This window comes from Equus quagga, chromosome 12 (genome assembly GCF_021613505.1).
Source record: "Equus quagga isolate Etosha38 chromosome 12, UCLA_HA_Equagga_1.0, whole genome shotgun sequence".
NCBI lineage: Eukaryota > Metazoa > Chordata > Mammalia > Perissodactyla > Equidae > Equus > Equus quagga.
In genome coordinates, this window is record NC_060278.1 from 53,655,958 (window position 1) to 53,785,728 (window position 129,771).

Below are 129,771 nucleotides of genomic sequence, written 5' to 3' on the forward strand. Positions count from 1 at the left end.
AGGGAGGAAAGCAAATTGGAAGTGGAGCCCAGGAATATCCATTTGTTAACAAACTCTTCCCAGTAATTCTAGTGCACACTAAAATCTGAGAACTATTCGTTAAGACATTTGGCAAATATATCACTGTAATAAATTACTATATCTAACTTGATGGAAAAGATCATTAAAAGGGAACAAGCTCATTTTTGCTTTAGGCCAAATATTAAAAACTTCAGAGGTTTGCCTCCTATATACACATGTAATGTGCATTTTAGGTAGGACTGAGGTTTTGATATAAGTACTTTCAGTTGCTTATATAACAAACATTTATTGAATGCCTGATCCTGAAAGGACTGTGTTATGAGATTGACAACGATAAGTTAGATATTTTCTCTGTTATTAAATATGTCACAATCTATTAAGGGAGAAAGACATGTCTGCAGTGGTTGGCTCACAAGGTGACAGTGGTTTATGCAAGATACAGAGTGGGACAACGGAACTATCAATCAGCTCTGCCGGGTTCATGGTGGGGAAAGACACACGAACATGGACACAAGGACACATATTTCCTTGGAAGACACAGCTGAGCTATGCCTTGAATGATGAGAAGGTATTTACCAAGCAAATAAAAGCAGAAATCTCTAACTTCAAAACCAACAGAGGGGAAAAAAAATAGACTCATTTAAAAAAGAACAAAACCAACTTCAATCAAAACAAGGCAAGAAAACAAAAAGAAGTATCAAACAGATGGGACAAGCAGAAAATGCAAAGTAAAACAGTAGATTTAAGATCAAACATATCAGCAATTACATTAAACGTAAATGTACTAAATGCTCCAAGTAGGAGTAAAATATTGAGAGCCTCGATTTAACTTTTGCTATGTGTTATTAATAATATCAGCAGATAGGACATCAGCATATAGAAGGATTGAAAATTAAAAAGTGGGAAAAATATCTCATTCAAATACTAACTAAAATAATACTGGAATAATTATATTAAAAGCAAGATAAACACATTACTGAAGATAAAGCGGGTTCCCTCATTATGATAAAAAGAATCGATCCACTGAAGGTTAACAATTCAAAATCCATATGTGCTTCATAACATGCTTCAAAAGAATGATTACAATATTATTCTATTCACATAGAGTTTTAACACAGGCAAAATTGCAAGATATTCTTTAGAGATGCACACATAGTTTGTAAAACTACATTTGAAAAAGCAAGAAAGGCATTACCACAAACATCATAATAATAGTTACTTCTAGGAGAGAGGAAGAATGGTATAGTTAGCAAGGACCATCCAGGAGTCTTCATGGTGCTGAGAACACTCTATCTTTTGACTGGTTATATTTCCTTGGGTGTTTGCTTTTTAATTGTTCATTACACCCCACATGCATGCCTTGTGTGCTTTTCTGGCATCTTATATTGATTTCAAAAATTTTAAACCTTAACAAAATTTTTTTTAAGACAGGGAATTATCCAGTGGGTATTTGCATATGTGGATAAGAGCTTCAGAGGGAAGCTTGGGACGATGGAGAAGGAGATAGGGGAGTTGTCCTCTGAAGGTAACAGCAGAAGCCATGAGAGTGACATTGCACCAGGAGAACATATTGAGGAAGTGAGCTCTCCAGGTAGAAGTGAGGGAACACAAATATTTAAAGAACAGGGGGCAGAAGAGGAGTAATTGCTAAGAAGGAGCAATCTCAGAGCTGTGGAAGAGCACAGAGAAATGTAATGTTTCAGGAACAAAGGGAGTAGGATGTTTCCAGATGAGGAAATAGTTAACATTGACAAATTCACCAGCAAGGTGAAGGAAGATAAGAAATGACAAGAAATTATGGACACGTCAATTAAATACTCAGTTAACTTAGTAACAACAGTTTTAGTTTCTATCAAAACTATAACACAGAAATCAATTTATTTTCAGGTATTCTTGACAAAATTTCCATGTTTTAAAGACTCACAGGTTTTACTTTATCACCAGTCATTTTACCTTGAATATAAATAGCTGACAATACTGATTCAAAATTGGAAAAATTCAGCCCTTAATTCCTTGAGATACTGGTAAAGAGAATGATTAATAATCCAGCAGTTTAATCACAGAATGTGATAGAGACCATCAATTTCCTCTCCATATTCTTCTCCTTTTCTTTCTTAATAAAAATACTCCAGTCCTTTAGATACTTTGCCACCCAACCAAAAGACTACATTTCCCAGCCTCCACTGCAGCTAGGAGGGGCTGAATGGTAAGTTCTGGCCACTGACCTGTGGAGATTGCTAACTGTACCCCAAGGTCCATTCTCCTCTTTGTCCTTTGGTTAATATAAACCTCTCACCAAGCTAAAGCCATAGTGATGGATACCCAGCCACAGACGGCATTTCTCTCTGTGACCATCAGACCAAGACTGGACTGATATGTTAGCCTCCTAAAGATGACTGCCCTGGTCTCACTCCTCCCTTTCCTTCTTGTTGGCTGAAAATGGCGGCTGACAACAACTGGAGCATCCTTGGAATCCTCATGTTGAGGGTGGCAGAGCCACCCTGTTAGCCTGGGTCCCTTGGATTACTCCATGAAGCGGAGTCCTCCCTACCTTCCACCATATTTTGAGCTCTCTTCAGTAAGCAGATTAATTGAAGTAAACAAGTTGCGTGGTATCTCCTGGGAAGAGCCTTGGAAGGGAGAGAGCACCTTCTTCTAATCTTCACTCCCTCTCCTCCTTCCTAGAATGAGTGGTTACAAGTGGAGCTCCAGCAGCCCAGGTGGAATTCCCAAGGAGGTGCCCTTGGGAATTAGAGCCACATGTGGCAGAACAAGAAGATAGAAAAACCTCGGCCCCTGCTTCCATGGAACCACCATAACTGCCTGGTCTACCTACCCTTGCGGTAGTTTTCCTTCGTGAGCCACTACTCATGTTTTGTCACCCTCCCCCAGCCTAACCGAATCATTGCTGATACCTATAGTGATAGCACAGTTCTCCATATGGAAATGGATGGAAAGATGGACAAAATGGTAATGTGAGCATTGCTTCCCACGGCCAAGACATACAACCCAACAAATGTTACTAGATCCATTCAGAAGGGAAATGGGCCATGAGAACAAACATTTGTTAAAAGCTTACATTTGTCATTTAAACAGAGACTATAATCTTCGCAATAATCCTACAAGGTAGGCAACATCACTAGTTTAAAGAAACTAAGACCTAGAGAGATAAGTGGCTTGGCATCACCCAGTGTATAAATGATAGAATTTGAATTTGAACACAGTTTTCATGAACAAAGTCCACCCTCCATCCTATACCTTATTTTATTTATGAAAAAAAAAAATCCAGACAGAAGATAAATTAAATTAACTCGAACAAAAATTGCTTTTGCACAAATACAAATAACTGATTTGAGTCAAAATAAAAGATTTTCTGACTCACCCTAGATACATGGGGCCTTTTTTTTTTTTAACCACACTTTTAAGAAATAAATTATTTTGCAAATTTGTAAGACAGAACAGAATTGAGCACTTCCCAGAAGAGCTTCTTAGAGCAGTTTGTTTCCCTGAACCGAGATGCAAAAAGATCCTATTATACATAACATACTGCTTCTCGTTTTCATCCTGGAACAAACGTGCCTTTTCCAACGTTGAGGGTGGGAGCGTGGAACAACAACGTGTGCCACTAAAATAGTCCCTAGTGTCATTGTTTCTGTTATTTCAGATTCCTTGGAATTTCCCATTTTTGAGTATTCTTGGAAGGCTCTAAATGTTACTTGCTTTTGTTACTCAAAAAAGGAAAAAACTTGGATGTGTTCTCTGTAAGCTCCATACCTTGTTTGAATATTAAAACAGGGCAATAAATTTACTAACGGTAATAAAATGCATCGTAATCTTAGCAGTGAAGGCATGTAAATTAGCACATGATTACTTACTTTTGTAACAAAATTAACCTGCAAAAGGGGTATAAATGTATATAAACGATACCAATTAGGTATATATACATGATATATGATACCAATCAGGTAGATAGATAGATATCCCTTTGGCAGCTTGAGTTCTTCACTCAACTTTATGATTTATTCAATATTTAACCCATGTTGATATATGTAGATCAAATTTATTTCTAATGCTACATGGCATTAGATTATAATCATATGGTAATACATAATGTGTAGTATTTAATGCAGCACAATTTATTTACCTGCTTCCTTATAGATACATTTCTAAATTTTCCTTGTTAACAATACTGTAGCAAATTGTTGTTGTTGTTTTTTTCATTTATATTAGTCAGAATTTTTAGTTTGTTTCTTTTTTAGTCAGGTTTACTGAGATATTTACACACAGTAAAATTCACCCTCTTTATGTCTACAGTGCAATGAGCTTTGAAAAACACGTAGTCATGTAACTATCCTCAAAATCAAAATACAGCATATTTCCTTCACTCGGAAAGTTTTCCCGTGCCTGGGGGCAGGGAATCCCCTGACCCGTCCCCAACCCCTGCCAACCACTGCTCTGATCACTCCCCTGCAGGTTTTTTTCCCCAGAATGTTCTATCAATGGAATCACATAGTACGTAGGTTTTGTGTCTACTTCTTTCATACTGTTGCAGGTCTCAGTAATTCATTTCTTTTCATCACTGAGTAATATTCCATTGAATGTATGTAGCACAATTTGTTTATCAATTCACCAGTTAATGGACACTTAGGATACTTCTAGTTTGGGGCCATTATGAATAAAGCTGCTGTAAACATTCAAGGACAGGTTTTTGTGTGGGCGTATGCTTTCATTTCTCCTGGGTAAACACTTATTCACTTTACACCAAGCAAGTTTCCAAGCTGACTATCCGATTTTGACTTTTCACCAGCAGTGGTTGAGAGTTTCAGCTGCTCCCCAACTTTGCTGGCACATGACATGGTCAGCCTTTTTAATTTTTGCCAATCTAGTAGGTGCGTCGTGTGTCGCTATTATTATTTCCCTGCTGAATAATGACATTGTGCATCTTTTTATGTACTTATTTGCCATCCCTGCATCTTCTTTGTTTAAAAGTCCAGTCCTTTGCCTGATTTTTTAAATGGGTTGTTCATCTTCCTATAACTGAGTTATAAGAGTTCAGGTACATATTTTAAACATACAAAACATACTGTATACTACTTTTAATACAGACATATGTAGTAAAAGTCTGAATCATGCATGCATGGACTGAGTCGGATGTAGACCAACTTCAGGATAGTAGTTACTCTTGGAGACGGATAAGGAATGAGAGATGGGAGAAAGCTTTCATAATATCTGTAGTAAACTGGTTAAAAAGAAAGGATTTGAAATTAATACTGCAAAATACTAATGCTCATTAAATGTGGGAGTAGGTCCATATATATTTGTCACATCATTCTCTATACTTTTCTGTATATGTAAAGTGTTTCTTTTTTAAATAAGGAATTACTCCTTTTCCAAATTACTATGTGCTGGGCCTTGTACTCAGCCTCAGGAATACAGAGATAAACAGGAAGCGTCCTCGTTCTCATGCAGGGGACAGCAATTCTCAGAGTGTCTTCCTCAGAACATCGGTTTCAGGAATGCTAGCAGGTGTGGTGGGAAGAAAGTGGTTTTGTGGTCAAGTAAGATTGGGAAACTCTAGGACCCAGAGTCCAGGGAAAACAAAATTAAATAGCTGTCATTATTTCAAGACTTCTTGGAAATCTTAGCAACTTATCTTGCTTGGGGAACTTCAAGAGGAAGATTAATGTGCAGTATTTCCCAGACTTATTTCATCATAGAAGATATTTTTTTTTTCTTTTTGTAGAGGAGCCATCACGCTCCACAGAAATCTTTGGGATTAAACTAGTCTAGCATCCCAAGTTCTGACGTGGCAGCCACCAGGCCCAGAAGGAACCTCTCAAGCCACTATTAAAATGGATTCAGAATACCAAATGGGCATTATCTCTGACTGAATGTGCAACGTCTGTCACACATACTTACTACTATTTTCAAATGTATATATTATGTTGAACTAAGAAGTACAAATTTCTCTCAAAGCATTAATAAACTCAGAGCAACTCTGTCATCAGGCACTTCCCTAATCACTGGATATTAAAAGTATAATCACCATTATATGTGAGTCTGAACTTTTTTTTACTTTCCTAATCCTGGAAAGATAGAGAACCACTGCCTAGAACAGAAATGGTCTGCTTCAGAATCACACGAGGAGCTAGTTCTCGGCCTCCACCCCTGACCTACGGAATCAGACTCTAATACCGAAGCCACTGGAATAACCGCTACCTTCTACTGAGCACTTGCCGTCTCCAGGCCCTGTGCCAGCTGCTTTCCATGCTATACGCCCTTTCATCCCCACAACCACCCAGCGAGTCAGGTGTTAGGAATCCTCCTATGTTTCTGATAAGGAAATTGACTCCTCTTGACTCAAGGTGAAGTCACCCGCCAAGGTTGCACAGATGTAATGGATTCTTATTTTTATTCATCCATCTCTGCTTTTCTATGATAATTAGTAGTAAAGTCCTTACAAGGATACAAGTCTGTGGGAAGATCTGGGAAAGCTATGAAATGGAACGGAAAACAGAAGTATCTCCTTCCAACCTTTGTTTCCAAAATAAACTCAAAGGGCAGACCAGGAAGATGCAGCTGACATTGGGTCCTTGGGCAAAAAGAAGGTACACAACTGTGTCCGGTGGGAGAGGCCACCAGTAGACGGGGAATATGCTCCAACCTGACCACCCTGCAGCTGCCATTTCTACCCTCGCTGTAGTCACCTTGGGACAACTGTGTTCTAATTGATGGAGATTCCAAGAAAACAGAACTGAAGAATACTGTAGTATTATATATCTGAAAGTTGCTAAGATAGTAAATCTTAAAAGTTCTCATTACAAGAAAAAAAAATTAACTATGTATAGTAACAGATGTTTACCAGACTTATACAGATATCGAATTATGTTGTACACCTGAAACTAATGTAATGTTATATGTCAATTATATCTCGATAAAAAAAATTTTTTTAAGAGAATTGAGAAAGAGGGAAGAGGGAGAAGTGGATTAGGGAAAGAAAAACGAGAGAGATGAGCTCTCAGGCACCATCTGCTCAGAGTCTGCTTTATCATCCCGTCCAGAAGACTCTGGGGCATGGGTGGAAACACCACCGCAGCATCCAAGACTAAGAAAACCGTGTGCCCGTGGTACCAAGGCATCCACTTTGCATTCCTTCATAAGCTGACTTCCACCCCCAAACCTAACCTTGCTTAGGCCAAACCTGTTTATTCTGATCACTGAAGAAAGGGAGCCCTTTTCGTTGCATAAGCAGAGAAGAACCACATTGGACTTTGCTTAATGTGGTTCCATTTTTATAAGTCATGCCCCTAATTGAGGCTTACCTAAGAATGTTAAAAATATGAGCTCACGTAGGGCAAAGCCATTCCGAGCGTTCTTCACAGGGCTAGTTAACAATTCGCATGTGTAGTCTGCAGATGAAATAAATGACCTGAATTGCTGAGATGGGAGTAACTGAAGCAAAAGGACCTCACTTTGGTAGAAATGAGTACCTGTTTTTAGTCATTAGTATCCCCAGGTAAGGCATGGGAGCTTTCTCAAGCCTCAGTTTTCTAATCTTAGAAGTTAGCCCAGTTAATCTCAAAAAAACTCTTTAATTTTTAAATGTACAGAATAACCAAAATATTAATGCAGTCTTTAGGAGCTGAGACAATGGAAAAACACTTTGCATATTTTCTACATTTTTAAGCTTTTTTCTAATGGGTAAATATTACTTTTATAATTGCAGGAAATCTACCTTCATTTAAATCCACAGTAGTGGTTCTGTAGTCTGAAAAATTTCCGCCATTCCAAGGACGCACCTTAACATCATTGATTATCTTCCTAAACTATCAAAGATTTGAAATTTATTTATGCTTTGTTTTGTTTTGGTGAGGAAGACTGGCCTTGAGCTAACATCTGCTGCCAATCTTCCTCTTTTTGCTTGAGGAAGATTGGCCCTGAGCTAACATCTGTGTCAGCCTTCCTCTATTTTGTTTGTGGGATGCTGCCTCAGCATGGCTTGACGAGCGGTGTGTAGGTCCACGCCAGGGATCTGAACCTGCGAACCCCAGGCCTCCAAAGCAGAGTGTGTGAACTTAACCACTAGGGCACCGAGCTGGCCCGTTCTTTATGCTTTTTAAAAAACTGTCAGAAAGCCAAACACTTGGTGCTGGCCTGGATACTTTATTTTTCAGTTTATATCATTGAGGTTTATTTGACCACCAGGATCCCCTATCAAATTTGGAAGCCTCTGTTGGGACAAAAGCTTCAGTGGATACAGCTAGCACCTTACTGGTCACACACACTGCCCTAATAATGCCTTTGGGTGTGGGGTTTCAGAAACTCACATCATACATACAGACAATTCACTGATCTCACGCAAGTACTAAAAATGGTAGAAGTTTTGGCGTTAGATTGGCCTGGGTAAAATTGTAATTTTGCCACTTTCTAGCTGTAGGATTTAGGATCATCCACTTACCCAAATTTAGCTTCAACATCCTTGTGTGTAAAATGAGAATTATAATATCGACCTCATATACTGCTATAAGAAACAAAAAGAGATAAATATGTAAAATGTCTACACAGTGCATGGGACAGAAGCAGTCGATAAATGTTAAGTTCCCTCTACACAATTTTTATTATGAAAACCTTTATTCCCATCAGAAACAACTAGAAGAGCTGGCTTGGGCCGCACTTATATGCTGTCAAACACAGATGAAAACGAATACACTCATTCAGTCATTCCAGTGTTTCTGGACGGCAAGTTTCGTTACATTCACCGAGCACTTTCTATACACCGTTACCTCTAATCCTCACAATGCCTGTACTGGGAGGTTATTTTTATCCGTTCTACCCTTGAGGAAACTGTGGCTCAGAGAGAGCAAGTGACTTACTCAAGGACACACAACAATTAAAAAGTCATGATTCTAACCCAGTTTTCTCTCTCTACAAAGCCTATGATTTTACTACCATTCAGTTTTTATTTTCACACTGTGATTAGTGCAGGGTAATTCAGAGATGGAAAACTGGTTACCCCCTAAAGACTTGCCCAGTCTAGTAGCAGTGGTTGCTGGAACAGTGTCAGAAAAGATGCTGAAGCTGAACAGGGAATTCGCAGCCAAGATCACTCCATCTTCCTGGAGCGTGGAGAAGACCAGGTGTGCACGCTACACGCCACAGATTTGCCCTCCTGGGGCACTGCTTGGTGCCAGGGACATAGTTTGTGTTCACTACATACTTGTTGACTGACTGACCAACGTACTATCTTCTAGGTTCCCTCAGCTGTTCTCAGGCTCAGCCAATTGAGGTACTAACATTTGCAATATGGGAGTAGCTAGACTTTTAGTTTTGCTGTGATGTTATAATTTGTTTATGCAATTTGACTTTCAAAAATTACAACGGTGTTCCACAAAAAGTATTAAAGGTCTCTTCGATTCTGATGAGTTGAGAGCAGAAAGGTTTAGTGTTTTATTTTCTGCAGTAACAATGGAAGTTATTGACTCCACTCAGACCATCTAAAATCCAAAAATATTTAAGAAACATCTAGAATGGACTATGCTTCATACTTATCTGCATAACCTTGGGAAATTGATGTAAATTTACCCTTCTCTCTTTTCTCCATTCATAAAGTGTGTTGAAAAAATTATTATTCTCCCACCTCGCAAGTCAAACAGAGACTTTGAAAATATTTAAAATGATAAAAATGAGACAATTTTGGAAAACCTACTGAATTCCTCAGAGATAGGCACAATACGCCTATTGCGCCCACAAATCGTGTCAATAATTATTAGGGGACTCTGGCTACCCCTGAGCAGCTGGTCTGCAACAGAAACACTCCCCTTCTCCAAAAACATCCACTTTCTTCTCTCCAGCAAGAGGACTCGCATTCCCCCTACAAGAGGCGGGCTCCAGACGTTGCTCCACCCCAGACACGCCCCAGCCGCACAAATTCTCACCCAGCCCCGAGGGGGCGTGCTGGGCTTGGGAGTCTGGCAGGCTCTGAAGCCGTTGGCAAAGAGATCCGAGTGTTCACGAGACAGTGAGACAGGAAGTGAGAGAAAAAGAGGAGAAAAACGTGTTAGAGGACAGACAAAGAAATAATCTCCTCTTAACTACGTTTGGTTAAAAGAGAAAGAAGGGAAAAGGGGAACTCAAAGATAGGTTCTGGACCTGCTTAGGAAAACGCAAACTACCCTCACTCACACCCCATGATCTGCTGGGTCTGGTGAGCCTCTCCTGAAGGTGCAACTCACTATTTTTATAAACGTGAATAAAGCAGGAGCCCATTAATCTGAAATTTGACCGCACGTGGGATGAGAAGAGTCCGGTTAGCAGAATTCAAAACAGATGGAGGAAATTGAAAGCCCACGTCAGAGATGCATGGTCAAGCTCAGAGAAAGTCGGCACCCAGCTTCATCCACATTCCAATAAATACCTGGGACACCTTTTGCTTTGAAGCTTGATAAACTTATAAATTTCCCGTGTCCTTTCTAACCCCATCAAATTCACCAGTTGTTGCTAGCAGGGCATAGGATGTCGGTTTTTTTTTTGAGGAAGACTGGCCCTGAGCTAACATACATGCTCATCTTCCTCCGCTTTACACATGGGACGCCTACCACAGCATGGCTTTTGCCAAGTGGTGCCATGTCCACACCTGGGATCTGAACCCGCGAACCCCGGGCCACCGAGAAGGGGAACGTGGGAACTTAACCGCTGTGCCACGGGGCCGGCCCCAGGCATAGGATTTTTTTGAGTTCCTTTTGTTTGTTAGATCCAAGGACCACAGTTCTCACCCACTTCAGTTTTTAAGTAGTATGAGGTGCCTGAACCCTCAGAGCCTTGGATGGGAGAGCAGACACTGGATCCACATTTGTGGTTCGTGTTATCCACAGCACCCGTCTGCAGAGACCAGCCCGACTCTGCAGCCCTGGAGTTATCAGCCTGTAAACTGGGTGCTCACTCTGCTAATAACTGCAGTAAAAAATAAAGGGGAGGTGGGGCTGGCCTGGTAGTGTAGTGGCTAAGTTCGTGCACTCCGCTTTGGTGGGCCAGGGTTTGCAGGTTTGGATTGTGGTGAGGACCTACACACTGCTCATCAAGCCCTGCTGTGGCAGCATCCCACATACAAAATAGAGGAAGCTTGGCACAGATGTTAGCTCACGGCCAATCTTCCTCACTAAAAAAGTAAAATAAAAAATAAAGGGTAGGGCTGGCCCCGTGGCTGAGTGGTTAAGTTTGCATGCTCTGCTTCAGCAGCCCAGGGTTTCGCTGGTTCGGATCCTGGACGTGGACATGGCACTGCTCATTAGGCCATGCTGAGGCAGCATCCCACATGCCACAACTAGAAGGACCCATGACTAAAATATACAACTATGAACTGGGGGTATTTGAGGAGAAAAAGCAGGAAAAAAAAAGAAGATTGGCAACAGTTGTTAGCTCAGGTGCCAATCTTCAAAAAAAAAAAAAAAAAAGGGGTAGAAAAAAGATATGCCCTGATTATAATTTTAAAAGACAGAGAGAGAGGCAGACGTCTAATCAAATATATATTACAAACAGGTGTACAAAGGCAAGGCCAGCTTTGGGGAAATGGGAAACACGAACCTCTCTGACCGGACTGAAGGATGAGAAAGCAGGTGTTGACTCTGATGTGCTGGTGTAGGCAGGGGCTCACAGGATCACTGGCTTAACAGGGACCTGCTCTTCAGATCCTGGAGCAAGGAAAAGTTTACAGTGCCTTCCCCACCCGCAGCGATACCATACCATAAACTACATGTAAAGAAATCCCACGATGTTCTGGTTTCCCACGTAACACTATTCTTAATGTTTTTGTCATTTTATGATGCTTTTTGGGCAGAATTTACCTTGCCTAATGGATGCTCTGGTATTGGTCAGACTTGGTCATTCGCCCACAGTCAGGCAGGGCTGTTAGGCCTTCTGAACCAGAGGAAACAGAATACCAGGTACTCCCAGCAACAGTGGGCAGTCTGATCAGACATCTGGGCTACAACGTCTGTGCCAGGAGCTCCCAAGGTTACTGAACTGGTTCACTTTTGAACCTGGGGGGGGGGGGGCTGGTGGAGGGGACTAGATGATCATCAGGATCTCTTCCAGTTAGTTATAAATAATCTTGAATCTAAAGGGGTCATGGAATGGGGTCACAGGATGAGAGAGAACAAGACTCAGAGGGGAAGGAAAAGGAGCGGGCCCTTCACAGGGCTTCACCTCCCCCTGCCCTTCAGTATAGCATCCTTCCTATAACCTCAGAGGTCTTCCCATCCCAGGGCCTCGCCGCCCCTTCAGTCCTCCAGATTTTCGGCCCAGGGCATAGGCATCAACACTAGTTTATTGGAACTGGGATGTCGCCACTCCTCCTGTATCAAGGCCCAGGGAGGAGAAAAGTCCCATATTGGAAATCTGAATTCATTTCCCAAGAGAATCATTATTATGCACCTGAGTTTAGGTTTGTATTCCTTTATCATTTTAAGGATCAAATAGGTTTTCGAGAACATAACTTCTCCTTGGAAGACTGCTTCAAAGGGAAGCTGCATTCTCAGTTCCCAACGAGTGACCTAGAAATAAACTTCAGGAAGACTGTCTTTATAGAAAAGGTCAGGGACTGTCTTTATATAAATAGCATTGTATCTAAGAAAATATTATGTGTATCTATTAGTACAGCAAAGTGAAATGAGTTGAGAATCTGGCCTATGCTTTTTTTAAAAAGTCATATATAAACTCTGATGCAAGGGCCGGCCCTGTGGCTCAGTGGTTAAGTTCGCTCGCTCTGCTTCTGCCGCCCAGGGTTTCGCCGGTTCGGATCCTGGGCACGGACATGGCACTGTTCATGGGGCCATGCTGAGGCGGTGTCCCACATAGCACAGAGGCACTCACATCTAGAATATGCAACTATGTACTGGGGGGCTTTGGGAGAAGAATAAAAAAAAAAGAAGATGGGTAACAGTTGTTAGCTCAGGTGCCAAGCTTTAAAAAAAACAAAAAAAAACTGATACAATGTAAAATGTATCAACCGCCAAAAGAGAGACCTAAAGTATTATGTGGGATCTGAGGAGAGCACCAACTCCTTCAACACTATCTATTTGCTTGTGTCTGAGCTGAAGGGAGGGACTGATGAAGAAGAAAATATTTGAAATGGACTCTGAAAAATAACTCGCATTTCTATAAGAAAACTTGGGGAAAAGTGGAGAAGGGGTCTAGTAAGAGGGAACTCACATAAACAAAGCGTAAAGGAAGAATAAGGAGTGCATTTGGGACCTACAAGTCCAACTTAACTGACGCACAAGAAGTAGAGGGAGGGGGCCACCCAGTGTCGTAGCAGCTAAATTCGCACATTCCGCTTTGACGGCCCGGGGTTCGCTGGTTCAGATCCCGGGTGTGGACCTACACACTGCTTGTCAAGCCATGCTGTGGTAGGCGTCACACATATAAAGTAGAGGAAGATGGGCACAGATGTTAGCTCAGGGCCAGTCTTCCTCAGCAAAAAGAGGAGGATTGGTGGCAGATGTTGGCTCAGGGCTAATCTTCCTCAAAAAAAAAAAAGAAATAGAGGGAGAAATGGTTCAAAAGGTGGGCTCTGGGCAAACCGCTGAGATGCCATACACCACATCAGCAGTAGGTATAGTTTATTTGGTAGATGAGAGAGAGCATCTCAATATTCCTGGGAAGAAAAGAATTATGACTGGGGAAGCTTAATTTAAAGAGAATAAAGCAAATTAAAGGGAAGATACACAGCAATAGAATTAAATTTTTAATTAGTCTGGGTAAGGCTGGAGCAGCTGATCTCTAAAAATGTACTGGGAGCAACAATAAGGCTGAGGTATCAAGAAAACAAAAGAGTTCACTTTCAGTGAATATATAAAGCATTTTGCATTCATAAACTCTAGTAAAATCCTTTTTTAAATTTCAATATGCAGGGCCGCCCGGTGGCACAGCGGTTAAGTGCACATGTTCTGCTTAGGTGGCCCAGGGTTCACTGGTTTGGATCCCGGGTGTGGACATGGCACCGCTTGTCAAGCCATGCTGTGGTAGGCATCCCACATATAAAGTAGAGAAAGATGGGCACGGATGCTGGCTCAGGGCCAGTCTTCCTCAGCAAAAAGAGCAGGATTGGTGGCAGATGTTAGCTCAGAGCTAATCTTCCTCAAAATAAATAAATAAATTTCAATATGCAAGTTCTGCTCCATGAGCTAAGGTTCGGTATAGTTTTTTGGGTTTTTTTAGGTTCTTATTGAGGAAGATTAGCCCTGAGCTAACTGCTGCCAATCCTCCTCTTTTTGCTGAGGAAGACTGGCCCTGAGCTAACATCCGTGCCCATCTCCCTCTACTTTACATGTGGGACGCCTGCCACAGCATGGCTTGACAAGCGGTGCCATGTTTGCACCCGGGATCCAAACCGGCGAACCCCGGGCCGCTGAAGTGGAACGTGCGAATTTAACTGCTGCGCCACCGGGCCGGCACTGGGATAGTTTTAAATTTGAATAAAGTACAGGGAGAAGGGAACCTTAAAGCTTTAAGGACGGCCCTGCCAGCATTAGGGTGGTGGCGCAGAAGTGCAAAGCAGTGACCATGAGTCATTACGAAGGTGAACTAACTCCTCAAGACAGCCCCAGAGTGTAGGAGCGGAAGGTAAAGGGAACTGAGAGACGACTATGACATTTAACCTTCGGTGTCTAGTTACAGTAAGGGAACAGGTAAGTCAGGAGGGAAGATGTGAGTGTACTTGGGGCCACGATGGCTTTGAGGTTACAGAGGACCATCCAGATGGAGAAGTTCCGCAGGTGGTTGGACAGGAACTTGGGAGAGATGCCAGACCTTGGGAGTCACATATACAGACGTCTATGTTGAACCTGTGAGAATGGAGGAGTCTAACAAACAAAACAGAACGTCATGAGAGGAGAAGCAATGCTATTTTCCTCAAAAGTCACAGAATCTTTTTTTCCCATCTCATCCCAGCAGATGTAAAGCCGTGCTACCTGCTTATTATGTGCGTGGGAGAGAACTGACGGGAGCCGGTAATTCAGTGAGGCTGTGGGAACGCAAGCTCGGGAAGGCAGAGGGCAAGGGCAGCAGAACATTCCATTTATCATTGGCCCAAAGGCTTGTGCAGGAACCTAGATTCTTCCTGGATACAATTTTGGGCAGCCTGTTGCTGACAGGAAGTTTGCTTCCAGACTCCAAGGGAAATAGGTTAACCTGTTTCAGAAGATGGCTCACCCTCGTGTGGGCGCAGAATGGGAGAGGATAACACAGGGAGGTCCCAGGGACACTGTGGGAAGAACAGGTACGCCGAGAGCCATGAGTCAGAAGACAACTAAGTCATAACTCGACTGTGGTAGAGAGACGTCACCAAAAAGTCACAAATGGAGACATAACCGGGGCAGAGTCACCTCCAGCTGGGGAAGAATCCAGAGGGGAGGGAGAAAATGCGGAAAACCATATGGGAGTATGCAACACTCATGCTACCTGTTTCACAATTCTGTTGCGTGACTTTGTGAAAATACTTTATAAGGAAGTTAGCAGAGGCTCCCTGAGGGGCTATTAGCCTGAGGAACAAAATGCAGCCAAACCCAGTTTCTCTGTGAATAACTAGAGGATGCTTAAAAAGTGAAAGACGTTCTATGAGAATAAGAGCAAGCTCCTGTCAGAATCCTGGAGGGTCTGACAGCAATCATCAGTCTGATGAAGCCACGCCCAGTGAAAGCTACTGCAGTCTTAGCTCCTGGCACTTCCTCAAACACCCTGCTCGCTTCCTCCAACAGAGGTAACCTGAGAAAAGGAGCAACAGTGATATTCTTCTGCTCTTTGCGCACGACTCTGTCCCCCAGGTTCGGCACCAACACAAAAGGCTGAAGCCCTCCCCATTCTGGAGGGACTCTGGATTCCATGAGGCCAACCACTAATTTGCCTACTCACCTCCCTCTGTTTCCCACCCCCCAACCCTCACCATGTTTCTTCAGCTAGCCATCTTTCCCACAATCAGGCAATCCACAAATTAACTTGGCAGAAACTAGTAGGAATTCGGGGGCGACTTTGAAAGGTGAAGCCCCACGAAACGGATGTCATGGTGAAGGGAAAAGAAGTACCAGTGGCAGCACATGTTGGAAATCATACTCTTCCCATCGCATTATACCTCAGAACACCAGGGAAGCAGACATACAGGCAGAAGAATAACGGAGCAATAGTTGGAGAAAATAGCAGAACTCCTGCTAGAACCTGGTTCTTAGCTGGTACGGCTTTTCAGCCCATCACTCTGGATGGGAGAGGATCCAACCACCACGGCAGTGGACAGAAAGCAGGAATATGGGCAACCCACTCCCCTTTCTCAAGAATAAGGAAAAGAAATAAAACAGAATGGCCGTTTCAGTCGAGGATTTCTTGGTTGTAAATTACTTCTTAATTCTTTTTTGTTTTTAAAGATTGGCACCTGAGCTAACAACTGTTGCCAATCTTTTTTTGTTTTGTTTTTTGCTTTTTCTCCCCAAATCCCCCCAGTACATAGTTGTATATTTTAGATGTGGGTCCTTCTAGTTGTGGCATGTGGAATGTCACCTCAGCATGGCCTGACAAGTGATGCCATGTCCGCGCCCAGGATCCGAACCAGCGAAACCCTGGGCCATCGAAGCGGAGTGCGTGAACTTAACCACTCGGCCACGGGGCCAGCCCCAACTTCTTAATTCTATTCAAATTATTTTAATCATGAAAGGGTTATTAGTTATCTGCATAATGAAATAGTTCATGGAACATAGCTATAGATGGCATTCAGCTACTAGAAATAAAAACAAACAAAAAATCTTCAAAAAATACGAAATTCTATTTTTTTTCTCATGCAACAAGCAGTCTAGAAGCAGACCATTTAGGGCTGATATCAGCAACCAGCTCCTTCTATCTTTTTGCTCAGGCATTCTTAGCATGTGACTGTCACCTTGTCACCACAAGATCAACCTCCAACATCACACCAACGTTCTGGGTGGATCACAAAGAAAGTCTCAAAAACTTCAAAAAATTAAATACAGATCCCATTCCCTGATGAAAATTTAAATCACAAATTAATAGAAATTTACAGCTATCGAACACCTAACCAATTAGAATTTAAAAGACAAATGTCTAAATAACTTTTTGGTCAGAAAGAGAATCAAAACTTATACTTTGCAGTGAAAAGCAATAAGTACATGACATGTAAAAACTAGTAAGATAAAGCCAAAGCTACACTTAGTCAAAAATCCAAAACCTTAGACATACAGATTAGTCAATAAAAATAAAATTGAAAAACTTAAGCACTCCAATGAGGATTTCACGGAAAAAAACTATAAAAGAAACTGGACAATCTGGCTACTGTCAGCTCTCCAGACTCAACACACACATTGGATTTGCGCACCCCAGACACCCTGACCTTTTCCACATTGCTAAAACATTCCACACGCTTTCCCGTCTCACAGCCTTTATACTTCCTTCTGACTAGAAGACCCCCCCCCCCCACATAACCCCCAGCTTTTATCTAGTTAACTCCCACCTGTCCTTCAGATTTCAGATCAAACTGGCCCCCAGACAGGCCAGATCCCCCTGTTTTATGATCTCACAGAACTCTTTTCTTTCATAGCCCTTATAATGGTGCATCACTGTTTTTTTGTGATTACCTGATTCACATTTCTCAACCTTACCTGATGGTAAACTCCATGAAAAGAAAGATCATGTCTGTTGTTTTTGCCATTATATGCCCAGAACCTCATCAAGTACATGACACATTAATTATATGTTCAGTAAATACTTAGTTAAATTTCTTGATCTAGAGGGCATTGTCTCTAGCACTACAACCAGACAAATATCGTTAGCCTCAAGCCATCCATATCAATGTTCCTCCTTCTCATTGATGGAGTAAGCTGATGGTGGAAAAGCATCAGAAACAAGATTTCAGCTTTCCCTAGAAACCAACATTTCTTAATATTTAAAAAGGTATTTCAAATGAATAACAAAAATATGAACACATCCATAGAAAAAGAGGCTAAATACATGACAGGCACTTCACTAGCAAAAGGAGTACAAATAGCCACAAACATACAAAAGATTAACTCCACTGGTAATCACAAGGAACATAGAAACAAAGAACGCCACTACTGCAGAGATAAGAACTACGCATATTTTTATATTTTTATGGAAGTTACTGTCAATTTTTAAAAATAATTGAGAACTACGAGTAAACCTTGACAGGTTTTACATGTAGAAATGACCAGAGAGGGAACTCCGTTGTCTAGTAATGCTGTCCTGGTGGTGGACTATATCTCCTGCTTACAGTAACCTAAAAAAAACCAATAGATGCAATGAATAAAGTATCAACTAGACAGGAAGGAATCACCAGCCCAAAAGACAAGAGAAAAGAACAACTCAAGACAGAAAAGAGCACATGAAAGATGCTTTTGACCTGTGGACATCTGCCAACTCTGAAAATTTTAACTTTCACTTTTACGGCCTCCGAGGTCAACAGGAATAGAAATGAAAGCCCTCCCTACAAAAAACACTGGGACTCTTAAGGACTATACACCAGGGGAAGGGACAACCACACTTAGACCAGCCGTTGCGTAGTCTGGTGGTCCAGGCTTCCATCACATGGGTAGCTCGGGAAACCTTGGGTCTTCAACATAGATTAGGATTATCCCGAATTTGCTGAGCTTTTAGGTACCTGGCGTAAGCAATGTAAACCTTCTCCGGAGGAAAGCTTCATCCTAGGCTTCAAAATATCCCTACGAAGAACTTTTCAAGAACAATGCGATAAGAACATCCATGCGTGCGCGCGCGCACACACACACAAAGACAACTTGCACAAGAACTAACGGAAACCACAAAAATCAAAACCAGATCCACTTTAGGTATTGGAATTATCAGACTCACTTTGTGGCAGCAGAACCTCATTATCAAAATCCAGGCAAAGTAGTATGAGAAAGGTAAAATGAAGGCCAATATTACTCACGGACACAGAGGCAAAAATCCCAAACAAAATATTAGCAAACACAATCCAGTAATACATAAAAATACGTACTACAGCAGGACCAAATTAGGTGTATCCAAGGAACGGAAAGTGGGTTTAACATCGGAAATAACTAAGTCAGAAACACCAAGCATTGAACAGATAAGACCGTTCCTTTGGATGTTCTTTAATAGATACTACGACTGCTATATCTGCACTTAATATAGCTGGCCATTCATTTTGGGACTAACTCCTTGTTTTAGATACGTTCATAAAATATTGACATATTGAATTATGCTATAGCAGAGGCTGGAAAGTGGAGACTTTGAGTCAAATTCAGCCCACAGATGGTTTTGTTTGGCCTCTGGTATTTTAAAGAAACTGAAGCCAACATTTATAAATTGAGAAACTTCAATAAACCCAGATTTATGGCTTCTCTCAAAAAAATAGGAATATCTGGAAAATACTGGCCCCTCTTTTTACCTGGAAACAGGTACAGCTAAGGAATGGCTCCCTTTAGATGGGGTGTGTGTTCTGTTTGCTAGAGTCTCTGCCACTCTGGCCAAGTGTCACTTGCCATTAATCTGGATGTGTTCTTTTTTTCCCCCCTTTTAGAGTAAACTTCAGAGAAAAATAAAATATTCATTGTTCTCTCTCTCAGATGAGGGAAACAGAAAAGTGAACAAAGAGGGGCCTATACGCCAGAAAAAGTGGAGGAAAGCACATCTGTTTGTGGACGTGAAGAATGTCACTTCGCGTTCGGTATGCTAACACCTAGTCAGCTTCACTCCTATGTATCACCCACCTGGCTCTCTAGGCATCAAGTTTGTGACCTGGGAAATGGCCTGGAAGCAGTCTGCCTCATTCTTGGGTCTCTCCACATTTACAGTCTACCTCTTTAAGTGTTGACCTTAACTTTCAGAATGCAACCTTATTTCCCTAATTCCCACGTTCCTGGGGAGCACCGCGCTAGCCCCCAAATGCCAACGGAACTTCACAGTTGCAATCGCTACTTATTATCTATCTTGAACCTCAACTGAAAATCAGCTAACACCTCTGTTCTCTTTTCTCCCTTTGTTTCCTCCTCCCCAAATAAGCTGTTGCTGAATCTGAAAAAAGAAAAAAGTAGACAGGAAGGTTTACTCTGTGACCACAAAATATAATAGTCAGTTGGTATCTCAAGTGGCAGTCGATTCTCATAAACGTTTGTTCAAACTACATAAACGTTATTGCTGCATGTGGGACAAACTAGACTTCTTTTAGACTGTTTTGTCTAAGGCACTGGTAACAGCTACTTATCATGTTGTCCCTGTTCTTTGGGGAAGTCATCACCAGTGAATATTAGAATCCTGCAAGGGGAAAGAGCAGCCCAAGCCTGCAGAGCAAGACAATGTCTTTCCATCCACATATCCCCAACACAGCATGGAGTCTGACTCTGAGTAGATGCTGAGCAAACCCCTTTTGACTGAATGAATGAATGAATGAATGAATGAACAAGCACATGCTCAAGCCCATCTTCAATGTGCCTTTTCTATTATAATACTATCATGTGGTAGTAGGGCTTCTGTCCTGACATATACAGATGCTCAAACATGTAATTCAAAATTCTTTAAATGGTAATTTTATCACAAGACCCCAGAACTGTCTACATTTATTTAAAGATGTATCCAGAAAGGAGTTGATTTTCCTTTTTGTGAAGACATTTGGAAAAAGCTATAAAGATTGTGTATACAAATGACTAAACGTGAAGCTGGAGATGCTGTGTTAGAATACATAGTTTATACTAACTTATACTCTTTATACCATCTTAGAGGTTAAAATTAGCATGGGTAAAAAGCTCAGGAAATGTAACTAAACTTTTTCTAAACGTGATATGTGTTTAAAAAAAAGTCTTATAAGCCTGCTTTCTTATGTTTAGACTCAACCATGAGAGAACAAGAGAGGGCCAGAAGTGTGCGCGTCTAATACAACGAAGCTTTAATAGAGCAATATTTGTTTTAAGGGTTAGTCATATAAACAGATGTGAAAGCCATCTGTTTGCTCCATAAGTGCTACTTAAAATTTATAACAAAGGACAAAGTACATTTCAGCAGATAACAGAATATAGGCCAAGATCACACAATAATTAATAGCACAGCAAGACTAGAATCCCAGGTCCCCCAAGTCCAGGTTGGGTGGTCTGCCCTCCAACATACCGCACTATGGGCTTACAGTTTGAGAATAAAATTGTACGCAGAAAGTGTACTGTCTTAACTATGAAGTTCTGTTTACCAACTCAAGAATGTGCGGGTCTTAGAACGGTAGTAGAGTGATCAAGTTACTCACAGAGGATATAATGAGGCCACCTAAGTTGACACACCATTGTCTTTGGTCACAAATGTTAATTCAAGGCAATTTTAGCCTAAAATCTGAGAGAGTAAGTGCATCATCCAAGGTGTTCACGGTATTAGCAACCCAACTACTCCAATAAGAATCCCGTGTGCTCTAAGAGAAAAGCTCTCCAAATCAAAGGTGTGCAGGGCATTCCAGATGGGTAAATTACAAATAGACTATCTCAGGCATGTGATACTAAGAAAGGTCCTACTGGCAATATAAGAATAGAAACACTGATTCTTCATACAAAGGTGTTACACAGGTTGCAGGCAACAGTCCCTTCATTTGAAGACAGTTCAAAAAATTAAATTAGCCTCTCTAGGTGTCATTAAACAGCCAGATTAGAAAAAGATTGAAATCCAATAAATATGAACTTAAACTACAATATATTTGAAAAGACTTGTTGATACAAAAGGGAATTAGGAAAATAGCAATCAGAAAAGTGATAATTATGGGATTTAAAATTTTGCCATTGTGTCTCTAGCAATCTGTCTAAGAATGCAGTACATTTTGACCAAGGAGGTGTGTAGTGTAGATTTGGTTGGTGTCTGGTATGGCAAAACACATCACAGGCTATCACAGCCTGCATCTCTAAAAAACAATTTCCTCTGGACCACTTGTATAGTCAACCGACCTTCTGGTCTTAATTTGGTTTCCTTGGTAAGTTGATTTACCAGGGAGAGAATGTACTGATAAGGCCAACAGGAATGTCTGGTCTGCCTGACAGTGATAATTGTGAAGTAGATTAAAATATTGCCTTTCATGCGTACATTAGTCTCCCACAAGTTTTATTAAGTTGTCTCAACTATACAATGTCCTTATCACCTTCAATGAGTGTACTCTCGATGCCTCAGGTCGTAAACTGAAAGGGCACATCTTGGACCTTGGTAACCTCACCAGGAGACACAGCCTGGGAGGCCCAACCTGGACAGCTGGTCAGTCTCTAATCAAAATCAGTATAATTACCAGCCCACAGAAAGCCACTGGACCCCAGAGTTCACGGTTACCACTTACTTCATGCATTTCTTAATAACTCAGTAAGTTTCCTAATAAAAGCTTCTAATAAATCCAGGGATCGTTTTCTCACATGAGTGCCTCCACCGTGTAATTCTGTTCATAAGGCAATTTTCACCTTTAAGAATGGGGGGGCGGGGGGGTGGAGGCAGGAAGAGAGGGACGGAGGTAGGAGGGGAGGGGAGCGTTGGGGGGAAAGGTGAAGGAAGAGAAAAAGAAACAAGTATTAATTCAGGAGCCCATTAGCTTGAGTTTCAATATGAGGTCTACTACTTACCAGCTGTGTGAACTCGAGCAAGTTACTTACTATCTTGGTGCTTTAGCATCCTCATCTGAAATATGGGGATAACAGGATCTACTTCATCTCCTGTGAGGATGAGTTAATATGCAAAAGTACCTAGGACACTGCCTGGCACATTGTGAATGGTTTTGCATTGTATTCCTAATAAATTTTCTAATCAAGTGCACTTTTGCATTTTGCTACTGAGACCGTAAAACTCCTAACACCAATTTTCTCAAGTGCAGAAAATAAAGTACAATGCCCACTCATCATGAAAGCAGTATTTACTCCCATGAATATGAAAATAACAAATGAAGCTGTGCTTGTTAAATTTTAACATGCACAGGAATCAACCTGGCATCTTGTTAAAATGCAGATTTTGGTTCTGTTGGCCTGGGGCAAGGAGATTCTGCATTTCTAACAAGTTCGCAGGGGATGCTGATGCCGCTGGTCTGTGCATCACACAGGCTATAGATGGTTTGATTCAAAAGAAAAAAATAACTAGGAGGAAGAAAGTAAAATAAAATATTTAAAATGACCACCAATAAAGAGTATCATAAACAGCTGTATTAGTATTCCTACGAAGACATTATAGGTATGCCTTAGATTGCACAATAAATATATTACTCAAACATATGTTACACATATGTGTATATATACATGTGTATATATGTAATATATTTATAAATATATTACTCAAACATATGTGATACACATATATACCTATAAACTGCATTTGTTTGTTTTATTCATATTTTCCTGTATTTAGGGAGCATCTTATTGAAAGAGATTCTGCCAATATTTTTGTTATAAGAATAACTGGCTAATTTATTGATAAGGTTTATTTATTTATTGTTTAGAACACAAAAGTAATATATTCTGGTAGGAAAAAATTCGATCATCTCAGAAACCTATAAATTTAAAATGGAAAATTTCTCCTTTAATCTTCCATTTCGAAGCCCCTTGGCTAATGACTATTAAGAATTTGGTGTGAGAGGCCGGCCTGGTGGTGCAGCGGTTAAGTGCACATGTTCCACTTGGGTGGCCCAGGGTTCACCGGTTTGGATCCTGGGTAAGGACATGGCACCGCTTGTCAAGCCATGCTGTGGTAGGCATCCCACATACAAAGTGAGGGAGATAGGCACAGATGTTAGCTCAGGGCCAGTCTTCCTCAGCAAAAAGAGGAGGATTGGTAGCAGATGTTACCTCAGGGCTAATCTTCCTCAAAAAAAAAGAAAAAAAGAATTTGGTGTGATACTTTCAAATATTTGTCTATTCTTATATATGCAAATATAAGGCTTTTCATCAGAAAATGGATTCATACTACAACACAATAACGCAACTTTCATTTTAAAAAATGTCCTAGACATCCTTCCATGTCAATACATAGACATTCATCTCATTTTCTTCAGTGACTGCATAGCATTCCAACATATTATTACTTATTTACCCTTCCCCATTGCCGTGCTTTTAGTTCTTCTCTGATTATTTAATATTACTAATAATGCTACGATGGATTTTCTTATACACGTCTTTGTATAGTTGCATGAATACATCTGTAATATGGTTCTTGGAAGTGAAATTGTTGTGAAGGACATGTACCACCTAAATTTTGAGAACTGCCAAAATGCTTTTCAAAAAGACTTCTACCATTGGTCCATAAACCCGCCAATTGATGCCCACATTGCAAGATGGATATTTGCAATCATTTTAACGTCTTGATAATCTGACAGGAAAGAGCCATCCCTTTCTTATTTTAATTTGCATTTTCTTGCTTACTAGTGGGATTTACCATCTTTTATAATGTCACTAGCCATTTTAATTTCTTCTGTGAATTATCTATTCATATCACTTGCCAATTTTTCTCCCAGGTTATTATTTTTTTTGGAGTTCTATGCATATTAGATATTAATTATATTTCTAATATACACATTAAATTTTGTTATGTATGATCAAATTTTATTTGTTGCCTTGCTGTCTTTTAAAGTTTTATGGTGGGGCCAGCCTGGTGGCACAGCGGTTAAGTTCGCATATTCTGCTTCTTGGCAGCATGGGGTTTGCTGGTTCGGATTCCAGGTGCGGACGTGGCACTGCTTAGCAAAAGCCATACTGTGGTAGGCGTCCCATGTATAAAGTAGAGGAAGATGGGCATGGATGTTAGCTCAGGGCCAGTCTTCCTCAGCAAAAAGAGGAGGATTGGCAGTAGTTAGCTCAGGGCTAATCTTCCTCAAAAAAAAAAAAATAGAAAGTCTTATGGTGTTCATTGTACAGAAATTTTTGTGTGTCAAGTATTTCTCTCCTGGATTGCTTTTTGTGTTTTCTATTTCTTATTTAGGAAGCTTTTCCCTATCCCCAATAAACAAAATATCCTCCCATATTTTTTCTAGTAATTTCATTGTTTTAGTTTTAATGTTTACATCTTTTTTAAATTTTTTTTTGAGGAAGATTAGCCCTGAGCTAACATCTGCTGCCAATCCTCCTCTTTTTGCTGAGGAAGACTGGCCCTGAGCTAACATCTGTACCCATCTTCCTCTACTTTATATGTGGGATGCCTACCACAGCATGGTGTGGCAAGCAGTGCCATGTCCGCACCTGGGATCTGAACCGGTAAACCCCGGGCTGCTGAAGTGGAATGTGTGCACTTAACTGCTGCGCCACCGGGCTGGCCCCTGTTTACACATCTTTAATCACAGTGTATATCAAATTGTTTAAAAATATACTTGCATGAGACTTTTCCCACTGGTTTTATGGTTTAGTCAACACCATACTATTACTGCTACAAGGCTTAGAGAAGTTTATTATGTAAAATATCTGGACAGCCTAAAAAGAACATAGGTCAGTGGTCCTAGCCTTTTCTCCATGTAACTTTTATTCAACCTATTTTCATATTGACACCCCAAGTCAACTTTTATAAACCATCGAATGATTAAACACTACTGCAAATTAATATTCTGAATTATTGCATGTTGGTTCTGCCTGTATGCAATCTACTTTCATGGTGCTGAGTCAGCACCAGAGAAGAACGTTCTCCTCATTTAGGTCTCTGCTCAGATGTCACCTCCTTAGAGGGACTTTCCATGGCCACCCTATCAAACTTCAGCTCCTTCCATACTTTTGCGCTGCTTTATTTCTTACAACTACTTGGAAAAATGACACTACATGGGCTTGTCTACTGCCTGGGTCACCATGAGGGCAGGGGCCAGATCTTATTCACCACCATATCTCCAGCATTTAGAACAACTGATATATGTTGAATAAATTACCAAAGAAAGTTCTCAAGATGTTAATATAATCAAGTCAAAACCAGAAAGTACTAGGTATGCTGCAAGTGGTGAATCTGTATCTCGTCAGTCACTGCATTTAGGCCAGTTAACCACGAGTTAAAGAAAACAACAAATTAAAGGAGGTGCATGTTTGACTGATTCAGGAATTCACGTTACTTTAAAAAAATGAAATTCCTCCCTAAAAGTCAAACTATCCAGTCTGCCCATTTTATTTCTATGCTTTATTCCTTATTATTAGAAGCTTATTAAATACATTAGACCATATTTATATAATGGAATACTAAGCAACCATTAAAAAAAAAGATGTGATACAACCACATTTATTAATATGCAAAGAAGTTGGTGTGGGCAAAAGCATGCAACAAAATATATAATTGTATGACCCATTTGCATAAAAAAGAAGTATCAATGACGTGTGAGCATAGCACACGTTCTCTGGAGAACATACATCAGAACACTAACAGTGATTATCTCTGGGCAACAGGACTAGATTTGATTCTCATTTCTCGAAAATAAACACGTCTCACTTATGTAAAAAGGAAAAACTGCTTGTTCAAGGGCAGAAGAATGCAAGAAGGTGACTCGGTGGATCTGCACTCAGCACCAGGCCAACCTCCTCCTTCTAGAACACCTTCCGACTCTGCACAGGCTGGAGAGCTAAAAACTAACTTCCCAGACTCCCTTGCAGAAAACCTTGTGGAAGATCTGAAAGTCAACAGTCAGGCAGAGCCATCTGCCTGTGGCTTTAGCTATTCTGAATGGCACGCTTAGCCAGGGAGAGGCTGACTTTTTCTGCACCCCTATGTAGTTGCTAGGCACCAAAAGATAGTTGTGGCAGGTCCCTCACATCTAGAACACAACCACTGCGGCGTGTTCTAACATCAGTAATTCCGACGGTGAAGCCCCTGAGTGGGGCAGAAGTTGCCGTTTCCCCATGGGCCAGTAATATATGTTCTGCTGGGAGTCGTGCCTGGAGAGCCCAACTTGAGCCCACTCCTCCTTACCTTTCAACGACTATGTAGGGAACTATGCAGTTTCAAAAACCCCAATATTAATCCCCATTCATCCTAAACTAGCTAGAGTGGTTTGTTTCCTGCAAGCAAGTTGTCAATGATACAAAAATGACAAATTGTGTATCATCAACTGTAAAAATAATTCATACTACATAAATCTGTTTCGGAAAGTGGGGAGAGCATGCAAGGCTAACACACAAAAACGTATATACACACAAGGGAAAAAAGGATCCCTAACTACATGAAAATGTTAATGTAGTCATCCCTCATGGTAGAACTATGGGTAATTTAAATTTTATTTTTGTTTATTTCTCTTTAAATTTTCTTTTTTTTTTTTAAGGAGAAAACCTTAAAAGCCGTTTTTTTTTTTCAAAGAGAAGAAACAACACCCTCGTACAGGAGGAAAAAAAAGAGTAATTTCTGAATGTCTCTTGAAATGTTTCAGGCAACTAAGAGATGAACTAAAGGCATCAATCTGCATGGAATACCATAATACGCACAGAAGTATGTCACATGGTCTAAACAGGGAGCGAGTCCCCATGGTTCATGAGCTCAGAACAAATATTTGTCTGTTCTAGGGGCACAGTCAAGCTGACTGCTCTCTGCTAGGAAAAGGGCAGCTATCTTGGGAACTAAACATACGAAGTGAGACTAGCCGGTGCCGCAGCTGTTGGCAAGCTTTCTTTGTTTATAACAGCAGAAGCATATCCCTTAGAATTGGCTAGCCCAGGCATAAAAGAGAATAGGAGTGCCTTCACCTACCCAATCATTAAATGAGATTTTAGAAAACAAAAGGGCAAAAGTGAAATGAGCAAAGAAGACTTTCTTTTAAATGCTTTTTTTTTTTAAGCTTTCCACTGAACATTTATATACTGCTTGAATTGCTCTTTATTCCTCCATTTTCTCTACCCATTAGCTTCATGACTTAGGGCTCAGACAAGGACAAGTCACACTTCTTTATTCACTGGCAGAAATTATCATGAAGGGTCACGATGCATTTGCAATCATCAAACAAGAAACAGACAAAACAAACCATTCTTAAGCTATGGAAATTCCTGTCAAGGAATTTTATTAGAATTAGATTAATAAGCAAATATCCTTATAACTATTAACACAGTAGTCTTATAAAATTATTTTTTAAATGTCATTTGATACTATTTACTCTTGTAAAACCATCTTTCAAAGACAAGTTTTTAATTTTGATAAACAGTAATTTTGGATTTTTTATGGTTATTGATTTCTGTGACCCAAGAAACCTTTGGCTAGCCTCAAGTCACAGAGATATTCACCAACGTTTTTCTCTAGAAAGCACTATACTTTAGCTTTACATTTAGGCCTATGACCCGTCTCAAATTCCCTTCTGTGAGGTAGGGGGTCATGGTTCATCTTTTCCACATGGATATTTAGTTGTTCTGGCTCTATTTGTTGAAAAGACTTTCCTTCTCTGTTGGACTGCTTTGCTACCTTTGTCAAAAATCAAACAACTATATAAATGTGGATTTGTTTTTAGGCTCTCTCTTTTATTCCATTAATTTACTTGTTGATCCTTAAGTCAGTATCACACTGTCTTGATTATTGTCTACTACTTACTATCATACTCCTTGTATTGCTTTACAAAATTTAAGCCTCTATAAAAGAGGGTGTATAAATTAAGTTGAAATAAACGAATGGGATCAAGATGAGCCTAAAACAACCCTTCTGAAAATTATTTTTAAAAATTGTATCATGGCTTTGAAAACATTCCATCATTACTATCATATCTAGAGCAAAATATATTTGCCCACAAACAAATGAAAAAGTATAAATTCTTCTTTATTACCTTCAACTGAAATTATGTATGAAAAGTGTTTCATTAATTTTTCTACTCAATTTCCCACCAGGTTCCCTCAACTTAGTTATTTAATACCACAATGTAGTAAGCTTAAAGACAATCCCTAAAAAATTCACGTGTCTGAAGCTAGAAGATGGGTACACAGTCTCCCTTCAAACATTTAAACTTTTCCATAATAAAATGTTAAAAAGTCATGCATCAACTTCAGAAATGTGCCTAGTTAAAAAAAAAAAAAAAAGTACATGATTTCCCTTATAAAAAGAAGTTTCATAAAATTTCTTTTAAAGTTTAACTTGGAAAAGAATATTAGGAGCAAGAATACAGTATTATTTTATAAAATAAAAAACAAAGCAACTCCCAAAACCAATTAAAAAAACCCATTGCAGGCAAACCACACATGGCTCTTGGAAGCTATTGGGCTGCACTAATTTTGCTCAAATTAGCACAGAAGAATCCTCCCCCACAACCATTATCCTTTTTTTAAAAAGCAGATAGCCTGAACTGTCAAACCTCTGATTTTTTCCTAAAGATACAGCTTAACAGCTTGAAACAATGCTGCCAAACTGAGAGTAACACCAAAAATCTGTAAGATTTACAATTTGTTCTTAACCTGAAACTTTGCTTGGAAGCATAACACACACACCTTCCTGAGACAACTCTATAATACATTAACAACCCCAAACACTTAAAGAAACTTGCTAAGATAAAAGTGGGATGTTTATTATTTTTCTACCGGCAGCAATGAAAATCACTAGAAACTGTACTTTCGTCTTTTTCAAATGATCTGCATTTAAATCATACTTTTTCAAATAATTGGTATAGGAGATAAAATCCTCAAAATATTTAGACATCAAAGACAGAAATACTGATTTTTTTTACCCACTAATGATGAGAGGAAACAAGAGATTCAGTTTAATCAAGATCTGACATTTATAAACTTTAAGCATTTAACTGAGCTAAAAGATCAAAAGATTAATTATAACAATTACAGGTAGAGAATATCATGTGTGCATTTTCTAGGTTCATTGGGTAGTTACACATCCAGAGAACCAACAAGAGTACCAATGTCAAATAACGGAATTTGAGCAAGCACTCTTAACATCACTTGTATCTAATATGCACTACATGCACATGATGCAGGTAGGGAAAGTTTATGAATCCATGCATTAACGACAAGACAGACTGGGACTACTGCCAAACGTGCACTGAGTCAATTAGGATGTTGCTCAAAGTTCTTTATACTTAATGGTTTCCATGAAAACAACTGCAGAAGCAGGAATGGGTACACATCCCAAAGCATCTTCTTCATTTGGTTTCCTGTGCTTTCTTTGCATTCTGTTTTTCTTTTGCCTAGAAATTAAAGATAGCATGCTATAAAATCTCAAAAGTTTACTTTAGATCATATTAAAATAAAATGTGTTTAAGAGGGCAATCTTAAGCTAAAGAGCTTGAAATGTATCATTTATAAGGTTTCTACAGCATTATCTTTTATAACTTGAGACTTGGAACAAACTACTCCTGGACAATTATGTAGTTATACTTTGTCCTCAATAAAAAAGGATCATGTTTGGTTTCCAGTTCTTTCTTATCTGAAACTGAAATGTACTATTATAATTGTAATAACTTAAAAATATGTACTCATTCCATAAAGTCATACTCATTGGTATTTCAAACAATATATTTAAAGATGTGCCCATTTCTCAATCAAATTGAGTATAAGAAAAATCCTTTATTAGTTTCTGCATGTTTGAATAAATGAGTTTAACATAAGAGTTTAAATGACTTTACGTAACATCACTAAAGGATTAGATATCTGTAGTGTTGATAAACCCTATGTATATGACCTAAAAAATGTTTTCACATTACTTCATTTGATCCTCACAACAATTATATAGCTTGCAGTAATTCCACTTTTTTAGCAGATGAAGAAGACAGAGAGCTTAGAGATGTCATCAAGTTTGACCAAAGTCACACAGCTAGTATATAACAAAACCTCAACAGAGGTCAAAGGACATGTGTTCTGTAGCAGTGCTTCTCAATGTACATACCGACGACCTGGGGACCCTGTAAAACGCAGACTGATTCAGTAAAATGCCTGATGTTCTAAATTTCTAACACACTCTCAGGCGATGCCAACTCTGCTGGTCTCAGATGACACCTTGAGAAGATTTTAGAGTACTACAATATAACGTTCTTTCTACTATGCCATGTGAATCAGAAAGGAACAATTAAATTAGGCTTTTGCTATTAAGACAAAACTTCCTCAGATTAAAAAATTATGTAATTACAATCCTTTTTTATAATGTATTAGATAATACAATTATTATTCAACTGTTCGATAAAATTGAGTGCTATGCCTTAGAATATATTAAGAGTAAATATGTTATATGTACCATACAAAAAATAATAAAATTGCCTGCACGAACATTTTTAGTTAACCAACATAATTTGTAGTATGAAATGTGTAAGATTTCTCATACAAAGAAGTTTCCTATTTCCAAATAATGAAAATACAATTCAATTTTAGACAATTTTAAATAAAAATAAGTACTTCTTTCCTTATTGATCTCTGAATAGACTCTGAATATAAAGAACATTTAGTAGGGGTAACAATAATGAATTTACTAGTCTATGATATAAACTTTGTAATGTAATTAACTGAGCAAAGACATATAATGTAGAGAGTGTCCATATATTTATTAAACTATATAATTCAGATAAAACTAAGAATAACTTAAGTTAAAAATAATTGCCACCATTTCTGAGCACTATGTATTTTACAGATACAATCTGATTTAATTCTCACGAGTGTGAAGCAGGTGTGATTCCCAATTTACAGATGAGGAAATAGATAGCATAACAAAGTAAATAGCCTAAAAGCACCAGCTTAATAATAAGTAACATATCTGAGATTTAAACTGAAAGCTTCTAATATTCTGTTCTGCCTTCGTTAAAAAATACCACCATATTTCTAAATAGCATGGAAAAAATGTACATGGTTAAAAATACTTTCCTTCTACATAGTATGCTAATGAGATATTAAAAACTGCTGACTCATCAGATAATTCTGTAATCGTAGATATTAATGTAGATATTATCGTGAATAACAACTATTCTTCTACCGTATTTCTATTAAGGGACAGAAAAAGTAAGTTCTGAAGATTATTTATCACCAACAGAATTATAATGTCCTAGTAAAACATGGACAAAATTCAACACTGTGAAGTTGCTGTGAATTCCCCATTAGCAACTGAATCTATGATTTTACACTACGGTAGATTATTGGTGGTTGTTAAAAACTTGGGACAGACAATGATTCAGAATTACACATAAAGGCTGAGATAAAAATTTAAGCCACAACTAGAAAGACCCACAACTAAAATATACAACTATGTACTGGGGGGATTTGGGGAGAAAAAAGCAGAAAGAAAAAAAAAATTTTAAAGAATTCTAAGTATACTTGAATAAGTGACAGTTTCACAAATGAAATCTTAATCTAGCTGATTTTAGTTTATATTTTAAGGAACAGATGTGGTATGTGACAAAAGAAGTTTTATTAACTGTATACTTTCAGTTACCTCCTGAGAGGTTTTTATGTAACGCACACTCAGTGAACTCATCAGATAAGGGGAGAAGCCTCATATAACAAAAGCACTCACAAGGCAAGATGCTAACCTAATTCATTAGGGCCATAAGCCCTTGGGAGAACCACAGCCTTCACCCTTTATTACTCTGTAAAATGCAAAGGCTTCCTCAGCTCAACCACGTTCATGCCATCGCAGCTGTGAGCAGCTGCCTCCATTACTAGAAACCTGCACCTGGACGGGTCTGGCCTTTAGCAACACTGCCTAGCACAGCCGCATCTTTCCTGTTTGGTTCCTTCTACGCCTTCCACGCTTCGACCCCTTAGTCTACTGGGACTGGGGGAAGGGAGGGTGTCTCAACTTAATACTCCATTTCTGAATTCGACATATAATTTTTCTTAGAAGTATTGCCATTAAGTAATAACTATCACTATTAAAGCCTTTATATTGTATTTAATTATAAAATCTAATCTTAACCTAGTCTGTTTTTTAATTTTTAACATTTGCATTTATCAGCAGAAAGTGATAGTGAATATGATATAATGATTTCTTTTTTCAAAATAAGATGAACAAAAATACATTGGCGGTAAGGAAATGAAACTGATTTATTGGTAGAGAGTAAGCATTTAATTCTAACCATGGATTTGAAATTTTGTGGATGTGACATTTTAAGTGGCACAAAGCTATTCAGGAGATACCCTGTACGCCCCCAGGATCTTTAGCGTGACTTTATTCCAGCACCTATCAGAATAATATTCAGCACAGTACTATAATTGTTTATTCATTCCTTTCTCCAACTATGCCACGAGTTGCCTGAGAGAAGACTGCGTCTTAATTATGTGTACATCCAGACTTTAACAGAATGCCCAGAATATAGCTGCAGCTATATAAATGTTTGATGAGTAATTAAAACGTTTCAAAAATTTTAATCAAATAATGAATCTGAATTCTTTTCAGAATCTAGAGGGATAACAGATATTGGATATACACAAGAAATAAATGTATCTCAATATTGCTTGTGCAACATTACTAATCAAAGAACAGTTTGGAGAAATAGGCAAAAGCAAGCAGGTCAATAAAACAAACGCAAGCACAAGAACTGCCTGCGCTAGTGTCCCACTAACACTAGGCATTCATATACTGCCACCCTGTGTCCAAAATAATGTGAACTGAAGAAGTACAGCTCTAATGCAAAAGCTGTGGTCTCCAACTATGCTTTCAAAAACACCTGGGGATATATCGTCAGTAAAATCAAACAAATATAGTCCTTTTCCTAATTTGCACACAAAAAAACTTATTCACAGACCAACTTTAAGCAAAATACAGGGGCTAGCCCTGTGGCCCAGTGGTTGGGTTCGCCAGTTCAGATCCTAGGCCGGGATCTATGCCCCACTCATCAAGCCATGCTGTGGCAGCGTCCCACGTGGAAGAACTAAACTGACCCACAGCTAGGCTATACAACCATGTACTGGGACTTTGGGGAGAGGAGGAAAAACAGAGGAAGACTGGCAACGGATAGTCAGCTCAGGGCCAATCTTTCTCGCCAAAAAAGCATATTTCAAAAAAAAAGCAAAATATGTACCTTTCAAATTTCTCTAACAACATTCGTCTGGTCCTGAATACTGTTTATCTATACTTAAAATCTGACATATATAATTTAGCACAGCATTCTATATTATTATTTTGTTTAATATTTTTAATAGAGAAATATTTCATAATGTTTCATACAAAGAACACAGTATCTAGGTACTCTGCTTGTTAATCAACTAATTTTGAGAGTCAGAGGACCCTAACTGTTAATCTAAAACTTTAAAAATCAGTTTCCCATGTTGGACTTTAATAACTTTAATACCCTGAGACATATGAAGAGAAAAACATATGGAAAAGAGAAGATGTAGCAGTCTTCTGCAATAATTTTGGCATTTAATGCTAAAAGTTGAAGAATATGTTTCAGGATCTGGGTACTAAGGTATACAAAAAAACCTTAACTCGCAACTCAGATCATTTAGAATTTATGATGATATAAATTAGCTGGCATGAAATGTATCTCGCTTCATAAACTGTAAAATTAATATGAAAAATATACCTACTGTGTATTATGTATTCTGGTCTTTAAGTTAATGGTCCAAAATTTTATTTGTCTTCTCAAAGTGTTTCTCAAAATGTGGTACACAGACCAGCTGCATTAGAATCACTTGGGGAAACTTATTAAAGATTCTTTCCCCTATATCAGATTATCTGGGGAGGGGCCAGGTAACACATATTTTAAGAGTGCCCAGTGATGGTCACCTTCAAAAACACTGATTTACAGTATAAATTAAAAATGATTTAACTGAATTTCACTTTTATTCAACAACTATTTTATTTAAGTGCCTTACATTGAAGAAAAAAGTCTGAGAAATCAGAATTTTTCACTAACCTATGCTAGTTTTCCGTCAGTGGAAAGAATACTGGCTTAGGAATAAGAAAATCTATTTCTTAGTCTAGGCTACATTTTCTTCCCCCTTCAATGTCCATTCTAGTTCTAAATTCTATGAGAATTCAAATTTTTGCTAAACTAAATAAGAAAAAAATCTATTATTTCAATTATTAACATTAAAAATTTGTCTTCAGCTTAAAGAAAGGAAGATGCTTTAAATTCTATTCTAATATAGTACAACCTTAGCTCCTGACACTAAGGATCCTGGAAGGCTGAAGCAGTAGGGAAAGCTCTTATTTTGATTTTATACTATCAGGATGAACTAATGTCCATCTAGCATATACAATAGGCAAAAGCAGAAAAAGAAAAAGAAAAAACTTCAACAAATTTACCTCTACTCAAACCAAAAGAAATCTTTGTTTTTAGGGAATCTTAATCTAATTTAAATATTCACTAGTAAAATACTCACCTTTTCCACTAGTGGTATTAACTGCTGGTGTTCTGCTAAAGTCTTTAACAGTTCCATAATGAAAGGCAGATAATTATGCTTCCTTCTGATATTTTCAATCTGAAAATACAAGAAATATCAAACCAAACTAATTTTACATTTCCATTAAGTTTCTGAAATTTTAATTTTTGCATCCAACTCAAATTAGAAACGGGAGAAAATCCTCCATTCTCGTAGGAAAAATATTAGAAATAATGAGATTCTGTTCCCACTGAGAATAAAGAGTAATATAATAAAACATGTGGAGAGAGTTTCTTGAGTGTGGTTTCATACTCTTGGCTTAGCAAATAACAGAGGCTTTTAAAAATCTAATCTAAGGTTACTTACGAAAACCTACCTTATGAAAGCAAACTCAAGAAGGCCCACATGATAAATCAACACTATTATTACGACGCCTACACATATAACCAGGCCAAGCCTACCGAGACCAGCTTTACTTTTGTGATCAAGAATAAACTTTCTTGGAATTATTATTCATCAAAAGGGAGTAGACAGTAGGGAAAAATCTGCGCTTCAATGGAAAATTATGCAACATCTAGAGCACACCCCCGCCCCGTTACTGATCTAGCCTTCCACTGCCACTGAGCTGTTAAACACTCCACCTGATACGGGCTGAATTTACTTCCCTTCTCCCAGAGGAAGAAACAGTCTCCATCTTTTGTAAATTCATTTCAACATTCCTTTACTTCATATAAATTTGAGCTTGATTTCTCATTTGAACTACTTGTGACATCTTACAGGTTCCCTCAATTTCTTAATGAATTAAATAAAATCTTAACACATGTTCATTTTATATCAATATGAGAATCATTTTATCTTTTTTTGAACAAAGCATTCTCAAACAATGTAGCAGGGAAAGATTTTGAAAATTAGTTTGTGTTTTATTTTAGGCAAATATTAAAAATTAGTTAATTATGTAATAACCCTGCATAAGAAGATATAAATGATAGGTAGTTATTTTTAATATCACATCAGATGGAAGATAAACACTGAAGCTTTCATCCCTTACTTACCTGTCTCCATGACCTTGGCCTCCTCTTTCCTGCCTGGAACACGCGGGAGCCAGCCCCTACCACTTCTACCTCAAGAAATCCTACTTGTCTAAAGTCCATTTATTTCATTTAATATTCATTTGTTAGTTATATACGATGTAAAGCACTATGATGACACTGGTGAGCAATAAAAAGAAAAAGGACAATCCCTGCCTTCAACTGAGCTTCAAATGAATAACGATGCTTTTTCTACTGTGACCTACATTATAACGGACATAAGTACCATTTCCAAAGTCATACAAAATTCTAAGTTCTCTTCACTCTTTTCACTCTCTTAAAAAAGCTTCTCAGAGAGATTTCGAGTTAAGAATGACATTATCAAAAACAGTCTTGCTTTTTATTTTACTCTGAATTATATAAACGCTTAAGATAACTAAAGTTAAATCAACATTTTTTTAAAAACTAAAAAATTGGAAAGCAAAATAAAACAAATGAACCCAGTTGTGTATCAAATTGTTGAGAGAACCATACCAAGACAAAAGTTTTTCAAATGAATTTAAAAATACAGTAGTTTGTACATTCAAAATGGGATATATCCTAAGGAAAAAGTAAACTTAAGAAAAAAATTTTTCAGTTGTTTTTAACACTACTGGTATTGTTATTCTAAACTGTTATAATAGATATACACGCATACATTATACACACATATATAGCGTAAAGCAAACAAGTAATCAGAAACACGTATGCTATACATATATAGAGCACAAAGCAAATAAGTAATCATGTTAATGTCGTTAGGAACCAAGACTTTCAGCTTAGGAGAAAAGATTCAAATGCCTAACCTCAAATATAAAGCCCTTTAATCCTAAATTTGAGTATTAATATGAATTCACATTGTAGTTTCTCTTCAAAAATCAAACAAGAAACAAACAAAAAAGCATTTCTTAGCTCTGAAAAGACCTAGAAATACAACCCCATCAGGATCACTAAGCACCCTGAGCACCCAGATGGTGGTTTCTAAATTCCATTTCCCACCAAAAGGACCTCGTTGAAAAAATGGCTGATTCCAAGTCTGAAGCAGGAATTGTACCAGATGAGTCTGAGACGTCCTGTCATACTAGAAAGCAAGGAAGCTATCAAAGACGGAGAGAGCCATGTCACAAGGACTTAGGGAACAGCTTGAAGTGGCTCCAAATGGCCAAAAATGGGAGAATTAGAGCCTCAATAATAACTGCATTGAACTGAAGCATTAAAGAGGTTAAAAATCTGTTCGTAATAATACTTAAAAAAAATTAAAAAGAAAGAAACCTCGCTAGTTACCTCTGTAGGGTGCCAGGGAATCAACTCATTATTCTGAAAACTAGCAAATGATGGGGGAAAAACTAGCACTTAGCATAGCGTCATGTCAAAATGCCCCACGCTACACTAAGCATGGAAGGAACAAATGAAACCTACCTTATATCTTTTTAACTTCTGCACTTCTTCTTCAATAAGCAGCTGGTTTTTGGCAACTTCTGACTGAATAGCACTTAACATATTATTACCCTGATCTGTGTCCATGGGTTCCTCCTTAGGGGAAAGAAAAAGAAACACACACCCTAACGATTGAGGCTTAAGTCCAGAATATTTTACAACGATAAACATATGCAGTTATTTTCAAATTCTAACTCTTAATATTGGTGACAGAATACCAGCCTACTAACTGCAATTTTAAAGGATAAAAGCCCTAACTAGTACCTTCCCTATTTCCGTCTTCTACAATAATACATATGAATTTTTACCTAAAAACAAGCTGTACTGTAGCATACAGTATTGCTATAATCTTCTGTTAAGCTATAAAATAAGTTTGCTTAAATATACTCTTAAGAAAATGAGAACAAAGGAATGTAAAAAAACATCTTTGTCTATTACCGAATCTCCTCTCCAATCATATTTACCACATAAAGTCAATCATGGAGACTAATAAAGATTACATATGAATCTAAACGTACCTGATTAACTCTGTAGGAAATACATTCTAACTTGCTTAATGTACAATGAAATTACAGTAAACAGGTCATTGCTAACACTTATTCAGCACATACCATTTCTCAGTCACTGTTTTAACTGGTTCACATGTATTATCTCAGTTAATCCTCATAACAACTTTATAAGGTAAATACTATTACCCTCATTTTACATGAAGAAACTGAGGCACAAAGAAATATACTCAAATTCACATGTCCACTAAGTGGTAAAGACAAGAGCTGAATGGAGGCAGCCTGATTCCAGAGCATATTCTCTTCACCACCACTCAGGACACTTGGTTAAATCTATGTTTTTTTTAAAAAAGAAAGAAAGAAGGAAAGGAAAGGAAATACTTTCCCTGACAGAATAACTAAGCTAGAACTTTGTACTTAAAAACATGGCCACAGGGCCAGCCGCAGCGGCCCAGTGGCTAAGTTCAGCACGCTCCACTTTGGTGGCCCAGGTTCAGCTCCTGGGCACGGACACACACCATTCTGTTAGCAGCCGTGCTGTGCTGGCAGCCCACATACTAAAAAATAGAGGAAGATTGGCACAGATGTTAGCTCAGGGCGAATCTTCCTCAGCAAACAAACAAACAAAAAAAACAACATGGCCACAAACCTCAGCAAGCTGTCTTTGCAACTCCGCTATCTTCTGTTCATATATCATTTTTCTGTCAGACACAATGGCCATTAAGTTAAATCGAATTTCACCTTCACTGTACCTAAAAAAAAGTTAAAATTTATAATGTAATAAAGAATCGTAGCACTATTACAATCAAGATCATCTATTGTGATTATCCCAATGATTCTCTGGGATAAACACAAATCTATCAATAGGCTAATGAAATAACTGACATTTTAAAAAAGCTTTTATATATGAAAGAGTATAACTGCAGGAAAAAACAGCTAAATTTCATAAATCACAAATATTTTTTAAATGTTCTAAAATAAGGTTAGTACTTCCTAAATATTTAATATTTTTAATAGTTCTCATACTTTTATAAGAAATATGGTAACTCATTTACATAAGATCTCAGAAAAACTAAGACCTCAAATTTGTTAAATTAATTAAACTGGCATCTTTTTAATTTTTTATATTTTTTTAATTGCAGTAACATTGGAATATAATATATAGCTTTCAGATGTATATTGTAATGTATTTTGAATTCTGTGTAGATTACATCATGTTCACCACCCAAAACCTAATTATAGTCCACCACATGTGAGCCTCATCACCCCTTTTAACCCCCCTCCCCTTCCCCTCTGAACCACTAATCCAATCTCCATTGCTATGTGTGTGTTTGTTGTTGTTTTTATCTTCTACTTATGAGTGAGATCATACAATATTTGACTTTCTTCCTCTGACTTATTTCACTCAGAATAAGACCCTCAAGGACCATCCATGTTGTCACAAAAAAATGGTTGGATTTCATCATTTCTTATGGCTGAGTAGCAGTCCATTGTGCATATATACCACATCTTCTTTATCCATTCATCTCTTGATGGGCACCTAGGTTGCTTCCAAGTCTTGGCTACTGTGAATAAGGCTGTGATGAACATAGGGGTGCACATATCTTTATGGCTTTGCGTTTTGAAGTTCTTTGGATAAATACCCAGCAGTGGGATAGCTGGATCATATGATAGATCTATTCTTAATTTTCTGAGATACTCCATACTGCTTTCCATAGTGGCTGCACCAGTTTGCACTCCCACTAGCAGTGTACGAGAGTTCCCTTCTCTCCACACCCTCTCCAACACTTGCTGTTTCCTATCTTGTTAATTACAGCCATTCTGACCAGAGTGAGGAGATACCTCACTGTAGTTTTGATTTGCATTTCCCTGATAGCTAATGATGTTGAGTATCTTTTCATATGCCTATTGGCCATCCATATATCTTCTTTGGAGAAATATATGTTTAGATCTTTTGCCCATTTTTTTTTTTCAAAGATTGGCACCTGAGCTAACAACTGTTGCCAATCTTTTTTTTTTCTTCTTGTTGCTTTTTCTCCCCAAATCCCCCGGGTATATATTTGCATATTTTAGTTGTGGGTCCTTCTAGTTACGGCATCTGGGATGCCACTTCAACGTGGCCTGATGAGTGGTGCCATGTCCTCGCCCGGGATCCAAACCGGTGAAACCCTGGGCCACCGAAGCAGAGCACTCGAGCTTAACCCTCGGCCACAGGGCCGGCCCCCTTTTGCTCATTTTTTAATTGGGTTATTGGTTTTCTTGTTGTTGAGATATATGAGTTCTTTGTATATTTTGGATGTTAACCCCTTGTCTGATATATGGTTTGCAAGTATCTTCTCCCAATTGTTAGGTTGTCTTTAAACTGGCATCTTGATGGTAATTAACTATACTGCTTACTATACACTTTTTTCCAAGTCATGATGTAGTTTTTCTTTTTAATTAATGTATTTTTAATATTTCACCTATACATTGTTTTATCATATATGTATATACTTTTTTCCAAGTCATGATGTAGGTCCTATTTTTAATATTTCACCTATATTTTGTTTTTATTATATATAAATATGTAAAATAATGTGTAAAATGTTTGTATAATATTTTATTAATATAACGTGATTATATCCTATTGTAAAATTTCTGAATGCTGTTTCACTACTCTGATGCCAATGAAACATCTCATAGTACAAGCCTGTTTACAGTAGGGATTTAAGTTAGAAAAATTATCCACAACTTTATATAAATGGTGCTGAATCAAGATGAAAATATAAAGAAAATGTAAACCTGTTTTTGCATTCGTTCACCTGCAAGAGCTTCTCATACACAGTTCTATTCACCAGAAAGAACAGGGCCCAGTATAACTCCAATGCTTTGAACTATGTAAAAATGTTGTTCTTAAAAATCTACTTGTGGGACTTCCATTTCCCTATTCCTCCCACTAAGAAAATATCAAACTAAAAACCCTTGGATATAATATATATTAAAAAAAGAAAAAGAAAATTGTGAAAGGTGGAGAGAAGGCAGACCAGCTAGGACATGAGGACTCAAAGATGCCACGGTGGTGAATTTCCTGGGTTCTCTTCCTGCCTCATATACCCTGGACATGAAGCTAAGGAAGCTAGCAACCAAGAAATGCCAACCGACAGACAAAAAAGCGCCAACAAGTCTGCTCTTTCTCTCCAACAGGAAAGGAGCAACCTCATGAGACAGAAAACTTTTAGACAATAAGAACTCTACCCATAGCCAAACACAACTGAAAAAACTGTGGCCCCAACCCTACCCACCAGCAAAGGCTGAACAGGGAGCCCAGACTTCCGTCCTCACTAGGCTGTAACACTGAGGCAGCAGGGCTGGTGTCAGAACAGGGTAAGCAGGAAGCTGGGACTTTCACCTCTGCAGGCGGTAATGGCACCTACTTGTGGTATGAGAGGAGACGAAGTGGGAAGTCACTGACACCCAGTGGTAAAGAAGCCTCCCCAGCTTCAGCATCAGTGGAGTCATGCAGAGAGCAATGACAGGGCACGCCTTCCCCTCCCAGCCAGGGTGGTATCAGTGGAAGCCCTACTGGAGACTGGAACTCCCACCCCTGCCCAGGGGCAACAAGGAACCCCTCCCCACCTCAGGTGTCAATGGAGGTGGAGCGGGTAACCTGGACTTCTACTCCTATCTGGCAATAACAAGGCAGCATCCCTGATTTACCTTGCCAGAGCAGTGCCCATAAAACCCAGCTAAAACAGAAGTTCTAAATACCCAGAATCTTATTATCAAACACCCAAAATGGCCAAGTTTCAATCAATAATCACTCCTCATATTAAAAATCATGAAAATCTCAATTTGAATGGCAAAGAAACTCAATAGATAGCGAGATGGCAGATGTTAGGATTCTCTGACAAAGATTTTAAAACAGCCATCACAGAATGATTCAACAAGCAATTATGAACACATTGGAAAGAAATGAAAAAACAGAAAGTCTCAGCAAAGAAACAGAAGATATAAAGAAGAGCTACATGAAAACTTTACAAATGAAATATACAATAATAAAAAGGCCCAAAGGAGGAGCTTTGGGCAGAATGGAGAAGATAAAGGTAAGAATCAGTGAACTGGAAGAGAGGACAACAGAAATTACCCAACTGAACCAGAGAGAACAGAGAAAACAGAGTCCCCCATAAGAAAGGAGAGAGCCTCAGGGACCTGTGGGACTAAAGTGAAAGATCCAACAGTTGTGTCAGAGTCCTGGAAGGGGTGGAGAAAGAAGGGGAGGTTGAAGAAGTACTCCAAGATGGAATGGCTAAAAATTTCCCAAATCTGACAAGAGACATAAACCCACAGACTCAAGAAGATTAGAAAACCCCAAATAAGATAAACACACAGAAATGCACACCAAGACACATCATATTCAAATTTATGAAAACTAAAGACAAAGAAAAATTTTTGAGAGTAGCACGAGAGAAACAACACTGTATCTACGGGGCAAAACAGTTTCAACAGTGGATTTATCATCAGAAAACATGGGGGCCAGAAAGGAGTGACATAACATTCTTCAAGTGCTAAAAGAAAACACTGTCAAAACAGAATTCTATACACAGTGAAAACATCCTTCAGGAATGAAATAGACATCAAGACTTCCTTAGATGAAGAAAAATTAGGAATCTGCTGACAGCCGACCCATCCTAAAAGAATGGCTAAGGGAAATTTTCTAAACAGACAGGAAATGATAAAAGAAGGAATTCTGGAACATCAGGAAGGAAGAACAATGGAAAAAGTAAAATTATGGGTAAATACAATACATTTTTCTTCTCTTAACATGGGTGAGTTCAGCAAGGTTGAAGGATGCAGAATAAAGAAAAAAATCATTTCTACACACTAATAATGATCACTCGGAAATCGAAAATGAAAATATATACCATTTGTAATTACTCAAAAGAATATAAAGTGCTTGGGTACAAATCTGCCAAAACACGTATTAGGACTCATATGCTGAAAACTACAAAATGCTGATGAAAGAAATTACAAAAGATCTACGTAAATGGAGAGACATACCATGTTCATGGACTGGAAGACTCAACATAGTAAAGATGCCAACTTTCAAACTGATATAAATGTTTGAGAGAATTCCCATCAAAATCCCAGCAAGAATTTTTTTAGATATAGGAGATTATACTAAAATTTATATGGGAAGGCAGAGGATCTATAATAGCTAAAACAACTTTGAAGAAAAAGAATAAAGTTGGAAGTATCAGTCTACCTGATTTCAAGACTTATAATATAGCTCAGTAATCAAGACTGTGTAGCACTGGAAGAGAGCAGACAAACGGATCACTGGAACAGAACAGCGAACCCAGAAGCAGCCCCACACAAACATGCCCAACTGGTTTTTCACAAGGGAGCAGGAGTAATTCAGTAGAGGAAGGATAGCCATTTCAATAAACAGTGCATAGGCAAAAAAATATGAACCTTGACTTAACTTCACACCCTACACAAAAATTAACCCAAAATAGATGACAGACTTAAATGTAAAATGTTAAACTTTACATAAATCTTTTAGAAAGAAGACAGTAGAAAATCTTTGGGCTCTAGAGCTAGGCAAAGAATTCTTAGATTTGACAACAAAAATACAATTCATGGGAAAGACTGATAAATTGGACTTCTTTGGGATTAAGAGTTTTTGCTCTGTGTAGGATCGTGTTGGGGGGATCAGGGGACGGTTTACAGACTGGAAAAGAATATCTGCAGGCAACGTGTCTGATGAAGGACTAGTAACAGCCAGAACTTCAAGGCTCAACGGTCAAAAAACAAACACTCCAATTACAAAACAGGAAAAAAGGCATGAAAAGATTTTCAACATCATTAGTCATTAGGGAAATACAGATTAAACCGTAATGAAATATCACTATCCACCTATCAGAATGGCTAAAATAAAAAAATTTGACAAAACCAAATGCCCACAAAGATGTGGAGAAACTGAATCACTCGTACATTGCTGCAATGCAAAATGGTACACACACTCTAGAAAAGACTTTGGCAGTTTCTTAAAAAAATTAAACATGCATTTACAATGCAACTCAGCAATGGTGCTCCTGGGCATTTATCCCAGAGAAATGAAAACTTAAGTTCACGCAAAAATCTGTACACAAATGTTTACTGCAGTTTTATTCATAAGAGCCAAAAAAACAATGCAGATGGGCTTCAGTGGCCGAGTGGGCAAAAAAATGGTATAGCCATACCACAGTATACTACTCATTGATAGAAAAGAATGAACTATTGGTACTCTTAACAGCCTAAATGAATCTCCGGAGAATTATGCTGAGTGAAAAGAAGCCAATCCAAAAAGGTTACATATTCTATGACTGCATTTATATAACATTCTTTAAATGACAAAAATTATAGAACTAGGGATTAAGGACGGAGGCTATGGGCAGGGGAGGGAAGCGGCTGTGGTTATACAAGGGCAACAAGAAGAATCCTTGTGGCAATGGAAACATTCTGTATCTCGACTGAGACACTGTTCTACAGTCTTGCAAGATGTTACCACTGCAGGGTAAAGGGTACACAGGATCTCTCTGAATTATTTTTATAACTGAATGTGAATATATAATTACCTCAAAATAAAAAGTTTAATTTAATAAAAAAAATAGATGCTCAAAAACAAAACTCTACAAAATAACTGTACACAATATCTAACTTAATGGAGATCTGCATGTTTAACTTCTGTAAAGACAAGACGACATATTACTATGTAGAATTTAGACATTTCCTGAAATAGATTTCCTGAACACATTAATCCAATTAAAAGTAGATGTTCAAAAAGCATTGCTAAAATAACAATAAAATAAAAGTTAAAAACAAAAGTTTCAAAATCAGAACGTTATGCCAATGAGATTTGCTGAGCATTTACTTTTGTATCCTTTTTTCTATGACCGGCCTCACTGCACTGATCCAGTCATCTTGATTGCACGCCCCTAGAAAGAGATTTAAACGCATGTAAGTCAAACAAAATCAACATTAATCTTATTTCAAAAGTTTGGTCCAAAATATCTTTTCTTATAAATATTTTAGCAAATTCAGAATGGTAAAAATCCTTTTGGCATAATTTTTAAGTTTCAATTCTTATTTTCTTAGTAATGGTAAGGGGAAAGAGCATCCATTGCCACATTATTGTGTCACTTAGTAGGTGCTGGACAAATGTTTGAGAAAGTAATGAATGAGGGAGTTATCTCATTAAAACTCACAACTCTGTGAAACAAAGATAACTCCCTTCATTTTACAGATGATGAAACTGAGGGTTAAGAAAAACCAGGCCACGTGTTAGTGGCAAAACAAGGATTCGATCCTTATCTATCTGACTCTCCACCACCATAAGTATAAAATAAAAAACTGAAATCCACATATAATGCAAAACCAATTCTACCCAGTTGTTTTAATCCTCTTTTTCACCATAAATTTTAGCACAGCCACCAGTTGTAGAGCAAAACTGGCTGTTCTGCTTTATCTTTTTCTTCCTTTATATTTGATGGTTCCAATGAATAGAGAATGGCTGATCAGATAGAAGCCAACAGAGGAAATGCAGAGATCAGATCAACCACGAAACTAGAGAAAACCAACTTCTACAGAATTAAAAGAATATTCTATTAATTTTCTGTAACGGACATAAAAAAAGCACTACTTTCCAACAGAGAGGTAACACAAATCCGCATGAGATAAACTATTGGTTCTACACGGGGGCATGGTCAAAATGTACAAACAGAACGAAACTATGTTAAATTTATTTTAAAACTAGAAGTTTTATAAACAGCAAGTAACATTAGATTCAACTAAAACAGGTTTCGTTGGACTCAAAAATAGACCTAAAAAAAAAAGGAAAGCTTAATAAGGTAAAAATTAAAGAGTTAAAATCCTTTTGCAGACCTATTATTTTAGTACTATATCAGAAGCACCAATTGTACCCTCAGCCTTGATACCCATTTACCATTTTGCTCAAGGTTAGAGACTAGACGGAATCAGGACAAATCTAATCTCTGGCACAAAGGCCAACAGCACATTAATACACTATTTAAGTAGAAACTTCGAAGAAAAGTATTTTTATAAATTGTTAAACACTGAATTAAAGTGATTCTGAATGATCCAATTCCAAATGAAAATACCTTAATACAAGATGATGATAAGAAACGCTTACTATCCCTTATCAGCAGGTTAAAAATGACAAAAATAGCTTAAGTTCACTAAAAGAAGTAGTATTTAAAAGTTAACTGGAAAATAAAAAATAAACTATGTAATATATGGGTTAAAAAAATTTCTCTTAGAAAAAAATTCAAGATCCAATTGAACTACAGGAGTCAACGTGTGCCTCCTGTCTGTTATTTAACTTCATAAAGTATGAAGAGCTGAAGGCCTTCGTGACGTTATGCTACCTGTGGTCCCCTCCGCCTTCAAAGTTTAAGCAGCACTGTGGCTAAAACGAGGGTGAACACTGAATCTTGCTTCCCGTCAAAACTGAAATACCAGGGATAGGAGCCAGATTACCTAAATCAATCGGTCCTTCTCTCAATCCGTCTAATTCATACAATCTTCCATTAACAGGAACATAACTGACAAAGTGAAAAGCATCTTCTTCTTTTGCCGATGTCTTTGCGTCAAACTCGAACATCTGCTGTCTACGGTGAAGAAAAAAATAGTGAGAGACAAACAGGCAAAAAGAAATCGTATTTATCTAACATAAAGTCTTTTTACCTGGCGAAACTGTTGTGTACTTGCCGAATCACGTCCGAATTGCTCAGTGCCAAACCTTTCATCTGAAACAGTTTTTTAAAGTAAACCATCAAAATAAGAACTACCACAAATAAAGCATTTTAGGAATAAGAAGATTATACTCACAGCTGCATCAAAACTTTGTGAAAATTCCTTAAATTCTGATAACGTCTCTCCTAAATGGACATCTTGATGGGTACAATTCAGTAACACACTTACTATGGCTTGAGTAGCACAAGCGTTATTAATTACCTATAAAATACGAAAACAAAGATATTATCAATTTGCTGAAAAGAAAAAAAAGCAGCTTTCAACTGGTGACAATGACCCCCAAAACATAAAGTTAACAGTTTTCCATTTTTATTTCATAGTCTTAGCATAAACATAATAATAAATACGTTTAATTTCCATTCTAATTTTCTTTCAGGAATTTGCTGCAATTCTGGACTTGAAGATTCTAGGAAACCAAATAAATTAAATGAACTCATAACATCAGCGAAACCAATCCAGTCAGGATAAGATCAACCATTTGTGATGTAAAACAGAGCTGACTAAGCCAAGAGAACTCGTCCTCCCTCCTAGTCACTTCCTCCTATACTCACTTCTACCTATCCAAAGGCAACCCATATTTCAGTACCCAGCACAAGCTCCAACTCACCTATGTGGCTTCTAGAGAAATGATCCAACAGCTCGTATGAATTTCTACCCTCATCCGAATTCCTCAAAAGGATTTCTATTGTCCACAGATTTTCCAACTCAATCATACACAGTCTGTACAGTGCTGTCATCCAGCTGTTAACTGTTTATTTAACAAATTATGTGGACTTTACATTCTAGTCAGAGGAGAAAACATTTAGATAGCCCTACTATGTGCCAGGTACTTTCCTAGGCACTTCACAAGTGTTCATTCTTTTAATCCTCTCAACAACCTATGAAGAAGTATTATTACCCTCACTTTACATTTGTGGAAGCTGAGGCACAAGATTAAGTAACTTGCCAAAGGGCACAGGACTAAGCAAGAGGCAGACAGTCTGGCTCTAGAATTTGTGCACTAGCCATATGCTAGGCTGGCCCTGTACATACATATGCTGTCTCTCCAACAAGATTATAACTACTTAGGGACAAGGGCTTCTCCCACACTCCCTATGGAGCCCACCCAGTGTCAAGATCACAGAGCTGGAAAGAACCTCAGATGATCAGTGCGAATGCTGGCAATGTTAAGCACACAGGTGAGCTAAACCTGGTAAAGGATTTTAAAAATACAGCTTAGTCCTACTGCTATATTTTGTTACCATACGGTAACTAAATATCATTTTGTAATTAGAGTCTTTCCAAACACGCTAATTCACTTAGGATTTTACAATTTGGTAAATTACCTATTTATATCCTGCCTGATTTCAGAAGAACAATTCTCAACTACCTTCCCTCTTTAATTCTTACACTCCTCTACCTTCCATGTTGCCAGAGGCTTCTGAGGTCTTGTGAAACATCCACCAGTTCTTACACTTTTGACTCAGTATGTTTGAAAAATTCCTTGAGAAGACTGCGTTCCCCCTTAGGGAACTCTCTTACTCCCAATTCTCCAACAAATATAACGAGACCACCACATTTCTGTAATTCCTTCTTATAGAATTTTCTAATCAAAACTATCTTATAATTGTTGAATTAGGGAAAAGTAACAGGAGACCTAGAATCCAATTAACATTTCTGCTGATTTCTTTTAATACACGTTTTGATCAGAATCCCAGTTCTTTAATAAATCTGGATGAAAAACTTTAATGGTTAAAGGAGGCTTCATAAAGGTGGTTAAATAAAACTCTGTAAGACGTAGTGCTCCCTCATCTTGGGCCAAAATTACTTGGGGCTCGGTGGGTAGGAGTGAAGTTAGAAGAAGTTAAAATTTATACTCATTCACACATTCCTTCAAAATTGTGCCATAATTAAAGACATAATATGTCCCAGTGCTAGGCTAGATGCTGAGGCTATAGCAGAGAATACCATCGAACATGCCTACTCCCTTAGATCTAAGGACTGCAATTCTGTAATGTTTTTTAAAGAATTAGAAAAAACTTGCAAACTCAAATTGCACACACTAAATATGTGGTTTTTTGTATATCAACTATATTTCAATAAAGCTGTTTTTTTTAAAAAAAAAAGAAAGAAGAATCCTGTGGTCACAGATATTTCTCTTCCAATATTAATAGTGATTTACAACGTCCATGATTTATTACAGCTCATATTGTGTGCGTGAAGAATAGTAATTATGGTGTGTGGGTATAAACATATCTCTTCAGGTTTTAAAATGAGTTCAGCACCACCAAGTGGTCATGCTATATACAGTACAAAATTACCCAAAAAAAAAAGACCTTGAAAAGTGCGTGGCCTTTCATTCATTCAAATATTTACTGAACACCTACTGTGTGCCAGGCATTGTGATAAATGCCGAACATACAGTGAACAAGAGAGCTGTGGTCCTCTGACCTCATGAAATTCACATAAAAATCACCTTAGACACATCTACTTGGGAGAACTTTAACTTTAGCTCATGTCACAAAAAATTCACTGCAGTATAAACTATTTATGTAGGCCTCAACTTTTTAAACCTTAAATTACCCTGAGTGTTCTATTATATACTCTGGCTTTTAACACATTTTTAAATAAAGTAGTAGAGCTCGACAATAGAAACAGCACAGAGCAAGAGGTCACAGTAGGGCTGGTCCAGAACCTTACGATAATTTGGTTTGAATTCCTCTGAAAGGGCACACATATTCTCTAGTTCATCCTGGCTCTTCCACTCCCTATTTCTTACACACAATCTGATTCACACATTCATGTTGCCAACCTGATCCTGCAGCCACTTGACTTTGCAAACCCTGGACTAGAGAAGAAGTCCTTTTCATGGTTTATACAAAAGAAGATGGTAGATGTCCAGAGGTACTAACGGTACTAAAATACCTTAAAGTACTGCATTATAAATTATACTCAATCGTCACTGAGTCATAACTATAAGATAAATTTAAAAATTTTTAATGTGTTTTAGTGTTTATTAGTAATCAAGGAAAGAAGGGTTGAGAATGAAACTGTTGGTTCTGAAAGGGAAAGTGATATTAAGGGAAAAAAAGAAACTATAAGATAAATGCCCTGAGTGTGAAGAACTGAGAAAGAAATACATACAAGAATAAGATGAAGAGAAAAGCAAAATAATGAAGAAAGAAATCATCTTGGACTGGAGTATCAGAGAAGGTTTCTCTGTGAATGTGGAATTTTCATAGAGCTTTGAAAGTCTGTAGGACCTAGAGAACAGAGAAGGAAATTCATTCTAGGAAGAGAGCAGGGTATGAACCAAGGAACAAATTAAGATGCTATGCTCAAGAGACCACAAGCATGGTGGTTTGTATTAATATGGTTGTAGTCATAGCTTGGGGTAATTCGTTACCTTGTAAATCATTGACCTTGAGGAATTAGTAGTTTACCTTAGGAGTAAGAGATTTTTAATAGGGAAATAATAAAAATAGTGCTTCAGAAAAATGCAGTTTAAGACAATTTACCGGAAGGACTGAAGGTCGCTAAAAACAGAAACAAGATCAGCTAATGCAAGTATGGAATAATTAAGGGTAATGAATTAGTAGAGTAAATAAAACCACTATCTCACTAATATGCAAGTCAGAATTCCAGGAGTCAGGAAAGTAACTAAAAATAAAATAAGATTAAAAAGAATAACGGGTGGGGGGGGCCAGGCCCAAATGATCTTATAGGCCAATTCTATCAAAATTTGAAGAAAGAGACCATACAAATTTTATATAAATTCTTCAGGACAAAAAAAGAGGAAATTTCAACTCATTTCATGAAGCCAGCATTACTCTAATACGAAAACTAGTCAAAGGCATTACAAGAAAGGGAAATTAAGGCCTATTTCATTCATAAATATAGGTGCAAACACTCTACACCAATACTACTGAATTAAATCCAACAGTGTATAAAAAAAGAATACATCATGGCCAACTGGGCTCATCCCAGATATGGAAGGATGATTTAATATTAGAAAAATTCATAAACATGACTGAACACATTAACCTATTAATAGAGGGAAAACAGAGGCCGGCCCAGTGGCACAGTGGTTAAGTTTGCACGTTCCCTTCAGCAGCCCGGGGTTCACTGGTTCGGATCCCAGGTACAGACGTGGCACCGATTGGCAAGCTATGCTGTGTTAGGTGTCCCACATGTAAAGCAGAGGAAGATGGGCATGGATGTTAGCTCAGGGCCAGTCTTCCTCAGCAAAAAGAGAAGGACTGGCGGCAGATGTTAGCTCAGGGTTAATCTTCCTCAAAAAAAAAAAAACCCAAAAACTTAAAAAAAAAAAAAAAAGAGGGAAAATAAACATGATCATCTTAATAGATGCAGAAAAACCCTTGAAAAATTTTAATCCTTCCATAACAAAGACACTTAGTCAATCAATAACAGAATGTCCTTACCTGAAAAAGAACATTATAAGAAAAAGAAAAGAGTAAACATCATCCAAAATGGAGAAATAGTAAAAGCATTCCCTTTAAAATCACAATGATTTTATTGGAGGTGTTTAGCCAGGTAACTAACAAGGTAACTTTTCAGGTAACAAGACAAGAAAAATAAATTAGAGGCATAAGGATTCGAAAGGAGGAAATAAAACTGCTCTTATTTGATACAGTAGACTGAAAACCCTCCTCCCAAAAAAACCAACAAATATTAGAGATAATACAAAAGCGTAGCAAGATGACTATAATATTAAAACCCAAAAGTGAATTGCATTTTTTTTGTACCAGCAAACACCTACAAGATGTAATTGAAGAGAAGGCAATTTATAATTACAATAGCGATATCAAGGAATTAGGATAAATCTAACAAAAGATGTAAAAGACCTCTACCGAGAAAATTATGCAACATATTAAAGATAATAAAGAAGATCTAAATAGAGATACATACTATGTTCGTGACTTAATATCATGAAGATATAAATTCTCCCAATATTGATATATATATTCAATGCTATTCCAGTCAGAATTCCAACAGAATTTTTCATACAACTCGATAAGATGACTCAAATTTAAATGATGAACACAGGGCCAAGAATAGCAAGGATATTTCTGAAAAAGAGCAGGGAGGGGAGACATGACCTATTAGACATCAGAATTTATGAAGAAGTAAAGGAATTAAGATAGTGTGGCATTGGCACAGAGACATATTGATCAGTGGAACAGAGTACATTCCAGAAAATACACACGCGCGCGCGCACACATGCATATGGAACTTCGGTGTACAAGAGAGGCAACACGTCAGATAAATAAGGCAAACAACGAATGTTTGAGAAATGAGGCTAGAAACAAATGGTGATCTATATGGAAAAAGATAAAACTGAACCCCTATTTCCCATGATATACAATGCATTATGGACACAGATCTCAAAAATTAAAATTTAAATACATAGGTAAGTATCTTTTACAACTTCAGACAGATAATTTCTTTAACAAGATTCAAAAAGCATTGGTTGTAAAATACAAAATTGTACTCAACAAAAGACAACCAGAAAAGGTAAAACAACAAGGTGTAAACTTGGAGAAGTAGTATCAAGAATAGATAAACAACTCCCACAAATCAAAAAGAAGGGCACAATTAACCCCATAGAAAAATAACTTAAAACAGGAATTTCCCAGAAGAAACACATATGGCCATTAAGCACACGAAGACCCTTTCATCATGATTAGTGACCCGGGAGATGTAAACCAAGACCAGAATGAAGCAGCATTTCAGAGTGAGCTGGCTGGCAAAAAAAAATTTTTTTTGAGGAAGATTAGCCCTGAGCTAACATCTGCCAATCCTCCTCTTTTTGCTGAGGAAGACTGGCCCTGAGCTAACATCCGTGCCCATCTTCCTCTACTTTATATGTGGGACGCCTACCACAGCATGGCGTGCCAAGCGGTGCCATGTCCACACCCAGGATCCGAACCGGCGAACCCTGGGCCGCCAAGAAGCAGAACATGCACACTTAACTGCTGCGTCACTGGGCCAGCCCTTGGCTGGCAACAATTAAAAAGGCCTAACAATACCACATTTGGAGTGTGCAGCTACATAGTAACTCAGATATAGTTAGTGGGAGTGTAAACTGGAACATCTACTTCAGAAAACATTTGATAGTTCCTCCTAAAGCTGCACATTTATGCATCAGATGAAGCAGTTGTTCTACTTCTGGGTATAACAGGAGAAATTTGCACATGTATAACAGGAGACATGTACAAAAATGCTTAGTCACACAACCACAGTAACTGGTGGAAAACCCAAACGCCAGCCTACAGAAAGTAAGTCAACAAACCATAGCGTGTTCACGCAATTGATATTACACAGCATGCAAAGTAAGCGGACTGCTCTGAGGAACTACTTACGCGTGAATTTTGAACACTATAACATTAAGTCAAAGTTATGCCCCCCAAAATTACACAGAGCATGATACATTTCATCAAGTTAAAATTTTATATACACACACCCCTTTTTAGGATTACAAAAAATACACAAAAAGGAAAGCAAGGAAATGATACAGAATTCGACGTCAGGGTCACACTGGATGGAGGGAGGGAGGATGAGTTATGTTGGACAATGGGTGGGAGAGAAGGAAATAACAGTTAGGTGAAGTTTATTTGGGTGGTGAGTTCTTAGGTACTTACTATATTACTGAAAATAACCAAATAAATAAATAAATAAGTAAAAGGAGGCCATTAGCATGTCATCAATCAAGGACTATCATAATTCCATTCTGAGTACCTGAAGATGATTTTTTTAAGAAGGAAAAAAAGAAAAAAAGAAAAAGATGTCATCATTGATTGACATCTCTTCCTCCTCCATCCCCACATCCAATCCATTGCACATCAAAGGTTTATCTCCCAAGCACTGTTCACATCTGTTCACATCTATCTCTACTACGAGTCTTTCATCCACCCTTGCATGGACTTGTGCAAAAGCCCCCATGTGATATCTGGTCTTATATCCTACACCACTCCCTCCTCCTCAAATGCATTCCCTACACGGCAGCCAAGGCAGTCTCTTCTAAAGGAAAATCTGATCGTGTTCCCCTTCTTAAAACACTTCAATAACCTTCTATCACTCTTATGATTTGGACCAAGTCTCAACCACGGCCTAAAATGCCCTGCAGGATCTGACCTCTGGCTGCATCTACGGTAGAAGGCTAATAGTTGTTCTCTAATATCCATCTTCTCCTTCTTCCATATGAAAGAGAACCCAAATTTATCTGGGTCCATGGCCACCTGGAACAAAGACAACTTTCCTACTCTCCTTTGCTGCTAAGTACAGCCAGGGCTGAGTTCTGGCCAAAGAGAAGTAAGCATGTGACGCTGGCAAATTCTAGAAAATATCCATAAAGGGAGACGAGTGTGTTGTCCCCTTCCTGCTGTCTGGAGCGTGGAATTGAGATAAAATGGCTGAAACTCCAACAATCATCTTGGACCATGAAGTAATCTTTAGAATAGAATCCACACAAAAAGGAACAAAAGAGCCTGCAATCTTGCCAGTTCTTGGATGTGAAAGAGAAACACTTCTATTTCTTGTAAACCACTGCTGCTCTGCACCTAACCGCACCTAATCCTGACTAACACACTGTCTGTACAGCTTCATAGCTCGTGCCATCTCCTCCTTGCGCTCTACACTCCAGTTACACTGACCTTCTTTTAGTACATTTTACTAGTCTTACTCCCTTTTGCTATAAAGCTGTATTAATCTAGGATGATCCTCAACCTCTTTCCCCCAATTAATACCTACTTAACCTTTCGATTTCAACTGAATTGTCACTTGGAGAAGTTTTCTAAGTTCTCCCTGAAGAGGTCAAGTCCCATTTTTATGTGTGCAGTAAACAATTTAATCTCGTCCAGAGAGAGACCCGGCCTTTGCCCTCCGCCCCTGGGAGAAGGTCTCTAAGCTCTTGAAAAGCCATGCCTTGTAAGAGCGTCTTTGTTTACCTGGGGGCTTTGGGCCACACAGACAGTCTAACACTGTGACTTAGGGTGGGGTTTTGGGTTAACAGTATCAGCCCAACCTGCAGAGTTGACCTCAGTCAGCTACATGGGTGGTCAACCAGGTCTATGTGAGTGAGGCCCAATAAACACTCAGGATGCCAAGAATCAGCTGAGATTCCCTGGAAATACTGTCACACATCACTGCCAGGAACGTTAGCGCCATCTGTGACTCTATACTGGGAGAAGACAACTGGAAGCTCTGTGCTTGGAACTTTCCCCAGGCATCTCTTCCCTTGGCTAAATTTAATCTGTATCTTTTCACTGCAATAAACTCTAACTGTAATATAACAGTTTTTGGAGAGGGCTATGAGTCCTTCTAGCAAATTTCAGAACCTAAAGGTGGTCTTAAGGATCCCCCAAACTTGCGACTGTCAGAAATGAGGATGGTTTTGGGGACCCTAAACTCTGTAGCTGGTGTTCAAAGTGAGGGTAGTCTTACAGATTGTTCTCAAACTTTGTAATATAGTTCTCCTTTCACTCCATGCAGTACTGATTGCCACTGTAAACTGCATTTCAGTGATTAATACCAATCTCCTCCAATAAACTCCAAGCACCCTGAGGGCAGGGATCACGGCTGTTCATCATTTCCCAAGCACCTAGCACAGTCTCTGCCACACTGTAGGCACTCAATCATTCCTCCCTGAAAGACTGAACAGATGGAGTCAGACAAACCCAGCACACTGCAGCAGGATCTTAAGCAAATCAGACCTCAGCTTTCTCATCAGTAAAAGGGTAACAAGACGACAATGTTTTGTAGAGAAGCATTACCAAAATGTCATTCTTGGATCCTTATACATGAATTGTAATTACTGTAATCACACTGTCTTTTCTCGATATTTTATTAACCAACAATCCACACACACACACACACACACACACACACCCTCCAATCAGAGCAAATGATTAGCGTTAGACAGCCAGTTTTACCACCCTAAACTGATGCAGTTCCATCCATAAATACCAAAACTATACACTTAGTTAACCCGTAGAACTTTATCACAAATAAATATGATTATTTTTTTTAACATTTTATTTTTTTCCTTTTTCTCCCCAAAGCCCCCCGGTACATAGTTGTATATTCTCAGTTGTAGGTCCTTCTAGTTGTGGCATGTGGGACACCGCCTCAGCGTGGCTTGATGAGCAGTGCCATGTCAGCACCCAGGATTCGAACTGAGGAAACACTGAGCCGCCTACAGCAGAGCGTGCAAACTTAACCACTCGGCCATGGGGCCAGCCCCACAAATAAATATGATTTTAATCTACTTTTTTAAATTTCTGAAAATACTCCTAAGAGTCCAGAGACCCTGGATTGGAAACCATTACTATAAGCTCTTGAAGCCTAGAACCAAAGATTATATGTTTATGTAATATATACTACAAAGTTTCTAGCACAGGCTCATAGGAGGCATACACTAAAAAGACTGATAGATATTGCTGGAGAATTCCTGATCTGTCAGTTTAATAAGAACTGTTGCCATAATATAGTAGGAAAAAAATGATATTATTGGGAAATCACTAATCTGACATATTAATAAACACAGCAGGAATAATATAATACAAACAAAATATTTAATTACAGTGAAATGAAAATGTAATATGGAACTAGAAAAATATCAAGGGACTCCAGAAACTACAAATTCATACTCTAGGATCAGTTCTTTTCTTTATAGAATACTTTCTTACACCTTAAAAATATCCAGGCCTCTACACATCAGACATCATCAGCGTCCTAGTGAACTCTAGTGTTCTTTAATTGTAACAATCTTAGAGATGAAGAGTTCAGTCTACATCTGTTGGATATCTACCATGTGCCAAGGACTGTACACGAAAACAAAATCCCTGACTCTCGGATTTACAATTTAGTGTGCAAGAAATATAAACACGCATACACATACATGGAAAAGATCTGGAAGAATATAAATTGTTTTCAGCAGTTATCTCTGGAGTAGACATTAAAAAGAATTTTTATTTTCTGCATCATACAATTATAATGCTTAAATAGTTATAAGCATATATTCTTATACACCTTAAAAAATAACAGAAACTTTCTTTAGATGGAGAAAAATCACCTGAAAGACTTTTAAAACTATCTGTTCCCTACTTTTTCTCTACTACCTAGATCTTGAAAATCACAAACTGTGGTTTTAAAATTATAATTATTGTATTGCAATGATACATAAGTACACAAATATTACAATATATAAATGGATTATCTGTGTTAGAGAAATAATTAGAAACTCAAAATGTTGAGCATTAAGAGATTAGTTAGATAAATTATAGGCCATTTAGACCAGGAGTACTTTTAAAAGAGGGAGTATTCTGATGTGATGAGGAGTATGCATTTCAGAGCTACCCCAGCTCTGCCACTGACTAGTTGCATAACTTGGGCAAGTTTCTTAACCTCTCTGGGACTCAGTTTCCTCATCTGTGAAACGATGAGGAAACTGTAAAATGACACACGGTTGCTATGAGAATGAGTTACTACAAAGAAATTAATAATGAAAAATAATATATACAAAAGTACCTAACAAGCCTTCAATAAATGTCAGCTAATACTGGTATGTGTACTGAAATAGGACAAAGTCAAACTTTTACCATTAAGAGAAAAAAGATGCAAAATATTTTGTATAATAATCCAACTTTCATTAAAAAACTTATAAGAACGTGTCAGAGAACGAACAGAAAATGTGGGAGGTAGTAAGGCATGCGGAATTGCAAACCTGGGTTTTACACTTGGGTTTAAATTCTGGATTTACCACGTGCTAGCTGTGTGACCTCAGGCAAATAAGTTAATTTTTCCAGGCCTCAATTTCTTCATCTGTGAAGTGAAGATAACATCCTCATAGGGTTGTTGCAAGAATTAAATATATAATATATCTAACACAATATCTGACACACAACAAGAAAGGCAAACGTTGGCTATGTTGGTATTGCTATCATTATAGTTGTTATTAATAAGAAGAGACACGGTGTCTTATTCATCTTTATATCCTGAGTGCCTAAAACAATGCCTAGCATAAAGTGGGTGCTCAATGACCACTTGCTGATTAAATGAATGAGTCACACTGGTCAGAGTGGTTAGTAGAGATGGGGGGTATTACAAGGATATCCATCGCCATCACTCTCTATTTCCGTAATTAAAGTTCTGCTATCAGAAAAAAAAGCCTGACACTTTACACAATGATAAAACAATGTTTTCCTAACCCCTAAAGTAAAAAAGCAAGAATTTTCTAATTTCTCTAAAAACACTCAATTTTCAAAAGTTGGTGGAAAACGGAAAGAAGTAAAATAATAAGAGAAAAAGGGAACAAGTTACTAAGTGGAACAGCAAAGGCTTCATTTCAACGGCAGCAATGAGAATCAGCACTTTTATTTTTCTACCTTTCTAAAGGTCAAACAGATTATCCTAAGCAATTTTTTGAGTCTCAGAAATAACTGCAATTTTCAAACAAATAAAGCATATTTAGCTTAGATTTTAAACATGAATCAAACCTCTTTTATCATTCTGTCTTTCAGCTTTTCCAAACAACAGACGAGACATGGGGAGGCACCTAATAAGGTCAGTTAAACTTTTCACTGTACACGCTAGAACAGCAGTTCTCAAAGTGTGGTCCATGGACCCCTGGGAATTCCTAAGACTCTTTTCAAGGGGTTTGTGAGCTCAAAATTGTTTCCATAATAATTTCAAGACAGTTCTGGCCTTATTCCCTGCTTTCACACTTGCACTGACAGTACAATAGCAGCGGTGGGTGAAGTATTTCAGTATGAATCTAGGCAGAAGTATTAAACTGTTTCACTGACACACAGACACAGTTAAAGAAACAACAAAACGAAAAGGTCAGTTTTACTGAAGAATGTCTTTGATGAAGCAGTAACGGTTATTTTTATTAAATTTCAACCCCAGAGTCCAAGTCTTTAAGAGTCTGTTGAATGAAATAGGTTGTACAAATAAGGCATTTCTGCTGTACCAACACACGCTAGCCATTTCGAGGAAGGGCACTGGTGCGATCGTTGGAGGTGTGGGCTAGGTCAGCCGCTGTTTTCTAGGGACATCCTTTTCACTCGGAAGAACAAATGGCAGACAAACACCCTGTTCAGACAGTGTATTTGGCAGATATTTTCTTGAAATTGAGAGAAATCAGTGTCACTTCAAGGAAAACACGATATAGCATTTGCTGTTCTGGATAAAATGTGAACTTTCAAGTGAAAACTCGAACTTTGTAAGACTTACATCCACCGCTGTGAGTTTAATAGTTTCATGAAAATGACTTTTCTGATGACACCGATGGTGATATTAACAAACGTGACTTGTTGATAACGTATATAATCAAACAAGTCAACAGTTAGAAGACCTGCTTAAGTCAGCGAATTTTCAAAATAACCAATGCACGATATTACCCGATCCTCATGAGCAAAAGATTATTCGAAGAGCGAGACAAACCAAAGGATTTTAATATAACAAAGTTCACTGACGTGGTTTCAAATTTCACACTGCAACTAACCTGCAACTAAGCAACCTTTTTGGAGTTTTGATATAATATCAGAGAGTATCCATAATTCTCTGAAAAAGCTATTAAAATACTCCTCTCTTTGCAACTACAAACGTGTGAGACAATTTCCTTCATGTAGTTCAACCAAGAACAAAACGAAACAAAATAAAAACACTGCAACAGACTGAATAAAGCCGTGACAGGAGAATCCGGCTGTGTGCTATTAAGCCAGACATTAGACTGCAAAAATGTAAACAACGCACTCTTCTATTTTATTTTGTTTTGGTAAATATAACTGTTTTCCATTAAAAAATATTTTATATTAACTTCTAATAAACTTACATTTATTTTTAAATCAATAAATAAACATTTTTAAATGTCTCAGTTTTAACGGCTAATATGATAAACATTGATAAATATAATCCACATAAACAAAAGCTCTTTGGGGAATCGCAATAATTTTTAAGATGTAAAGGGCTCCTAAGACAAAAAAGTTTGAGGACTGTGACACTAGAGACACACAGGCGGAGCAGAGTCCTGCTTATAAAAAGCATTGCTCTCAAGACTTTCAAATATCCAAAAACCATACCTGCTTGGCAAAAAATATCGTGTCAAGTCTGGAGTCCTGAACCACAGAGCCTGCTGGTTCTTCTCCTGGCTGCCACTTGAAAAGAAAAATTAACCCATGAACTGGCCTACAAAATAAAATACAAATTAGTGACACCAAACCTTGCTGCTTGTATAACACATTGTCAGTATATTAAATTTTAGTCAGCTATTTAACAAATATAATGCAAATGAAGTAAATGAGAAATTTTCTTTTTGGTGAGGAAGATTTGCCCTTAGCTAACATCCGTTGCCAATCCTCCTCTTTCTTTTGCTTGAGGAAGATTAGCCTTGAGCTAACATCTGTGACAATTTTCCTCTATTTTGTATGTGAGATGCCACCATAGCATGGCTGATGAGTGGAGTAGGTCCACACCCAGAATCTCAACCCGTGAACCCGGGCCGCCTAAGTGGAGGGTGTGGAACTTTAACCACTTGGCCACAGGGCTGACCCAGGGAAATTTTTTAAAGTTTCTATTGCTATTCATAGTCACTGAATGTTGCCTAAGATGAGGCTAATAAAACTTAAAACTACAACAGGGAAAACAGAATTACAATGAAAAATTTATTCTCAAGTCTGTAGATTATTCATTTCTACCCTATATCATCTCACTTAAAAATAGAAAATAAGAACATAAAAGTAGAAGCTGTTAACCCTAAATGGAATTCCAATACATATGAATAAAGTGCATGTGGGATGTTCACAGATAAATGGTTGACAGCATACATGTTATGAAATACAGGAAGTCACCTTCATATAATTATTGGATTCATGAACAATCATCAAACTACAGTATGAACGGATGCTGTCACCTCATGCATCACAAAGTCATCCACTTTGCTCCAGGAACTATTGTTGCCCACAAAACATTAAATCACCACCTCAGGATTCTCTCCAGTCCACCTTTCACAACTGCCTTCCAAGCAACAAAAGTCCTATCCTTTAAAGACAGTTCAAATGACGCATCTTTAATTAACCTTCCCTGATCATTCGGCCAGAAGCGATCTCTTATTCCATCTAAAGTGACTGCTCTTTTTGTGGGCAAGGGGGAAGCAGGGGGAAGCAAACTATCTCCTTCTTACTATTAAAAACAGTAGCCATATCCCTATGATCTCCATTTTCCCTTTTTTTTTTATGCTGTCTAAATCTCCATTTTCCCTTTTAAAAGCCTACTCCCGGGCTGGCCCGGTGGCGCAGCAGTTAAGTTTGCACGTTCCACTTCTTGGCGGCCCGGGGTTCGCGGGTTCGGATCCCGGGTGTGGACATGGCACTGCGTGGCAAAAAGCCATGCCGTGGCAGGTGTCCCACATATAAAGTAGAGAAAGATGGCCACAGATGTTAACTCAGGGCCAGTCTTCCTCAGCAAAAAGAGAAGGATTGGCAGTAGTTAGCTCAGGGCTAATCCTCCTCAAAAAAATAAAAAATAAAAAAAATAAAAGCCTACTCCTTGTCCCCATTGCAAGAGTCCAGGAACTCTCCCACCAGTGAAAACCCCCTAGCCCTCCATTTGCAACACAGGATCAACACCTGAGGGCATGCAGCTTAGGGGTATGGAGAGGCCCAGAGAGAGGATTCTGGTCAGAAGGATGGGGGGAAGAGGAAGGCACTTCCTGGCATCTGCATTTGGAATCTGAACTGTAACCTCCCCAAGAAGCAATGTGATCATAACTAGACAAGTTCTGAAGTACTATTAATATACGTTATCTTCTAAATATGCTTTTGTAGACTGACCTATTATTCATGTTTTTTATATTAAAATGCATCCCATGTTTTAACTCTATCGAACTATAAGTCAATGTTGTAAAAAACCAACCAATCAGTACTTTGTTGATATGGAACTACAGAGACTTAGTTGTTTTGTTTGGTTTTGTTTTTTAAGATTGGCATCTGAGCTAACAACTGTTGCCAATTTTTTTTTTTCCTGCTTTTTCTCCCCAAATCCCCCCAGTACATAGTTGTGTATATTTTTAGTTGTGGGTCCTTCTAGTTGTGGCACATGGGACGCCACCTCAGCATGTCCTGATGAGTGGTGCTGTGTCCGCGCCCAGGATTCGAACAGGCAAAACCCTGGGCCACCAAAGCGGAGGCCGCGAACTTAACCACTCGGCCACAGGACCGGCCCCATACAGAGACTTAGTTTTTAATCCCTTACAGGTCACCTAGCTATGAGCCTCAGGTTCTTGGTTATAAAATGAGAATAATAATACCCGCCTCACAGGATTGAAAAAAAGACTTAAAGGAGATAATACTTAGCCCAGGGTAACCCAAGTAATATAAACACAAAAGTTTGCTTAGATACAGACATTATTTTTAACACAATTGAAGTTATACTTACTTTAATTTTTCAAAATTCTCAGGTTCTAAACTCCATATTTCTTCTACTTGAGCTCCTCGGCAACCTGAAATAAGAAATTCTTCCTTTAGAAAACCAAATAACTCATTTTTTACCATTAAATAAAATATTAGTTAAAAGAAATGCACAATTGGGGTAATAAGACATGGCACATTAAAATGGTAAAATTGATAGTTCACAGCCAAATCCTACCACTTCCTTTACTATTTCCTAAGTTACAATGGGAGTAGATTAGTTTTATAATTTAAAAAGTTCCAAGAGTTTATTTCCACAGAGGCACCACCCCGTGACTATTCCTTCTCAGTTCTCTCAACCTCTGGCTCTTCAGCCACTCTTGTCACTCAACTGCTGAGTTTCCCCAGCTCTGTCCTGGGCCCTCTTTTTTGCTGACTGTACACTTTTTTTTTTAAGTGGTAATAACTACCACTTAACACTAACTTTCATATCACATATTTAGTACTGACCCTTTTTTAAAATTACAATTCTGTATTTTCTGTTTTTAGAATTTTATTTTCAACTACCTTAGAGGCCCCTAAACATGCTCTTCCTCTAGGGTGAGGTTTTGCCCCCCAAGGAACATTTCACAATGTCTGGAGACATTTATACTGTCACTGTTGTCACCTGCGGGGGAGGGTCTTGGCATCTAGTGGGTAGAGGCCAGAGATGCTAAATATCCTACACTGCCCAGGACAGCCCCTGACAACAAAGAATTATCTGGCCCCAAATGTTAACAGTGCTGAGGTGAGAAACTGTCCGCTACTAGGATGTATCATAGCAATGGTGTACTGGTTAAGAGCTTAGCCTCCAAACTCCCAGGGTTTGCATCCTGGCTCCTCCACTTACTAGCTACGTGACCATTTAATTTAACCTCTCTGCTCTTCACACTCACAGAGCTGTTATGAGGAATAATGAGATAATTTTTTACATGAGATACATTTAACACAGTGTGTGGCACACTCTAAAGGTTCACTGAATGTTAGCCAGTAGGATTATCACAACACACAAAACAGCCATATTTACCAGTGCCTTCTAGAAGTAATGTGCTTTAAACGCATTTTCTCTAATGCCGGCAAGACAAGTGTTATATGGAAGAGGTTTAGAGATGTTAAGTCGCTTGCCTAAATTCACTACAGCTAGTGTATGTCAAAAAGCTACTTAAAACCCACATCTGGTTCCAAAGTCTGGGCACTTTCTAATATTCCAGATTTTCAAGTGAGATCTACAGAAGCTTTAGACTACCTGCATAAATCAATGGTTTAAAAAAAAAGTTGGGTCAACCAACTACGTAACTTTGGGCATTCACACCACTACATGACTCAACAGCTTGCTAGACATTCACATTTAGTAAGGTGAGGAAAAAAACCTTACAAATGTGAACCTATATTTATGTGAGTGTCGAAAAGGGCATGAAAGGACACTAATGCAATTGTTAACACTGGTTACTGCTATTGGGAAATCAACTGTAAAAAGGCCAAATATGAAAACATTGTACAGGGGCCGGCCCCCTGGCTGAGTGGTTAAGTTCGCACGCTCCGCTTCGACAGCCCAGGGTTTTCCCAGTTCGAATCCTGGGCGCGGACATGGCACCGCTCATCGAGCCATGCTGGGGAGGCGCCCCACACGCCACAGCTGGAAGGACCCACAACTAGAAGTACACAACTATGTACCAGGGGGCTTTGGGGAGAAAAAGGAAAAATAAAATCTTTAAAAAAAGAAACAAACAAAACATTGTACATAACAAAACAACAACAAAAACCCACTGAATAAAAGTGCCCCAAAATCTTTTGCACAGGTGGAATTTCAAGAGGTGACACCACTTAAATAACCTTAAGTTTAACACATACACATCTCTTAGTGTAAGGAAACCATAGTACTCAACTGTTAGCATCTATCTCCTTAGCTACATCAATATCTAATAATCCCCTTATGTACGTTAAATTTCAAATAATGCATGGTATAATGGAAAGACAAATCAGCAATGAGTCAAGAGACCTGGGTTCTACTCCCAGCATTGCCTTCAAGTTCTTAACCTTGAGCAAGAACATAATGTCTCTGAGCCTGACTTTCCTCACGTATAAAACCCGCTTCATCCAATCCACACAGTTCTTGTGATGTCCAAGTTATCAAACACTAAACACAAAGAATCACTTAATGCAGACCCCCCCAGTACATATTAAGCAAAAAGTTGGGTGGGAGGAGGCTTTAAAAAGTTACGAAATGTCAGTATTTAACAAATACCTTTATGTGCCAAGCATAATACTAGGCTCTGGCAAGGTCAGAAAATAATACACTATTGTCATAATACTTAACTTCACAATCTAGTAGAAAACAAGCACACATACAACTCACAGACACTGCAGCATCATAATTTGCATATGAAAGGTACATGGGAAAGCCTTCTGCAAGTTGAGATAGAAGAGATCATTACTATCTTTGCTGATGAGAAAAACTGTCATGGCTGGTTGAACTGGGTCTTACGTAGGATGACCATATAATTTGTTATCCCAACCAGAACACTGTTCCAAAGTGAAAGGGAGTCCTAAAATTAAGATGTGTTTTGAAATATTTACGTAATGACTAACACATTTGTATTATGATTACTGGTGGCTGTATAAGATAGTTCTCTTCAAAAACTAATTTCAAAAATAATTTTTTAAATAATCTACCTAAAGTCTTTCTCCTCAAGAAAAATATCCTGGTGGGGCTCTCTCAAAGTGTTGGCAGTGCCTTAAATTTCATTGTTCACTAGGTATGCTATCTTCCAACAGTTCTGATGACAATTCGATTGTCATTTCCCTAACCTTGCCAACAAATCTACCAGAAGTAGCAACAGGCATGGCCCCAGCTTCTGCATTTCCCACAAAATGGCCCCAGATATCTTCCCCAACCCCATTCTCAGTCATTCCATGGCATGGACAAGTGACATTTAGCTGGTGATGTGACCATACAGGAAAAACTGGGTTCTCAGCCCTTAGGCAATTTCTCCAAATACAAGGACTAGACTCAATTATTTGAAATGAACAGAGAGCCCTAAGTTGGAGGCACTGTTAACTTGTACCCCTAATGAGTACCCCTAATGAGTCTCATTTTGGGGGCCCCAGCAATTATAAGCAACACTTGCTTCTGGGGGTGCCATGTGCACCATCATACCTATACTTTTATTTCTTGTGTGAAAGCCAGGCATTAATTTGCCTCTCCTCAAAACAAGGTGACATGCACCTTAGGAGCAATCACAACAGATCTTCATGTTAAAGAAACACCACATTGGCCCCAACAGTCACTCAGAGCTGCCTCAACTCATGGGCCAGAGTTGTTGTGGATGTCGGAATTCTGCAAGACTTCCCCCTTGCAGGCCAAGGTGGAGTCCGAGCAATCACTCACACCCTGCTGTACCTGGGTTAATGCCTTAAGCCAAGAAAGGTCAACACAAAAACCTAAGGAGAAAGCCACCTGGCTTTGTAATGTCAACACGACAAGAGATAAATTAGACAGATTTGGTACCAGCCCTGTGGGTCAGGTCAGATTAATTAGAATAGCTGAGGAAAAGGCATATTTTTGTGGAAAGGATGGATTTTTTATCAGAAGATAATTTTCAATGAATTCCTCCTGTTTCTGCTTATCTTCTGAGAGGAACTAGCAGATTTGCTCTGGACTGTCTTTTCTAGGATGTTAGTATAGTAAACAGACTTGAAAGACAAGAGATGGTGTCTCCCTCTGGGGTAGAGGGAAGACTTATTTGCTGTCCATAACAGTATCTCTCTAGAGCCAAAGATTGAGGTTTGCTAGCAATCTCTGTATAAAACTGGGAGTTCCGTAAGTTCAGAATTCCTCAGCTTTGACACAGACTCATGTATGCAGCATCCACCTGGGTCCACCTCCACTCCCATGGACTCAGAGGACAAGGGAACCAATGCAAACATGAATCTCCTGCTGCCTATGGTGCCGTGAGTAATACAGTCCTTTATCTCTAACATAAAAGTTGTCCACCAGCATCTATAACACAGGCTAACTTCTTAGCTGGCAAGCAGAGTAAAATCTAACACTTCATAATTTTTAACAGACGCTGGATTTTGTCAAGTGCTTTTTGTAACTACTGGGATAATCGTATGGTTTTTCTTGTTTAATGGTTTTTTTGTTAATACGGTGAATTACACTGAATCTCAAATGCTGAACCAATCCTGAATTCCCAGATTAAACCCGACTCAATCATGATATATTGTCCATTTAACATATTATTGGACTTGATTTGCTAAAATTTTGGTTAGAATTTTTGCATCTATTTTGATGACAGATATAGGTCTGTAGTTCCTTTTCTTGTAAGGTCTTCATCTGGTTTGGGTGTTAGGATAACGCTGGCTCTCATAGAATGTGTGGGAAGTAATCTTTCCTCTCCAATTTTTTTGGAAAAGTTTGTGTAGAACTGGTATTAATTTCTTAAATATCTGATAGAATTTACCAGTGAAGCCACTTTGGCTAGAGTTTTCTTTGTGAGAAGACTTTAAATTAAAATTAAAATTTAATAAATCTAAGGCTATCCTTGTTATCTATATTTCTTCTTAACTGAGCTTTGGTAATTTGAATCTTCAAAGGAAGTTGTACGTTTCATCTAAGTCATCAAATTTATTGGCACAAAGATGTTTAGCCTATTCCCTTATTATCCTTTGAATATCTGTCAAATCTATAGTGATATCGTCTCTCTTATTCCTGATAGTGGTCTTTTGTGTCTCTTCTTTTTTTATCAGCCTGGCTAGAGGCTTATCCATTTTATTGGTCTTTGAGAAACCAGCTTTGGCTTCATTGATTTTCTTCACTATTTTTCTCTTTTCTGTTTCACTAACTTCAACTCTCATCTTCATTATTTCCTTTCATTTCCTTACTTTAGGTTTAATTTGCTCTTCTTTTTCTAGTTTCTTGAAGTGAAAGCTGGTATTACTGATTTGTTGTAGGAAAAGTAAATCCAGTCCCTGTTACTCCTTCCTGGCTGGAAGCAAAAGTTTACAGCTTCTGTTCTTAATTGGCAGACTATCACAGTTTGTTTCGGTGTATTTATGAATTATGCATGCACTATACCAATTAAAAGTATAGTTCTGCTCCATCAGTTTCTTAACTTAACAGAACTTTGTTTTACCCTGATGTTATAGTCCAACAAAATTTGTATTTATATATTACTAAACCCACAAATAATTTCCCCTCCAATGAAGAACCTTCTACAATAAATTTACAATAGCATTCATAATACAATAAGATGTTTCATTTTTGAAAGAATGAACTTCCAAAAGGTTCTTTAAATCCATAAATTGGATGAGGAAAAAACCTGGAAATAATTGGATTACACTTATTTGAAGCATCTGATAATGATATACAACTACCATCACTAAACTTCCTGCAAAGTTCTTCTGCTGGTGGAGCCAGCCATTAATAGCTATTGCCTCACTTTTCATACGTGCAGGTGCAGAAGGTGGATTTACCTATCACTCTCTTACGCATGACTTTATTTAAATCACTTCCAATTTCAAGTTTTCTGCACATATGAGATTGAAACAACAGCTGTTAATGGAGAGGATTAATTTTAAAATAAAGAAACTTGCCTAGTACAATATTTCTTAAAGTTAACTTTAATACATCATAATAGTTATGGCTTTGAAGGTAAATTTTATAGCTAAATCTGCAGACATGTCAAACACAGCATATGTCTAAAACTGAACCCAATTTGTCGTGCATCAAATCTATTCTTCTCTTGTACTTCACAAGCCACTCAAGCTAGAAATAGAGTCATTTTCACCTCTTTCCCTACATCCAGTCAGTCAGTGGTCCAGCTGATTTAAATACAGGAAAATTATGGAATCCACCTCCTCCTCTCTAACCCACTACTTCATGTCAAGCCAACCAGCTCACAGACTCCCAGCTTCTCTCACTTCATTCCAATCCACCCTGCACAATACACATAGAAAACCTTTTTTAATCATAAAAATGTCATTTCAGCATTCAAGTATCTTTGACAGTTAAATGCCCAGTGACTACACAGCAATCCAAATTGTACAACATAACATACAATCTGGCCTCAGTTTATCTCTTCAGCCTCAGATTCAACTACTCCTCCAATCTATTCCATTACATTTCAGACACTTGGCTAGCTGTTCTCTAAGCCATATACTTTAACATCACTGCTACTTAGGTTTTTCCTTCTGTCTATGCTCTTCCACGACCTGTGTTCCTGTAACACTTTGCACATACTCTAACACAGTAATAATTATAATATAACATAACCAGAATACACCATGTGATAGTTTGATTGGCAGTTCTTTAGAACAGCAGTCATGCTTTATTCACATTAAAATTTCAAACCCTACCAGTGTGCCTGAGATATAGCAGGTGAACAATACTTGCTTGATAAATGATATTCCAAATATTCAGCTATGTACAATAAACAGTATCTATACCAACGATTAATTTTCACCCCGAGGACAAGTTTTAACACAATCTCTAGAATTAATAACACTTAAGGAAATACAACAGAGAAAAAAATTACTGCCCACAGAAGAGGCTGGGAACAAGAGGGACAGGAAAGGATAAAAAAGTGAAAGATGATTACTTAGGCTGGAACACAACGAATACAGCCAAAAAGCAATTATGAGGCAAGTATGTTGCCTCTGGTCCATAGCGCTAGCTCAAGAAAACACACTTCACCGGAAGCTGAAAATGAGCAGGGGGCGGAACTAGCCAAGTGGCCCGTGGTTCCCACGCAATCAGCGCGTGTGGCCACCCGCAGGGCTATTCCGCACTTAAGATGTCCTGCTTTGAATAACTAGACTCTCGGGTTCCCAGGCGGCGTGGCCTTGAGACACGCCATCCTCGAGAAGGCACACCCTGGCGGTGGCGGCAGGACTGATGGCCGAGCCACGCACCTGGGCACACCTGCCCGGGATGGGGAGCGCTCCGCAGAGAACCGGCGGTGGGAAGGAAAGGATAACACGCGTACGGGGTCAGGGGAGGGTGGAGGCTCCAGTCAATGAAGCAAGTAATTGACGGCCGAATCCCGAGGATGCGGCAGCACACCCGACAGACGCGGTCCCTGCCCTCGTGGTGTGGCTCTCCCTCAACATCACTGCGGAAACGCGACGGCCCGGGACCAAGAAGGCGCGGGAGCCCCGCATCCTCCCTCCCCGACTCCAGCTGTCCAGAGTCGCCTCCCTTCAGACCGGGTCGGCGGTGGCCGCAGGAGACCACTCCGTGCCCAGCTTGGGCCTCCTCCCGTGACCCGTCCGGCCCAGGACGCCCCTTGGCGCTCACCGAATCCTTTAATGAGCTCGGTGAAGACCCCGGGGTCGCTTTCCATGAGGCACCACTCCCCAGCATTGCCCGTCATGGCCCCGCCACACGCCGCCCCGCTCCACCTCTCTCGCCGGCCGCCCCCCGCACCAGCTGCAGCCGGCCACTGATCTCGGCGAACCCGCCGCCGAGCTCGTCCACCCCACGTCACCCCGCCTACTTCCCGACAGCCTCCGGGCGCCGTCACCTGCAGCGCCACAGAGCGCGGGAGGACGCTCTAGCCGCCCGGGAGACAGCGAAAGGCTTCCCGGGCTGCGCAGGACCCGTAGCCGACTCGGAAGGGGCGGGGATTCAGAGCGCCGGGGGAGGGAACATCCGGGATCCTCGCCAATCTGGGGCGGGGGCGGGCCGACGGAATGGGGCGGGGCGACGGAAGAGGGGCGGGACTCGTTCCCGGGAGCCGGACCCGGAGGCCCCGGCGGCGGTGGCGGTGGCAGTGGAGCTGGAGCGGTCGCCGCCCATCAGGCCGCCGCCTGTCGTCGATCCCCCGCGCGGCGCAGGGCTTCTCCTGGGGGCGCCGCGGGTTCGGAGGGTCGGCGGCGGAGCGCAGGTGAGGAAAGGCGGGAGGCCGGCCCGGGGCCCTTTGTGCGGTCTGAGCGGCCCCAGGGATGCGCGGGCTGTGAGCGGGCCTCCGTGTCCCTCACGCCGCATCCCAGTGCTCCAGGCCGGAGCAGACGCTTCGCCAGACCTCCGGTCCCCCGCGCTCCGCTCCGTGCCCTGCCCATTGCTGCATGGACATCCGCGCCCTGCTGGGCCCGGATGCTCCCGAGGGTGGGCCCTTCCCGAACGGCTCCTGCTGGTACTTGCATAGCTTCGCCCAGGCCGGCGTCCGGAGTGCCCGCTTTACCCCTCCCCTTCCTCCTCCTCCACCTCCTCCTCCTCCCGCGGCTTCTGCGCCGTGAGGCGTCGCCCTGGATCTGAGGCTTGGGCGGCAGGATCTTTGTGGGAATCCACAAGGCCATCCTACAGGGAATGACAAGGGATTGGCGAAAGATCCGTCCCATAGTCCGTGGGGATGATGGACAAGTGGAAGGGGATGCCATGCCTCAAAGAAACATGAGGTTGACAAGATATAGTGTATTAATTTTAAAACATTTGTGCTGGTTCTAAGACTAATTGATGAGTTAAACCAAAAATAGCTATTTTCACGAAATCGCCTGCATTCAACAGGCCCCTGCGGAATGCTAGTGGTAAGATTAAAGTCTTGAAGAGTGTATTGATGCATCGCTCCTTAAAGCTGAGTTTCGAGAAGGGCCTTTGGCTTCCAGAAGAAAAATGCTTTAGTGGGTAAAACTCTGGTTCCTCGTTTCTCAAACAGGTGGCTTGAGGCCTGGAGTTAGGGAGCATTGTGTTACCGACTTTGTGAAGCCACAAAGTAAACAAATTTTACTGAAGGAAACCACAACGGAACAGCTTTTATGTAAAAACAGGCGTGACTGTATTATGGAGTGGAAGCCAAGAGTTGTGTCAAGTGTTTGATTGAAAAAAACACTTGGGACGTGGACAAAGAGAACAGATTAGTGGTTACCGGGGGAAAGGGGGCGTGGGGACTGGGCACAAGGGAGAAGTGGTGCCCCTATAATATAGATAGTAATGAACAACTGAAATTTCACAAGGTTGTAAACTGTCATAACCTCAATAAAAAAAAAATTGGGAAACTTTCTTGAACTTTGTCCCTAGGAGACTCTGCACTCAAGCTGGGGGGCTTCTGTTCAGTATCTGCCCTCTAAGGGTACTTAAATGGAAAAGTTTCTGAGGCACAGGGGTCTAGCCTTGTTTCCTTATGAACCATAGCTAGAATGGGCCCCAAACTGTTTATGGTATTTTTTAGTCTGTAATATTGCTGTGGACTTGAAAATGTTTTCTGTGCTAAATAATACATCAAAACTAATGTTTATTTGATACCCAACTTAACGTGGCGCCTGTTGTAGAAAAACCAAACTGAAAATTTAGCTCTTGACCCAAACTGGAAGTAATCAGAAAGAGGGGTTAAAATTTCTTTCATTCTGTTCTTAGCATTTAACCCTAAAAGTTCACATGAAAATCCAGATTTCTAGGTCTTTGAGAAAAATGGGAGGATCTGGCAGTCCCAGGCCCATCCCACTTGGCAGCCAGTTGGCTGAAGATGCGTGCCTCCTGGATGGTATGCTGTCAGCGCTTGCCGCTGTTCCTCACCACTTTTTATTGCATCTCACTTGACTTGATCCATCATGTCCATTACCAATCTGCATGATACAGTTATTTGAATTTGTGGCCCCAGGCTTTGCAGTATTGTTTTAAAACTGTCTTGCACTCTGTCATAGACATAAGTCACCTTGACTTCATTTAAAAAGGAATAAGCTGCAAACTTGTTTGACCTCTTGGGATAAAAGATAGCATTTTCAGCTAACAAATGATCAAGAGACTTTGGAAAGATAGTCAGATGTGTACCTTCAAGAAAAATGGAGGAGAGGCCGGCCTGGTGGTGCAGCGGTTAAGTTCCCACGTTCCACTTCTTGTTGGCCTGGGGTTCACCGGTTTGGATTCTAGGTGCAGACATGGCATTGCTTGGCATGCCATGCTGTGGTAGGTGTCCCACATATAACGTAGAGGAAGATGGACACGGATGTTGGCTCAGGGCCAGTCTTCCTCAGCAAAAAGAGGATTGACAGTAGTTAGCTCAGGGCTAATCTTCCTCAAAAAAAAAAAGAAAAGAAAAATGGAGGAATCTTTAGAAATAACATATTATTTGTGCTGTTAAAAGATACCATAAATGTTCTAATGAATGCGAAGCAGAAAGAAGTGCTATTACGTATTGTGTGTTATTATCATTTGCTGATTTTGCATTCAAAATTAAGAGAGAAGTGAGCAATGTATAGAATATCCACAACCAATTTCAAGTGGCAGCCATGCTTTTGATAATACTGTGATCTATTTCATTTCTTCCCCAAATTTCAATTTATGGAAGTTTAATACAACTTTAGCAGTATTAGATTCTTTGGAACGGTGTGCTTTAAGAGCGCTGGGTAGGTCAGGCCAACCCAAGGAAGAATTAACTATCTTTTATTTGTTAATCTGGATTTACAACACTTGATTATTCCAGAGTGGATTAACTGATGGCCAGGCTCTGACCTCGCTCACTGCCCCACTGCCTTCTAACCCACTGACAATGAAGCTAAGCTTTCAAGAGGGAAATGATGACAGTTGGGGGGAAACAAGTAACTAACTGTATGTCTGTGTGTTTCTCTAATTGCTTTTTTTTTCTTTAAAGATTGGTGCCTGAGCTAACATCTGTTGCCAATCTTCTTTTTTTTCCTTCTTCTCCCTAAAGCCCACCAGTGCATAGTTGTATATTCTAGTTGTAGGTCCCTCTGGTTGTGGCATGTGGGATGCCACCTCACCATGGCTTAGATGAGCGGTGCCATGTCTGCGCCCAGGATCCGAACCTGCAAAACCCGGGGCCACCGAAGCCGACCTCGGTACTTAACCACTCAGCCACAGGACTGGCCCTTCAAATTGCCTTCTAAAGACAAATATTTTAAAAGTAGGGTTAAATACCATTTAAACACTTACTTATTTAAATAACTTCCCAAATATATTTTATCTAGCCAATTTTTAATTTTCATTTTTTAACAGATTTTTGAGATTTCATGAATCACATATCATGAAATTCACTTTTTTGAAGTAGTTAATTCAGTGGGGTTTTTTGTTCTTGTTTTGTTTTAAAGATTTTACTTTTCCTTTTTCTCCCCAAAGCCCCCTGGTACCTAGTTGTGTATTTTTAGTTGTGTTTCCTTCTAGTTGTGGCATGAGGGACACCACCTCAGCGTGGCCTGATGAGCAGTGCCATGTCTGTGCCCAGGATTTGAACCGGGGAAACCCTGGGCCACCGAGGCGGAGTGCACGAACTTAACCACTTGGCCACGGGGCCTGCCCCTTCATTGGATTTTAGATATTCACAGAGTTGTGTAACCATCAACACTATCTAATTTCAGAACATTTTCATCACCCCCAGGAGAAACCCCTTACCACTTTGGAAAACAGCCTGGCAGCTTCTCTAAAGGTTAGAGAGTTAGCATATGATCCGTCATTTTACATTCATTCCCACTTAGTAGTGTATGCTAGTTCTCGTTTCTCCAAATCCTCACCTACGCTTATTATTGTGATTTTGATTATAGCCATCCTAGTGAGTGTGAAGTGGTGTCTCATTGCAATTTTGGTTTGCATTTCCCTGATGACTAATGATATTCAGCATGTTTTTATGTATTTATTGTCCATTTGTAGATCTTCATCGAAGAAATGCCTATTCAGATCCTTTGTTTTTAAATTGGGTTATTCATCATTTTATTATTGCATTATGAGTTCTTTATTCTAGATACAAGTTCCTTATCATATGTATGGTTTGCATATATTTTCTTCCATTCCATGGGACGTCTTTTCACTTTCTTGGTGCTGTCCTTTGAAACACCAGTTTTAGATTTTGATCAAGTCCAGTTTATCTGTTTTTTCTTTTGTTACTTATGCCTTTGGTGTCTGTGTTTTGAGACCAACTCTCTGACACCAAGTCAGTGTCCTACCATTCAGTTCAATTCTGGAGTTTGCATCAGATCCCCCAAGTTAAAGGGCAAGATCCCCAGCAAGACTGCCATTACTTCAGACACCAGCTGCAAGTAGGGTCCCCAGTCTCCCCACACTTCTGCCTGGCCAGCTACAAATTCAGGGCCTCCCACAACCCCCTCAGGGTCAATAATTCGCTGGAATGACTCATAACTCAGTAAAAGCACTATCCTTTATGATCACAGTTTTATTATAAAGGATACAACTCAAGAACAGCCAAATGGAAGACATACATAGGCCAAAGTCTAGAGGCAGGGGTGGGATTCAGTCTTTGGAATCCTGGCATGTCACCCTCCCAGCACATTAATTTGTTCACTAACTGGGAATCTCCGCTAAGTCCAGAGTTTGTATATAGAGTTTCATTACTGGGCATGATTGATTAAAATCATTGACTGCTTAGTTGAGCTTAATCTCAGGCCCTCCTCCCCTCTCAGGGAGATTGATCGGCCTGAGTTCCAACCCTCTCATCAAAGGATTGGTCTTTCTGGTGACCAGCCCCATCCTGAGGCTACCGGAGCTAGTTACCTCATTAACATAACAAAGACACTCCTGTCAATCAGGAAATTCTAAGGGTTTTTGAAGCTCTGCCAAGAACCAGGGACAAAGACCAGATATTCTTTATTATACGTCTGTGTCTTACCATCTAGCCACTTTAAAGTTAATTTGTATAGCAGCACTCAGTGCCAGGAGACCAGCTTGAAACATGCTGCCATTCTGTTTGTCGTATTTCACCTTAAAAACTTGACTGGTAAATATACACAAGCAAGTAGAGAGCTACTGTAGCTGTTAGTGATGTGATCTGTTCCACTGCTTTAGGTTGTACCCTGGAAAGTGTGGTCACAGAAGCGTAAGAAAAGCTGAGCAGTTTCTCCTGCAGAAATATTGAAAAGGTTTGTCCTCATGGTTGTCATTAATATAATGTGCAAAGGAAAAATTCCATTGCTACAACTATGGATAAATAACTGACTTCCTTTCTTATACTAGGGGTTACAGGGTCACGTTTAGGGATTTCTGTCTTAGGCATCCTCTATAGATGTAAAAGTTCATTTTGCTGCTTGCTCTACAAAAGATGCTTGAGTACCTAATATTAAACTTACAGAGAAATACTGTTCTCAGATGTCATTTTTACTCAGTATTCATTACTTTCTCTTTATAACTTTTTCATGCTTTATTTTTTATTGTGTTTCCATCACCTACAGTTAATACATTTATTATTTTATTCTGATTACAGGATTTATCTCAAAGGCTTAAATTACATTTTTAATTGCACACATTGAGACTTATTTTCAAAATACCTCTTACAGGAAAGAAAAACCAATCATGCATAGTTCTTAGACAAATGGTTCAGAAAATCAACTTCCTTGCTGCGTAGTTATCCTTAAGTGCGTCTTACTAATTGCTTAAAAGTGGTGTTCAGAGGAGGGATACACAAATAAGACCTGGTCCTTGCTCTGAAGGGAACTAATGATGGTAGCTGGATGTGCTCACAAAGAAGGATACAGGGAAAGAATTAGGAGGGGGAGGATGCTGCTGTTTGTGTTGGGACCTTTGAGTCTCACCAGGTGGGCCTTGTGCAGTAAAGCTGGTGTAGAGAAATCTGATAGTGAATGTCCTTGCAACAGTATGCATCTAACAAAGGTAACTAATAAGCAGGAATAGGCGGGTTGAAGTACCACCAGAGCATTTTTGTGAAAGCTCAAGGAGAGGCTAGCAATGTCAAATGCAATGTAAAGATCAAGATAATAGAAAATTTTCTACTAGAATTAGCAATTAAGGTATCAGTCTTTGAGAAGCGTGTTAACCTTCTCACAGTCTTTTGGATCGAAAGGCAGAGGTCAAAGCCCAGTTGAAGAGGGGGTGAGAGCGAATAGGAGAAGCAGCCACATCCACCGTGCCAGGAGTTTCGGCCTATGCTGCACACAGTGACTGTGAATCAGTCCCTGATGACTAATGAAAATGATCGTGGCATCTCTGGCACCACGGGGTCTAGGCCTGCACCAACATAAGCCACTTTATACCAGAGCTTTGTTTGGAAGATTGATGCTGATGTTTCCAACACGATTCTAATCCCTGTCCCCTCAGTCAGGGTCACAGTGTGAGGCTGGGCATTCTCCCATGCGCTTTTCCCCACACCGGTATGTGTTGCCCTCTCTGAGACCCACTCTTTCCTTGCTCCCTTACCTACCACACTGCCTCACCTAGGGAACTCCCTCGGTTTCCTTGTGTCTCTCCCCGCTTAGTGAAGGAGGTTGCTCTGTGGGCCAGTTGGAACATGGGTGCCCTCCCGCTCATTCTGTCCCCTGCCTTCAGGAATCCTGTTTCTTCAGGCACGCCCTGCCCTTTCTCTCCTGTCCTCTGCTCTCCAAATTGAGTGTTTCAATGTCCTCTCATCTAAAAAGGTAGAAAGATTCATCCTCCAGCTCCCGCGCTCTCTCTTACCTTCTCTTTGTAACTTGCAGAGTAGTCTGCCTGGGAAGTCTCCTCTTGGCTGCCTGCCCTCTTCCTCTGCCTGTAATCAGGCTCTTTCTTACAGCACTCTGCTGCCGTTGAGTTTCCCCTTCATGCCTGTTTGCTCAATCAGTGCTCATTTTCCAGCCTTATTTTACTTGCTGTCTGAGCATTTGACATCACCAGCCATTCACTCCTTGAAGTTCTGTCTCCCGTGGTCCATGATACCACTCCTCCCTAGTTTCCTGTAAGTCTGTGTGCCCCTCCTTCTCTTTCTCCTCTTAACAGGCCCCTTTCTCCCTAGCTCTTACCTGTTGATATTCACCAGCTTGTCATCCTTAGCCTGCCCCACAATAGATAAACATGTCCAAGCTTGTATCATCTTCAAAATGAAATTTCTTGTACCTTGTGTTGCCCTTTAAGCTACTACCTTACCTGTCAACATTTCTTGAAACTGTGCCAGTATATTTAGACAGTTCCTTTTCTAAAATCTGAAGACACAGAGCAAGATTTCAGAAGCCCCTTTCTGGAATGGCTTCCCCCAAGCTTTATATACCGATCTTTCGGTTTGCCTTCTCTGCACAGTCTTGCCAGATTATGAGACAGCAGTATTTCATCCTCCTCTGCTCACCCAGTGCTTTTCTGTGAGAACGCTTAATTACTGTTTGCTTTGTGTTGTGTATATATTTCTCCCTCACCAAATAGAAAGTGATTTCCCTGAGGGCGGGGAAAAATTTTTTTTTGATCTTTTTAGTGGAACAGAAACCTCCGTCTTATCTTACACATAGTATATGGTAAACACTGTTTGAGGTGTCTTATTGGTTGTACTCTTGTTTTGTTGGCCATGGGGAGAAGCCCAGTGCACTATACGGTGTAGGCAGGAAGCTTGTGGCACCGGGGTTAACAGCTATACTGTAGTAAGAGAAGCGGTGGACTGATGAGGTGGTGGACGGTTGCTCCATTAGGAGGATAGAAAAGGGTATTGTTTCTGTCCCTTTCTAGGAGAGACGCTATCCCTAGTTCTATCTAGACAGCTAGTTCTAGTAGCTTTGAAGAGTGGAAGGAGGAAAGTGTGGGTAGTTACAGATGACATAAACTATAAGTGAGCACAGTTAATAGGATGTTAATCAGTTAGGATGCTCTCAACTACATGTAACAGAAAACTTATAAATGACTTAAACAATAAGGGTACATTTGTGATATATTAGGAAATTTGTAAATAAGGCAGTTCCAGGTAGCTTGATGATATCAAGGATCCAGCTTCCTTCTATTTTTTTTTCTGTTCTGCCGTCTTTATAAATTAACGTGTCTTCTTAAACTGGCCTCCTCATGGCTCAGGATAGCTGCCACCACTCCAGACATCACTTGTAAATGTCTCAAGGCAGAAAGGGGAACATTCATTTTAAGAGCCCAAGGCCTTTTTAAGAGTGAAGAAAACAGAAGTATTTCCAGCAGACTTATCATCACACTGGCCAGAATTGTGATACATGCCCAGTGTCTATACCAGTCATGTGGCAAGAGGAGTGAAAGCATCACCTGGGAACTTGTGATAAGTGCAGATGCTTAGGCCCCACCCCACACATACTGAACTAAGAAAGAAACTTGGGGAGGGAATGGGACCCACCATTCTGTGTTTTAACTAACGCTTCAAGTAATTTTGATGCACACAGTTTGAGAACAATGGCTTAGAGTAATCATGATTCATCCCTTGGGACTGGAGAATGTCCTGGCCTCCCTTAAAGGACGTAACGCCAGGAAGAGGATAAGAGAGAAGGGAGAGGGGAGGAATGGACTTTAGATGGGCCGGCCGCATGGCGTAGTGGTTAAGTTCACGTGCTGTGCTTCAGCAGCCTGGGGTTCGCAAGTTCGGATCCCGGGCATGGACCTAGCACTGCATGTCAAGCCATGCTGTGGCAGCAGCCCACATAAAATAGAGGAGGATTGGCACAGATGTTAGCTCAGTGACAATCTTACTCAAGCAAAAAGAGGAAGATTGGCAACAAATGTTAGTTCAGAGCCAATCTTCCTCACAAAAAAAAGAATGGATGTTGGATGCACAACCCAAAAATGTCTACACAGATACTCAGGGAGTAAAGGGAATAAGATCTTTCTAAGTGTTGCTTTCCTCCCTCCCCCTTTTATTTTCCTCTGTCTGGGCCTCCACACCCCATGTTCAGCTGCCTGCTTAGTCTTTGAACCAACAAACTATAACTCAAAACTCTGCCCTTTTTTTTTTTCTGAGGAGGATTCACCCAGAGCTAATATCTGTGCGAGTCTTCCTCTGCTTTCTATGTGGGTCGCAGCTGCTCTGGCTGCCAACGAGCGGTATCTGTCCGGGCCCGGGAACCAAACCTGGGCCACGGAAGCAGAGGCCTCTGAACTTAACCACTAGGCCATGGGGCTGGCCCAAAAAACCGTGCCTTCTTATTTGTTGCTTCTCATTATCATACCACCACTTAGTGAGCTTAAAACATATTTTAAATTAAAAGATTTTATGGCAGATTTTAATAAGCATAGATTAATAAATATTTTCCTTTTTCCAATTTGACTATTTCCGTCTAGCTGCAATAACATTTTGCTTTTTGATAGGTTTCCTAAAAGACAGAAAAATGGAGGAATCAGTACACCAAAAGCAACCGTTGAATGAGAAGCAGATAGCCAATTCTGAAGATGGATACGTATGGCAAGTCACCGATCTGAATCGACTCCACCGGTTCTTATGTTTTGGTTCTGAAGGTGGGACTTACTATATCAAAGAAGAGAAGCTGGGCCTGGAAAACGCCGAGGCTTTAATTAGACTGATTGAAGATGGCAGAGGCTGTGAAGTGATACAGGAGATAAAGGCGTTCAGTCAAGAAGGCAGAACCGCCAAGCAAGAGCCTGTGCTCTTTGCGCTTGCCATTTGCTCCCAGTGTTCTGACATCAGCACGAAACAAGCAGCATTTAAAGCTGTCTCTGAAGTTTGTCGCATTCCTACACATCTCTTTACTTTCATCCAGTTTAAGAAAGATCTGAAGGCAAGCATGAAATGTGGCATGTGGGGTCGTGCCCTCCGGAAGGCTATAGCAGACTGGTACAACGAAAAAGGGGGCATGGCCCTCGCCCTGGCCGTTACGAAATATAAACAAAGAAATGGCTGGTCTCACAAAGACCTATTAAGGTTGTCGCATCTTAAGCCTTCCACTGAAGGTAAGGATAAGATCTTTGTCGGGACAGGGGCTGGGGGAGCGGGGTGCGCAGATACCCGATAAATAGCAGATTTTCATTTGACATAAGACAGTTATGTGATATTTTCTAGAAATATTCTTTCATTCTCAGAACACACTGATGGGCTAATTCAAATATGTTGAATGCCAACCTGGAATTAAACATCTACCACAGGCAATCCAGAAATTAATAGTCAAGAATCAAATGACAGATCTACAGGTTAATATCCTAAATCTTAAAATGTCACCCTGCTAGCTAGAGTGCTCACCCAGATGATTCTGGACTGTGAAAGCAGCATGGACGTGACTAAAGGTGTAGTAAGCAGGACAGCTCCTGCCAGTCGATGGCGGATAGCCAGGCTGCACTCTAGCCCCTTACCGTTTGTCTCCCTCCCTGTCTCCCTAGGACATACGTTCCATGGAACCCAAAGGCTGCCTGAAATAGTGCTGAACTTAACAATTCAGGACGTTTCTTGTCTCCACGCAGTCAGCCAGGGCACCTGGTAACGTGGGGCAGTTTTTCTGTGTCTATGGGAAGAGACTTCTGAGAAGTTAGTTGGATCTACAATAATTGCTTGGTCCTTTTCAGAAGGGAAGTAAGAAAAACTTTTGGTCAGGAATCATTTAAATTGGGGACTTGTGGAGGCTGGCCCTGTGGTGCAGTGGTTAAGTGCACAAGTTCTGCTTCAGCAGCCCGGGGTTCACTGGTTCAGACCCTGGGTGCGGACATGGCACCGCTTGGCAAGCCATGCAGTGGCAGGTGTCCCACGTATAAAGTAGAGGAAGATGGGCACCGATGTTAGCTCAGGGCCAGTCTTCCTCAGCAAAAAGAGGAGGATTGGCAGCAGATGTTAGAGGTAATCTTCCTTAAAAAAAAAAAAACTTATCACCTACTATGGATGGGCACTGTTCTTAAACATGGGACACACAGTATAGGAATTAATTATTTTATATACATTGTGTGCATTTTTCCCCACTTTTTCTTCGTCTTTGAATTTTTTTGATGGGGGGATTGTTTCTGGCACACCGAAGTTTGGAATTTTAATGAAATCAAATCTCTCCATGTCTTTCTTCATAGGTTTTTGTTTTGTATTTGGTTTAGAAAGGCCTTTTCCAACCTAAAGACATAAAAAGACTTACCTGTGCTTTTTCCCTAACATAGTCATGGTTTAATTTTTTTACTTTTAAATCTTTGGTCCAGTAAGAGAAGAAGAGAGGGATCCGGCTTTCTCTATTGAGACACTACGTGGCGGTGTGGACCTATGTGCTAGTTCTAATCAGAAAAATTAGTTTCTGAATTTGTACAAACAGCTATTATGAGTTTTTAATTCTTGGTTTGTCAAATGAGGAATTAATAAATATTCCCTAAGCTTACTCCCACATTTAATTCTAAATTTTTGAGGGCAGAATTCATCCTTGAAGCCTTGTAATAATAGCAATATGTTTAGGCATAAAAGATCCCCAGGCTTCTCAGAGTGAAAAGAATTTGGAAACAAACTAAGCTACTGATAAGTAATATTTTAATACCTTAACTGAAAAGTGTATTTAAAACAGATAAAACAAGTCAAAATGTGATTCAAGTAATCAGGTATTTATTGTGTACATACTGTGTGGCCAGCACAATTCTAGAACTTTGGTAGGAGAAAAATAATAAGAAGATTTTTTCCTTCAAGGAAATTTTATTTTAATTGGAAGGACAAAATAGAAGACATGCTCACATGAAACATTTAATCATGTAAGACAATGTAAGATTTTGTACTAAAGTCTGGAAGATAGCAAGTCACAACGCTTTAGAAGTTCCTGCATATTAGTATTAACTTTTTTTTCTTTTTAAAGATGGGCACCTGAGCCAATCTTTTTTTTTTCCTTTTTCTCCCCAAAGCCCCCCATTACATAGTGTGTATTCTAGTTGTGAGTGCCTCTGGTTGTGCTGTGTGGGATGCCGCCTCAGCATGGCCTAATGAGCAGTGCCATGTCCACGCCCAGGATCCGAACTGGTGAAACCCTGGGCTATTGAAGCAGAGCGCTTGGACTTAACCACTCGGCCACGGGGCCGGCCCCTAGTATTAACTTTTGATCAAATTATCTACATTAGAGTTCAGAAATAGCACATAGCCTCAGTCTGCCTTAGAGATGTATTGGCCTGCACAATATTTTAGAAAAAAATGAATTCTTTGCCAACATCGCATAAAAAAACAATTATAAGACATCATATAAAAATCCATATTCTGGCTTCTTTTGAAAATACATTTTTTTGGCAACACTAAGCCAATACTTCACTAAAACGTTTGTCAGGGCACACTGTCTTTAGTTCACTGCAGTCCCACACTCTCTGTTGTATCATGTGGCCTGTTGCATTTACTTCTTTTACCCACCTTTCCCCCATAGACCTTTGAAAGTGATAACTCAGTTCCCCCTCTCACTCCCTGATTTACAAAAGTGGAAGCTAGGGCCTGGAGCGGTCACACAGCCATTTATTGGCAGAGTGTGGGCTATAGCCCAAACTTCCTCAACCCTAATCCAAAGGTCTTTCACCTGTTAAAAGAAATTGTAGAAGAAATGCACTCATTGTGTTTCTTCTTTTAAATTAGGCCTGTAATACTTTCTCAGTTATTAAAAAAAATTACAAATTACCTACCTACCCGTCCGCTTGCACTTATCTCTGCTATTCATAACCGCGTATTGAGCAGCTGAAAGGGACAAGTGAACGTGAGATGAACCGAAATAGTCTGCACTTCTGTGAATTGTTCTGAGACTGTGGACCTGATTTAGGCACTGTCTACAAAGTTTCTAATGCTAGTGTCTCAAAAACGAAGAAGCTCTGTACAAAAATGACTTAGGATATAGGAGTTTTTTCTCCAAAGTCTCATATTGAAACAGTTGTGATGGAATAAGCAAAATTAGTTGACTCCATTCCCTTAAATATGTTATAGCAGTGAAAGCAGCATTGCGGTTCAAAGAAATGAACTCCTGTGTATCTAGTTAGGCCTATCACATAATGTCAACGTGTTCTATCTTTTACCTAGTAATCCCACATGCCTTTTCCATTCTTTATTTTGTTAAAGGACTTGCTATTGTGACCAAATATATTACAAAGGGCTGGAAAGAGGTCCATGAATTGTATAAAGAAAAAGCACTTTCTGTGGAGACTGAAAAGTTATTAAAGTATCTGGAGGCTGTGGAGAGAGTGAAGCACACAAAAGATGAACTGGAAGTCATCCATCTAATAGAAGAGCATAGATTAGTTAGGGAACATCTTCTGACAAATCACTTAAAGTCTAAAGAGGTAAGTAAATTATAATATGTTACAGCATGTGTTGAAACGAGTAATTTATGTGTTCAAAGGATAACTATATATTTGGATAACTATATATTCATTAATACTTTGTAAGAAAAATTAAAATATATCTTGAAATTAATGTTTATTTAGAACACCACCTAACACTGTGCCCAGATGTAGTTGTCATTCAATAAGTGTTAGTTCCACACCACAGAATATGCTGGTTAATTTGACTTGCTAATTAAAAATAAATAAGTAAAATTCTTTTGTGAAATTCCTTCATAAACTATATTTCACTTTCTTACTCTGAAAAAGAGCAAGTTAGTTTAGTTGATAAGCCTTTGACCAGTTCACACAAATTTTCGTTTACAGAGTGCTGTGAACCCCAAAAGAAAGCCTTAGAGAACACATCATTAGTATTATTATTGATGTAGCTATGTTGTACTGATTCATTTCCTCTTAATTCCTTATGTGTCTACCTACGTTTTTGCAATAGATCTGGAAAGCTTTGTTACAAGAAATGCCTCTCACTGCATTACTCAGAAACCTAGGAAAGATGACTGCCAACTCAGTGCTTGAACCAGGAAATTCAGAAGTATCTTTAGTATGTGAAAAACTGTGTAACGAAAAACTGTTAAAAAAGGTAAGCATTACCTTCGTTAGTTACTACTATTGGAAGAAGTTGGCGCCTAAATTTTAGAAGTACAGGCAGCACATTTTTTAGGTATTCTGAGACTTTTATCATACCAAATTGCATTTTGACTCTGAAATCTAAGATTAATATACCCTTGTTTTTTTCTTTATTAAATAATATTTATTAGCTATAATAACAAAAATCTGACACGTAATTACGATTTTTCGTTTCAATTTTGCATTTCCTTTCTGTCTTTATCTTGTTTCTAGGCTCGTATACATCCATTTCATGTTCTGATTGCGTTAGAAACTTATAAAACAGGTCACGGGCTCAGAGGAAAACTGAAGTGGCGCCCTGATGAAGACATTCTGAAAGCTTTGGATGTCGCTTTTTACAAAACCTTTAAGGTAATGGTTTGACTTTTGTTTTAAAACAAATGACCCAATTAGGGTTTAATATCTTTTGTAAAAACGTATTTTAAAGATAATATTAATAGTTTACCCATTTTTGATTAAATATTCATTTGTTTTTCCTTAATTCATGTGAAGGTGGGTATATACTTAACATTATAAGTTTATGAGTAAAGTATTTCTTTCTACCTGTGGGCAACAACCAATTATCCTTAGATCATTTTGACAAGTTTTTTTATTTATTTATTTATTTTTATTATTCCTTTTTCTTCCCAAAGCCCCCCGGGTACATAGTTGTGTCTTTTTAGCTGTGGGTCCTTCTAGTTGTGGCATGTGGGACGCCGCCTCCACATGGCTTGATGAGCAGTGCCCTGCCCACACCCAGGATTCGAACTAGCGAAACCCTGGGCCACCAAAGCAGAGGGCGCAAACTTAACCACTCGGCCACGGGGGCCGCCCTGTGCAATAGATTCTTAAATATGACACCAAAAGCACAGGCAACAAAAGAAAAAGTAGGTAAATTGGACTTTATCAAAATTTAAATCTTCTGTGCATCAAAGGACACTCAAGAAAGTGAAAAGATAACCTAAAGAATAGGAGAAAATATTTGCAGATGATATATTTGATAGGAGTTTAATGTTTAGAACATATGTATTAACAACTTCTACAATTCAACAGTAAAAATACAAACAACCCAATTCAAAAATGGGCAAAGTACTTGAATCGACATTTCTCCAAAGAAGATATACAAATGGCCAAAAGCCCATGAAAAGATGCTCAACATATTAGTCATCAGGGAAATGCAAATCAAAGCCACAGTGAGACAACACTTCACACATAGTTGGATGGCTCTTATCAAAAAGCAGAAATAACAAGTGTTGGGAAGGATCTTGAGAAATTGATACTCTAGTGTATTGCCAGTAGGAATGTAAAACGGTGCAGTCCCTGTGGAAAATAGTTCAGTTGTTCCTCAAAAAGTTGAACATAGGATTACCATACCATCTAGCAATTCCGCCACCTGTGTATATACGCAAAAGAGTTGAAAACAGGGACTCAAACAGATCCTTGTACATGAATGGTTGTAGGATCATTAGTCACCTTAGCCAAAGGTAGAAACCACCAAGTGTTCATCAGCAGATGATGGATAAACAAATTATGGTATATACATACAATGGAGTATTCAGCCTTACGAAGGAAAGGCATTTGAAATAGGCTACAACATGGACGAACCTTGAAAACATTATGCCAAGTGAAATAAGCCACAAAAGGACAAGTATTATATAATTCCACTTATATGAAGTATCCAGGATAGGCAAATTCACAGAGACAGAAAATCAAATAGAAGTTGCCAGAGGCTAGAGAGAGGTGGGAATGAGAAGTTATTATTAATGGGCGCAGAGTTTGTATTGAGGATGATGAAAAAATTCTGGAAATAGATAGTGGTGGTTATATAACATTGTGAGTGTACTTAATGCCACAGAATCGTACACTTAAAAATTATTAAAAATTAAATTTTATGTTATTTGTATTTTAATGCCACAAAAATAGTTTGTGGCTAGAAATTCCCTGTTTACTTCATGAGGAAAGATTTAAAAAGCAGGGAGATGGTAACCTCCTCACATAAAATTAGCAACTAAGCTATTTTACTTTGTTTTACCTCTAGTGAAAGCTAAGCATTTTTAAATACTTCAATTAATTGGTAAATCAAAAATCAGGCTTTTGGGGCCGGCTCCGTGGCCGAGTGGTTAAGTTTGCGCGCTCTGCTGCAGCGGCCCAGGGTTCAGATCCTAGGCGTGGACATGGCACTGCTCGTCAGGCCATATTGAGGCGGCGTCCCCACATCCCACAACTAGAAGGATGTGCAACTAAAATATACAACTATGTACTGGGGGGGTTTGGGAAATAAAGCAGAAAAAAAAAGAAAAGAAAAAAGATTGGCAACAGTTCTTAGCCCAGGTGCCAATCTTAAAAAAAAAAAAAATCAGGCTTTTTATCTTAGAGTCTTTCAAGTGAAAGATAAGTAAATATGATTTGTTAGAAGTTTAATCTACTTAGAATTTCTCTGATTGCTTTTAATGATTGTTTTATTTTGTCTTCTCTCTAGACAGTTGAGCCCACTGGAAAGCGTTTCTTGCTGGCTATTGATGTCAGTGCTTCTATGAACCAAAGAGTTTTGGGCAGTATACTCAACGCCAGCACGGTGGCTGCAGCCATGTGCATGGTGAGGACACCTCAGACAATTGAGAATGTTTGCCACCCCACAGAATGTTTACTGTGGGGCAAAATTATCAAGTTAGATATCATCAAGAGTTATATTTTCACTTGTTTTTGTCATTTCAGTTTATTTAGCACATTTTCATTTCGTTTAAATGTCATTTTCGTATCTAAAGATAATTAAAAATAAACCAAGTTTAAAGTATATTGTATATATACTTAAGTATATTATATAATTGTATATACTTGTGTCTGTTCAGTATTATAGGTATATTGAAAAAGCATGTCTAAAGAAGAATCAGAATAGAAATTTTAATTTTACAACAAAAGATTAAGTATTCCTAGTATTTTGAGGAAGTAGATAATGCTTAGAGAAATTATTAATGAATATAGAAGTTAAAAGCTCAGAAACTAATAACAATAGTCAGGGACCTTTGGTTCTGGCCGCTGTCACTGAATAGCAAGAAATGAATCTTAGGCGAGCTGCTTCATTCCTCTTCTGTGGCTTTATTCCTTATTTAATAAGATGAGAAGAATATGTACTCTATTTGCTTCAAAGGATTGTTGTGGAAACCAGTGTCTTTGTAAGTTTGTGAAAGCACTTTTAAAGCTATACTCCTGTTACTGTGTAGTTCCAAAACGCAATAAGTTTAGAATTAAAATAAGCATCATAGAGTGTTTCTTTCAAGATGAAGTTTTATGAACTTGAGGATATTGTATTTATTTTCCCACAATCTGCTGAAAATTACTACCGTTGAATTTTTCAGGTTGTCACACGAACAGAAAAAGATTTTTATGTAGTTGCTTTTTCCGATGAAATGGTACCATGTCCATTGACTGCAGATATGACCTTGCAACAGGTTCTAATGGTTATGAATCAGGTATGAAATTGTTTTATTAAGTTTACTTAACATGTATAATAATTTTATGTCAGTGTCATGCTGGATATTAATACATTGGTGAGAACAAATTGTTTCATCTCAGTTTTCTCATGAGCACAAAATCAGAAAAATATGTATGAGCTTTGGGAAGGCCTATATATTGGCTCTAAACAAATGACAATGTAAAAAGTAGTATTTTTAAGTTTTTGATTATTTCAGACATCTCAGTATGGAAAGTAGAGCACTTCTTTTATTCGTATTCATGTTTCTGATTTAGATCCCAGCAGGTGGAACCGATTGCTCACTTCCAATGATCTGGGCTCAAAAGACAAATGCAGCTGCTGATGTCTTCATTGTCTTCACGGATAATGAGACCTTTGCTGGAGGTGTCCATCCTACTGTTGCTCTGAGGGAGTATCGAAAGGTAAAACAAATTCTGATATTCTTTCTCCCCCGAAATAAGACTCGATTCTCAAACATTCACTATGTTTTCCCGAAAAACTGCTCCTGAAGGTAGTTCTGTACCTTTGCGTAGGAATACAGCTCCAGTTCTGGACTCAGCAGTAGTGGAAAGAAGAAAGTATTGCCTACACATAGATAATTTATTTCAACCAGTTCCAATGCTATGCATTACTAAGACTACCCTTTGCAAACAGTATTTTTGGTAATAATCAAAATGTTTATTTTACCTTAACTGTGAATTTTTTAATGATTCACTGTGCTCCTTGAAAAATTAAAGTATCATTTGTGAGTTCTGTTAAAGGACTACATAAAATTAAAGCAGAGCTGTATAATCTGTGTCTTAAGTTTTATGGATGTTTCTGTGTTCTAATCAGTGCTCTCCACTTGAGCTTTCTGAAATGATGGAAACGTTCTAAATCCACATCATCGAATATGGTAGCCGTTAGTCACGTGGGGCTGTTGAGCACTTGAATTGTGGCTAGTGTGACTAGGAGTAGAAATAGAACTTGACCCCCGGGAGACCTGCTGAATCAGAAACTCTGGGGGTGGGACTGTGTTTTAACCAACGCCTCTGGGGATGCTGAGGTATGCTTAAGTTTGAGAACAAGTGAGAATAGAATTTGGAGTCAAGACCGCCTGGGCTCTGGGTTCTGAGCTCTGAGTCTTTCTCTTTTAGCAACTGTGGACCTGAACAAATTATGTAACTGATAGATGTCATGGTAGTTAATAGTACTGTGAACCTTTTAGGGTTGTTAGAACAATTGCATTGGATTAATTACTTGAAGAGCTCATTATGGCGTCCGACATAGTGCACACTGAGTGAGTGGTGGTTTTTCTCAAGAACTCGATTATTTTAATCTTAAATCATAGCTGTACAGAACAAGTTCCTGCATGTGACATGTGTCTGTTACACATAGCGGAGTCACAGACCAAAAATTAATAATCCCAGGGAACTATTTTGTTATATTTATATATACCCACACACACTGTCCCAGTGTTTGGTATGTTGGTAAAAATGTCTGATGCCCCTGAATATCCTGACAACTTTCATGAGTACAGAGTCCCTAGGCTGCTCAGGAATGTATTCTGCGGCCCATAGAACAAGTAAGAATATAGAACCAGAGAAGCAGGAATTTCAGGCAGGTTCTTTATGCAATTTTATTTTCTATTCTCAGATCATATAGTCTGGCCCTTGAAAGATTGACAAATTTTATGGGCAGGGAAAAAAATTGACTTTGTAATGAAAACTTGTGATAGAATTGAGTGTTTTAATTTTGGAGGTTATTTGCTTTTGCTTACGTATAATTTTTTTAATATGTATTTTGATCTTTTCCTACAGAAAATGGATATTCCAGCTAAGCTGATTGTTTGTGGAATGACATCAAACGGTTTTACCATTGCAGACCCGGATGACAGGGGCATGTTGGATATGTGTGGCTTTGATACTGGAGCTCTGGATGTTATTCGAAATTTCACATTAGATGTGATTTAACCGTAAGCACCAGCATGATCTCAGAGCTCCGTTGCCATCAGGGAATCTCACTAAAAATACGAAGGTCTTCCCAGGCAAGCATAATCGAATGCAGGGTGATAAAAGGATGGTAAAGTATGTGCATAATGGAAAACTTACCTTACCAAAAACAAAGGGAAGGAAACAGAAGACGACCCAAAGTATTTTCTGTCTACTAAACCCGCTCTTGGGAAATACTTCAGAATACACTGTAGCTGCCTCTCTCTGATGGAGAACTTCTTGTTGCTGGGCACTGTAAATAGTCACAGTTGTTCTTTGCATAATAACCACATTTGTACTTTAAAGAAGTGAGAGCCAAAAGTGTAAGTAGTTTCATATCATGTCACTTGTTTGAGAATTGCTTCAAGTTTTCTTAAATGTTTTCATTGGGAAAGGACAGCTTTGATAATGTCCATATACTCTGAAATGCACTGGACCATTTAACTGTGATGGAACACGAAACTCATCTGTAAACTTTTATACCGAGGAGGTTTAAAAAAAAAAAAAGATATTTGATTAAATTTTGAATGAGTTTTACAAATTCCATTGTTTTATAAGATCACATTAATAGCAGCTTTTTAATTCAGTGAAAAAGATATTTTGTTTCCGATGTCTTGTTTACACTTGATTGTTACCATTAACCAGAAGCCCCATGGAAACCCCTGAGAAAACACTCTAAAGTTTGTGTCAGCCGAGGACGTCTATTTGGTTTGCTTTTTGTTTGTTTTGGTGTATTTTATTGCTGTGAGTGAGGGGCGTGACTTGACAGTTTCCTCTGAATTATAACAGCATAGCCACAGGTACTCACACTTTCCTTTTTTCATACTATTAAAACAATGTAAAATATTTCAAGCATTTAACTCCCCCACTCATAATCTGAAAGTATGACAATTAAAATCTCAACTATAACCAGATAAGCTTTTTCTTACTTTAAAATAAATATTGTTCTAATTACTTTTAGCTATTTTTTTTAGCCAATTGTAAATGGGTTTTAGATATTTTCTAACTGTAAATGTGTCAGTGGCCTCCTAGGGCTTTGTCCATTATTCATTTGTGGCAAAACATTCTTTTTTGATAGTGTAAAAAAATCAAGCTAGGTCTTTCAAGTTTGAAAGGCAATTTTTAAGTAGCATATTTTCCACTAACCAGTCTGTAAGAAATTTTTTCTATTTTATTTGTGTATATTAAACTTCTTTTCATTACACTAAAGTGCATTATTTTCTTAAGCACATACCTCTTCTTTATGGGGAGGTTTAACTGTTGAAATGCCACTATCTTTGCTCATAATTATATCATGTTTGTCTAAGATAGCTTATACATAAAACTCAAATTTTTATGTATTCTTTAAATATTAATTAAGACTTTACTGGGTCTTTATAAAGCCCTTTTCACTGTATGAAAAGTCAAACTAGTAAATGTAAATTATAGCCATTTACATGCTCGAGCAGGTTAGAGGTTTTATGTTTTTGGGGCAAGGGGGACTTTTAGTGGTGTTCAAATTTGTGTGGATATTTTCTTCTGTTTCATCGGAAATTTGGGCTCTAGGAGTGACAAGAAAATGTTCCTCTCAGAGTTGTTTGACATATTTATGCTGGCTCTGATATGTAGCCATTCCTTCAAGGCAACTGGTAGCAATTGATAAATGTTGTGATTTCCCTGAGAATGTTTTGGTCAACAAAGCTAATAGCACCCCCCGCCTCCCCCCAAAAAAATACATTTCTTCTCATGTCATTCTGTTTTTAACCCTCTTTGTCAAGCGTGGGATTTAACGTATTAGCTACTTTTGATACATTAAAATATTGTGTTCAGATTGAATTTCAAGTTTAAAGAACCTAATAGAATTATGTAATAGTTTTTGAATTCTTTAAGTACACCCAAGATCTTCTTAAATTAAAAATTATAACATGATCTAACTTTTTATTCCTAAGAGAAATGTTTAATGGAATATAGTATAAAAGTTTATTTCCTTCAGTTATGTACTATTTCTATAGTGCTTTTAGACGTGTTCACAAGCTAATCTGAAATCCATCAGACAAGTCAGATTAGATGTGACCTTTTTGAAGTATTTAGGTAAGTCTAATTAAATAGATTAGGATATGATTTCAGAAAGAAGAAAAAGAATACTAAAAACCACCCCAGAAGGTAACTATTTTCAAATCATGGAATTTTAGAGCTGGGAGAAACAGAAATTTAAAAGGTAATTTTTTAATTTCAGGATCCGAGGTCCAAGAGAGTGTGGCTTTGGAACACTAGATCTGGAAATCTGGGTCTCTTCATTCCCATTCCAGTATTCGTTTCCCCGCAAAATGGAAAATATTGACTCCCAAGAGTAGGGGATAAAATAGAGTTATTAAAGACTTTTGTCTTTCTAGGTATTAGGAAATAATGTATATACATGATTGCTTTAGGAGTAGAATATGGAGAAATTGTGACCATGGATACTTTTGCAGTTCATAGTAATCCTCAAGCACAATTAATGTGTTAAGAACCTGTGTTGCTATGTAACATAATCCTATAGAAAAAATAAAAAACTTGACCTCATTAAGAATAAAATGTACTCAAGTGATAACGAAGTTTTATTTTCTGAATTACTTTTAGGATTACTGCTATGTTAATATTTAGGGAAATGTTTTAAAAACAATCCTAAGAAAAATAAACTTTATTTCCTAGAAAATATGTACATATTTTCAGGATATAGCTGTAATCAGTAAAACAAAAACTAATCTTATGATCCTACTCTTCCTTGTTAGTTGAAATTTCTTGGAAATTCCGCTTATTAACACTGTTATATATTATTTAGTTTAGTAGCTTTTAGGGAAACCTTAGCGAGGGAGATGCTACGAAATGGCATTTAGTGTTAGCCCTCTGGAATCTCTTTTGCTTTATCTAATTTACTGTGTCACTGTAGACAGCCCATTTAACCTATGGGGTTCAAGTTTGCTGTCTTTAAAAAGTAACATCTGATGATTGGATCATAGAAGAATCCATGAATTAATATTTGTATAAAAGTTTAAATTGGGAATAGGGCTTGCAATACAAATTAGAACTTTTTACAAATTAAAAACAATAGGCTATGTATTTTGAAAGAGAAAATGTCTTAGCAAAATAGCTCAATAGGCTCAATAATTTTTTAAAACATTCCTGTTCTGAGTGGAAATATGGAAGAAGAATTTTCACAGCAAAGCTGAGTGTTGACTAAGCAGTCATTGATCTCTGATCAAGAGGAGGAAAGAGTAGGTTCCAAGTCTAAAGTCCCCTTGGATAGACCTAGAAAAGCAAGCTCATCCTCTAAATGAAGAGATGCTGTTAACAAACATTTGCTTAATCTTTTAAAGTAACTGGTCAATCTACAAATGATTGAATGTCATTTGGGCAGGCTGTTTTTCTCATTTTCTGAGGTTTTGCTAAACCAATATAAAATCCTTTTGGAAATTTAGGGCAGGTTTCCTCAATAAATTTGAGAATCTGACAGTTTATGTAAGAGACACCTTTAAAAGCACAATAAAACTACATGTCAACAATAATTAAAGGGAATTCATTGTGATCACTTAGTGGATTGATTTTAATTTGACCTAAAGATGATATACCCACAAGTACAAATTTCTTGTTAAGTGATGCCCTTAGAGTAAGTAATCAAAAATGAAAACTTCTAGTCTTGTATACCACGGGTACCACGGGTTTGGGGTGATTGAACAGACATAGCTCCTCCAGAGAAATGTCATAGAGCCTCAATGTAAACGTACAAGGAAGCAGTAGAAAAAATGATAAATTGAGCTCTGAAATTAGTTGTATTTACTGTATAGATTTTAGTTAGTACTTCCCTCTTATCTGCCTCCCAGTGTCTCCTATGTTGAAAGATTACTTTTATAGCTCTATTTTTAATTTCCACTTCCTTTCTTTTGACATTCTAACCTTCTGTTTCTTGTTCTAGTCTTGCTCGACCTGGGTAGTAGAAGGAATGACAAGGAAGTCACCCATATTTAGGGTTGGGATGAATCTTTTGCAGATTACCTTTTGTTCCATATAGATTTAAGATCATATTTTTTTCAAATTAATAATGGGCAGGTCTCTTGGAACAATAATTGGATTGATATATTCTCTCCCCAGATTGTTATATTGTACACCTTTTGTATTAGATGTTTGCAGAAATTTTGTGGCCTTTGAGTAAGATCAATTATTCAGACTTTGTTTGCAATTATAGATGTACCTAGCCCTTAGAAAAAGCACTTAGAAAAAGAATTAACTGAATACTCTTTCAGAATATAGCGTGTCTCAATGCTTCTATTTCCATAACTGTAAAGACCGCGCCGTCAGAATCTTTAGTCTTCTGAACACTTCCATTAGCTTATATATTCGTGGCTTGTAGCATAACAGGTCTTGTAAATAATTTGTATTGACATTCAACTTTTTTTTTGATTGGTGGATTTTTTATTTGCTTTTGAAAAATTATTAGGAAGTTAATTTAAAAATTAATTCTGTGGTAATATTTTTCATGCAGAAAACTAATGTAGTTAAGCATACTGTTTGAATACAATTACAATTAATGACAAGTTTTTCCTAAACCCTGAAAATACTAAATTATATTGGGAATTACTAGAAAGAGACATAAACTAGAGTTATGTTGCAAAATTCTATTACTGAAATTAAAGTGATACTTTTCCATGAGAATGAATTTTGTAAATACAATGAAAATACACAAAAGCTGTTTCTGAGCCTAAAGAGATTTTGCCATTTGCTTCTATTTAATTTAGCAGCACCAGGATTAATATTAATTTTATGAACACAAGTGGTAATATTTAATTTTAAAATATATTTAAATTTCTGTACTTTTAGAAGTTGTCAGAATTTGTGCTTGAACAAAAGAAATAGTAAGTTAGCTACATTTCTGCTGGTTTCACTTAATGAACACTTGGATTCTTAACGGTAGCGAATGAGGTTAAAGCCTTGCTATTTTATGTAGCGTCACCACATATAACTGACAGAGTGTTATATCAATACAAACATTGTATTGAAACTTCTCTGCAAATTACTTGTTAGGCTTTATGTGTAATTAAACTGTTTAGAATCCATACACAGCCAAATTAAATTTAAAATAGTACACAATTAATAGTAATCAAGAAAAAATGTTTTTCTTGCACTATTATTCTGAATATGGACTACAGATGATTTGGTGTGGTGTGACAAGACATAACTTTTGTAATGCTTTTGAGTTATATTTTCTTCCTTTTATTGCCAGCTTCTGATAATGAAGAAATTCTTCAAAGGGATGACAGAAATGAACTCATTTTTTAAAAAAAAATTGGTTAAGGGAGAATTGTTATAGTCTAGTTCTAAACTGTCCATTTGCTTTATATAAAGGGTTTGATTTCCATAATTGACCACTTGATGAGTATTTAAATTACACAAAATAATGCCTGCTTAGAATAAAATTTAAGTATGCAAGAGCCTTAAAGTGAAAACAATGAACCTCTGACTGCCTTAAAATATGACTAGCTCTCCAACCAGGCATTCTAGTTACTTTCCACTGGGTCTGTCCACTAAGTAAGGCCTTAATAGCATTAGTGCTTCTGAAGTCCAGGGCTGGGGAAGTCTTTTAGAGCTTTCACTTTTACATCATGAATGGAGATTTAACTCTTGAGTTTTAAAACCTGATTGCACATTAGTAGTTTGAGCACCCATTAACAGGATAATCTGGGTACGCTGGTGTGTGACACATACATGTCTGTTAACATCAGTAATATTTTGTGGTAGTTAAGGTTTTTTATTGTTTTGTAGAACAAATTATCCAAGCAGCTGGATCTTATGTCACCTGATCTCCAAGGACCAAGTTGCATATTTAAACACTATGAATGAAAAATACAGTTGTACAGTTCCAAAAATGATTAATTTTTTAAGGGAATTTTTCAAGACAAAAGGCAAATATTTTGTTCAAGCCTACAAGCAAATTCATTGAAAGAAGTAAATATAGTTGTAAAACATTGTGACTGTTGTAATAAAAAGTATCCAGGCCAGTGATTCGTTGAATTATATTCACATTTTTACAATCACTTTGCCTTTTAAAGCAGGGATATTTTATAAAACTGAAAGAAAACTAAATTGTCAAGCTGGTGCTGAAAACTCTATAAAGTTTGATTCATAACAAGTTTCATTTCAAAGGAAAGGACCCTGGAAGGAGGCGGGGGTTTCCTGGGTCTGTTGATAAACTCACTGAGGCTTCGTCGAGTCTTCCAAGTTTGCACTGTAAATAATATACCTAACAAAGTAATTTTGCTGTCTTCTGATAGAAAATGAATGAAACACTAATGTATTAAACTTCTTTGATGATAAAGCAGTTTTCACCAAATCCGAGAAATGTTGACCTTCTCTCCTTTCTAGCCTTGCAAAATACCGTAGTGAATATAAACCGTTTGAGACATGGAGTGCAGGTGGGCACTGTGTGAACTGGTTCTGGTCAGTTGTATTATTGTAGAAAACGATAGATGTACCAAATAAACTCTATGCACATCAAACAATTGTCTTTTTATTTCTTTAAAGAAATAAGAATTGTAAGGTTATAATATGCTTTATAAAAACTAAGGTTCTTATAGTCATATTTGAATAAGAGGAAATTAAGTTTTGATAATTAACATTGGCCTTATGATGCCTCTAATTGTGTATGCCTATTATTTAATTATTTTAAATATATGTGGTTGGGGATTCTTTTCCAGTGGATTTCAATTAGAGGACCAAAACAACTGAATTTAATCAAAATGCACGTTCTTGAAAGAGTTTTAAAACAGGATTATTTTGTGGAAAAAATCTACTCAAAGTTGCCAACTGGGAAAAGTTATGTTAACACCAAAAGTCAACTATGCAAATAAAAATCTTTTGTTTCAGTGCCAATTTTCAGGAATTTCTTTTCTCTCAGAATTCCCATAAAACTTTTCTGAAAAGTTATGAGATCTGAGCTGTAGGTTATGCAGAAGGGTGAGAGCAAGTTACATCAGAATATACCTACCAAAACTTTGAATATTTGGTTGATTTTATAGTTCTCGTATTAAAGATGACAAAGTCAACAGTTGTATGGAGAAAGGGAGATTGCGAACTATACATTTCTATAGATGAAGAAAACTAGACTTAAAAATTTTTAACAGTATTAAACCTTATCAAGACACCTGACTTTTAAAAATATTATTCAAATGATATTTTTATATTAGTAAACAGTAAAACCCAGATACTTTTTTTTCAACAGCTTTTCAACTTCCCACTTAGCTATTGTGGCAATTCAAGTGTAAAATAGGGGGCTGGCCTGCTGGTGTAGTAGTTAAGTTCACCCACTCCCCTTTGGCAGCCTCATGGGTTTGGATCCCAGGCACCAACCTACATGCAACTTAGCAAGCCATGCTGTGGTCGTGTCCCACATACAAAATAGTGGAAGATGGTACAGGTGTTAGCTCAGGGACAATCTTCCTCACCAAAAAAAATAGAGAACTGAAAAAAAAAGGTAACGTTACTTTTTCTTAAACTAATCACCATTCTCTTTCTAGCCTATGGTTCTGGGGAAAAAAAGCTGCTAAAAACTCATACCTAGTTTTGCCTTAGTTTTACATAATACTTTTATCCAGCTGTAAAAATATGGCGTTAGGGACTGAATGTGTCTCCCCGCACTTTGTATGTTGAAACTCTCGTCCCCAGTGTGAAGTATTTGAAGATGGGGCCTATAGGAGGTAATTGGGTCTTGAGGGTCGAGCCCTCATGATGGATTAGTGCCTGTATGAGAAGTGAGCGCTCACTTTTTCTCTCTGCCTGCCGTCTGCCCTGTGAAGATACAGCAAGAAGATGGCCATCTGCAAACCAGGAAGAGGACCCTCACCAAGAACCAAATTACTTGGGACCGGCCCTGTAGCCAAGTGGTAGAGTTTGCACGCTCTGCTTCAGAGGCCCAGGGTTTTCCGGGTTCGGATCCTGGGCGCAGATGTGGCACTGCTTGTCAGGCCACGCTGAGGCAGCATCCCACATGCCACGACTAGAGGGACCCACAACTAACAATACACAACTATGTACCGGGGGGCTTTGGGGGAAGGAAAAATTTTTTTAAATCTTAAAAAAATAACAAAAAAACAAATTATCTTTATCTTGGACTTCTCAGCCTCCAAAAAGGTGAGAAATAAATATTTGTGTCTAAACCATCCAGTCTATGGGTAATTTGTTATAGCAGCCAAAACCAAGACATATGGAAAAGAAGAAATGGAAATCCCCCTAAAATCTTAGCTAGAATCTTGGAAAACCCTGATGGGTCCACAAGAAGCCATATTTCTGAGCCATTGTGATTATAATAGCCATTACATATTGAGTGTCTACGCTGTCTATACTCAGCACCATGCTGTGTGATTTATGTTATCTCCATTTATCAAAGTAAATAGTATAGGAAGATGGCATTATCCATATTTTATTTAAAAAGAACTTATAGGGCCAGCGCCGTGGTGCAGCAGTTAAGTTCATATGTTCCGCTTCTGTGGCCCAGGGTTCCCTGGTTTGGATCCCGGGTGCAGACCTACATACCACTCACAAAGCCATACTGTGGCAGGCATCCCTCATATAAAAGAGAGGAAGATGGGCCCAGATGTTAGCTCAGGGCCAGTCTTCCTCAGCAAAGAAAAGAGGAGGACTGATGGCAGGTGTTAGCTCAGTGCTAATCTTCCTCAGAAAAAAACATAGTTCTAAGAGATTAAGTCATCTACCTACTGGTCACATCTAGTAAGTGTGATTAGTGATTTGAACACTTCCCTGTCTTGTTCTAATAGATACACTCAATCTAAGTACCAGTTCTGATTTTTTCCTGTGGATTTAGCGGTTTGTTGTGGACCCCTATCCAAATCCGTTACCCTTAGGCCTTGTAACGAGCCTCCAGTTAAAACAAGCTGTCAGTCTTCGGGGATTGGCATGTCAGCAGGGCAGCTGCTCAGTCCTACAAGACTGCCCCCGCAACCCCACTTCAGATGCCAATCGCAAGTCCAGGTCGTCACCTGTGCTTCTGACTGACCAGCTATGGATTGGGGGTTCCAATGACCCCCTCCTTGGGTTCAATTAATTTGCTAGAGTAGTTCACAGAACTCAGAAAATCGTACTTACCAGATGACCAATTTATTATAGAAAGAGATAACTCAGCAACAGCCAGCTGGGAGAGATGTCCAGGGCGAGGTATGGGGAAAGGGCGGGGATCTTCCATGCTCTCTGCAGCACGTCAGTCTCCCGGAATCTTCACCAACCTGGAAGTTCTCTGAACCCCATCCTGGTGGGTCTTTATAGAGGCTTCTGTACATAGGTATGATTGATTAAATCATTGGCCATTAGTGATTGAACTCAATCTCCAGCCCCAGCCTCCCCCCAAGTCGGTAGGGCTGAAAGCTCACACCCTCTAGTGACAAGGTCGGTTCCGCCGGCAAACCACCCCACCCTCAGGGGCTTTCCAAAAGTCACCTCATTGACATAATAAAAGACACTTTTATGGCTCTCATCACAGGAAATTCAAAGGTTTTAGAAGCTGTATGCCAGGAATGGGATGAAGACCAAATAGATATTTACTATAAATCACAGTATCACACAAGGTAACAGACTTCCTCTACTCTAACAAAAAATGGACAACATAGCAAGCATGTAAAATTTCTCATAACATAATGCAAAATAAAGGACTAAAGGACATTCCATTCTCTATTCCCTTCCATAGTTCTAATTTATCACAGGAGAATGAAATAGTCCAAGTTCTTGCTTTATCAAGGTCTCCTAATGGCAGTCTAATAAGATTACGTAGGAAGCATCAATGATGGCAAATGGCCAAAGAAGCCACCAGCTGTCCTCTGCAGGACCATCCCAATTCCTGGGTCCATCTTGACCAGAAAGCAGAAGCATTCCACTTCTCTCTTTTTGGAGGTGGGTTGGGCGGGGTGGGGGGGGAGATTAACCTTCAGCTAACATCTGCCGCCAATCCTCCTCTATTTTGCTGAGGAAGACTGGCCCTGAGCTCAAGCCCGTGCCCATCTTCCTCTACTTTTTTATCTGTAGGACACCTACCACAGCATGGCTTGCCAAGTGGTGCCATGTCCGCACCTGGGATCTGAACCGGTGAACCCCGGGCCACCAAAGCAGAACATGTGAACTTAACCGCTGCGCCACTGGGCCGGCACTTCACTTCTCTTAAAATCCATCTTCCTCCCACCACTAGGGAAGTTTTCTCTTCCCAGCGTCTGGTAATCCGCCCCGTGGGACTCTATGGGATCAGCTTGGAATGTGCTTCTCAGGCACTTAAAAAATTCTTGATAGAAAGCTGGAATTACTGACTTCATTAATAAAGCATCTAAAGTATTTGCAATTATTCTAAAATAAGACTTCCAATAGGATAAATCTTGTTTGCTAAGTTTATCTGAAATAAAATCCGTATGAAGAGTATTCCCAGTCACAGAATAGAAGAATAGCTCTATCAGAAGTGACTTTAGGGACCGTCAGCCTAACCTCCCATTCAGACTAGATCCTTTCCGACAGTCTTGGAACACATTCTGGAAAGCAGAAGGCTCCACCTCTCAACAGAACTCAAGGACCTTTCTGATTTCTGCTCATAGGTACAAGTCTGCTCTCTGGAACTACAGAGTCATTCCACGGAAATAAAGTTCATTCCATCCTACAAATTTAACATACTTCTGTTTCTCTAGAAGTACAAAGTGTGAAGGCTTGTCACAAAACAGTACAAGGATATTCCTGCCGAGCTCACCATCCCTGGGAGAGCCCTACATCGTACATCCTAAATGAGTCCTCACCACTGAGCGCTACGAAAGGCTAGGAGTTAACCCCTTCTGAAAACTGTACAGAATAAAGAATCCCAGATGCTCAATTTCTAGCTCTTGGTTGTAAAATTCCTATGCAAATTCCTAATAAAACACATTCTTTCCTTATCTTTTGATACAACTCCACTCCTCCAGTTTTAAATATCATCCCTTTTGCTTAAGAATCGGCAAGTAGGAAGACGACGATTCCACAGCGATTTATTGTTCATTATTTTCACAACTTTTTGGGGACACAATTCACATACTTCAAACATCCTCCAACATTGAAAAGGCATTATCACTTTAAATAACTGACATTTCACTGGCAAAGTGAGGAGCACCGACATCACGAAAAGTCTTCTCTCTCACTTTTTTTTAAGTAACACTGCTGCACTAGTGGAAGTAATTTCCCTTCTTTGTGGAGCCTATGAGTGTCCGTTGCACCGCCGATAAAAGTTCCATTGACAAATATTCTTGGCACCTGTTGGATAAACAAAAGTTGAGGTCACGCTAGTGTCAGAAATGTAAGACCGTTTCACATAATAATAGCAGATGCTCATATTCTGGGTACTTTCACGGGCCAGGCACCATACGAAGCTCTGTCACAAATGACCTATTTAAATCTTTACAACTCTTGAGGTTGGTACTAATTTTATGTTCATTTTGGAGGAAAATGAGGCAGAAGAACTTGCCCAGGATCACAGTGATAGCAAATGACTGAGGGGAGTTTAAACCCAGGACAATCTGACTCTCAAGCCCTTCCTCCTAATTGCTATGGTATATAAAAGGTAAAATAAAGCGGTCTCTAATAATCAATAGCGTTTAAGTGGTTCTTTGTTTTTTCTTTTTTTTTTTGCTGAGGTAGATTTGCCCTGAGCTAACATCTGTTGCCAATCTTCCTCGTTTTGTATGTGAGCTGCCGCCACAGCATGGCCACTAACAGACATGAGCCATGTAGGTCCACATTTGTGAACTGAACCCAGACCGCCGAAGCAGAGCATGTCAAACTTAACCACTAGGCCACCAGGGCTGGCCCCAGGTGTTCTTTCTTACAGCTGGTTACTAAAAGGAAAAAGCACAGTATAACCTTCTTCCATGCAAATATAAACAATAAAGAAAATGGCGACATTGTAAATTTTTTCTGATAATGCATATTAAGGAAAAATGCACAAATTTCAAGAATCTCAAAATGTGGAGCACTAAAGCATTCCTATGAGCATAGTAATGGGAGACTGACCCGGTCTGTCCTGTCCAAGTAAAGGGAGGAAGGATATTTTCATCCTGAGAAGAGCTCCAGGAGGACCTCAAAGATTCATGGACAAGCACTCCTGACAAACAACGCCATCACCCCATCCGTCCCAGTGAAAACACACACACACGTACAGACACACATACATACAGATACAGAAAGAATAAAAATACAGTGAATTAACTCTGCTGTTTCCTAGTGCATGAGTCTGGTTCCCGGCACTGTCATTTCTTTTTCAAGCTAAGATTCCCAGAGAATGCCTGGTTCTCTTGTCCTAACACAAGGGTCTAGGCTCTGGGTGATCCAGGTCACCTCCTATTTCGGGGAAAAACACCACATAAGATATACTCACGGTTCTGTCACCAGTCATCTTGTAAAGAGCGTCTTGAAACTGGCTTCCGTATTCAAGCATGTCCAACTCCACCACTTTGTAATTAACATTTATGTCATGGAAAAGTTTTTTTGCCATTGTACAGTAAGAACAAGAGGTTTTTGAGAAAATCACCACACAATTGTCAGAAATCGTTTCCTGAAGTAAAACAAACAAACAAAAATATAATTTTAGTTCTAGATATCACCTTTCGGAAAGAAATCACGATGCAGTGGAAACAGTATGGATTCTGGAGACTCCTGATTCAGGGCTCAAACTGAATCTCCATCAGCTATTTCCTCATCTGTAGATGGAGGATAATCGTGTTCATCACAAAGGACTGTGATTAGGAAAAGAGGATGTAACAGAAGGAACATGTTGGCATGGAGTAATAACCACCACAGAAAATTCACACACAGCAAACACTTCTGTGGACCCACACAATTCTCAACCCCTCATTTAAACCTCATCACAATCCTGATAGGTCCTATTATCATCTCCACTTCACAGATGGGGAAAGTGAGGCACAGAAGAAGGGAAACAGCTTACTCACAGTCCTCAGCTAATAAGCGGGAGAGCTAGGATTTGAACCCAGGCAAGACTGACTCCATAGTCCATGCCCTTAATCTCTGTTATACCGCTGCTCAAATATTCAGTAGGTGTTCAGGAGTTAAGCCCTGACCTTCCTTAACTGTCAATCGTGAGGACTGATGTATGGTTCTCTTTAAAATGTTAAGGCTTTTACTGATCCAGGTATAAAGAGCTTATACCTCAACCTCCATTCCTTCTTGTATGTCTTTTTTTTTTTTTTTTCTGGTGAGGAAGATTGGCCCTGAGCTAACATCTGTGCCAAGCTTCCTCTATTTTGTATGTGGGACGCTGCCTCAGCATGGCTTGATGAGCGGTCTAAGTCTGTGCCCGGGATCCAAACCTGCGAACCCTGGGCTGCCAAAGTAGAGCATGCGAATTTAACCACTATGCTACCATGCCTGCCCCAGTCCTCCCCGATTTTTGCTTGAGGAAGATTGTCCCTGAGCTAACATCTGTGCCAATCTTCTATTTTGTACATGAGTCAACGCAACAGCATGCTGATGAGTGGTGTAGGTCTGTGCCCAGGATCCAAACCCACGAACCCCAGGCCAGGGAAGCAGAGCACACTAAACTTAACTATGCCACGGGGCAGGCCCCACCTTCTGGTACATCTTTATAGCGAAAAAACTGCCATTACTGTATTGATAAGATGTTCTTATATTGTTGCTCCTGGAAAAGCTACTTCCGGAAGTGCTGATTCAATGGGGTTGAGGCAGAGGTCAGAAACTGTTATTTTCTGAAAACCTTCCCAGATGATTCTAATGACATCAGCCTGGTCTGGAAACTGCTCTCCAGGCCTTTCTCACAAAGACCACGAGACTCTTCTATGCATCTGCATCACCTGTGAAATTTGTTTTGTTTCTAAATCTATGAACATCCAGGTCCTTCAAGAGATTCTGAATGGAAAGGTCTAGCACCCGGGCATCTGTCTAGGCTGCTCTTACGTGGTCACAAGCAGCACATTCAAGAAGAAGGACAAGGGGCCAGGCCTGAGGCACAGAGGTTAAGTTCACGTGTTCTACTTTAGTGGCCTGGGGTTCGCCGGTTCAGATCCTGGGTGCGGACATGGCACTGCTTGGCAAGCCATGCTGTGGTAGGCGTCCCACATATAAAGTAGAGGAAGATGGGCACGGATGTTAGCTCAGGGCCAGTCTTCCTCAGCAAAAAGAGAAGGATTGGCAGCAGTTAGCTCAGAGCTAATCTTCCTCAAAAAAGAAAAAAAGAAGAAGAAGAAGAAGAAGAAGGAAAAAAATCAGAGAGAAAATCCAGGCAAAGTGATACAGAAGTTATATCCGCCCTTGGGTGTCTGAAGGGTTCCAGGTCACTGTCTAGCTATCTGCAAGTTGGTCTATTTTTATGCTTTCTCTTCTGCTTACTCATAATATTTAGTAGAGAAGTCTGTCTCAGGGAAAGCCAGCCATACCAGAGATGTCTTTTGAATCCACTTTCTAGATGAGAAAACTGAGCCTGAGTAGTTCATAATACTGGGATTGGACCCAACCTTGTCTCAACACCAAAGCCAGTGCTCTTGCCTCCCCTGTGTGGCCTCAGGTCACAGGCACACTGAGACCATCATTTAGAGAGACATGAGCATCTTGGGGGCTGCTAGGCACTACCAACACTGATGCAGAGATATCCCAAAGTGAGCTGAAACGTAAGATGACAGTGCCAAAGTTTCTTAAACTCTCCTTCTCACCTTTTCTAACCTCACCCTGGCTAAACAGTTCATGATTTTGTATTCTTATTTTAAAAGAGGTCACTCCCTCACAATAGGTTTCTAGCATTGCTGTTAAATTCAATATGGGGCCGGCCCAGTGGCACAGCAGTTAAGTGCGCACGTTTGCCGGTTCAGATCCCAGGTGCGGACGTGGCATGGCTTGGCAAGCCATGCTGTGGTAGGCATCCCACATATAAAATAGAGGAAGATGGGCATGGAGGTTAGCTCAGGGCCAGTCTTCCTCAGCAAAAAAAGAAAAGAGGAGGATTGGCAGCAGATTTTAGCTCAGGGCTAATCTTCCTAAAAAAAAAAATCAACAGCTATGAGTGAATACTTTTTTAGCCAAATAAACTAAAGGCAGAAATAAGTATGTGGTGGTGACTGGTGGTAAGGAACAGAGAAAGAGAAGTGAGTATGTCTTGTAGGCTGCAAGGGAAGAAAAACATACATAGAAGAGACATTTTCTGAGGCAGAATTAACTGGGCTTTGCAGTGAAAGAAAACAGAACACAGCAGTGCACAGTACCCCGGAGAGGACCATTTACGGAGCAACTACGGCATACTAGGGTCCATGTTAGGGAAAAGAGCTGTTAAACAGCTTCCCAGGCCAAAACCAAATAGCATCCCTGGCTAAGGGCAGCCTGACTGGTAGCAACGTACACCTGAGATGGGTATGATGGAGAGAAGCCACCAACCTCATAGACCCAACTTAGAGGGAGTGAGGACTCCACTAACAATAAATCTCATAAATTTTGACTACCAAAATGATCTAGAACGTTTTTCTCACATGGATTATTTTGATAGCAGATTATAAAACATATAGTAATTTAGTAATTCATTTGCTGAACTATATCATATTTGGCTACTGAATGAGCTTATTAAATGTGTAAGACACAATTCTTTTTCTTTTTTTTTTTCTTTGGAAGATTAGCCCTGAGCTAACATCTGCCGCCAATCCTCCTCTTTTTGCTGAGGGAGACTGGCCCTGAGCTAACATCCATGCCCACCTTCCTCTACTTTATACGTGGGACGCTTGCCACAGCATGGCTTGATGAGTGACGCCATGTCTGCACCCGGGATCTGAACTGGCGAGCCCTGGGCCGCCAAAGTGGAATGTGCAAACTTAACCCCTGAGCCACTGGGCCGGCCCCCACAATTCTTTTTCTACAGAAGAAAGCTTTCTCTTCCATCTCCCGCATCACTCACTTGGATCTGATTCACAGGAGCTGTTGCTGAATTCCCCAAAGATGATGATGTGCTGTTCCCCATCCTGAAAGGAATTTTAAAAGGCAGCGCAGTTTATTAAACATTCAAGGCAATATATCAGATGACAGCCATTTGAAGAAAACCTGATATGCAAATATATATCCAGACTTACAAAACAGAAAAAGCAGTTTTACTTTTATCAGTACAAAATATCAGTTTACAAAGGATTTGTTTACTAAAACCAAAAGGGCCTGTGTCCTTCTCTAACTAGCCTCCCGAGGCTCTGAGTTATTTGATAAAACCACATTCACTGTGTTTAAAGCCTGGTACAGTCATTTCTGAACACTAAATTTCAGATAGTCTTTGCTAATGATTGGCCATAGGACCTGAGCATTGGTTTAAAATTATAGTTCTGGGCCAGCCCGGTGGTGCACAGGTTAAGTTCGCACGTTCTGCTTAGGTGGCCGGGGGTTCACCAGTTCGGATCCCGGGAGCAGACCTATGCACAAGTTATCAAGCCATACTGTGGTAAGGCATCCCACATATAAAGTGGAGGAAGAGGAGCATGGATGTTAGCTCAGGGCCAGTCTTCCTCAAAAAAAAAAACAAAATACATAGGGGCCGGCCCTGTGGCCCAGTGGTTAAGTTCTCGCGCTCCGCTGCGGCGGCCCAGGGTTTCACCGGTTCAGATCCTGGGCACAGACATGGCACCACTCACCAAGCCACACTGAGGCAGCATCCCACATGCCACAACTAGAAGGACCCACAACTAAAAAATATACAACTATGTACCAGGAGGCTTGGGGAGAAAAAGGAAAAATAAAATCTTAAAAAAAAAAAATACATAGTTCCCATTTTCCTATTAAAACATGCCAAAACTCCATGCACACTTTGTGAAACAGAGAACTTACAACAATTCAAGGATTTTGAGGAAATTAAAGTATGCCAACCACAGTGATCCATAGCTCCCAGTGTCCCAATCTATTAAGTGGGAACAATAACTGCTCCCACCCCAAAGCACTGTGTGAAGCTTAAATGAATTGATCCACAGAAAACAGAACAGTACCTTGAACACAGTCAATGTTCAACACCATTTGACATTATTACTATTATTTCTTGATTACAGGGACTCTTATCATCTCCACACTTATCATCCAAAATCTAGCTGTTAGGAGCTTGTAAAAGGAGGCATTCATTGTAACAGGAAAATATTCACTAAAAAACTGACCAGTTTAATGTCATCAGATCTCTGCACATCCCCAGAACCTGTCCCCATCCACTTCATCTTTCGTGATCAGCCAGGCCCTATGGCACTGCTGGAACATCGTGATGCAAACCAACTGCAGAGTGAAATCACAAATCTTGCAAAGGGATGAGATAATAGAGACCTTAAAAGAGAATTATCCAAATAGCTAAGGATTAAAAGAGTAAGATAAAGAACTAAAGCTTCAAATGTTTCAGAAAATATTCTCCTTATGATTATTTGGCAAAATTTAAGTTTTCTGTTAGTTGTTTTTTTGGAGGAAGATTAGCCCTGAGGTAACATCTGCTGCCAATCCTTCTCTTTTTGCTGAGGAAGACTGGCCCTGCTCTAACATCCATTACCATCTTCCTCTACTTTATACGTAGGACGCCCACCACAGCATGGCTTGACAAAACCCCGGGCCACCGAATCAGAATGTGCGAACTTAAGTGCTGCGCCACCAGGCTGGTCCCAAAAGTCAAGTTTTGATAGAAAAATTTCTTCCCCCAAACGCTTCATTCATTCATGGTGAATGCACTTAAAATGTACATGTTGTTAATTATAAAAGTAAGCTACTTTTTATAATGTTTAGTTACCTTTTTTCAAAGGTACCAATGAAAACTTTTCTTGTTACTGTATGGCATGAAATTTTAGTACTGTTTTGTTTTGGTTTTTTCTCCCCAAAGCCCCAGTACATAGCTATGTATCCTGGCTGGAGGTCCTTCTAGTTCTTCTATGTGCGATGCCGCCACAGCATGGCTTGATGACCAGTGTGTAGGTCCATACCCAGGATCCAAACAGGCGAACCCTGGGCCGCCAAAGCAAAGCGTGCGAACTTAAGCACTCGGCCACGGGCAGCCCTGGTTCTGTTTGAAGAATCCACTTTAAATAGCTTTCTACATGTTATCCTTGGAGGATGAGCATCTGTTCCACATGGCCACGCCTGCACACTCAGAGGAAGGGCACTCTAACAAACATCCACTTCAGTAAGGACAAACAGTTAGAGACAGACCCCTCCAAGGGAACATTATAACTCCCCAGGTTTACAATCTATTATTCTTTCTTTCCAATAGATTAGCAAGGAGACCTTTAAAATAAAAAGGGCCTGTGTGCTTATCTTAGGATGTGGTTAGGAGCATCCCACTAGAGAGACTTGCAGCCAGCTTGGGAGGAGCGTAGAAGGTGCAGCTTTAAGGAAAAAGCAAGCTGAGTTTCTGGAGCCTAAACCAGAAAAAGAGGTTAAGCAGCATCAGCCTGGACCTGAGTAGGAGCTTTGGTGGAATAAATCAGCTCCCTATTTGGTTATCAACTAAGAACATAAGTTCTTTTATCTCAAGCGCAGCCTTTCATCAGCATCCCCAAACCGTGTACTACACATGTGCATCCACCATGCGTTTACTACAGAAGCAGCTGTTCCAGTAGAACTTGCATAGGGGAATGCTTTCTTGGGGAGTGAGAGGAAGGAGGAAATGCATTCTGAAATATCACCCCCTTCTCTGCCAGATAAAAGAGAAAGCTCTGGAAGGCACCCTTTCACCTTCAAGTCTAGTTGAGCCTGACGAAAGTCATCAGCTGTTAAGGAAACGGGCATCATCGGAGAAGTAAGTGCACAACAATCGGTTCATTTCAACACTGATGAAGCAACCACTAGTCAGGCCACCTTTATGGAGCGCCTACTATGCGCCAAGGAGGCAAAAGCGCTAAATGCCCCGGAGATACTAATCACCGGAGAAACACGACGACGGGACCTCAAGGACCTGTCAGTCAAACAGTTACACCACGTGATGACCACCTTCCCAAGGGGTTCGCTAGCTTCGCATAGAGAGTTAATCAAGAGTTCCCAGAATCTCGCAAACCTGGTAGGAGTTGCCAGATCAAGCAGGTAGAAGGAGACTCCCAGACTGAGGGATGGATGCCCAGGGGCGGGCACAGATCTGCGATCTCTGCGAGATCTGCGGGCCAGCCGCGCGGACCCAGCATCAGCCAAGCCGTGGGTCTTCCACCGCAGGCCTGGTGGCCGCGGGGTATTGGAAGCGGGAAAGCGCAGGGAACTCACTGTCCTGCTCTAGTCAGAGGCGACACTGACTTGTATAAGTCGCAGTCCCTACCCTCAAAGACTTGGCCATTTAGCAGGAAACGTCACCTTCACCTCCTGCGCCCGGGTTGCCAGGTTTAGCAAAGAAACATGCAGAACGCTCGATTCCATTAGAATTTCAGATGCTCAGCGAATAACTGTGTAGTCTGTGTCCCGTGCAATATTTAGGATACATGTGGACCAAGTTATTCGCTGTTTGTCTGAAATCCCAATTTATCAGGGCATCTTGTATTTTACCTGGGAATCAAGGCGGGGGGGCAGTGGTTCAAGCGAACACGACTCAAGTATTTCCAACCTGAGCGTCACGGGATCCTCAGGTCCACAGAACCGCGGAGGGCACCATCTCGTCCCCACCCTTCCAAGGCCCCCCGGCGCCCCCCCGCCGCGCCCCCTACCCCGAGGCCGCCGCGCCGCTCCCGCTCCTGGTCCAGACGAGCCGCGTCCCCGTCCGCGCCGCGCGGAGCCAGGACATGGTCGGAGCGCAGCAGCAGCAGCCACGCAGGGCCGCCGATCGCCCCCCGGGACCGCCCGCCTCCGCCCGCCGGGCCTGCTCGCCCCGCCCCGGGCTGCCCGCGCGCCGCCGGGCTGGTCCGGCTCCTCCGCGCGGCCCCGGGGCCCCTCCCCCGAGCGCGGCGTCCCCGCGGTCCCGCCCACTGTCAGCAGCCGTCCCCGTGCCGCCGAGGCCCCACCTGCTGGTCTCCAGGGCTCGTCCCTGCCCCGCACCTGTTTCATTTCAGGCTGGAGACCCTCATCAAGGCTCAGCGCGTGGAGACTGTGACCCACGTGCTCGCGAAACGGGAAGAAAAACAATGATTGTCCGCGACAATCAGAGAGCCTGGGGTGTTTCCCAAAGGCTGGCAGCGTCGTCACAGCTTCCTGTGGGACGGGTCCCGGTGTTGCTGAAGGAAGAGCCTAAATGTGTCATCTTCCAATGAGGCCATGGATGGAGAACGCATAGAAATCGTGGGAATATTGGATTTCACATTCAGAACTCCAAGAAAAAAGTAATCCAATGGGGAATGTTCATTCCAAAGAAAACAAAGATTGTGTTTTCAAAATAAAAATGAAATTAGGAGCTAGAACTTAAAATAGCCCAGAGGCGTGTCACTATGGCTTTGAAAATAGGCGAGCGCTGCTAAGGACAAGATTGTGCCGCTCAGTCCTGGTAATAATAGCCCTTTGTGCGTCGCTGGGTAAGATGAGTGGGTGGGCCTTCATTTTTATTTACTGGGGACATCAAAATCTATTTGTTAAGGTCAGAGGTCAAACGGTGTGTCTCAAATTCTAAATAATTATTAGATCGATCCAGACCTTTTTTGATCCTTGATGCTCAACAAAGTTTAAGATTCAAGTTACCAACTTGCAAAATTAGAACTTCTGTTTCTGACAGTTCTTTTCCTACTTTCGAAGGAGCTATGTTCATTGCTTCATAGAAGGATGAAAAGTAGTTGTAAAAATACCCCAAATCATGTGAGGTCATTCTTCATAAATCTGAAATTAACTTTAAAAACTAAGATATGTTATCTGTAGTGTTGTGGGGTTTGGTTTGGTTGTGTTTTCATCAAAAGATAGCTATTTAGGAAATTTACTGTATTATTTTTGTTTTGAAGTGAGATTTTACCTTATGGTCTCAAATGGTTTTACAGAATACAGCCTATTATGAGGTGAAACAACCATGTAGCAATTTAATTTCAATAAAGGATAGATGGCCTATGTGGAGCACAGAATTCATTGGACAGATTTTTTTTTTTTTTTTTAGAAACTAATCCAAATGCTTTTCAGATTTACATGATCTAGGATTAATTTTTTTTTTTTAAAGATTGGCACCTGAGCTAACAACTGTTGCCAATCTTCTTTTTTTTCTTTTCTGCTTTATCTTCCCAACCCCCCCCCGTACATAGTTGTATATCTTTGTTGCAGGTCCTTCTAGTTGTGGGATGTGGGACGCCGCCTCAACGTGGCCTGACAAGCGGTGCCATGTCCGCACCCAGGATCCGAACCCTGGGCCGCCGCAGTGGAGCACGCGAACTTAACCACTCGGCCACAGAGCCGGCCCCTGGACAGATTTTTTTAAAGGGGTCCCAAAATGAAAGTACTTCAGACAAAAGTGTTATGCCTGAATTAAGCATGATATATTCTTTTTTTTTTTTAGCATGATATATTCTTAATTTTCAACTTCTTTGTGCTTCATTGGATAGCTAAAGAAGTGATGGTTTGGGGTCATAATTGTGATGTCTACAATAGCACATTAAGAAGTAGGTGGGCTGTTCATTAACGTCTATAGTGTGTATATCATGGGGAATGATCAAGAATATATTGGTGGGGCTGCTCCGTGGCCCAGTAGTTATCTTCCTGCGCTCTGCCTCAGTGGCCCAGGGTTTCGCTGGTTTGGATCCTGGGCGCGGACATGGCACTGCTTACCAGGCCATGTTGAGGGGCCATCCCACATGCCACAACTAGAAGGACCCACAACTAAAAGAACATACAATTATATATTGGGGGATTTGGAGAGAAAAAGCAGAAAAAAAAGATTGGCAACAGTTGTTAGCTCAGGTGCCAATCTTAAAAAAAAAAAAAAGGTTTAAAAAAAGAGAATATAGGGCTGGCTCCGTGGCCGAGTGCTTAAGTTCGCTGCGCTCCACTGCAGGCGGCCCAGTGTTTCGTTGGTTCGAATCCTGGGCGCGGACATGGCACTGCTCATCAAGCCATGCTGAGGCAGCGTCCCACATGCCACAACTGGAAGGACCCACAACAAAGAATATACAACTATGTACCAGGGGGCTTTGGGGAGAAAAAGGAAAAAAATAAAATCTTTAAAAAAAAGAGAGAGAGAATATATTGGTAAATACAGCCTTAAGAGTTCTATAATTTTTTTTATGACTCAACATGGTATCAATTAAAATTGGCATAACTTTAGACGTTCTTTCAAACTTGTTTTTTATTTCTTAAATTGTCAATTAAAGCTCCCACATTTTGTTTGACATCAAGAGCAGGTTTATTCCCTGTCTAGGATTGAAAGCCACTAAGATCAATAAATCATGAGATCTACTTGAAAAGGCCCTTAAGGGAGGACCTCTGTAGAGGGTCCAACCTCTCTAAGGGGTCCAGGTGTTCCTTGGCTTCCTTGACTTGTGGCCACATCACGTCAATTTCTGCCTCCAACTTCACACTGACTTTCGTTTGTCTCTGATAAAGACACTCGTGATTAGATTTGTGGCCCACCTGGATAATCCAGGATGCTCTCATGTTCCATCAGTTACATCTGCAATGACTCAGTTTTCCAAATAAGGTAATGTGCACAGGTTCCAGGGGTTTCACCTGGATACTTTGGGGGACGGATCATTTTTTTTTTTTAAGGACGATTAGCCCTGAGCTAACTACTGCCAATCCTCCTTTTTTTGCTGAGGAAGACTGGCCCTGAGCGAACATCCAGGCCCATCTTCCTCTACTGTATATGTGGGACGCCTACCACAGCATGGCTTGTCAAGAGGTGCCACGTCCACACCTGGGATCCGAACCGGTGAACCCCGGGCCGCTGAAGCAGAACATGCAAACTTAACCATTTTGCCACAGGGCCGGCCCCAAGGATCATTTTTTTAGCCTACCACAACTACATAACCTAAAACAGCCTAGAGAAAGCCTGATATTTCGTTGAAGTCTTGTGTATTTTATCGAAATCCTGTGAATTTTGCTTTATACTCATTTTCTGTTTTTGTTTTACTGTATTACTTCATTCACCCTTTGCTATGTCAGTCACTATTCTAGGCACAGGATCCAGACAAAGTTCCTGCCCATAAAAGATAACATTCTATCTTTTCTCCAATTTTTTTTTTGGAGGAAGATTAGCCTTGAGCTAACATTTGCCACCAATCCTCTCTCTTTGCTGGGGAAGACTGGCCCTGAGCTAACATCCGTGCCCATCTTCCTCCACTTTATATGTGGGACCCCTACCACAGCATGGCTTGCCAAGTGGTGCCGTGTCCACACCGGGGATCCGAACCAGTGAACGCTGGGCCACTGAAGTGGAGCATGCAAACCTAACCACTATACCACCAGGCTGGCCCTCCAATTTTTTGAACATGGTGTGAAATTCATGGTTCATAAAGATGTGTCATATTTTTACTTTGTTAAGTGCCCCCATTTGAAAAGGTAAAAACAAATTTGTGTTTGCCTGTGGAGGATCAGAAGTGGCCACCTCAAAATATGTCTCTTTGCCTTACTTTTAAGACCAAGGACTTGAAAAGAAACCTTGACCTTCCCCCTACCTGCCTTAAAGAATTTAAGATAGAAGTGCTGTCCCCAGGACAGCCCATCACTGTAGATAACTCTGGGTATTGGTAGACTGTGAGGGTCCTTGCTAAGCCAGTTCTCATCTACCAAACATTTGCTTTTCCGTGTCTGTGTGAATTGCCTTCCTTCCCTATGAAGCCCCAAACCCCTACCCCCAACATCCTCCTTTGTCTTTAGCTAAAGATGGTATTTAAGGTGGCAGACTTGGCCATTTTAGCGAGTTGCTCATTTTCCTGGGCTTCTCCCATGTATACGTGTTATAAAGCTTTGTCTGCTTTTCTCCTGTTATTCTGTCTCACATCAATTTAATTCATAGACCAGCCAGAAGAACCTAGAGTTGGTAAAAGAATTCTCTTCCTCCCGGGTGTGCCCATGTGTTGTCTTAGACTGAACAATATCTCCCCGTGTGTTTTTTCCCCAAATATACTGCAGCTGTAATAAACATCACGTTAGTTTAAAACCACTACTGAGATTCACTGTAAGCTTTTGGGCAATATAGTTTTGTTACCACACAAAATTGGGATTCTGTTGCCTCATGTGCATAAACAAGGTAATTAATTAGAGCATCAGCCTTTGGGAAAAGGGATCAGCTTTATTCTGCGAGATGGATCTGCAGGGAGATGGATGTGTGCCCTCAGATCTGTCTCCCTGATCCAAGATTTGGGGCAAAATTTAAGAGGTTAGGGAGAACAGACTGGCACCTGGAAAGGCTGGTAGGACGGGTTTTGACTGGTGAGTTTCAAGCATTTATGGTAAGGTTCTAAACATTTATGATGAGGTTCTAAACTTTTACAGTAAGGTTTTAAACATTTATGGTGAGGTGGGGAAGGAATTTGAACAGCAGATCTTTCTGAATGATAGACCCCTTGCTTCTGATAAGAGTCCAACTTTTAAGTTCCAGTCATGTCCAGCTCCTTTGGTTCCGTAGGGAGGAGAATCTTTGGTTCCGCAGTCATTTCAGGTCAAGAGTTCTCCATCTGTGCATGCTCTGGCTCCATGACTTAGCACATTTTCTGAAAGGCAATTCTTAATCACTCTGTTGATAAGAGATGTGGTCAGTTGAACTGGTCCTGGTGGGCCTGCGATTACAGTTTCTCATTCTACAAGTACAAAAATTACAACACGTTCTTATGTGAGAGATCAGAATTGGCCATCCCTGGGGACGGCCCCATGGCCAAGTGGTTAAGTTCCCACCCTCTGCTTCAGTGGCCCAGGGTTTCGCCAGTTCGAATCCTGGGCGCAGACAGGGCACTGCTCATCAAGCCAAGCTGAGGCAGCATCCCACATGCCACAGCTAGAAGGACCCACAACTAAAACTACACAACTATGTACCCGGGGGGCTTTGGGAGAAAAAAGGAAAAATAAAAAATAAAATCTTAAAAAAAAAAAAGCATTGGCCACCCCAAAATGTGCCTCTCTGCCTTACCTTGATTATTTTTAAGAACAAAAGACTCTGAAAGAAACTTTGACCTTCCCCCTGACTGCCTAAAAGAAATTTAAAATAAAGCCCAGTCCCCAGGACAGGCCATCACCATAGATAACTCTTGATATCCAGTAGACTGGGAGGATCCTTGCTGAGCCCGCTCTTATCAAAGTTCCATTTACCAAACATTTGCTTTTCCATCTCCATGTGAATTGCCTTGCTCCCCTTTAAAGCCCCAACCCCGCCCCCACCAATATCCCCCTTTTTCTCTAGCTGAAGATGGTATTTAAGATGAGAACCTCTGCCGTTTTGGTGAGTTGCTCAGTTTTCCTGAGCCTCTCCCATGTACACATGTTACAAAGCTTTGTTTGATTTTCTCCTGTTACTCTGTCTCATGCCAATTTAATTCGTAGCCCAGCCAGAAGGACCCAGAGGGGAGAGGAAATCTTCCTCCCCTACAATTATTTCCCAGGAAAGCTCGAGAAGGATCATTCGCTTTTCCAAACAACACCCCATTCTCCAATGCTCTGACATCCACTGGGTGTTCTCCAATTCACTTCTGACGCCAACTACCTGGAGTCAGCACAGACACCACAGGTTAAGGACTCAATCCGACAAGACTGCCTCTCTTCAGACATCAGCTGAAAGTTGGGTCTCCAGGCTACCCTGCACTTCTGCCAGCCAGTTACAAATTTGGGTGTTCCTATGACCTCCCCTCGGGTTCAGTAATTTGCTAGAAAAACTCAAAAAACTCAGAGAAGCTCTATGCTTACAATTTTAGTACTATTATGAAGGATACATCTCAGGAACAGCCAAATGGAAGAGTCACATGGAGCAAGGTATAGGAGGAAGTTGGACACAGACCTTCCATGCTCTCTCCAGGTGTACCACTATCCCAGCAAATCAATGTGTTCCCCAACCCAGAAGTTCCCCCTAAACCTTGTCATTCAAGAGTTTTCATCAGGGACTGGCCTGGTGGCTTAGTGGTTAAGTTCGTGCACTCTGCTTTGGTGGCCTGGAGTTCATGGGTTCAGATCCCAGGCACGGACCTACAGACCACTCATCAAGCCATGCTGGCAGCATCTCACATACAAAATAGAGGAAAATTGGCACGGATGTTAGCTCAGCGACAATCTTCCTGGAGCAAAAAACAGAGGAAGACTGGCAACAGATGTTAGCTCAGGGCCAATCTTCCTCACAAAAAAAATAGAGTTTTCATCAAAGTTTTATTACCGAGTCATGATTGATTAAATCATCCACCCTTGGTGCTTGAACTCAGTCTTCAACCCCTTTTCCTTTCCCTGGGGTTGGGGGAGGGCGGTCTTTGAAAGTCCAACCTCTAAGCATGGCCAGCCTTTCCTTTGAAAACTAAATAATGAGTCACCTTATTAACACAGACTGAGGTACCACAGAAGGGGGCGTGTTGTGAATAACAAAAGATGCTTGAATGACTCAGGAAATTCCAAGGGTTTTAGGAGCTCTGTGCCAGGAACCAAACCAGGAACAAAGACTAAATATATGTTTTTATTACACCACAAGGATCTATCTGGTCTCTTTATAGAAACCTAGGAATAAAAAGCCATAAAGAATGGAGGTATCAGATACTATTTAAAGTTCTCATACTCACGAAGGCATATAGTTCAGGTTTCTAATTTGTTAGGGAAATTAAAATATTCACCAGCACAGTAGGAAGGGAAAGGAGTATTTAAAGACTTATTCAGAATTGTTAAGTGTCAAACTGAAAGATATTTAAATATTCTGAGCCCGGAGATGAGGAGAAAGAAAACCAGATAGTGAGTATTTGATACTTAATTGGAGGAACTGGGAGCAGGATATTTCTGAGCCAAGTATGCTCTGAGTGTGTTTATGAAGGAAACAAAAGATATATCATAGACTAGGGAACTGCTGTTAAAAATGTGATAACCTGACCACTTCAATTCTTTGAAGAATTGGCATCTAGTATGCTCTAATGAAAATATTTACCTAAAAATGCTTTTATTTCTTGCCAAGCACAACTTCCTTCCTTCTATATCATTTTTATATCCATAAAGTGTGTGTTCTTAAGTCTCAGGGTCAACAGACTTAGAATGATAAGGCCAGAAAATCTGTTTTCTTTTGAAGTGTGAGCAAATGATTTTGTTTTAGAGTTCTCGAGTCGCCTGTAAGCCTTGCACAAGACAAATTAATAACTCAGAGTGCCATCTGGCGTTGAACAAACAGCATTTCTTGACAGCTGTTTCTGAACCTTTGCTTTCTGAAGCTTTGTCTTTTCTCTCTCTCTCTTTAGAGGTCAATGTTGCTTGCCCTCTCCTGTTTTCTTGTGTCAAGAGGGAGCTAAACTTGTGTTTTTATTCTTACTTTCTTTTCTTATGAGTTCCAAGAGAATGAGCGAGGAGCTATATTTTTGACCTTACTGGTGAATTGAATCATAGTTGAGACTAAAAATTCACTTAATAGTATAGAAAATTTTAACTATGGATGTAGGTGAGTAAAACAGACTGTGAGTAAGCAAATTCACAGCCACAATCTAGGAACATAATTTGGTACAGACTGAAGACTGAGAAATTTCGATGGCATTTCAAAGAAAAGCCATAATGGTAGTCGTATGCCACCGAATCTCTAACTCTTTACGATGTAAGGATTGATACAAACGTGTGAGCAACAATGCAATAGGTATGCAGCTCATTAAATTCCCTTGAATCTAATCTAATTCTCCTTTAATCTTAGGAGCCTTCCTGATCGATTTAGCTAAAATAGCAACACCTTTAATCTGCTTTATTTTTCTCCAGGGCATTTATCACCAACTGACTTCGTGCCTGGTATATATGCATTAATTGTCTCCTTCTTCATGAGAAAGAGCGGGGAATTGTTTTGTACACTGCTAGATCCCACAAAAATTGACTCAGGAAACTGTATAGTTTTCACTATAGTCACAGAAATAAAGCAAACAAATATTTGTGAATTTTAAAATTGAATAAACAACATAAATATAGTGTAAATAAATTCATTCTGGAAATTTAATAACATTTGATTAGAACAGTAGGCTGGGGGCTGCCCGGTGGCGCAGCGGTTAAGTTTGCACGTTCCACTTCTCGGTGGCCTGGGGTTTGCCGGTTCAGATCCCGGGTGTGGACATGGCACCGATTGGCAAGCCACATGCTGTGGTAGGCATCCCACATATACAGTAGAGGAAGATGGGCACGGATGTTAGCTCAGGGCCAGGCTTCCTCAGCAAAAAAGAGAAGGACTGGCAGTAGTTAGCTCAGGACTCATCTTCCTCAAAAAAAAAAAAAAAAAGAACAGTAGGCTGATAATTCTCAGAGAAAAGAACTATGATAATCTTGTTATTCATACTGAGTTAAAGTTTAAGGGTTTCTACAATACAAATATGGAAGAGAAGAGAATGACACAAGAGGAAGATATCCAGTCAAACTCTTTTCTAGTCCAGCTCTTTTTTACCTAATGAAGCAGCTTTTCAAAGAGGCCTTCTGTGCTGATATTATATAAAGTAGCTAACACATCCTGCATTCCCTGTATCTTACTGCTCTATTTTCCTCCTGAGCTCTTAGCACCTCTTGACATTGTGTGTATGTTTCTATTTATATTTATATTTGTCTTTCCTCAGAGAACATAAGCTCCATGAAGGTAGGGGCCTCAACTATTTGGTTCACTACCAGAGTCCCAGGTCCTAGAACTGGATCTAGCATGCTGTAGATGTTCAATAAATGATAAATTCATAAAGTATTTAATTACACTTTAGTACAGAATATACTATTTTAATTTAGCTGTCACTAAAATAAATTCACAGCTGTCTTTGGAAAAATAATAGAATTTTTATTACAATATCTCATATGGTAGAATAATCTCATTATAATTAATTTAATATTTCAGTTCTATTTGTAATTACAAATCATAGAAAAAAAATAGAAGTATTTTTTGGGGCCGGCCCAGTGGCGCAGCAGTTAAGTTTGCACATTCTGCTTCGGTGGCCCAGGGTTCACCGGTTTGGTTCCTGGGTGTGGACATGGCACTGCTTGGCAAGCAATGCTGTGGTAGGCGTCCCACGTATACAGTAGAGGAAGATGGGCACACATGTTTAGCTCAGGGCCAGTCTTCCTCAGCAAAAAGAGGAGGATTGGCAGCAGATGTTAGCTCAGGGCTAATCTTCCTCAAAAAGAAAAAAGTACATATATATATGGTATCATATATATATATCCTGTTTTTCTGGAGAACCCTGACTAATACAATATCCAACAGTTTTACCAAAGGTAAGAAGATTGTTCAACTTCTCTTTTCTATAGCTCTTTGTTCAAAATAACTTATGTCCTTAGGATTCCCAAGAAATAAAAGTTTAATTCAATGAGCCTCTAATTCCCTTTTGCTATAAATTTCTCAAACATTGGCGACCCCTAATTGCAGAAATCAATGGAAAGAATCAGAATCCATTCTGCTGGGAACTTGTACAGCACTCGCTCCTTTCATTCTAAAAGATGGGCACAGTGCGCTCGGAGGCGTGTCTGATCCGGTAAGGATCACACGCTCTTAGGGGCAGAATGCAGACTCAAACACTCATGCTCTAATTTCACGTGTAACTTTTCAACCCTATTTTTGAAATCCTTTTCTTTTTCCTTGAATTGTACCTTTTGTCCTTTCTGGGAATCCACACAGAAGAATGTAGGGGGAATTATGGAGGGAAAAACTTTTCTGGAGAGAGCAGAATCAATAATATCAAAAGAGGACAGAAGCGAGGGAATAGGAACTTACACAGATTCTTGGATTTGCAAGAAGAAAGATATTGTTAACTTTCCAGGGATCAAATTCTTTTTTTTTTTTTTTTTTAAGATTAGCACCTGAGCTAACATCTGTTGCCAATCTTTTTTCTTCTTCTTCTCCCCAAAGCCCCCAAGTACATAGTTGTAAATTCTAATTGTAGGTCCTCCTGGCTCTGCCCTGTGGGACGCCGCCTCAGCATGGCTTGCTGAACAGTGTGGGGTTTGCGCCCAGGATGCGAACTGGTGCAATCCAGGGCTGCCGAGGTGGAGCTTGCGAACTTAACCACTGGGCCACGGGGCCGGCCCCACCAGAGACCAAATTCTCATGAATGGACATGGCAGAAGAAGTCAGATTGGTAGTGCCTGTCAAAGAGATTGATTGCGAAGTTGTGGATAGAGCAGGTCCAACTGGTGTGGTCAACTGAGGTGAAAGGAAGAAAAGAAGAAAGCAGATAAAGGAGAAGATCCCAAGGCTCACAAATTCTCAGCAGTGCTGAGGTCTGAGCTAGAATGAAGGCACCCGGAGCCTGCAGAAGGCCACCCTTTCCTTCCCTTCCTCTCTCCATTAGATAACAATGAAGTCAACACACCTAACCCTCTGCCAGGTACTAAGGAGATTATCAAACAGCGCTTTGAAGAGCGGAAAAGAACTCATGTTCATTGATGTGTCAGATACTGCATTTGAATGATTCACATATGAAAACTCATTTAGCAAACAACAGGTTACTTGGGAACTACTTTACATAGTTTTTCTTTTCTTTTTTTATTTTTTGAGGAAGATTAGCTCTGAACTAATATCTGCTGCCAATCTTCCTCTTTTGGCTGAGGAAGACTGGCCCTGAGCTAACATCCATGCCCATCTTCCTCCACTTTGTGTTTGGGACGTCTATCACAGCATGGCGTGCCAAGCGGTGCCATGTCCGCACCTGGGATCCGAACCGGTGAACCCTGGGCCCCCGAGAAGCAGAACGTGTGCACTTAACTGCTGTGCCACTGGGCTGGCCCCACATATTTTTTTCTTTTAACTTCCTTAGCAACTCTATGAAGAGATACATTCTTACCTCCATTTTACATAGTATAAGGAGCCCAAAGCACCAAAAGGTTAAGTAACTTGTCTAAAGTTGCACCGTTGACAGACTGGACCTTTAATCCACGTGGTCTGATTCCAGGGCCCGGCTCTCCATAACCACACTGTATTGCTTCTCATGATAAAGTATTTCTATCTCTAATTAGTAGTGAGAAAAGGGAGGCAAATAGCATGAGCAAGGCCACACTTAGTTGTGACAGAATTGAGATTGGATCACAAGTCTCTCTAATTCCAATGTCAACAAGTTTCCACCATGCTATGGAGGCCAAGGACAAAACAGAGACCTAGTAAACTGTTTGCCGTGAAGGGTAAATCGAATACAGCATCTGAGATGGGCACTCAGGACAATAGTAGTGAGAGAAGTCAGTCCAGCCCTCCACCTACTCACAGGCAAAGAGGAAAGCCGTCTTTGGCATCCAAGATCTAGACTGGCCCCAACAGCTAGGCCATGATATTCTCCTGTTAAATATAAATAATCCCACAGAACACCAACATCAGATGCGATCTCTCTGCCATGATGGATCAAGACACAACAAGAGCACTTAGTAATACTAATTGAGCACTTATACAAAAATGACCACTATCGGGGCTGGCCCCATGGCTGAGTGGTTACATTTGCGTGCTCCGTTGCCGTGGCCCAGGGTTTCGCCGGTTCAGATCCAGGGTGCGGACGTGGCACCACTCATCAGGCCATGTTGAGGCGGCGTCCCACATGCCACAAATAGAAGGACCCACAACTAAAAATATACAACTATGTGCTGGGGGGATTTGGGGAGAAAAAAAGCAGAAAAAAAAGAAGAAGAAGATGATTGGCAACAGTTGTTAGCTCAGGTGCCAATCTTTAAAAAAAAAAAAATGACCACTTTGAGTGACTGGTCCTCTTTTGCCAATTACAGCTTTGGCCTCACTCCATTCCTCCCCTCTTCTAGATAAGGTAAACTACAGCCCTGCTGGCCAAATCTGGGCCTTGACTGCTTTTGTATAGCCTTTGAGCTAAGAATGTTTTTAACCTTTTTTGTGTGTGAGGAAGATTAGCCCTAAGCTAACATCTGTTGCCAATCTTCCTCTATTTTTTATGTGGGATGCTGCAACAGCATGGCTTGATGAGCTACGCCACTGAGCAGACCCCAAGAGCTGGCTTTTTAATTGTATGGCTAGATAAAATTGTCAAGGATCCAAGTCATTCTTTTTTTTTTTTTTTTTTAAGGAAGATCAGCCCTGAGCTAACATCTGCTGCCAATCTTCCTCTTTTTTCTGAGGAAGATTAGCCCTGAGCTAACATCTGCTGCCTAGCCTCCTCTTTTTGCTGAGGAAGACTGGCCCTGAGCTAACATGTGTAGCCATCTTCCTCTACTTTATATGTGGGACGCCTGCCACAGTATGGCTTGCTGAGCAGTGCCATGTCCACACCTGGGATCCGAACTGGTGAAACTGGGCCCGCCGAAGTGGAACGTGGGAACTTAACAGCTGCACCACTGGGCCGGTCCCCCAAGTCATTCTTTAAACCAGTTGTAAGTACATTCTTTTTGTGTGTGTACATGTTAAAATGGGTATTTCTACATCTAAATTTCCTCTTCTCTCTTTGCATAGAAAATATAATTAGCTTTTTACAGTAGTAATTTCATAGTTGTCTGAAACTGGCTTCTCATTTTGTTCTGTTTTTCTCTGTCTTGGAAAATCAGAAGGAGATCCCAGATCAAACAAACAAAAACATTCAGTTATTTTGTGCTCACTCTAGGAACATCTAGTCCAGACAAACAGTCAAAATATCTAAAAGAAAAAAAAGTTCTCAAACTCTTAGTGTTTATTTTGTGAACTCTGGAAAGTATATTTACTGAATAGCCCTTGTGACATAGTTACAAGATAAGAAGACAAAGCTTTAATTAGTTTCAAAATAAAAGAAGAGCTTTTCAGGGCCGGCCTGGTGGCGCAGTGGTTAAGTGTACACATTCTGCTTCAGTGGCCTGGGGTTCACTGGTTTGGATCCTGGGTGTGGACATTGCACCGCTTGACAAGCCACGCTGTGGTAGGCATCCCACATATAAAGTAGAGGAAGATGGGCATGGATGTTAGCTCACGGCCAGCCTTCCTCAGCAAAAAGAGGAGGATTGGCGGCAGTTAGCTCAGGGCTAATCTTCCTCAAAAAAAAAAAATTGGTTAGCAAACATAATTTTCTTTTACTCTTATTTCTTAGAATGGCAATAGATTAACAAAATATGCAAATATCTCTGGGTGATATATATGTGTGTGTTTAATTTTTTACTACCTCAAAATTGTTAAAATGATATAAAATGTACATTCATGGAGAAAAATTAGGTAAGCAATTATTGGTTTTCTCTGATATTCTCTTTTGTTTAGATATTCTAAATTTTTATTGTTTAGATTTTGATATTCTCTTTTGTTTAGAGAAAAAGTCAATGGTTACTTTGGTTAAATATGATAATTATATCATGTTAATTATCATATACTTATAATATAATGTAATAATTACAGAGAAGTACAAGAATGTACGGCAGACAACAGATATGACTTTCTGTTTATTAAGAGAATTATTTCTGTTTATCAAGACATTAAACTTAATATGATATATAGTTTTATTTAATATACATTTTAAGGTTGTAGTTAAAAACTTTAAGCATATTAATTATTTGTATATTTATATATTCATTTGTCTAAATAACATACATATACACGTATATTTATAAATCTTTTTTTGTTTTTATTTTTGTTTTTTGGTTTTTTTTGAGGAAGATTAGCCCTGAGCTAACATTTGCCACCAATCCTCCTCTTTTTGCTAATGAAGATTGGCCCTGAGCTAACATTTGTGCCCATCTTCCTCTAGTTTATATGTGGGATGCCACCACAGCGTGGCTTGATGAGTGGTGCACAGGTGCATGCCTGGGATCCGAACTGGCGAACCCCAGGCCACCAACGCAGAGTGCCCAAACTTAACCACTATGCCACTGGGCTGGCCCCAGAAATCTTATACTGCCAACAGTTGTGTGAATAATGTGCAAAAAGAGTAAAAGTAAAATTAGGGTCTTTCTTTCTGTAAAAGGATTCAGTTATTCTGTGCCCAGATTGGTGGAGGTTTGTTTTTCTCACCAAAATATGTGTTTATTCTCAGTGCTTTCTGATATATTCTTAAATCATTTTGAAAAGATTACTCCCTACTTTTGAAAAAATTTAGTTCCTCTTACCATTGTTGTCTATTGCTATGTTTTTCCAAGGTTGCGCATAAATATTTCTTGTCTTTAGATACTTTTAACTTAATTCTTGTTTACTCTAACAAGTATGCTTAATTTTTGCTTTTTCTCAATTTAGGCTCCAGATTCAGAATAAACTCTCATCAGGTCTCCCAAATGGCCATTAGGGGACAAAAAGAATTGCTCCTTTACCCTCAACATGAAAGGAAAATCAACATAATTAGGTTTTTCTAGAATTGTTTAAATTTTAAAAAATTATTATGAGAAATCATTGTTTACAAAATTTAGGGATCAAACACATAGCAACAGAGATTGGATTGGTGGTTACCATGGGGGAAGTGGGGAGGGCAAAAGGGGTGATTAGGCTCACACGTGTGGTGATGGACTATAATTAGTTTTTGAGTGGTGAACATGATGTAATCTACACAGAATTTGAAATGTATTACGATGTACATCTGAAAGCTATATAATGTTATAACCCAATGTTACTGCAATAAAAAAATAAAAATTAAAAAAAAATTAGGGAAAAACTGACAATGCAAAAAGAGGTTCATCTTCTTAGGTTAGTTATACATAAACAAATTGTGTTAAGAAAAATATCTTCCAATGATTGTGTATTTTTCAAGTGAAAAGAAGCCTGTCTATCATAATATTTTGTTTCCAGGATCCTAGATTCAAAAATCCTTTTTTGTTTTTGTTCATGAAAAGTCTGATACTTTTCATGGGGTAAAAAGCACTGGGGTTACTGACTTTTCAGAGGTTTAGTCCTTTTTCAGTCTTTCATTACATCCAGGGCACCCATCTTCCCTGAGAGCCGTAATGAACACTAGAAAAACACGTGCAAGCTTCAGTTGATTCTCCTAGGGTCTCCACTAAACCTAATGGTTCCCCAGGCCACACAGACCTTGTTATTGACCAAAACCTCTCAACACTTCTCAGCAACTTGCCTAACCTCCTACAAAATACTCTTGTTTCCCTCACACACCACTAGCCATTACTACCACAGTAAACTCAGTCACCCTCCTTCTCGTCCCACAACGAGAATCCCGTCATTGCTCACCTCCGTTGGGAAACCGTCCATAACACACACGCGCCTCTGAGTCTCTCTTGGATGTCTCTGATTTAATTTTGTTGGTTGATGGTTCATGCATAAAAAGAATAATTAAAAATTGCCAAGAGAGCTATGCTATCACATACTGAAATTTACCTTTAAAATATAAGGCTCTCCCAGAATTATATCATTTTGGATATCTAATTTCTCATACCTAAACTTAACAGCTGACAAAAGGTAACAGTATGTATGTATGCATTTGTAAAAATACACATTGTGTGTGTGTATATATATGTATACATTACATATATATGTATATATATATATTCCAAAACATATATATATGCTTTTGGATAAGTCTATGATCTTGGAATGCTTTGAAAGCAAAGAGAATCCCTGACCTCTATCGTAACCTCTATAAAACGTTTAAAACATTTAGATGCTTTGCTATTATCTAAGGACAAAGCAATTATAAAAATGGATTTTAACGAGAACACATCATGATGTTAAACACAATAGCAGAGATAAGTTGACCACAATATGGAACCACCCCTAGCGGGGTAATTGTACAGGAATTGCTGAGGATGTTTCCATCGTGCATCCTATCAGCCAAGGACACAATCTGGGCAAGACTCTACAGGTAGGAAATGACGGAAGACCACGCCTCAACGCCCCTTTGAACGCTGCCCAACGGATTTTACACAAATTCCTCTAGCGAAAGGCTGTAACTATGTTCAGGTTGTTGTTTGTTTATTCTCAGAATGAGCAGAGGTTTTTCCTTGCCGGGGGAGCTATGGCTTCACACCCTAACCTTGCACAAACTTTAGGAAAACTAAAGAGGATGAATGGAATCCTAAACCTAAAATTAGCAAAGCGCTCAGGAAACTTTGAACTTCCGTGACTTGTAGTATTGCCATTGGCCTTGACAGCAATAAAATTTACCTTCTCAGGGACCCACAGCTTATCCCCTCAAGAGTTAATAGCCACCTCCCTCCCCCACCCTCCCAGTGCCCCTTGCATTTGAACAATTTACTTCCAGTCCTGGAGTCCATCCATCACAGACTAACATGAATAAACACTACAAGTGATTACGATGCCTCCAGAATTATCACTAGCAGGTTCAGGTTGCATTTCTAAAATACCTACTTAACGGACCTTCCTGATCTTGACAAATAGAAAGGGCAAGCAATAGGATATATTGGAGTATATGAGGAAGCCATTTGGTGTAAACCTAATTCGGCCTGACTTTGTTTTTTCCAAAAGGGCCTGACCGTGGCCGTTGAGCACCATTGTACATCTGCTTTAAACATTTACTATGGCAAGAACAAATGCCTTTAAGATAACGTCCCCCCACATTGGCATTTCCTTAGGGATAAGCATCTTTCCTTAGGCTAGGAACTGACTGCTGCACTCACCTTTGACCACCCAGCTCACCTGTGACCACCTAGCTCGAGACTGCAGACCTGCCACCCTGCTGTGTTCACTGAGACAGCAGACCTCCCTGCTGTGTCCATCAACCGCTGTGTTGACAGAACAGTCTCGCGACTATTGTAAAAGGGACATTTCAATCATATGTGAAACATCCTCTTTGGGGGTACATAACCACTCTGTGCACCCCACTTCTTTGGTGCCCTTTCTTCCTCTGGGAAGGAAGGCCCCGGGCCATGGTCCTCACATTTTAGCTCAGAATAAACTCACCCCAAATTTTCATTTATAGATTGGTTATGGATTATTTTCGTCCACATCTAAAACCTGGAGGTTGAGTTATCTGGAAAAGGCATCAGAATAAAACTGCCCTTGGGAGATATGGAAAGGATATCAGGTACTATTAACAAAGGACACAGCGGAAAACTCTAAGGTAATGATCTTGGATCTGCGGTTTCCAACTAAAACAATGTACCACTTTCTCCTGCTTGGGGGACATTAATTCTTTTTTTTTTTTCTAATTCTCCATCTCTTTTTTTTAATTAATTTTTTTTTTGCAGTGACATTGGTTTATAACATTATATCAATTTCGGATGTACATCATTATATTCAACTTCTGTGTAGATTACATCATGTTCACCACCCAAAGATTAATTACCATCCATCACCACACACATGTGCCTAATGACCCCTCTCGCCTTCCTCCCTCCCTCCTTCCCCTCTGGGAACCATCAACCCAATCTCTATGTGATTGTTTGTTGTTGCTTTTATCTTCTGTTTATGAGTGAGATCATATGGTATTTGACTTTCTCCTTCTGACTTATTTTGGTTAGCATAATATCCTCAAGGTCCATCCGTGTTGTCACCAGTGGCCAGATTTCACCATTTCTTATGGCTGAGTAGTATTCCACTGTGGTCACTCATTCTATCAGGAAACTTTAGACCGAGGATTGTTAGGAATTCTTCAGAAGCTAACGACTGGAGAAGTGGGTAGCTCTTATCCAAGGCAAAGAAACAAGACTAATTTTCCAATTTTTTTTCTAATTACCTTTCTAAGTTTTGAGCTCTACTACTAATCTTGCCTTTTATTGTATTTTGACACTAACATTATTGAACCAACATTAGTGGGGTAATTGTAAGCGATTTAAGTAAAAACAAAATGATCCACAAATTTCTCTTCTAACTGTTATAAGCAACAAATTACTAATGACATACCTCACTACACTGAGTTTAAGAATAATTAGCCTCAAAAACAATTTAGGGGCTGGTCCTGTGGCCGAGTGGCTAAGTTCATGCGCTCTGCTTTGGCGACCCAGGGTTTTGCTGTTTCAGATCCTGGGCGCGGACCTGGCACTGCTCATCAAGCCATGCTGAGGCAACGTCCCACATGCCACAACTAGAAGGATACACAAGTAAAATATACAACTATGTACTGGGGAGGGGGTTGGGGAGAAAAAGCAGAAAAAAAAACCCCAAAAAACAAAAACACAATTTATTCCCAAAGACGGACTGTTCGGTCACGTTATAGACTGAATATTTGTGTTCCCCACCTCCCTTCATATGTTGAAATCCTAGCCCCAAGGTGATGGTGTTAGGAGTGAGGCCTTTGGGAGGTGATTAGGACCACATGAAAAAGACCCCAGAGAACTCCTTTCCTTTTTTTTACCACATGAGGATGCAATGTGAAGCCCAAGGTCTATGAACCAGGAAGCAGGCTCTGATCAGACAGCAAATCTGCTGGCATTTTGATCTTGGGTTTCCCAGCCTCTAGAACTATGAGAAATAAATTCCTGTTGTTTATAAGCCACCTAGTCTATGGTATTTTCTTACAGCAGCTTGAATGAACTCAGATAGTCAGTTTGTATATGAAATAGGTATCATATGCGGGAACTGCAGTTGATTTTCCTAATCCATCACAAAATCTTGACTTCATTGAACTCATCTATCCATTCATTAATGTAACTTTTTTTTTTTTAATGAAGATTGGCCCTGAGCTAACATCTGTGCCAATCTTCCTCCATTTAGTATGCGGGATGCCGCCTCAGCATGGCTTGATGATCAGTGCATAGGCCTACGCCCGGGATCCAAACTCATAACCCCAGGCCACCTAAGTGGGGTGCAAACTTAACCACTACATCAATGGACTGGCCCCTAACATTTTCTCAGAGGCAGTAATGTGCCAAATAATGTGCTAGACACTAGGGTATGATGACACAGGTTTATTGCTCTTTAGTTTTGTAGGGGGAAGCAAGCAAGTAAACTAATAAGGGCAGTCAGGTACTATGGGGTCCTCTGATACAAGCATGAATAGAGTAGACAGTGTGGCGGATAGATAAGAAAGTAGTAAGTTCTTCATAGCGTGTGCGTTTGGGGTGAGTTTCAGGAAAATACCATACGGATGGGAACATCTGTAGAGCAGACAAAAATTCTCAAATCTAGTTGCAAAATGGCCATAGATAGTCTAGGAAATGAACCACACACTTCTATATCTATAGCCCTCTGTAGTGCACATAACCACAATCTGATTCCTTTCAATGCCGGTCAAGGAATTTGGTTACGTGAATCACAAAGTTGCCTTTTTTTCCTCTCTGCTATGTTAAAAGGAATAAAAAAACATCATGGGCCCCACAGGATAGTTTTGATTTAAGGTATACAGGCCACAGCATATTGAATTTATTTACTGCTTCCAGCATGGCAAGGACTCCCTTGAGCCTTCTGAGTAAAAACTCAAGTAATCTGAAAGCCTTCTAATTGGGACAGTTGGACCGTGTTCTCCAATCTTCCCATTAGCATCCTGGAACAGAGCCATACAAACGTAAACCTGGGGCTGGCCCTTAAGGCATAGCAGTTAAATTCCCAGCTCTGCTTCAGCAGCCAGGTTGGCGGTTCGGATCCTAGGCCAGGACCTACACGACTTCTCAGCCATGCTGTGGCTGGGACCCACACATATAGGGAAGGAAGACTGGCACAGATCTTAGGTCAGGGCTAATCTTCCCCAGCAAAAGGGTGGAAAAAACCCCCACGTAGCCCTTTTTGCAGTTGGCAGGCAGGGAGGAAAAGGGGCCAGGATGGAAAAAGTTATCATCTAGAGAATTAAGGGGGGAGATCCAATATATATAATACATTGATTTGCTAGATGCTCTCACTCTCATCTTATTCTCACAGTAACTCCACTTTCTCCATTAACCAACTGATGCCGTGAGAAGATATGGAACTTGACCAAGGTCAAACAGCAGCTAATAAACGTCGGTGCTCGGGACTGGTCTCCGCTGGACTCGGTCTCTTCCACTACGTGAAGCCACCAAAACCAAAAGAGCACCCCCGAACCAAGCCTCTCCCCAAACCTCCTGCTAAAGGGGCTTCACCGCATCCCTACCACCTGGAGGCCATTTGCGAGGCCCAGATGGAGAGGAAACCCTAGGGCGCCGCACAGCTTTTGCCCAGCTCCATCCTCGCCCACGGAGGGACCCGAGCGCCGGGCCGCCCTCGAGGCGGGCCCTGGACACGGACAGACACGCACCCTCGGGAGAGCCGCGCGTTCCTTCTGCGCAGGTGCGCGCGCACCTGTCGCCCGCCGCGTGCGCGCCGCGGGGCAGGAGGTGCGTGCCCGACGCGCGTGCGCCGGGCCGCGTCCCCGTACGTGCGCCGTACGTGGGCGCGGTGGCCGTGCGCTCCCAGTTCCGCGCCGGGAGTCGGCCCGGGGCCGAGGGGGAGGCTGGGAGGGGCGTTTTCCGGGGCGGTCTGGGCTCCCCCTGGCGGCGGCGGCCGGGCGGCGCTGGCGGCGC

General features: G+C 39.8%; 3 protein-coding genes across 7 annotated transcripts; 1 reads left to right on the forward strand and 2 right to left on the reverse strand.

Annotated features, from left to right (window-relative positions):
• Positions 1–29,674: 29,674 nt before the first annotated feature.
• On the reverse strand, positions 29,675–69,949 carry UCHL5 (ubiquitin C-terminal hydrolase L5). 2 transcript variants are annotated; one of them, XM_046679666.1, is made up of 11 exons: positions 69,787–69,949; positions 62,479–62,542; positions 60,126–60,231; positions 47,119–47,244; positions 46,975–47,036; positions 46,768–46,898; positions 45,143–45,206; positions 38,900–39,002; positions 37,727–37,840; positions 35,241–35,339; positions 29,675–30,118 (listed from the first exon to the last, which is right to left on the reverse strand). In XM_046679666.1, the coding sequence occupies exons 1-11, from the start codon at positions 69,860–69,862 to the stop codon at positions 30,074–30,076; spliced, it is 990 nt and encodes a 329-aa protein (XP_046535622.1). In that variant the 5' UTR covers positions 69,863–69,949; the 3' UTR covers positions 29,675–30,073. The 2 variants fall into 2 exon arrangements, with proteins under 2 accessions (XP_046535622.1, XP_046535623.1); XM_046679667.1 differs by having other exon boundaries at positions 37,727–37,837; positions 69,787–69,948.
• A 264-nt stretch (positions 69,950–70,213) lies between these two features.
• Positions 70,214–95,971, forward strand: RO60 (Ro60, Y RNA binding protein). Its single transcript, XM_046678528.1, has 9 exons — positions 70,214–70,375; positions 79,459–80,058; positions 83,141–83,361; positions 83,852–83,998; positions 84,259–84,396; positions 86,504–86,620; positions 87,381–87,494; positions 87,772–87,918; positions 89,296–95,971. Exons 2-9 carry the CDS (start codon positions 79,479–79,481, stop codon positions 89,446–89,448), a joined length of 1,617 nt encoding a protein of 538 aa, XP_046534484.1. The 5' UTR covers positions 70,214–70,375; positions 79,459–79,478; the 3' UTR covers positions 89,449–95,971.
• Positions 95,972–100,465: 4,494 nt separating this feature from the next.
• Positions 100,466–109,727, reverse strand: GLRX2 (glutaredoxin 2). Of its 4 annotated transcripts, none has more exons than XM_046678105.1 (4): positions 109,456–109,727; positions 105,395–105,458; positions 101,864–102,040; positions 100,466–100,743 (listed from the first exon to the last, which is right to left on the reverse strand). In XM_046678105.1, the coding sequence occupies exons 2-4, from the start codon at positions 105,455–105,457 to the stop codon at positions 100,609–100,611; spliced, it is 375 nt and encodes a 124-aa protein (XP_046534061.1). In that variant the 5' UTR covers position 105,458; positions 109,456–109,727; the 3' UTR covers positions 100,466–100,608. The 4 variants fall into 4 exon arrangements, with proteins under 4 accessions (XP_046534061.1, XP_046534059.1, XP_046534058.1 ...); XM_046678103.1 differs by having other exon boundaries at positions 109,422–109,727; XM_046678102.1 differs by lacking the exon at positions 109,456–109,727 and adding an exon at positions 109,128–109,282.
• Between the last annotated feature and the right edge of the window lie 20,044 nt (positions 109,728–129,771).

What these genes read in the sequence shown, in the direction of transcription:
- UCHL5 (XM_046679666.1), bottom strand. Translation starts at nt 69,862, where the DNA reads ATGACGGGCAATGCTGGGGAGTGGTGCCTCATGGAAAGCGACCCCGGG. An exon ending in CGAGCTCATTAAAGGATTCG is followed by an intron (nt 62,543 to 69,786) that starts GTGAGCGCCAAG and finishes TTCTTATTTCAG; the next exon opens with GTTGCCGAGGAGCTCAAGTA. An exon ending in GAGAATTTTGAAAAATTAAA is followed by an intron (nt 60,232 to 62,478) that starts GTAAGTATAACT and finishes TTTATTTTGTAG; the next exon opens with GCCAGTTCATGGGTTAATTT.
- RO60 (XM_046678528.1), top strand. Translation starts at nt 79,479, where the DNA reads ATGGAGGAATCAGTACACCAAAAGCAACCGTTGAATGAGAAGCAGATA. An exon ending in ATCACTTAAAGTCTAAAGAG is followed by an intron (nt 83,362 to 83,851) that starts GTAAGTAAATTA and finishes TTTTTGCAATAG; the next exon opens with ATCTGGAAAGCTTTGTTACA. An exon ending in TTCTAATGGTTATGAATCAG is followed by an intron (nt 87,495 to 87,771) that starts GTATGAAATTGT and finishes TTTCTGATTTAG; the next exon opens with ATCCCAGCAGGTGGAACCGA.
- GLRX2 (XM_046678102.1), bottom strand. Translation starts at nt 109,204, where the DNA reads ATGTCCTGGCTCCGCGCGGCGCGGACGGGGACGCGGCTCGTCTGGACC. An exon ending in AGCGGCGCGGCGGCCTCGGG is followed by an intron (nt 105,459 to 109,127) that starts GTAGGGGGCGCG and finishes AATTCCTTTCAG; the next exon opens with GATGGGGAACAGCACATCAT. An exon ending in CTCCTGTGAATCAGATCCAA is followed by an intron (nt 102,041 to 105,394) that starts GTGAGTGATGCG and finishes GTTTTACTTCAG; the next exon opens with GAAACGATTTCTGACAATTG.